We start from the raw sequence: 139,541 nt of genomic DNA on the forward strand, positions 1-139,541 counted from the left end.
TATTTTATTTGTCAGTTCTTTTGTTTCAGTTTTCTTTTTTTCCTTTTGTTTTAAATGAAAGCCAAACACATAAATTAGCCATTCACCACTCTCAAACCAGATGTCTAGTCTATGAAGTTTTGAATAGGCCAGTTTGTCACTTTTAAAACTGGACCTTTGTCTAATCAAATGCTTGTACCTTTGCTTCTTGAAGTCACATTGGATTCAATGTGGTGTCATAATGTGCAGGATTAGATGGTGCATCTATTAAAAAAAAAAATAATTTAACCCCAATATTGTTCAGTTTGGAAATTGTGATTATTTTACCAAGTGTAAGGATACTTTATTGGCGCAGTATACATCAATTGGATCTAATGAATATGACATTAATTCAGGTCATCAATTTCATTTACGTGTGCAGGAATTGAATAATTTTTGCCAATTAAAAGCCAAACAAGGTATAGATACTGTATCTTTACTTGTGTGGGCAAGTAAAAACGGAAGCCCGGTAGAGTTCCAAATTGAAATACTTTTAGAAAGCATCACAATGAACTTAAAGGGCTATGCAGTCATTTTGCCAGCAAAATGGATTTAATTTTGACAATATTGATGTTACTTTTTTTTTGTCAAAATTAAATGAGATCCCTTCTAAGCTTCATTTAGTTTGTGCGATTTCCCACAAATATATTTTCCAGTCAGATTGAGTTTCCCCCTGTAAAACCATATAATATTGAAAACAATATCCCCTGTTTGTCAAACAAACAATGGATACGCTCCCAAGCTGTTGCCAGTATAAATAACAAATGTCGGACATGTAATCTAAATAATTCAATATGCATTCCAAATGAACCTTGATATCTTGTTTACTGCAGGCTGTATCATAATGAAAGGTACTCATCAGTTTTCAGTGATTATGGACACAAATTCCCTATCAAAATGATGCAACATAAGATCCAATTTTTGTTGGATTAATGTGATAAAAGGTTATAAACTATAAATTCTGGCCATTCCAAGAGTATCCCATGTTGCATTTGGAAGAGGGCTTTTCAATAAACGCCAAAACCAGTGGGCACCAATCATATTGATACAGCCTGTATCTTAAATCATGCTTAATTGTTGATTAATGTTGTCAGAAATATTACACTTTGCACAATTAACATATTTATGAAGTATTTTTATTTTGCTCAAGTAACACTATTGTTGAATTTGAGAGCATAGATTTGTATTATCAGCAATGGGCTATTTCAGTTCAAATTCATACATCCCCTATGCAAAACAGGGAGTGTAAATTTCAAATGGAGTTACCTGAATGGATGATTCCATTTGAATCCTACACCATGTGTGGGAGATAAAGGTCATGTCATCCATAGGGGATGTGAATTTGAAATTGAACAGCCTTGTCAGCAATTAAACTAGAAGTTCTGTCCAGTACACACTGAATTCACTTTTATTTATCACGGACCTGCATCATCTTGCTTGTGCACCATTCAAAGGCATCAACGAATCATTCATCAGCTGTTCAAAAACAATTTGTGGCAAAATATACATACAACATACTTACTTTACACCGGTGCCTCCGAATACATCTTAATTAATATATACATCAACATTAGGGAACAAGCCAAACAGGCTATTCCGGTTGAAATCCACACACCCCCTATGGGATCTTAATTTCAGACACAGGGAGTGTGAATTTCAAATGGGATTACCTGGACGGGTGACTCCTATTTGAAATCTACACCCACTGTGTAGGAGACTTAAGGTCGTGTCTTCCATGGGGGTGTATGGATTTCAACAGGAATAGCACAACCCATGAAGTCCTGTAAACAAAACTAGTTTTGTTATCGACAGAGGGCATAAAAAATGATGATTATATTTCTCCTACATCAATGTTTTTTTACTAACTTGGGTTTTGTTACAAATCACAAGCTACAAGGGAGGGATCTGTTTTGCAACTAAACAATTAATGTGTACGGGACTTCATCATGAATATTTTGGTTTGTTCCCTTACATAATAAGTAGAGTTGACAACACCAAAGTGTTCACCAGCATCTGCAAAAACACATCCAAAACTCTACATCAACATGTCTGGATACAAAAGTAGATATTTTCATATCAAATTCATCGGAATGACACTGGTTCATATCGGTATAAATGTCATTTGAACAAATTACACAAAAATATATGTTCATATATCAAATACATATCAGAATGCAACCTCTCCTCTCAATTATGAGTACAACTACATGTATTAATGCCTGAAGAAAAATGCCTCCTAAACATGCTAAAGTCATGCTAAAACTGATGCAGAACCTAATAAGCAAGGAGCAGAAACCATCTTCATGCATTGCCAAAAGAAAGTATGTTTTAAAAACAGACCTTGTTAAAAGCGAAACCTGGACAAAGCTGCAAAGAATCGGTTCACTCAGATTCTGGGTAAACAACGTTAACACATTTTTTTTTGGTCGTCCACCCAGAATGTCAACGATTGAGGGTGTCAGTCTAGCTTCCTGTCTATGTACCATGGAAATAATATGCTCCTTATTTGCCGACACAAAACACAAGCATCTCTGAGACAATTTTGCTTGCATTATTTTTATGCTACATGGTACACATATCAAAAGAGTCATGTAGTGCAACACTTGCTGTCACACCATGCAGGTGAAATTTTAAAATCAACATCAAATACACATTTACCAAACTAGAGCTGCTTCAAATCTTGAGCCAACAGTTTTAAGTCTTCACAAAACTTCAAAACACATTCTTTTCAAATTGGAAAAATATTTTCTGATAAAAAAGTGTAAAAATGCAGTATTGAGAAAATCATGGGGAAAATATATCTTGACAATAAATAACAAGCAGGTTTATAAGGAATGTCTTCCAGTATAAAGCACTACATTCTGTAATAAAAATGGCACATTTCAATTTGGTATTTGATTCTGTTGAAGCTAAAAAGGTTAGACTAGAGACTGCTGGTGCCATCATGTTTGAATGTTGCTGGGGAGGGGTGGCAGGGGGGAAGGGGGGAGGAGGAGACAAAATAGTGTGTCTCAACTATCATTATATTCTGACCATTTCTTGTAAATGCTGGTATGCTAGTTTTAGGCAACCAATCTCCATCATGACAATCAATACAGCCTTTGCATCGGGGCTTGAGATTGGAATTCCAGTTTCCTTTCTCACGAAGTAAGGGCTAAGAGTAAAATTGTACAATTGTGTTTGGGAGTGGCCTTCTCTCTTTCTTCTTTTCCTTGCTATTTTCTTCCATTTCTTGCTTTGTTTAATCAAAGCTATCTAGGCCAGCATGCATTTTATTAGCCTACACTGGCTATCCAGGCTTGTGCTGTTTTATAGTATGAGCTTGGAACGGTCCATGGATTTTCCATGGATTAGCATGTGTCCATAACGGACCAACCTGGGTAAACAAGCAAACAAACAAACAATATGGCAAATTTACCAGTGTTATGCAGAGGGCTATTTGGACACATGATGCTCTGGTCTAACCATTGATGGATTAAGTGATGTCTCAAAGATCACTTGGCATGTTTGCACTTACTGGGCTATTCCATTTTAAATCCATACACCCTCTGTGGAAGATTTCACTGCCATCTCAATTCCAGTTGCATCTTGTTAGGGCTATTCCATTTCTAGTCCACACCTACCCCTGTGGAAGATTTTTGAAATATCTTCCACAGGGGAGGGGAGGAATTTCAAATGGAAGGACCAAATTAAAAACTCACTCTCCCTCTGTAGAAGATTCATGTTGAATCTTTCTCAGAGGGTGTATGAAATTCAAATGAAGATGCCTAATATGTTCATTCCATTTGAAATTCATACTTCTCCTGTGGAAGATATTTCAAAAATCTTCCACAGGGGTAGTGTGGAATTTAAATGGAAATACCCATTTTCAATCCAGCTTGGAATTGTTTGCTAGTTTTATGATAAATCCCAGTTGAAAAGTGTTCATATTTATCAAATCCAGTTGAGTCTGCAAATAATGTTTGGATTTCCAAAATCTCTGATGCACTTTTCCACTTTATATGAATGAAAATGGTTGGACGAGGAATAATTTAAACCGTTGAATTTGATTGGAGTTTCATAACCTTCCTCAGTAACTGTGTGGATTTCAAACGTATAGCTCATTTTAGATGTACTCTTAGCATCAATTCAATAAATATTACAAACAAGAGCAGATATGCTCTCATTAAGATAAATTCTCACAATTCAGAACTGTTTTTGATACTGGGTCATTTATTGTACAAAATTATATTAACACAACTTAATAACAACACAAGAAAAGGATATTTACATATATTTTCAACAAAAAAAAGTGTTGACACTTGGATCCTCAATTCCTCAAAACAGAATTCAGAAACCTTATGATATATTTATGTGGTTTTCTTTCCACTTCCTCAAAGATTTACATGGTCTATAATAAGGGTGTATGTTTGGTGCTAGATATTCATGAGTTAGACTAGTGTTAAGATTCCGTTGAGGAATTAAGCAGCTTGCGGAATAAAGCTGTATAATTCTTCAATAGAAATATCTGTGCTAGGCTAATTCTGTGCAGTTTTACAAGTTCGATTAACCTCTATGAAAACCTCTCCGGTAATTCCAAATTTGCTTCATAACCACATTAAAAGAACCATATGCAACACAAACACCTCGACTCGTCATACACCCTCTTTTTTCATATTCAAACAAAATTGCAATGGCTTCACTAGCATTAAATGCCTTGGGACACATGTGACGGTCAAATTGACGGTCTTTTCAAATCACTTCCATGTCAATGTCTGAGTTAACAATTGTCTAGGATTTTTTTGAACGAAGGTGACAGGCTATATATAACAAATACTTAATGGCACATTTACATCTATAAGAGAGACAGGGACGGAAATAATACATTGTCTTTAATTCTTTTAACAAAACATATTTACATTTTCACACTAACAATTTTCTTCCACAAGTTTCCTCTCAAAATATGCCAATTACATCGTTACAAATATTGTAAATAACGGTATATGACAAAGAAGCTTATAAACTGTAAACATCAAAGTATCTATTTCATCTTAAATACCTCTTTCAAAATGGTTCAAATTGCATCTTTATGTTAAAAAATTGAAGTAATCTTGATAATGGATTATTCTATGCTTGGAAAATCAAAAGGATAATTTTTGCTTTTTGAAAGGAACTGTTTAACTGAGAAATTTAAGTCTAACATACTGCTTAACATTTGTAACTAGTACTTGAGTATGGAAGAGAATTCAGTGTTCAGTCTTGGGTGCAGTCTAATTTAAGTACCGTATTGGTCTGAGTATAGTCCCACCCGTTTTTTAGGTGAAAATTTTTCACAATTGGAGGTGGGATTATACTTGAATTTCGGTTCTTTTCGGTTTTGGAGTGTCCCTGGACCTAGACCTAAATGCTAGGATCATTCATGGTTGACCTAAAAAAAATGCATTCAATGCATTTTGAAATCATTAATAGAGTATGACATGAATACAAATTATCGAAAAATGGGGTGGGACTATACTCGAACATGGGACTATACTCGGACGAATACGGTAATTAAAACAAAAATATACACTGCATTAATCTGAAAATAAGACAAAAGATGTTTCAGAGTTTGCTCAAAATATGCGTAGAACAGGGTATATTATCATACTTATCTAAGAAAATATATAATCATATAGACAACTAGTATACAGGGTGAATGAAAGACAATAACTAAAACTTTACTACAAATAAATTTGATATAGAAAACTATTACAGATTAAACATACACTAAGCCAAAAAAGAAACTTATAATTTTTCACCAGGCCATATCTTAAAATCCTGTCCATCAAAATTAACCAAAATGACACACATGATTGCCTCAATACTCTACTCTAAACACATGTCAGTAACCAATCAGTTGACCAACTGACACAACAGCAAAATGCACTGATATAGAACATCTTCCTGGACCACATTCACAGCCCTATTGGCACCCAGCAAAAGAAATCTGCGAGAATGGCATCTTGAATCACAGGTCACAGCAACCAATTTTAACAACATTAAGTTAAAAACATTAAAGAGAGTCAAAACAAACTTACCAGGATCATCATGTCACATGTCCAAACAAATAATGAAATCCTTTAGTAACGAGAAGCATGGGGCAATCTTCCCCAGGATATCATCAGGAACTTGGTTGGAAGCATGAGAAGCAGGTGCACAGCATGCGTGCAAGCGCACGGTGGACATACCCGTTACTAATGGACTTCATTATTTTGTTTGGACATGTGACATAATGATCCTGGTGATTCAAGATGCCGTTCTCGCAGATTTCGTTTGTTGGGTGCCAATAGGGCTGTGAATGTGGTCCAGGAAGCTGTTCCATATCAGTGCATTTTGCTATTGTGTCAGTTGGACAACAGCTTGATTAATTACATGTGTTTAGGGTAGAGTATTGAGGCAATAGTGTGTGTAATTTTGGTTAATTTTGATGGACAGGATTTTAAGATACGACCGTGTGAAAAATTATAAGTTTCTTTTTTGGCTTAGTGTAGTATGGGACAAGATACTCTGAAGCAAGTTAACAGTATTTTTAGGCAGTAGTTCATGAACTCTGAACTGTTCTTTATAACAAAGCACACATTGCTATCATGGGCTATTCCAGTTGAAATCCATACACCCTCTATGGAAGACATGACCTTAATCTCCCACACAGGGGGTGTAGATTTCAAATGGAGCCACCCATTCGGGGAACCCCATTTGAAATTAAGATTAATGGCATGTCTTCCATAGTAGGTGTATGGATTTCAACTGTAAGGCCAAAAAAAAAAAAAGATTTGTCACTAGTGGTTTGAAAACAAATGCGAAATGCAATTTTTTTTATTATTCCCGACTTTTTTTGAAAATTTCCATGTTTTTTTCTTCAAATCGAGCAATTTTACAAATGCGCGCACAAGCTTTGAGACAAACCTTTTTTTTTTTGGCCTAATAGCCCATTTTGATTGAAATATGAACTCCAAGATACACAAAGGTGTTTAATAGAATAGCTGTAAACCGGATACTGGGGAGCACATAACCTGTCTGTATGCACAAAACAAGTTAAGTCTAACTTTACACCTGGTCTAACTAATGAGGTTAGACTTAGGGAAGGATCCCTGTAATCTTTTTTTTTCTTCCTAAACTTCTAACAAAATCCAAAAATCTAACTGTAGCCATAATATTAAGCTTCATGTATTTGCCCTTAAACAGGATCTACAACAATATGGAATATGGTATGCAAGTACCAAAAAGTGCCTTCTCCGTAGGACTAATCGCCATAGTTAGACCAGGTCTAAAGTAAGACATGGTTTTGTGTATTCGGACCGAAGAGTTCACTAACGACTCTTGTGTTCTCCTAATTAGGCATTTTAAGAGTTCAAGGCAAGATGTCTAATGATAAAGATATAGCTGTCATATGTTTGAGTGAGCAGGATGGCCCATGACCTGACTCAAGGTCAAATCATAGTTCTTCCGTACAGTGAAATCTAATTTGTCTACTTCTTGTAAAGCACGGACAAACCAGAAACATAATCAGGAGGGGTCATGCATCATGCTCCACTGAGTTTTCTGAAAAATCATACAAAATCGGCTTACTTAGGCTACTTTGGGCACATCAGCCACTCAGCCCCCAGGTGCACTTCTGAGCCCCTCAGGGTAGTCGGTTTCTCAATATGCCCCTGTAAACATTACAAAAGCGTGCAGTACTCCTATGTTTATACATCAGAATACGAATTACTTTATTTCATTATGATTCTGAACTGTTGACCTTTGACATCATCTCTTTCCGCCAGTGATATAAAACCCTATACATAATGGTGGGATAGTAGCGACACTGACTGCTACAACTCTTGAATAATAGGACATCTCTCCATAATATTTCATTATTTACTATTTTTACAATAAATTAAAATTGCACTTAATTATACTAGTAATTGTCAACTTGTTGCTATACGGCAAGGCATCAATCAAATCAAATCTTATCAAATCAAATGTTTACACTTTCGCAAAACTAACAATTTTTGTGACAACATTGTGGTCATTCCTTAACCTGCGCAAAGAAAAGAATCTTCAATGGCAATACATTAACATGGCACCATTTTAATGTCTGTATCATTGGGACTTGGGTCACAAACAACTTTAAAAATGTACATATAACTTGTATAGAAAAAATATATCTTTTGGTACATTGTTAGCGTTTTCTCTATGAAGGCTGCAACAGGTTCCTACACAGATTCTTCACAGCTCCAATTCTGGCTCCTCATTGGACAGTTTCATGCATAATACATCACTTGTGTCCTTCTGATTGGCCATTCATAATCACATGATCCATTCCTGATGTTTCATTGGCTAGTAGTTCACAACTCTACTAAATTCTGGCTCCTCATTGGACAGTTTCATGCATAATACATCGTTTGTGTCCTTCTGATTGGCCACTCATAATCACATGATCCATTCCTGATGTTTCATTGGCTAGTAGTGACTGAATGCGCATCACATGGTGGCCAATGTCCTGGACTGCATCGATGTATAGTGCTTGGCAATCAGGGCATCTAGCAACTTCAATTGTTGTTTCAAATGCTGTAAGATAAGAACACAAAGTAGGGGGAAATTATTAGTTACTAAGAAGAAATTTCAGGAATTACATGTTCTGATAATTTATGTTCTTTGTCTAATTTGCATTTATAATCAAAACACTATGGCAGTAGATAAAAGTCAAATGTCGAGTTGTGACAAACTTATTTGTCATTGCAGTAGCTCAAGCATTCCCTGTAACATTTACACTATATCACTTGGAATAAGAACAAGAATTTCTTGTTCACATATGATATTATACAATTACTCCATGATTTTCTGAAGATGTTCACAGCTACTATTTCATCTAACCATCCACACACCAACCATCTGCTGTGGGCTGAACACTGTAAGGAAGGAGGATCTGGACATATCACTAGTTACCCAAAATGAGCCTACTACATGAACATAATCTGGGAATGGTTGGTAGCTAGTCAACATCCTACAGATCCATCACCAGAATGCAAGGTGAAATGGTACTGGGGTTAACACATGGTATAAGTAAAATATCCCATGTGACAACTACATTAGACTATTTCAGTTGAAATCCATACACCTCCTATGGCCTTATTGGCCTTAAAGTTAATCTCCCACACAGGGAGTGTAGATTTCAAATGGAGTCACCAAAATCTACACCCTCTGTAGAAAGTGTATGGATTTCAACTAGAATAACCCATTATTATACCAATTGAATATCGACAGTAACATCAGATATAATGTTAATATGGGTTTGCAAGGTGCTACTTTGTTTGGACAGACTTCAACACTTTTATACCAGCCTCCCCCATAACTCGTTCTTCCATCCTTGCTAGTCAACGTGCAAACTGATATACACAAATCTAATATTGTGAGTAAGATGCATGAGGAAACATTATTTCATTTCCAAAGAAAAACATTCAAGTGGAAATTATATTTATTTGATTAATTTACAGTGAGAATGTAATATGTTATGAGGTTATCTAACAAATTCACAAACAATAATATTCTTTTGAAGGCTCTGGTACGAGCGTTTGGACAGTATTTTTTGTGAGACATGAAAGCACATCAGACATATTGAATTGCATTCTGAATACAAAGAATGTCCTGATGATATCAAATAATTTTGAAATTCACGAATTTTTTATGACAAATTATTAAAATTTGATAAATTGTTGATATATGTGACCCGGCAGCACAAATGAGCCGTAAATTCCCTAAATTGTATTCTGAGTTACGGTGTAAAATGTGTACGAAGGTCATATTCATCAGTAACTTAAGCTGGCCCGACATCCGTCTCATTTCGATAGTGAAAAACTAATCAATAATCCTATTGTTGAAGTGGATAATAAGCTTCTACATTAGATGGCTATAGAACTTTTAATAGCTCTGGTCTTTGTTTGCTTATATTGCTAAATCCTGTTCAAGTGATGGGTTACCAGGCATTGTATTTTGTACAGGTATGCATAATTAACAATGAGAGAACATTCTTAAACCTCGTTGACTTGGGGATGATTTGAAATGACCGCCAATTATGACTGTTTGATATTTATTGCCAACAATGTGGAAAAAGGGACACATGTAAAAACGTAAAAAGCTATAATTTTGTTGAAGGTGGTAAGTGCGATAATAGCCATGTGTTGCTGCCATGTGCAGAGCACAATATACTGTGTGTAAATTGCCAAATGTTCACAGGGCAGTTATTGCACTTACCCACTTCTGGCACTGACCATGGCCCTCTAAAGTAGAAAACAGCATGAAGTGAAATTGAACCATTATTTATCTTAGGTTATTCTTACTGCAACACATGCATAGTGTACCAATGAATGAATACTGTAACACTGTGATGTGATGTGTATGCTTTCTTTGTCACAGCTATTCATGTGCATGTGTGTAATATGAAACCTTCACAGGGGTAGCATCCTCTTTGTAGGGTATGGTACAATAAGTTATCCACCAAAAAAGCTTATTTCCAAAATCTCACCGAGTTGCTTCAGAAATTAAATTGGCAAGTTCTGCATGATTACAAGTATTCAGTGCCCAATAAGGCTGAGTTCACAGTATACTCTTCAGGTATACGGTGCACATTTTGCAGGTGCATGCGTATAGATTAAATCAAGCAAGGTAATTTCATAATACCGGGTCACATAAGAGGGCACTTTTCGAAAAGGAATCATGCGCATTCGATTTTAGTGCAGCATATACCGTCCTAATTTTAAAACTAAACCATATGTGGGTAAATTTATTTTTTTAATAGATGCACTCTCTAATTCTGCACATTATGACACCTCATTGAATGCAATGTGAGCTCTAAAAGTAAAGTTACAAGCATTTGATAAGGTTCAGTTTTAAAATGGGCAAACTGACCTATTTACACCTGATCGAATAGTGTATGTATACAGTATACTTCTATGTGAACTCAGCCTAAGCCAATGTGTTGAAATTCCTGTCTATCGACAGAGAGAAAATACAAATTGAACTATGTCTAGTCTTTATGAAATAACCAAATCTGTAAAATTGTACACAAACATGTAGTCTCAGATTTATGATGGTATAAAAATATCAAGTTTTTTGGAGTAAGTTGGGGAGACAAGGCTGTGGATCACAAAGTTGCCTTTTAAATCTATGAATGATCCGTAACTAAATTAGGTGGATCAGTGCGTTGGGTGCATGTGGTGAGACTAAAAACAAATTAATTATGGAATGAAAATCAATATAAAGGTTGAATATTTGCTTGTACCCAATCTTTTATGTATAATCTTATTTTTTCATGATATAAAATGTGAAAATTATGCTTAATGACTGGGTTTTTTTTAGTTACTTGCATTACAGCTTATGTTATAAATCAGAATGCATCAGGCTATTCCAGTTGAGATCCATACACCCCCTATGGAAGACATGACCTGAATCTTCCACACAGGGAGCGTAGATTTAAAATGGAGTCACCCATTCAGGCAACCCTAATTAAAATTCACACTCCTTGTGTTGGAGATTAAGGTCATGTCTTATATAGGGGGTATATGGATTTCAACTGGAATAGTTCATTTTAAAGCCACCTGCAAAGCTACACATGTACTGTGCACAAAAAGTATCCATGCACTTAACACAAAAAGCAATATCTAAACCTAAATTGCCCAATAAAGTACGGTAGTCAATAGATTGAGAATTTTGTTCTGTGTATTTTGATACCTCATTCGGCATGATACAACTTTATTTTTACTACTTACACCAATTTGAATGAAGAAAGAGAGCATTTCATAAGTGACAACGGTATACATTTAGACTTTTCTTTTGAAATACACTAATAATGAGCACAGAAAGAGAGTGCTGATCTATCATACTATAATGAGCCAGTTACAATAGCCTGTGGGAATCGCCCTGAAAGAAGAAATATCCCAAATGTATCACTTTTGAAAAGCTCTCTTTTTTTTCATTTCAATTAGTATAACTTGAGGGAATAAAGTCGTATTATGCTGAAAGAGGCTTCAAAATACGCAGAAAAAATTATCCATCTATTGATTACTTCTCCATAGCATGCTACAGGATTCTGCTAACCATCAAGCGGCTGCGCCTTGACTGTGTGAGCAACACCCGGATCTATGTTATGACTGACACCCAGCCACTCATCAACCTTGTGAGGCAGCGTCAACTCCCCTTCCTCTGACACATCCTGGAGGAGCTCTGTAGAAGATATGCTCTTTATGTTCCATCTCATGGCAACAGGAGACCAGGGTGTCAAAGGACAAGCTATCTGACTTATGTACAGAAGCTGTTGGGGGATACCAACTACAATTTACCACCAGATGCTATTACCTCACTAGCTATGGATCGTAGTGCTTGGAGAAACTTTGTTGTTGCCTGCTCCGCAGTCAAATGAAATGAAATGCATGATTACTTTATTTGGTAATTTAGGTTTAGTGCCTTTAAGGGGTACTACACTCTGCCCAATTTGTGGATTTTTTGCATTTTTCTCAAAATTATAGCGCATTGGGGACAAGTAAGATATGTATATTATAGGGGCAAGGACTACAACTACTGCACTGGAAATTTTATTTCAGCACAGAGAACAGCTGTGGAGTTACAGTCAAAAATGAGAGAAAACCAATATTTGATCAATAAATCAATAACTACTTGCTTTGAGTTGCTGAATTTTCAGTACAGTAGTTGTAGTCCGTGCCCCTGTAATATACATACCTTACCTGTCACCAATGTGCTATAATTATTGCAAAAAATGCAAAAATAGGCACAAAATTGGCCAGGGGTGTAGTACCCCCTTAAGATATTGCTTTTGTTAGTGTACAGATACTTTTTATGCCCAGTATACTTTGCATTCCTTGCATTATTAGTAAGGCAAGGTGAGTTTCTTAGTTGTTATTTAATTGAAATAAATACATCTATACATTTAAAACTATTAGTAATATTTGGTATTTGAAAACACCAAGTTGATTTGGGTCTCATCTCTTTGGGTAATAGTACTACACTAACATCTGAACAATATACAAATACATACTGCAATGAGAGGTTCAGTTCTGGTTAAATCTATGGGCCCAATGTGAGATCAATAGTGCTATTTTCCTGAGGGGCTGTGCCCCTCAGGGAAAATAGTTTGTTTTATATACTTCATTAATATATTCTTTGTTCATTGATTGGTTAAAAGAAAATCATTCAACATTTTGATTCTCCAGCTTCTATCCTGAGTGAACAGCACAACCAATTTAAGCACAACCTATATTTTGCCCTTCAAAAATATCAAACAGGCTAAAATCGGGCTAACCAATTACAGTAGCGCATAATCACACTATGGCAGTTGCCTGTGCATGAACTGTTCCATCATTTGGATGCTCGCACGCGGAAGACATGGTCAAAAGTACTATTTACAGCTTAGAGGTATTATTTACGGATGGGAGTACTGATGGTAGAACCATTTTTGCTCATGCATGTGATCCAGTTTTAACCAATCAATGAACAAGAATATACTAATGACATATATAAAGTTGATATATCTAAGAGTAAGACTATAATGACACTACAGTTGGTACTACAACTGTACATGCAAAACTGTTAAAACAGACAACAACATATAAGATAAAGTTGAAACTAAACAAATTATGTAAAATTATAAATGTGGTAAACAGCCCAATTTGTGAAAGCAAAAGAAAATGTTATAAAGCTTTTTTTCTGTCTCCATGCAGTGATGTCATTTTTGTGATCAGAGCCACCTGTTTTCATCAGCAGTTGGTTCTAATATCCTGGACCTGATGCGCGTAAATCAACTTATTCGGTTGATTTTCTGTCAACACATGAAAGTCCCCTTACATGTGTGCAAGCTGACATCACTGCACAGAATAACGCAAAATGGTGAGGTTAGAATGTGTTAATCGATGCCATCATGCAAAAAATGGGAGATATATACTGCATGATAAATAATAGCACCAGAAAGAATGTCATATCTCACCACTGAGAACAGAAAGAAAGCAGCGGTAGGCGGAGGCAACTCAGACGAGACCAAGCCGCTTGGACAGCAAGGCGTCCAGAAGTCGTAATTTGGCCTTCATTTGCTGTTGGTATGGGCATAATACATAACACATAGAAAGGGTGCAATGTTAGGGTTATATACAAGAAGAAAAGGCATGACATGTAGTTGAATCATGAAATGTGTCATAATTTTACGGTCATTTTGAAATTTGTCGACTTGGGTCATGAACGTGAAGTTTCACAATTCTGACTCACTGTAATTTCACAATAGTTAGATCACAAGTGAAACATAAAATTCAACAACGGTGTATCATAATCGTTGGATTCTACACACATTCATGTCGCTCATAGAGGGCAAGCAGTATTCCTTCAGACTGTTTTGCCATGCATCCAGCAAATGTAATGAGTTTGGCAGAGCGCCAAATAGCGATTTATCTCTTTGTTACATTCATGTTTATACGCATGAATTATTTTGAAGAACTGGGATCAGACCGTGTGGCATAGTACCATTAACTACCCCTATATACCGCCCTCTTTTGCTCACTTATCATGCTGGATCACTGTTACACAATAGGGTGCTCTAAGGCTGAGTTCACATAGGAGTATACTATTCGGGTATATCGTGCACATTTTGCAGGGCACGCGAATAGCTTAAAGGGGAATTGACACATCTGTCAACAGGAGTAACATTTTACTACCTGTTAATAGATGTACTTAATTATGGTATGTATTGAGGTCATGCAGTCATGTTTTCATCTTTTAGAAATGCTTCAAACTTTTGTCCTTCAGTTGTCAATTCCTGTTGGCATTGTTTATATTTTGTAATTGGTGGTATAATGATATGACACATTAACATGCATGACCCTGGTGGATTTAATTCTTCAGCCTGTCTAACTTATTTTCCCCTTTAATATTGAACAAGGTAATTTCATAATACCGGGTCACATAAGAGGGCACTATTCGAAATGCCCGTATACCTGCATATAGTATAGTAAAGTGGGAATTGTGCTTGTTCGATTTTAGTGCAGCGTATATCATCCTAATTTTAAGACTAAACCATATGTGGGTAAATTATTTTTTTTAATAGATGCACTATCTAATTCTGCACATTATGACACCTCATTGAATGCAATGTGACCTCAAGAAGTAAAGTTACAAACATTTGATTAGATGAAGGTTCAGTTTTAAATTTGGCAAACTGACCTATACACGTCTGATCATATAGCGTATACCATATACAGTATACTCTTATGTGAACTCAGCCTAAGGAGCACACAGCATCTTACAAACAAGACGTATCAAGACACAGCAATACACAAGGAACAATAATACAGGAAAACCGTCTGATCCCTTGCCCTCTAATTCATGTGTAGCATAAATTTAACTGAGACTAATCTGCCACACTCATAACAATATGATCTGTGCATAATGCATGGTGCCAATAACATGCATTCAGCGGCGCTACATGCGCAAAGTTTTAAGATATTTGAGACATTAAATAATCATTTGATTTCACCCAAAAATGCTTGAGGTTCACTACTTTGTAGCCCATAAGCGACACTTCAGCCTGGCCGAATTCACATGCATTAACCATGGATTTTCCATGCTTTTCCACTGATTTCTTTAAATTCAAAGAAATACGGAAGTGAATTTTTTGAATATACAGAGCCAGATAAGGCTTTACACTTTGAGTTTCTGACACTTTTCAAGTGACAATTTTGTGGTACACTAACCAGTCAATGTCCTTATAAGTCAGAACTTATTTCATGACCAAACTACAAGATGCCAAAAAACATAGAAGTCACACTAGGAAATAAAGAAATTGGTTGGATTTCTGCAAATTATGCACAATTTACTCCACCCCATAGTTACCAAAATAATTATGTAAAAAAAAAATAATAATAAAAAAAAAAATATGGTACTTGCTTTTTAAATCTTCCATTTTTTTTATTGCAATTTTAGTTCGGTTTTTCTTTCCATTTATATTTTAGCACTTTGGCCAAAATTGGGACTTAACTTTGTTCAACCTAGTGGCAAGCCTCACAATTTCGTGGATTGATATAGAATGGCATGTACACAATTGGAGCGCTGAACCTACACTAAGTGCACTTTGTACAGTAATGTGTGACTGGCATACGCTTTTGTGAATTTATATGAGCATAAGCCGGGACTTAATTGATGCATGCATACACAGTAACTTAAGAACAAATATTATTTGCCACTTATGGGTTCAACAAAGTATAGATCACTACGAAAGACAAATAAAGTTTCGGACATATTAGTTAGCATACATACAGCCGCTAATTAATAGTAGCTTGCATGTTGCCATTTATGTGCATTGGGATATTCAAGTTGAAATCCATACACCCACTATGGAAGATGTGGGAGTACAAATTTCAAATGGGATTACCTGAATGGTGATTCCATTTGAAATCTACACCCCCTTCATCCCAATGTAATGATTTCAACTGGAATAGCCCACTAGCTACTTTGCTGTGATCCTAAACTGATGGAGACTCGTTAAATATAAACAGCAGAACTAAATGCCTAAATCTGCCATAATAAAATGTTTTCTTCAAAGTAGAAATCTGCCATACTGTAATTTTTAACTGTAAATGCTAATGGCTAAAATTAAGGGCTACATGTAAGCCCAAAACGGCACTGTAACTATTCTCACACTAAAGATACAGCTTTCAACAACTCTATAAATATTTTGTCTCGGCAATAAAATATAGCTTAGTTTGTACAGCATTTTAGGCTAATGAAAGTCGAGTCCCAGTTTCTTGTTACCAGACCCGGTTCCAGAAAATTACCGGTCAAATAATTCATTATTTCCAAACATTTCATTATTTGATATTTTTCCAAGTTTAAAGAAAAACTATTTGAAACTATTGCTCATCAAGAAAAATGTATTTTAAGCATCTTTTTATGAATAGGCCTAATACCAATAGGGAGTATAAATGCACTCAACTCATCATGACATTGTGCACGTCGCAGTCGTAATTTAAACATATCTGCACTGTAGATATAGTCCTAATACCAATATATCGATATGTACCTTCCTGTACCGATACATTGATTTCTTTATACTAGTCTTTGTCACATGTTGGTTACGGCATTTACTGTGTCACATTGATAATGAAAAAGTTCCTGCTCAATCTTGAAAAAAAATGTAACAAGAAACTGGGACTTGACTTTCATTAGCCTTACAATGTCAAATAATATAATATAGCTTTGCAGCAGAGTTTGTACATGGTTGTGCATGGGCTAGAATATTAGTTTGACATTTTATGCATGTTTTGATGCTGCGACTAACATAGTGGCGAAAATGAGCTGCAACGATAAAACATTGACAAGTAAACTAGAAGTAAAGCTATTCATTTCAGTGGGAAATAGCATGGAGAGCAGCAGATAAAAGTAAAAGTTGCCACATAACATCGCATGATATAAGTGTTAAAAATATTGAACGATATGGTGGTGTTTTAAACGCTGTTTTATGGAGAGCAGCAGCCATGGGTGGAAGATTGCAGAAGAGAATAATTGCTTGCTTAATATTGTGATTATATTATAATTCTGGTAATTGTCATTATACTGTAAAAGTGTAATCCATACACCTGATATGGAAGACAATGAAAATGACCTTAATCTTCCACACAGGGAGTGTAGATTTCAAATGGGCTTACCTGAATAGGTGACTCCATTTGAAATCTACACCCGCTGTATGGGAGATTAAGATCATGTTTTCAACAGGGGGTGTGAGGATTTCAACTGGAATAGCCAATTAAATTAAGCTATAGACGAATCCGATGAGCCAAGTGATGGTCAGGATTAAGTCGGCCATAGCTGGGGGCCATTAGCACCAAACTAGCTTAGTTCGTTTGCATTGCAATCCAAGACGCCCACTATCGGGAGCACATCGGAGCGAGTAGCACTTGCGCAGCGTCACGGGAGCGGTAAACGCTCCATGCCTATGATACTGGCGTCGTGTAAAATGGATGGATGGCCCCCATGCAGTGAGGTGTAGGAATGTGGCTTGTCCGATTCATCTATATTCTCTATGTTCTAGTGTAGATTTTAAAAATGTACAATATACAACATCCTTATCAATCACTAAAAAAAATTATACCAAGGTTTTCTTTCTTCCTCCTAGCTCACCTTATATTCATTATACTCCGTTTCCATAGGTGTGCGGTCTTCTCTCTGTACTCTTCGTCCCGTCTCCTGGAAGAAGTTGTCCTCAAATTCCTTGAGTACTTTGCGTAACCGCCTTTTATCATCTTTAGCCTGGCTCTGACTTGCAATTAACTCAACACTGCATGAGTAGAAACATGATATGATTTGAGATTAATGTGCATCAGTTGTTTTGTGGGTCTGAGCTAGCGGTGTTTGTGCTCACAAATTTAGAAATATAAAGCCCACACTCATAGGGAAGGTATGGGTTCAATATGCGAGATCCCGAAGCTTATTGTAATGGGTTTTAGTTTCCCCCAATTTGCATGATTTTCACTGGGAGAGGGGAAATAGTGAAACGTTTCATTTTACCTATTATTTGTCCTAACTCAATATCTGCAAATGGGAATATACAATAATGTGACCATGCAGTGTCTTCCTTGACTCATTCTCTATAAGATCAATGTATTACTCTGCAGAAATAGACTGTTATTTAAACAAAATGACCAAAATTGGACAAAAATGACTCACCGTAAGTAGGGTGCAATTTAGTGACCTAAATTAAGAAAGGTATTTTAAGACCTAGTTGACAAACTAAATATCAATGCAAATACTACAAACATTACCTGTTTCCTAAAATTTTCACAACATTTGCAGTCATTTCGTAAATTCACTTATGCGTGGCAAAATCTGAGCAAACATTGGTGAGAAACAACGACAAACCAACTTACACTGATGCTTCATGTAAATTAGGCGCTATAAGATCTAAAGCTGGTGACGTACTATCCCGTCCGCCAAAGCTCTCGCGCCTCCCATCACCATCAGGGCTAGGGTACCCCTCGTCATACTCAGTCAGTGGAGGCGCCGTGTTCTGCATCAGCGACAGATCTTGGGTAACAGCAAACTCGGTCGTTCCCATCTCATCTTCGTCGCGATACTTTGAGTGGACGTCTCCCTGTGAATGAGGATCAGAAATCAGCGGGTTCATCTGATAAAAAACCGCACCGACAGAAGCAAAAAAAAAGCAGAAGTGGAAGTGTTAGCTTGGTATGATGCCAATGGCTCAAAATGGAAACTCCCATGATGCACTACTACTATCCATGCTCGGGTTTCCATGATAACCATGCAGGAGGATGTTAATGACTTTTCTATTTCCCATAATGCACTATTCTGGGGGGTTAGCATACTCTCATTTCTGTGCTCAAGGTTCATTTTCATGCACAAATCCCAACATTCAAATGCAGCCATGAGAGTGTCGCCAGCACAGTTCCTCCTGGCATAGTGCATTATGGAACATATTGACTGCTCAGTGCCTGAAGTGGGTAAGTGCAATAGCTGCCATGTGTAGATGAGTACAAAATTGTGTGTGTAAATTGCCAAATGTTCACAGGGCAGCTATTGCACTTACCAACTTCTGGCACTGAGCAGTCGATATGGAAAAATGTCTATATTGGGCTATTCCTGTTAAAATCCATACACACCTAGATGGAAGACATGACCTTAATCTCTCACACAGGAGGTGTAGATTCAAATGGAGCTACCCATTCAGGTAACCCCATTTGAAATTCACACTCCCTGTGTGGAAGATTAAGGTCACATCTTTCATAGGGGCATATGGATTTCAACTGAAATTGCTCATTGCAAGCAGACAGCATGAAATATGAAGCATGAATAAGGTTAAGCTGAAGCATATGCAACAATATTAAAATGCATGGTCAGTGCAACAAATGTGAAACAAAATGCATGATGTATAGTGCCTGCTTCTGATAGGAAGTTATTGCTACATTGGTTAGAGTTTGGAATGAGGTAGTAGATGAAAGGAACATGATATCTGGTCAACTTTTGATCATAATTTGATGAAAATGCACTTGGTTTCATTTGATATTGCAATATCAGACTATTATTCAACAGAAGGTTCATCTGGTTTTAAAAATATGTTCACATATATTTTCCAAACTGCAGTAATGTATTTGATCTCATTACTGCCCTTTGTTAATCAAGTTGCAATGAATACAATGTCAATTCTTTTGTTCCTACTTTTAATAATCACAACATTGTTTTCCCTGCAAAGTTTTGTACAGAAATGAACACCAAAACAGTAAGATCCTTGATGAACTCCTGGGGAAACTCAGTAACCAAATGCAGGTATTTGGTACTTTTAAAAACAGTTTTGTGAAGACTAAATATTTTAAGGCTCAGAAAGTGTCATTAAAAACTGTTGGCCAACATTTGCCAAGTGGGAGTAACCTTATTTATCCCGACACCTTTTTCACAATCTCGGTTATCCAATTGTGTAATTTTCAATCGTGTTTTCATTTTCTTTTGTTGTTTTTTTCCAATGCTTTTCCCCATATATTCATACTTTGAAGCATGTTTAGGGCAGTAGTGTACAACACTGTAGTATTATCAAAAACTTGTTTTTATCACTAATTCTTGTGTACATCTTAATTTTACACTTTGAGTCAGAATCACTGAAGAAATTTTTACGGATCCTGAATTTAATGAACTAACCAGTGTAGATTTCCGCCACAGCTGGGTACAGCAGTTTTAATGAAGGTCCATTTTGGTAAATACTGCCCACTTGGTATTAGCAAGCAAGCAAGCAAGCAAGCAAGCAAGCAAGGTAATCACAGCAAGCGTTGTATACTCTCTTATCAGAAATTGAATGGTCAATTTTGTCAGAACCAATGAGCTATTCCATATACTAGTTCCCAGTGTCGTAACTTCATCATCTAGCATGCACCTCACTATAGAGAAACCAGTTCCCAGTGTCATAACTTCATCATCTAGCATTCACTTCACTATACTTTACATTGAGAACCATCTAAATGGCACTCTGCATAGAGCTATACACAGAAAACGCAACCTTGATGTGTAGCAGTCATATAACGACACCAGTGTCAGTTACCAGCAATTTGACCATTCAATTGCTTTCATGCAAAAGTACAGGTTTAAAAAATCTTTACTAACAAAATCTTTACTAACCAGTTGCTTTGGTTTAAATTCTTTGGTTTCTTCATGTTCTTCAATTGTTTGCAAGTCTAACACGGGGTTGAAATTCTCTTCGGTGGCATATCGAATCTCCTGTATCAACATAAGCCAGAAAACAAACCAAATAAAAATTGAGTAGAACAGTCACAATTATAATAAGGTGTCAAATGGAAAGAAAAATTGTAAACAATTTTTTATATCTCATACAAATTTCATATATGGCATCTTGAAAACATATTGGTTATTTTCAAATTATCAGAAGTACTTGTTTCAATTTATTTAGTTTTAAAGACAAATGTCAACATAATTGGTGAGTAGCAGTGGACAGTAACTTTAGAATATTATGCAATGTTACACTTACAAATTTAGCTATTAATTTTTTGAGATTCCTGTAGCGATCATAGAGTGGTTTCATGAGTTCTTTGGTTTCCTTGGTGCTCTGTAAAGACAAGATGAGAAATTTTCTTTGACAGTGGTTCATACTCATACATTACGAGGACATATTTCAATAGGCTCAATATCAGGACAAAAAGCTTAGTAACATTGACACATGAGCATGTGTACCCACAATCCGACACTTGTTTTGTCACCTTAATGACAGCCATATCTTCCTCAGTTTCAGTGGGCATTCATACTAGCCAGTCTCTTTATATCATTCCAACTTCCATCATATGACATAGCGTATACACTAGTCAAGTTCACTATACAAGTACCTAATCAGTCTGAATTGGTCCCAGTTAAGTTCACTAACATGTACCTAATTGGCACCTAATTTTGCGATATTTGTAGTGTCTGGGCAGAAGACAGTAATTTCAGGTGGTAATGGGTATGAACAGAGGGCTGACAGTAAATTTCGCTGATCCCTCCTGTTCTTTTCTATGTCGATTTAACACACGATTCCCGCTGTTGTTTTGGTTCCACTTTAGCACCCCCGTACACGTATGGAGGTCGCCATTTGAGGTTTTAGCACCCTGTTAGAACCCGGCTACCACGACTACGCGTTCAGCATCGCGCACAGTACGCGTTCCCAACTGTCAATCATTAGGGGTCAATCACCTCGAGCTTGACAACAATATCTGAATAGACTATCGCCAAGTCTTACGTGTATGCTTGCCGAAATTTAGGTTAATTTTCGTGATTGAAACAGTATTTTTCTTGTATAAATCTTGGCCCGGATAGCGGGATTGTTGGTTGATTTAATGCATTTGATAAATTAAGTTCATGGATGCGCTAAAAAATATAATTAAAAGTATTCAAAAACCTGTTCAACATTTGAAAAAAATGCACTGTAGCAGGCTTGAAAAAGTCTAACCGTGGATGCAGCAAGCCGCGATTTTTCATGACTTGAACGCAGAGCACGGACGCGATATAGCCAGTAGAAATCGCGGTAGTGTTCCAGGCCTACGCGATGGCAGGGTAATGGCGGCTTCCATACTTTAATTACTTTTATAACGAGCTGTCTACGGGCTGGTACGAAGTCCAGAGTTGCTTCCTTCTTCAGATATCACAATGTACTTTTAAGGCAGGTTGGAGGAGAGCATGACCTAGCTGTGCTCCAATATTGAGACAATTTGTACGATCTCATGGAAAAATTAAGCTAGCTTGAATTTCCCCATAACAAGAAATTTACTGCTGTCTTATTGTAACCTGTACAAAACTTGGGGAGTTGGATCTTGGCTGCAAAGGTCAACTGTGGAATGTCTAGAGCATGCGCACTCCTAAGCTGCAAAGTGTCCCGAGTTGTTGTTAAATGGTTTATGGAAAGATGTGGTACAATAGTGGTCGGCGACAACATGTTAAGTGTGCTGAGGCTTGTGGATCAACGTCTTGGCATTGTGCCTGTGCGTATCGCACTATAACTCACTGCACTTTTCTTTTCATTTTTCTCGAAACTGACTATGAGCTATATGTACAGGTATGGCTGGCTGTACACAGGATCAATAGCTTCACATCCCCTCAGAATTAGGATGGACTATTCTTATGGTACATCTATTAAATTCTAAATTATCAGAGTTGGACAGCTGCTGTGATTTTTTACCAATAATATGCACTTACCGGTCTTCCAAATCTGTTCTCCAGATGTAGTAACGCCTTCTGTATGGCCGTCTTCTCCTCTTGAACTTGTAGCCTATCCATTTGCTGTAAGTAAAAATACATGCAGGAGAACTCAATGGATGAGAATTAAATTGATTACACAAAAGGCATTGTAATTATATAATGCACTTCTCTCACCCACCTGCCCCCACCCCGAACAATTGAGCTCAACTGATAGAAAATTGGTTTATAGTTCTGAAGGTTCTAGGAATTCACCAGCAATTTGATTTCATTGGAAGTCAATCTGTCAGTAGGTGTATATTGAGGAGGGTCAACTCACTTTTGAGACTATGTCAATTTTGAAATGCTTTTGCATAATTTACAACATATTGTGAAGTTGTGAGTTCTCTTCACTATATAATATGAATATTTGCAGACTTTAACTTAGTTTTGAACTTTGCACTGCCAAGTGTTTGTTAAAACTGGGTCAAGTTGGTAGAATCTTAAGTAAGAGGTTAGAATATTACTGTTTTTTGATACTCTGTAGGTGATTAGGATTATTTAGGTTTCAGGTTGTAGGTTAGGATTAGGTTGGAGTTAGGGTTAAGATTAGGGTTAAGATTAGGGATGGCAGCAGTTAAATTAGGTTATTCCAGCTGAAATCCATACACCCTCTATGGAAGATGTGACCTTAATCCTCCACACAGGTGATATGAATTTTATATGGAGTCACCATTCACGTAATCCCATTCAAAATTCACACTCCCTGTGTGAAAGATTAAGGCCATGTCTTCCACAGAGGGTGTGTGGATTTCAAACAGAACAACCCCTCCTGTAGTTGCTCCGAGTCCTTACATTTAGATCTTCTGGACGAGTGGCCTCTATCCTCTTCTCCTCCAGCCTGACCTGAGCTTGTTCCAAGGCTTCTCTCATGATATCAAGGTGCGTTGATTCTACCCCGTAGTCGTCCACAAGGTTACGCTTGACTCTTGCTGGCAAGGTGTTGTGTAGCGGTACCTTAGCCTGGGCTGCTGCCTCTTTTGCTTCTATGTATATAAAATTGTTGGTAAAATAAATTAACATAAATTTGCATAACTTAAAGATGTGTTTTGAAAGTGTGTACCTTTGCTGTTTGCTGTTGCCTGCTTTGCTTTTGAGTAAGTGAAGAGGGAATGAATATGTGGTCTAGTCTCCTATAAATTGAATCATCAAGTTTTGGACATACACAGCCAAAACAGTATAACAATGTGGTCAATGAAAGCAATGTGGCATAGTAATTTAAGGTTAAGTCTTTGACTCTGGTACACAAGGTCCTGGATTTTCTCAAGGACCTCACAGCTTATTCTGATCACAGGAAGAATATCATCTCTTAACCTAGAGGTATACAAATAGTCACTGAAAGCTATGTGGCACAGTGATTAAGGTTAACGTTTTTGACTCTGATGCACAAGGTCCTGGGTTTGATCAGCAGTGGAAGCAAAATCATTAACAATTCAATATTTCCATTACTGCATTTAAACTGTGGGGCAAATGCAGTGGATGACAAACACCTCACAGTCAGTTCAGAGTGATGTCTGGCAGTTTGTATACCCCCCTAGGCATCTGGAGAACATTGTCTGAACACAAAATGATTAAGGGGGTACTACACCCCTGCCTAATTTTGTGGCTATTTTTGCATTTTTCTCAAAAATTTTAGCGCATTGATGACAAGTAAGATATGTATATTATAGGGGCAAAGACTACAACTATTGTACTGGAAATGTTATTTCAGCACAGACAACAGTTGTGGAGTTACAGTCAAAAATGAGGGAAAACCAATAATCGATCAATAAATCAATAACTACTTGCATTGATTTGTTGAATTTTCAGTGCAGTAGTTGTAGTCCTTGCCCTATAATATACATATCTTACTTGTCACCAATGCGCTATAATTTTCAAGAAAAATGCAAAAATAGGCAAACAAATTGGGTAGGGGTGTAGTACCCCCTTAAGCCATGTCAGATGCATGCGTAATTGTCACATCCCTTAACCTCCATGTCCCGTGGGTGCATTGTGCTATTCCAGTTGAAATCTACACTCCCCTGTGGAAGATTTTGGAAATATCTTCCACAGGGGAAAATATAATTTCAAATGTAATGAACACATTAGCAGCTCCATTTGAAACACACCCTCCCTAAGGGGAAGATTCAGGTTGAATCTTTCTCAGACGGTGTATGAAATTCAAATGGAGCTGCTATTGTGTTCATTCCATTTGAATTCATACTCCACTGTGGAAGATATTTCCAAAATCTTCCACAGGGGAGTGTGGATTTTAAATGGAATAGCCCATTTGCTACATTTAAATGAGCACATTACTTTTAGGCAGCTCCATTCAAATTTCATACACCCTCTGAGAAAGATTCAATCTGAATGTTACCCTAAGGGAGAGTAAGTTTCAAATGGAGCTGTTAATGTGTTCATTCCATTTGAAATTCATACTCCCACTGTGGAAGATATTTCCAAAATCTTCCACAGGGGGAGTGTGGATTTTAAATGGAATAACCCATTCTCATGGTTGTGTGACTGGCCCGCAGGCATTCATCACACTGTGTTCATTCAATTGCCTGACCGTAGTGGTCAAGTGCCATGGTGAATAGTTCCATATGTGACATGATCAAGGGGAATGAGTCACATGTTGACCCTGGTCAAAAATGAGTTTTACACAGGTTTCTAAAGAGGACATTTAGAGCTTTTATAAACTGAAAACCCCATGTTGATACGACTTTTCTTTGCAAAGTTACGTCAATTTACCAATCGCTGAAAACAATATCAAACAAAAGAATTTGAACACTTTCTTTGCCAATATCTCAAAATCAATGTTAGCGACATCCGACTCATTTCCCTTGATCATGTCACATATGGGCGACTTCAAAAAAAATGTGGGACATTTTGTCCGAAAATTCAAATTCGCTATTCAAGTGATTTTTGTGTGTTACTTTGAAGTTAGTATGTTAAAATTTGTGAAACAGTTGAGGGGACAGTCTGAAAGCATCTATTTATTTTTTATGGTACATGTACTACAGAATATGCCCACTTTTAAAGAAAAGTCACATAAAACTTTATTTGTTTTTTAGGTATCTAAAATAATGGTTATCAACACTACTGTAACATTCAGAGGTAATCTGTGACATGGTTAAAGACAAACAAGCCCTTTAAAGTATATCTTTACCATCAAAAACTGAAAAAATTCATTTTTCATATTAAAAACACTGATTTTTACTCACTTGAGGGGCAAAAGTTTTCATTCTCAAAAAAATTAACTGTAGTTAAACTGTTTAACATACCTACATTATAAACAATACCTGTCAGAAACTATTCCAAAAGTTTCAAGTTCATAGCATAATGTATGACAAGGCACTGCAGGATCCAAAATGTATTTATGCCATATTTGTACATTGGTGTTACACTCCTGACGTGCCAACTTTGATAGGAAATTGCTATTCTGTGCATCTCAAAATCCTTGTCTTGTTTAGAAATCAAGTATTTAGATTGTCCAACATATATGAAACATAGAAAAGCTCATTCTACAACAATTATTATGGGTGTCTTTGAAATGTTTTGTCCCTTCTGCAAGAATTTATCTCAAGTTTTTAGTATTTTAATGACAATTCAAAACAAATATCAGTAACACCATGTAAACTTGCCTTTAATAGGTCAACATAGTCTTGTTTTAACCATTCTGAAAATGTGGAGTTAATGCTTCATTCATTTCTAAGATAATTCAACACCAAGACACATAATGTACTTTGTTCACTTTGTGTTACCCTCCTGACACACCAAGAGTGGTAAATACCAGCAACTCTTGATGATCACAAACATTTGACATTGTTTAAAAAAATAACTGTTAGGGATGTTAAAGTAATGCTGACAATCATAAATATATTAATTATACATAAATTAGTTATAAAAAGTACAAATATGTGGCTAAACATAGTGCCTGTTATGGTACTTAGGCAAGGTGAAGCCCTGTTTTTGAACAGAACGCATTAACATTACCATGATTTTTATTTTTGTTGGTTGTTTGTACTATAGTTTATATGATTACATGATATATTATTGATAATATTGCCATAAATTTCACTTTACAATTGTGCATTGATGTTGTTTTGTTGTCAGGAGTGTAACTTTAAAATGGTGTTACACTCCTGACAACCAACTTAATGCACAATGAAGCAGACACATGTAACATAGCATGTCTGTTTCCATCATTATTAGTTTATTTGCACTAGATACAACAACAGAAAAATATGATTGCTCAATTTCATCAGCAATAACATTGTCAAAATCCAGGATAAAATTCAATGTTACACTCCTGACATTCGTAGGGTACACAGTTTGAACTCAAATTTATAATAAGAAAATGTAATTTACAAACATCAATTTAGCATTGAATGAAAAGTAACAAAACACCTATTCAAAATATGGAAACTGGAATTTTCAGCTGTTGATAAATATTCTTTCTTGAGTGATTTTGTTGCTAAATTAGAATTTGACCCCCTTTTTTGAAAATGTTGACTTCATTGGTAGACGACACATTTTTTGGTACTTACAAAAGATAAATTACACAGATATTTGGTAAAATTATAATATAAGGGTACATGTTACTGGAACAAATATCAGGAATCAAATTGAATAGGTCTTACTTTTGCTATAGCTTACAGAAATTTCATGTTGAATTTCAATGTCCACAAAAAATGTTACCCTCCTGACCATTTTTGGCATCAAATATTCTCATTTTTTTTTTCTTAAGCAGCCATAGAAAAAAATTTCTGGTAATGAAAGGTGGGCATCATAACTCATATTTAAGAATAATTACCTGCTCTAAAAATCATTTCAATTTACAAATATAGGGTGGAAACTGAAAGGAGTCATTTTTTTTGAAGTCGCCCATATGAGCAACACTTATAAATAGCTCCTCTCAAAATTAAAGACCCAGATGCAGGGTTGCCAAACCCGCGATTTGGTAGCCCAATTGGGTGACTTTTGAAGATTTTTCCCGCGACTTCCGACAATTTCCTGTCCCATAGAAACCAATGGTTAAGACAAAATTTGGGCGACTTTTCAACATTGGCTCCCGCGACTTCCGATAGTTTCCTGCCCCATAGAAACAAATGGTAAAGAGAAAAATTGGGTGACTTTTCGATTATTTGACCCGCGATTCAGGCTGAAATCTTTTGGCAACCCTGCTCAGATGCACTTTCAATCCCATCATAACAAACCTGTCAACTTTTCTCCGTGAGTATTTTGGAGTTAAATCACTATTAAAGATAATGGGCTTATTCAATTTGAAGTCTGCCATATCTCTGTGGAAGATTTAAGGAAAGTCTTCCACAGAGGGAGTATGTTTTTCACATGGAATTAGCTAAGGCTAATTACTTTGAAACCCATACTCCCCCGGATATGGCTTTACCTACATCTTCCACAACTGGAGTGAGCATTTCAAATGGAAGTTACCCGATTGTCTGTTCTATTTGAAACATGTACTCCCTCTGTGGAACACTTTAGCTGAATCTTCCGCAGGGGGAGTGTGTATTTCAAATAATATAGTCCAATGTCTCTTACCTTTGAGTTGTTTGTTGGCTCTTTTCAGTTCGCCCATCATCTTTTTGATTTCTGGCTGAGATGCTTTATCAATATGCGAAGGCTGGTGAGTGAAAAAATAATATAGATCAGAACACTGTTCATAATTTGTCTTCTTATAAACACAAGACAGTAATCACTGCTAAGCAATTCTGGTTAAAACAAACATGGTTAATTTTGCCTTATTCTTGTGAAATTTTTTGTTTATCTTCCTTTCTGATATTTTATGTTTCAAATCCGTTTGTAACCGGGACTAGATATTGCTTTCTTCTTTGTCTAAAGCCATATGAGTGTTTAAGTGGAGGTGGGGTAAGAATACAAAATATAGAAAATGATGAGATGCTGCTACATGTAGCTGAACATGAATATTTATTTATGAGTAATCATTGAATCATATACCGAGATAACAAGCTCACATGTTCATCATAGTGTGTTGCACGAGATTACCTAATCCATGTATAGCCTCATTTGCATATGATTGAACTACAACTTGAACAAGGCTCTCGGGTGAGGCATTCTTACGCGATCAGATTGAGTTGGTATGCACCTAAGAAATAAGCAGGTTGTAGTCGCCGTGGCTCGTAAATTGACATTGGTCCCAGGATGTACAGGGGTTTGTATACAGTAGGCATATGCAGTCCCGGCCAGGGTGATCGGCTGGCTGTAGTATAAGAGAGAGTCTGGAACAAGACTAGTGGCTAGCAGATTTTGGGTGCTGGGTGGCCGTTTACAGCAACTTGAAATTTTTAACAATATTTTACAAATACTGGACACAAATTCTTTGAGATTGAGTAGTGGGCTCCAGCAATAAAATTAACTTTTTGTGGTGTACCCCAAAAATAAGTGGTGGGTTCCATCGTCCATCACTGCCCAAAACAGCTACAACCCTGATTCTATCTTTTATAATCCAGTAGCATGTACTGGTAGTATATGCATCTTAGATTTGCCAGTTACACAACACATTCATAAAAGGTTGAACTACACATTGGTCTTGAGAACAAGCAAATTTGCTCATAGCTTTCTTTGGTGAGACATACCTTGTACCCTTTGTCCTTTTCAAACTCATCTTCAAACTGTCTAATCTTGCGTTTCAGACTGCGTATCTGCCTGGTGAGATGCTTGGTAACCGAGACATCCGCTTCCTCGCCATGTTTCTCCGCTCTCTTTGACGGACTATAGAAAGACAGAACACACAATATTAAGTAAGAAAAGATATCAAGAATGACTCTTGGGTGGAATAAATGATATGATATTAATACCAAAGTAACCCTGAAGCAAAAATGAAAGCATGAGTGTTATTGTCATGATATAGTGTGAAAGGAATATTAGTGTAAAGATGGTTTCCTTAAAGGCAAATTCAGTGACTTGGATGGACCCAATATCGATTGCTCAGTGCCAGAAGTGGGTAAGCGCAATAGCTGCCCTGTCAATGTTGTACTCATCTTCACATGGCAGCTACTGCACTTACTCACTTCTGGCACTGATGAGCAGTCGATACTGTTCAATTAATCTCAGTTTGGTTTTGGAACTTCCAAAACAAATGTTGAACACATATTCTTTAATTAATCCTTGAAAACACGCCATCAAATCACTGAACATGAATTTAAAGCTTTTTATGAATGAGTAAATAAGATTAATGATCAGTTTCAGAAACTTTTGAGGTTAGAAACAAGTCAATGTAAAACAACAATAAATATATAGTTAATCCCAAACCATGGAAATTATATAAAGATAAATGCATAGTGAAGTCAAAATAATGTGACCTGAGTTAGTTGGACAGTAGTCCCAACACCAAAGACATTAGCAATATGTGGATATAAATTTCCTTACACAAAGCATTCAAATTCATACATGAAAGAAGAACATTCTCTTCCCATAATATTTTGATATACATGCAGTGACAGTTTAAGCAAAAAATCAATGGTTAATATGATCACCTGAAATGTTCAACAGTAAATGACAACATCAGTAAAATACTGAGCATGCATTTGGTGTAGAAAAAGTTCTGGGCATAAAATATACACTCCATAATGTATGTAAACATTGTATGTTTTCAGTTTACTACTTTGTCATATGGGAAAATTGTGCTTTCCCGAGGTTTGCTATTAAGTTAATATTAAATAGTTAGATGCTTAAACTACATAGCATTATGATTTATACTTTGATAAATTGGGCATGATAATCAAAATTATGATTAAATCACTGTTAATCACATCATGGTATGGTCTGTGTCTAATAATTTATGAGTAACTTTTGCATCTTAGTAATGAACAAAATGATCCATGATTCATTTGACCAAAAACATTTTATGATTTTCATAGCTATATGTAATAATGTAAATGAAGCATTTTGTGATCGCCAGGCAGTATTGTTTGTGCAGGGCAAACTTTAAAAAATCACGAGCTATCTTAAGGACCACTGAACCAATACTGGGCTTGTTTGTACTCAGTTTTATGCATTTTTCATGCTGATTTCAAATATGGTCATGAAAATGTACAATTTTGAATTTTAATTTTGAAACAACATTTTAAATTTGTCGTCTGCAGTCGATATCCTTATGGAAAGGGTTAATAATGAAAATGTACAATTCTGAAATGTTTGAATTTAAAAAAATTGAAATTTGTTATCTGAGTCGGCATCACTCTATTCAACAGCAAACCTTTTGACGGCTTTTTCATTTTAACTCTCGTTTTCATATCACTAAAGGTATTTCAATTTCTCATATTTATTACCGTTTCAACATTTTGTTCCCCTTTCATTAACATCAGAACCACTCTTGAAAATTAGGTCAATTGAAGATGCAACTTGATAATTTTGTCTAGTTTCCTTGCGATGCCATGAATGCATACCACAATATCTTTGCTTGGTACCCAAAATACCGATAATGAAGCATTCAATTCATGTTGAACTTTGTAACTCAAAATACACAACATCAAAAGCCAGGTGAACATTTTGAACATAAAATGGTTCGTTTTTTGAAATTAGGCACATAACATACATTGCCGACATCATAAAATGTGCCGCATGTTTTCAAGGTACTGTGCCCCCCCCCCCCCCACACACACACACACAAGCAAATTGCTTTAGTTAGAAAACTTGTTAGTAGTAACTTCAACAGCTAGAATACAGTGAAAAGTACAGGTTATTCCAAAACTATAATTAAGGCCCGGCAAAAAACGAGATCTCGCTTTTCACGCCGTGATTCTCGCTATTAACCAATTATCTCGCTTTTTAAGAAAGTTTCCAAGCAGTATACTTACTATAAAAATGTTGCTTTATGCCATAAAAGTTCGTTGAATTCCATGAAATGAACTTCAACTTCGGAAAAGAGTGCAGAATTCAACAGCATTGCAACCACATTGCTAGGTGCAAAAGCCATTCTTTACGTAATAAAAATGACATTTCATTGCAAATGAGTTCAAGTTTAGGCCAAATATTGTTATATTTATTGAATTATTGGAATATTTTGACTATAAAACATAATTCAAGGTCAAATTTTTGTCACTTTTTTGCCGTCTGACGACAAGGTAGTAAAGGAAGCACATCCTCACTGTTGTCATTGACCGAATCTGAACAACAGAGGGCTTTTTTATGGAATTATTTTTTTCATTTTTTTTTCGGTTTTTCGTATTTTCGGGGCGTTTTTAAAGCTTCTTGTGCCATTTTCCGGGGGAAATCTTGCTTTTCTCGCTTTTCAATACTTTGGATCTCGTTTTTTACCTCAAAAAATTGCGTTTTTTGCCGGGGCCTAACTATAATGTTCCTATTAATTGGCAATTCCATATTAAATGCGAATCAGCCCATTTCATCAATACTGAAAACATGAACGCAACAGGAAAATTGCTTTAGAGACGTATATAGGGCTAATTAAGGTTAACAGTCCTCCAGGGATGGATATTATTTCTGCAGAGAATACTTCTCTGATTTTTGTAAGTTGATGTTCACTGGGATCCACAACATGCTCATCTATCAGGAGAACAGTTCTTAAATCCCAATACATTTGTACATTCATTGAATGACCTTTGAAGATTTGGGTACAAAAACTCACACTCTGCAACTTGAGGTCAAATTTTGCACTATAATTATGTAATTGAGGTTATTGGACTATGCCATTGGGATGAGGCTCTTGTGGTCCATAGTGGTTGTCTAGATCTGTGATCATTAAAGGTCAATCTTTCTGCAAAATCTTGAAAGAGTTTTCCTCTATCCTGACTTTTCCTACAGGAATTTGAGACCTGTAATATATCATCATTTTGTTTCATTAATATCCGTAAATTTTGACATAACCTCCTGATAAAATTAAGGCATTTTAGGAGGATTATCATAAGTGTTACCTAGGGTAAAGAGGAGTAAAATGCTCTACCCTGTGTAAGATTTTGGTAAATATCTTACACAGGGGGAGATGAAATTCAAATGGAATGAACACATATGACAGCTCCATTTGAATTCCATACACCCTCTAATAAAGATTCAACCTGAATCTTCAGAGGGAGGTGAGTTTCAAATAGAGTTGGTTAAATGTGCTAATTCCATTTGAAATTCACACTCCCCCTGTGAAAGATATTGCAAAAATCTTCAACAGGGGGAGTGGGGACTTTAAATAGATTAGATTGGCCATCATCTAAGGCGGGTGTATTAACAAAAACTGCACACATTTTAATCTATATTTTAGAGCTGTTTAAACTATGGTAGTTTTATACAGTATCAAAAATAAAATCCACTACAAGGTAAAAGTCCCTTGCTATGATTCATCTATTTGAGAAAAAAACACATCAGTCATTAGAACCAAATCATTCAATGTGTTAATTCTATCTAAATTTATCAACCCAAAAATGAAACCAAAAGTAGCAAGTTTATGGATGATTCATTCATTTGACCTAATTATTATAAGCTATCCCTTGGCTACATCAATCAGACAATCTCTGCATTATTTGCTTTTTTAATAGATAGTAAGTTGTTATATAAATAGTATGGGATCAACGATGTGATAAATAAGGCAAGCATTATGAAGAGAGCTTTAGAAATAGGAGCTAATTACAATTAATTAACTACTCTAGTAAGCACTGATTAATAAAATTAGTCTTTTAGTTTCTAAATCAAATTGGGACTAAAATACTTTTCATACATACGCATTATCTAATGGCTCATGCGATTGGTCAAGCAATGTTAATGCCCGGGTGCTTTAACGTGACGACAGAAAAATGTAGCAAATTGCATTAAAAAAATTCTTGTTTGTTATTATTTGGTGAAATACAATCACAGAATGTTGGAAAATGCATGAATGACGTACGTACATGTACTATATATGTACATCATTGTTTCTGCCCACAGCTCTACCTTGTATGCACTCAGTTCTACCTCAGGCATAAACAATATGGGCTATTAGGCAGCTCCATTTGAATTTCGTACACCCTCTGAGAAAGATTCAGCCTAAATCTTCCACTGAGGGAGGGTGAGTTTCAAATGGAACTGCTAATGTGCTCATTCCATTTGAAATTCATACTCCCACAGTAGAAGATATTTCCAAAATCTTCCGCAGAGGGTGTGTGGATTTTAGATGGAATAGCCAAATTGATCATGCCCTCAATTCTATAGCATTAAATAAACGCCATAATTGTCTGGAGTCAACTAGAAATAACAGAAATCTGCTGTTAATTTTCAGCATTAAAAATCAATTCTTTTCCACTTTTCACCCAGCATTTACTAACAAAGCTACTCTGCATCATAAAATTTACCCAATGCTCCTCCCTTTATACATTACATAAAAGCAGTTTCAGTTAGTAAGCAATAACAATGAAAACAATTGTTATCCTTTATGAAACACAATGAAAGGGTGGCACAATAGGAAAATTAAAACCTTCTCATTCTCAAAACTTAAAACACCGTACAAACAAAGAAACATACAGACAAAAAAAAAACGTATTAAACCAAATTGCATTGAAGTACCATCATTGTGAATTTAATAATTATGTTAGTTTAACTTGTTCAAATTTAAAATCCTGAACACTAACTTTAGTTACTTCAGAATGAGGAAGTTTTACTTGTGATATTATTGATGTATATAGGATATATGACTGGGCATGTTATACTAGTTTGCATGTTATAATGGTATGAAGGTTAAATAACTGAATTGTGGCCATTTTAAGGTACAGCTAGGGGATGCACAAGTATTTTTAAGTGTGCATTTTGCATCATTTTGGGTTAGCTCATTTGACTGCATTTTTATTTTTGTTTGCTTCCACTAGTTTCAAAAAGTTTAACCGCTCATAAAATCTCACATCCATTGCACTTAAAAATACTTTTGCAGGTGTTTGACATTATTATTAAGGGTATTACGACAAAACAGATTAGATTATAGCTGTTTGCAATTAAAAAACATTTTTTGAAAAAAATTTGAACATTTTCCAAATGCTTGGAAAAAAGTGTTCAAATTTATTCAGATTTTTCCAGCTTTCTAGGGTCATTTTAGCCTCTTCTAGAAAAAAATACTCCTTTACCGCCAAAGCCGAAAATTTGAAATGCTTAACTCTAAAAAAAAATATATAGAGAATAGAAATAACAGAATTAAAAAAAACTATAAAAAAAACAACTCGAAAGTGAGTGAAAATCAACCTGTTTTGTGGTGTCAAAATGGCCACATATATTTTAATAAACACATAAAAAAGAAAATCTTTACTGTATTGGGTTATCGTAACTTTGAGCATAATTAATTAAATGCAAATAAAATCCAGATGAACATGAGAATTTTGTAAGCAACAACAAGATATCGCTTGTTAAAAAAGAAATCAGAATGGCCAAGAATGACTGAATGAATGACATTTGGTGCGATTAAAAAAGATGCAGCATCATTCAAAGAGTGTGATCAGCATTGTCAATTACCAATCAATAGCACACGCTGACTGCCACCGACTATAGGTGAGCGGAATATGTTGTGCTATGCAATTTCACACTGCATAATCTGTTTGAATTTGCAACTTTTCATATCGCACCAAACTTCACTAAATCATTACTTTCTTGATCATTCCGATTTATATTACACAAATTTGGTATCATACTATAGCTATAATCTTTTGCAGTAAACCTTTCATGAGCGCATACTACCATGATGTTGCAAAGTCAGAGCTAACAATGCATCCCATACGGCACAAAGTTCATTCATAAATTTCCACTCGGCAACAGCAGACCGCCTCAGCAGCCAATCAGAGACAAGTGCGTTTCAACGCAGTAAATATGCGATGTATACATAAAATATGCTCTCGTCAAAGGTTTACTGCAAAATATAACAAAATTCTCGTCCCATTCATATCAATTTTATTACTTTTATTAAAGTGTGTTTAGAGTTACGACTCAATCAAGTGAAGAATTTTCTTTTTTGATGTGTTTATATGTTTGTCGTTGATTGATGAGGGTTAATCAAGTACCCACCAGTAACCCATCATGTAAGACTGTGCTGATGGTGGGGAGGGCGGAATTTCGGTGTTGTCAGAAATACTGCAAACAATAAAACAATCACACATGAAAATAATATATTACATAGATTGTGCCGGAAACAATTTTGAAACGAAATATTTCTACGTGTACTAGTTGGAGAGAAGACAGAGAGATGAGAAATATTATTATTAAAGGTCTATTAAAGAATGACAATTATGTTGTCTGCTCAGTGCCAGAAGTCGGTAAGTGCAATAGCTGCCATGTGTAGCTGCCATGTGTTAGATGAGCACAATATACTGTGTGTAAATTGCCAAACATTCACATGGCAGCTATTGCACTTACCCACTTCTGGCACTGAGCAGGCAATGTATTTTTGTAGATCAATATCGAGAATTTATTCCAAAATGGCCCTATCTTCAATAGCTGCCCCATAGACATTTTGACAATTTCTGTATTCTATAATTATACACATCTAAAAAAATGACATCTGGCAGCTTTTGTAGATGAGGCCTTTTTGCACAAAATTCTCTAAGTATTATTTCATGATAATGATAAGATATTTGTATCAAACATTATTTTCAATGGGAAGTGACCAAGTGTGATGCTGTCAAGCTAAATAAGTTGCATGTTTTACAATATCAACTTGTATTTTATTTAATCCTCTTCAAATGTGCCAAAATATGCTGAAATTGTGCTGTTACTTCTTAGATCCAAACCCCCCTGTGGAACATGTTACTCAATTTGAAGGGGTATAACCAGGGAGTGTGGAGGGTGCCTGGAATTTTTAGAAAAATCATGCAAAATCAGCCTCTTTGGGGCACACCTCTGCTACTCAGCCCCAGGTGCGCTCCGAGCCCTCTGAGGTAGTCGGGTTTCTGGATATGCCCCTGACTTCGGAAAATATTGTTTGAAATTCCAAAATCTTCCACAAATTCACCATTCCTTTTGGATGAACATTGTTGGATATGGAATGGCTATAAACTGTCAAATTTGATTGGAATACCAAAATCTTCCTCAAGGGGAAGGGGTGTGATTTTCAAATGGAATAGCCCCATTAAAATTAGCAGACGACAATGAAATACAAAGACCTTTTGCAAGAAGGCTCTATCTGCAATAGCTGCCCTAACAGAAATTTGACAATTGACCTTTTCGGTAAATCCCATAAGCCCTTGCGAGTACAACCGAGATGTCATCGTTTGACATCACACCAATCTCCACTGATGAGCACATCGTTTATCTAACACAGTTACTGCGCATTGCAAGTCGGCCTGACATCAAATGACAACATCTCAGGTGTACTTACAAAAGGCTTAAGGAATTTAAGGAAAAGGTCAATTTCTGCATTCTATGTGTAATATCTGTATGACACCTGGCAGTTATTGCAGATTCAGCCTTGGTGGACTAACCCCTTGAAATGAAGTTCAACACTTGTTGTCTTTTATCATCACACTCAACATGGCAACAAATGGCTCATTTTGACATCATCACATATTTCGACACTTTTATCTCTCTTTTTGACAACATGGATCATATGATACCGATAAAAATACATTTATGTCAAACAGAAAAAAATAAAATAAATAAACAGTGACAAACATGACATACTCATGCCAATGAATATAATTTGATGGACAGATTACAAGAATAAAGTTTGTAATTTTTCTGAAATTTACCCTGGACCACAAAGAAATATACAGATGGTATATGTGACAAAATCAAGCAAAACAAATTGTGTATAGTTTTTTTTTTGTAATAATCATTTTCCATTGTCAGTTTATTTTTTGAATTTCATTTTGTTCAAAGTGCTCAATGAAATACAAAAGTTAGACACTGGAGGTCTGGGTCAAATTCCGACAAGCCACCCTAGGCCACGTCAAAATCAACCATCATCAGACTTGTTTTGCTTGAGCGTATCACAATATATTTCTTACTTAAATTTAAAAAAATTGAAAATGAAATATAATGCAAAAGAGTTTCTATGCACATGCAAGTTAACACACACATCCCAAACACACCCCTACGACAAAAACCCCTCTCTTGTATGACCACCCCCCCAGTGTGGCGTATACACACACCTCCAAAGTTTGAATGCTGATGCAAATGCACCACACCCCTTACAAACACACCCCCACCACACAAACACACCCAATCATCCACACATATAGCTTCTTAGTTTTGTGTATCTCTGTAAATTTATTATTCATGCATGGGTATGACTGCTACTTAGATGATCTAGCAACTAAGCCAAGCAGTTAAGAAATGAAGCATCAAGCGCTGTAAGGTGGCAGAAATTAGCCCGATGTCAGCACATTATCTATTGATGGATTATGCAGTTTAGAGCATTTAGTTGGATATAATACAGTAAATGCATTACTGTACACTTGGCTAGATTTGAGTGATGGCTACCACAAATGATCCAGCTGATATAAGTCATAAGGCATTACCTCATGCATGCTTGACCTGAAAATCTGAATTTGATTCCTTTTAGGATGTTCTGGGTCAGGCAAACCACAGAGTAGCACTTTTAAGGAATCAGATAGCAATGTTTGCACAGTATTTTTTGTGGGACATGAGAGCACATCAGACATATCGAATTGCATTCTGAATAAAGAGGAATGGCCTTCTGATATCAAATAATGTTTACTTTTTAATATTTTTAGGTCTTTGGGGGAATTTTTTTTTTGAAATGATCGTCGGCTTTTCCTCCCAGCTGCATAAATTTTAAGGAAATGTCATTAGATTGATACATTGTACTTTGAGGACTGTTAAATGTCGAAAATATCAATTTTGCCATAAATTTGTATTATATCGCAAATTAAAAAAAAAAATTGTATTCAGAATGCAATTCGATGTCTGATGTTCTCTCATGTTCCACAAAACATAATGTACAAGCGTTGCTATCCGAGCCTTTAAACGCACAATAATCCCGACCCTCATTGACTCTCTATGGATAGGAAGTACTAGATCAATCCCAGGAACCATTAACACAATGATTAAGATAGGGTGAGTGGTCTTTAAGGAAATTCAGACTGATTAATGGTCAAAACAAGACCTATAATGAATCAGAATGTTCAGGTAGAATAAAAATCACATTGCCAAGGCCTGGCAAATTTCTGACAGCCATATTAAGGTTAAGTACACCAGGCACAAAAAGAAACTTGTCAGTTATATTCATCCTTGCTGTTCAATAACTTGATAATTTTGGATTATTCTGAAATATACATTTTGTTAATTGGACTTTTCTTTCTCATTTGACACCCTGTTCGTGAACATTGAGTAAGAATTGACCGAGATATGCGCCTCCAAACTCTCAAACCCCAAACTGAAAAGTTGCAATTTTAACGATTCAATTGTGCCTGTTACACTGTGTGCTTTATTGATTGGCCTGTGGTGCTTGTGCGCAATACAACGATGCGTTCCCATTGAAAATCGTTGAAAATGCAACTTTTGATTTTGGGGTTTGAGGCTTTGGAGGCGCATATCTTGGTCAATTCTTGTTAGTTTTTCACAAACAGGGTGTCAAATGAGAAAGCTAAGTCCAATTAACAAAATGTTTATTTCAGAATAATCCAAAATTATCAAGTTATTGAACAGCAAGGATGAATATAACTGACGAGTTTCTTTTTGTGCCTGGTGTACTTCATATCAAGGTGATTATCAAGTAGATTACAGGACATATTTAGAGCTGAAGGCTGGCAAAGTTTGACCACAATATGTATGATCAAAAACTGCAAAGTTTCATCGGATTATTATTGTGGTCATTTAGCATGACAGCAAACTCACATGAGCAAAATTAGAGTATGATGAGGATATGATGAACGGGCATGGTGGGTAAATCAGCATCTATTTTTAACAAATCTGCTTGCACTTTATATGCATGTTTGTAAAATTAGATGATTTTTGTATCTTCCCTCGATCAGGCTAAAACAGGACAACCAATAATAAAAGTGCGTATCAGAATCTGTGCAGATATGGTAACAATTACGCATTTTGCGGTCAATTGTGAGATATTAATGACCTAGATTTGCGTTCGTGTTTTTACAAATCACCTAAATGTGATTGGATCGCACGCATCGAAAACTGGAAAGTTTCATTGGATTATTATTGTGGTCATTTAGCTTGACAGCAAACTCACATGAGCAAAATTAGAGTATGATGAGGATATGATGAACAGACATGGGTAAATCACGAGCATCTATTTTTAACAAATCTGCTTGCACTTATATGCATGTTAAGAGCTTTCTAGCCAAAATTATCTAAATGTTTAACAGATGTTGTTGCATGAATCCACACATATACACCTCACACCCCTGACACGTCCCTACCTACGCCTACCGGCAACCGCGGACATTGAGGTCATCTGAATCCAAGTTTAATTGTCAAAATGAGAACCAAAATAGCAGATTTTCATATGTATAACTGTGTATGACCGAGTATGAAATAGTTACACCTGGGTCGCAATTTTTAATGCACAATAGCGGACGCATCTCTCAAATGCATTTGGCATGCAATTGGATTCTACTGCAGACCTCAAACCAAACACGGTGCTCATTTGCAGTTAGGTCCACAGTTTTAATGCAAAGTCTTGTGTATATCCTCAGTTGCCAGTAAACATGCACACACTCCCTCCCACATAGTAAACACACCCCCCCCCCCACAAACACACCCCCACACACATCCTATAGAACATTCATGACAAAGTAAAAGCGAAGATTTTTTGAATTTATGGAATGAGGAATATAAATGTAAATATATATTATATAATACTACTGATGAGTCCAGCTAAAAGCATCATCAATCAGGGCACAGTTCAAAACTTACAATATACTTTTACCATGCATTTAGATTAGTTCCCAAGGACAAATTTTCATCTGACATGTAACTATACTACTACTGTAAAATCTTAAGCCAGAAAGTGTAACCCATTTCAGTAGCTAGTGACTAATATAGACCACTTTTTGCACTCCACACAATTCTTTGTTCCAAAAATGGGAAATTTGCATCAAATGAGAGTGTACATGCTCAATGCCATTGTGCATGTTTTTTAGCATGCACACTGGTCTTCCATGATGTAAAGTCTCAATTCTGGTGCAAAGCATATTTAGAGTGTGGATACAGCCTTACAGGAGTTTATTTCACTAAAATTTCCAAAGCTTCGTAAGTCTCAAAATCGCTTGTAGCTTATGAAAAGTCGTAAGTTCCAATTCACTAAACATGCTAAACTTACTTATGAATGGTAAAAAGTTTAGTGAAATTGACCCCAGGTCTATTACTGATCAAAACATGGACTCTGAAATGACCCGTGCTCTGAACTGTGCCCCCATGAATAACTAACTATAGCATGCCATATGGGGTATAGAGGCCTTGCATGTGACGTATCATCCCGTAAATATGGCTGACTACTCAAATGCATTCAACAAAAGCATGATTGCAATCTACCGTGACAGTTAAGTCTCACACACATAACCCTGCACTACGATCAAATAGGTTGATGACAACATTTGATTGAATGGACTGCACTCCGCCATAACTTCACGGTGAAGGGCGCTGGCTCAAATCCTTTGTTTGGAGCCAATCGATAATTTCATGCAGGGCCTCTATATATAGGTAAAGCATAGATGTGTATAATAGGTGAAGCATAGGATTGGTTGAACAAGGGAGTGTATCGGTCACCTGCTAAAGCTGTAGGGCAGATCTTTAGCACGGGGTGACAGAGGAGCCTCGTACCAGTTAGGCTCCACCTCATACTGAAATTCACTGCAGCAAAAATACAGCAAAAGTAAAATACAAAACACACAAAATGTTCACTGAATGAGTTAACAAATGAAACTTATATGGGAGTATAATCAAAGAGAGAATTAGACTTAGAAAAGACCAGTGCATAATGCTATGGTAAATCTGCTATACTGGTTTGTCATGACTGAGACCAAAATAGTGTACCATATATCGGCAAAAGCCTGAAATGAATGTTAACATACACCTTAAAGCTTGAGTGTTTGAAATTTTACACATGTAGCGCTTAGCATGTGCTATTAACACAACACATTATTATACACAGAATGCACATAAGCACAGCTTTTTAATCCAAATTTGTCAGGTGCATGGCAAAAATTTTGAGGTACAACATGGCCAGACTTTATATAAGTCTAATCTCTTCAGGATACTGTTAAAGTGGTCATTTTAATGAGGATTTATTTTCACAATTTCACAAACATACATTATATCGCAAATTTAAACACACAAATATTAAATTTTGCCATTATATGATAACACTGGCAAGGTATAAATTTTGATAAACCATCAACACACCAAAAGTCTTCTGTGTTGGAAATCGTGAAAATGTCTGTACACCAAATAACCACTTTAACAGAGAATAAAAGGGAGGAGGGTAAAATTCATTCTATAATAAGGGAAAATACAAATATATTAATGAAACCCTACCAAACTAGTTTTGTTACACAGGGAGGGGGTTAAAATTGTTGATTACCGGTACATTTCTTGTATACACCATTTGTTACACCGATTAGTTTACCCGTAATTAAATTAAATTAAATCTGGTGAATGGTTTAGGACAAGGTACTATAAGGACAAGGGATTACAATATAATAATAATAATAATAATAATGTGATAAATCAGGCTATAGAATTGTACAGGGAAGGCTTTACATTCATTTTAAGCTTCACTGCGGTATTCTGTCGGTTCGAATGCTGGCATAACTTGGCTTATCCGTGGATATTCCTCAAGAATACGATCTTCGGTCATAGTCATAGAGGACAATGACAAAGTTATGCATTTGTCTATACTGCTAATCTTAGTAACATCTGAGGAAAGAAACGGTTACATAATTTTTGCCCTGGCACAGTACAACAGTATTGCTGGTCTTTAATTGCATTGAGTTCATTATAAACTAAATAAGGAGATAACTCAAAAAAACTTGTACAAAAAGAAAATGTCCAAAAATCTTCTACAATGCAATATATTGAACCACTGAAAGTAGTAATCACTGCTGTTTTCTTTCCTCTCCAGAAATATCACCCAACCAAAAGCTTTTGGGCTATTCTAGTTGAAATCCATACACCCCAGGAAGACATGACCTTAATCACCACACAGGGGGTGTAGATTTCAAATGGAATCACCCATTCAGGTGACCCTATTTAAAATTCACACTCCATGTGGAAGATTAAGATATCTTCCACAGGGGGTGTATGGATTTCAACCTTAACAGCCTATCTGCCATTCCTTCCACGAATAATAACTATGCCATTAGATCCTGTCTTGGCCAATTTTTGACAAATTTAATTTAAATATGTTTGCAACAAGGAAACTACATGTCGTATCTGGATTAAAGCCATGTGAGATATGCATTTTTCTTTCCTCTTTACATTTTGCAACTACCTCTTTTTATTAACAAACTTGAGGCCCTACTTAAGGCTTTTGAAATTTCGGACATGAGATTTCTACATTTGAACTAACTATTCCAGTGATCCTCTTCAAAAAATTCTTTTTTAAAATGTTCTTTGTGGGTAAAAAAAAGCTACTCAAACTTACAGAATGACTGACCTAAAACTTACTATAATCAATTGTTTAAGTATAAAAAAAATGTATATGTGTGGTACTGAATTACACTTATGCAAAATAAGTATTTGAATATAAATAAATCTTGCACTGAGCAGCATGATGCATTTACCTGCATACTGACTGTTGCAAGCTTCCTCACTACACAAGTATAAAACAAAGTTGCTGAGAAAATGGAATGTATTTGTTTGTTTTTGGCTTATAAAATGGAATGTATTCTTTTAGCTTTTGCATGGATACTGAAAATATGGCATATTTATTTCTCACATAGGCTAGCTTGAAATATTCAGTTATTATATAACTGGTATCAGCAATCTGCAAACCTATCATGGAGCACTGTTGAAGCTATCCTGTAAGATTGAATTTCTAATTAAAAAGAATGATATGTGTGTAATACTACTGTAATTGTGCTATTCCATTTGAAATCTACTCTCCCCCTCCACAGAGGGAGTATGGGTCTCAAATAGAATATACACTAGGGCAACTTCCATTTGAAATCCTACAGTTGTGGAAGATATAGGAAAAGCCATACTACAGTGGGAGTATGGGTTTCAAAATAATCAACCTAGCCAATTATATTTTTAAAACAATTATATTTTTAAAACATACTCCCTCTGTAGAAGACTTATCATAAATCTTCGACAGGGGCAAGGCAGATTTCAAATGGAATATTTCATTGTAGCGATAAAACAATGTTATTAGAATGACAAAGGTATTAGGGAACAAACCAAAAGATCGATGACGTCCTATAAACGAAACTAGTTTCGTTTAGGGGGGAGGGGGTAAAAATACTTGATTACGTTTGTACAAAAACATCGATCTGAAGTATGTGTTATTATTATTATTATGTCAAAATTTTCAACATTTCATTATTACGTTTCTGGCAGGGAGGGAGGGGGTCGTCTGAGAAACGAAACTAGTTACATTTATAGGACGTCATCGATCTTTTGGTTTGTTCCCTTAGAATTCACACAACTAAACGACCAATTGGTCAGAGATTTCGTACAAACATCAGGGATGACTGAACTATTCACACTCACTCCACATTTATGCACAGCAAATTTGTATTTAGTACTTGCATACTTACTTCACTACTGCTTGTATTTTTAAGCCTGATCGTGGTGAGAGAACCGCTTCAGCTGGCCCGTGGTCTAGATGAGTTTGAGGTTGCCAAGCGGGAATGGGTTCTGTGATAAGAAAATGTACGGAAAATGATACATCTGAAGCACTGAGAGTTATCAAAATTAATATTTTAAGACCAATTTTGATAACAAGAGTGAAACTGTTCACTCAGCCTTTTTCAGTACATCTTAAAAAAGTTGTACTTCAAAAAACTGTTTAATAAGCACTACCCTCAACAACTAAGAACTTGGACATGTATCACAATACAAAAAACAATCACTCATCCCACAGTTAACTTGGTGTAAATTCACTTAACACGTCCCATTTTTATAGTACACCCTATGTTATGCTTTACATCATGCCAGACACTGAAATTTCAACAAAACACCGTAAACGTTCGCCCAAAGGCGTACATGGGCTCGTTTGCCATGGGGTAAATTTCATGTACAAACAGAGAGCTCCCTCCTCTGAAAATCCCCACAAGAATTTAGGGTACGTGCCCTTATTTGCTGGTGGGATTTTTACAGAAAGGCACTTTTAGATTGTGCCTAAAATTCCAGTTATGTCAAGACAGCCCATAGTGCCATTAGGTGAACGTTTACGGTATTGTTGTTAATCTCTGTGCACTATTTATAACTAGAATGTCTGTCAATACTTTTGATAATTTGAACATATAATCTGGATCGCTTCCAATTTTGATTTTGAGATTGGATTTTATAATTTCTTAAAAATGCTTGAATGGAGTCAGAAATCCTTCAAAAGCAGTTACAAGACAATCACTAAAAACCTATTGTTTCTCATTAAATGCATATGTATATTATAAAATATAATATATCTTTCTATTAAAAGTCACTCAATATTCATATAATCACAAAAGCAGACTCATCCATTTAAGAGCTTCGAGCCAATTTCAATGTACGGAACTCACCAGCGCCATCTCCATGCTGATGTAGACTCGATAGATTCAGCGGTGGAACTTGTCGTCTAACATGGTTGTCATTATTACCCTGATGCCCTTCAACATGATCCTCATGATGATGGTGATCATGGTGCTTCTCTTCGCCAGAATGATGGTGATGACGGTGATGCTGCTTCTCTTCGTCCAGATGGTAGTGCTGGTACTTCTCATCACCCGATTTCCTCCTCCTCCTCGGCGACTGATCCCCGGATTTCCTCCTCCTCGGCGATTTTGCGGCGGGACTCTGGAAATCGTCTTCGCCATTCTGACCGTCCATCATATCCTCATTCTCCAACCTGGCGGACAATAGACTCTTTGTTTTTGATTTCTTCTTCCTTGGTTTCGGCTGAGGCTGCTCTGGCTCTTTGGTAAGTTGTACATCAATAGGCAGTACATCTGGTGGTGGAGGTGGGGGTGGAGAGGACTCCTCCATGGCGATTTCCTGGGCAATTAGGATAGGTTCCAAATCATCTACTGCCATCTCTTGAGAGTCTGAATCCTTCTTTAATCTGTTATTAGGTAATGGTATCAATTATAATATAGTTGATATTATATTTTGCATTGTATTATGGGACCATCAATTAGAGAATAAAAGGCAACAATTGTTGACCTGCATATCGTCTGACACAAAAGAGGATAGTGATTAAAAACAAATTCCTATATTTCATTCTAAATTTTTATCAGTTAAACATTATTTTAATCAGTAAAAGTTATCGTTATGAGAACTCCCCCAAATTCCAAAATAAAAATATATTTGTTTATAACTTCAGTTGCAGGTAATACAATTGTGTGTGAATTAGGCACTAGGCCATTCTTTGTGGTTTTTATGAATAAAGAATGATTGAATAATATTTTTTTAAATTTATTTAAACATCATCTTTTTGGGTTATTCCTTGGGTTAATGAGCACAGAATTAGCCTAGCACACAACTCTTCTGTTGGCATGATTATGAAGCTTTATTCTGTCAATTGCTTATTTCTCAACAGAGTCTTTACACTGGTCTAACTCATGGATATCTTACACCAAGGACACACCTTTTTGATAAAATAAAAATAAAACAATGATAATAACCACACAAAATATATCCGCATCAAAAGTCAATGTGAAAATTGAATGTAAAAATAATTACAAAAGAGGTACAAAGAGTATAACACAACTGGGTATCACCATGTCTGAGGCCTCGCACCTAGCCTTTAAAAGGAAGTTATGTCATCCTGCGACAATTCATGGTACAAATGGATGGAAAGAGTGAGGCAAGTATTTATAAATAAAAAGAAAACCAAGAAGAGAGGTCAAATATTTACCTTGCTTTTCTGCTTGGTGATCTCCTGTTTTTAGGAGGTGGAGCTCTTCCCGATGTTAACTTTTGAAGAAAAAATACACAAAAAATATTGAATTTATTGAGTTCACAGACACATATGAAGCTAATAGCTGCTAATGCTCTAAAAATTCTGCTATGATGTACTTCACTGCAACTGCTCATACAAGCTAAGGATCAGGAAGTTTACAAACTTTTCATCAGTATGCAATACACTAATACTATAGTCCCAGACCTGCCAACCTACTAAAGTCAGAAAGAGGGACATTGAGGCCCAAACCTTGTACATGTACAGAAACCAGGTACCGACAAATTCAAAGACTTGAGGTGTGTAATACTTTCAGAATTCAGGGAAGGTTTTGCAGGTCTAAATTTATCACAATAAACTAAAGAGAATGCTACAGCAAAATTTTAAAGTGAAATTTGCATCATTTTCTGCTGTTCTTACATTTAAATTTGCCATCACTTGAATTTTCAGAAAGCAGGACTGTCCCTCTTTTTCACTTTGGAAAACCCCAAATGAGGGACAGTCCCTCAAAATGAGGAACAGTTGGCAGGTCTGTAGTCCTATGCATTAATCACAGGAATACTCAAATACTCTTTAATTTGCACATCTGTGACAGGTGGCTGCATTATTTAATGCTACAAGCAGCAGACTGATTCTCAATATTTGCCTCCTGTAGTCTGTCTCATCGCTAGTTCAGAGGGCAGAGCTACATACGCCTGTCAAATTATGGTTAATCTTAATTGTATACACAACCAAGCAGTGTCATTGGGCTATTCCAGTTGAAATCCATACACCCCCTGTGTAAGACATGACCTTAATCTTCCACAGAGAGTGTGAATTACAACAGGGGTTACCTGAATTGAAAACTCCATTTGACATCTACCTCCTGTGTGGAAGATTAAGGTCACATCTTCCACAGGGGATATGGATTTGAACTAGAACAGCCCATTATACACAGTTTTTAAAAAGTTTTGTTCTCTCTACTCACAGATTTCAGTGCTGGTGAGTTGCGTTTGACACTTGCAAGATCCTCTATATGTCCATCGATATGTATGTTGTCTCCTGTCGCTGCACACTCGCTTGGACTAGACCTTTTATCCTCTAGTAACCTCATACTGATGAGACAAAAGTAAGAACAAAATGTTATGACTATAAATCTACTATAATCCAGCACTTTGGGACTGTTTACTCGAGCACTGACAAACACAAATATGGATACATCAACTATGCTGCGACTTCACTAGTAAAGAGCGTGGTCATAAGTGAGAGAAACCTCAGGTTTAAGGCCAGATCCAGGTCATAACACAGCTCTCCAGTTGCGGTGTTTAACACTACCCCTGATTAGTCCCTAGTAGTCAGCTTGTAATAACCACACAGGTTGATGTATAAGCACTCTAGTAATGACCAGGTCAGAGGAAACGCACTCATCACTAGAGAGGAAGTTGCCTGCACCCCCATCGACAACGAACAAGCAAAAAAAATAAAATGTTTGAGACCTCCGATGACACAGAGCGAACTTGTGATATTGTTCAAAAGTCCAGATTTGCCTGACGTCAATGGGACAACTGCTTATCAATATTCATTCTTCAGCATACTGTACTGATGACATAGTTTGATTTGAGATCAATAATACATTTCAACAAGAAAATTTAAAAACTTTTGACAAAATATACAAAGTGCAACTTTTTGTGAGTATACTGTAAAAGTAGAAATTTTTCGTGAGGTTTTTATTTTCGTGAATTTTGCGAGTGGACATAAAATCGCGAAAATAAAAACTCGCGAAAATAAAAACTCGCGAAAATAACCTTTTGCATTAGGTTTCTATTGTATCAATATCAAAACCGGCAAATTTAATTCTCGCGCAATTGACAAAATGTTCAAAATCACGAAAATATCTTCTCGCGAAAATATTGACTTTTATAGTAACTGGGGTGCTTTTTTCAGGGGTTTTTTTCAAGGAACTTTGAAACACCTTGTGCTTAGATTGGGAGTAGGACTATAATGCCATTACAACATATTTGCAAAGATAAGCTTATCAAAATACAAGTTGATAGTGATAATAGATCAATGAACAATAAATATAACAAACATGTTTGAATATTCAAAGGTATAGGCCTATGGGTGGTTTCAGCAAACTGTACACACCAAGCAGAAACATGCCTTGGTTTCACTTTGTTTTTATACCTGTCAAAGATATGAGCAGTCTAATTAGTTCAATTAAAAAGTTGTTGGCATCTTGTGTATCATTCTTAGTCAGTGGCTGTGGCTTAGCTTATTAGCACTGAATTTCATTGTTTTCTGAATTTCATTGGTTTCTGATTTCATTGATTTCTGAATGTCATTGGTTTCTGAATTTCATTGTTGGTTTCCGATTTCATTTGTTTCTGAATTTCATTGGTTTCTGAATTTCATTGGTTTATGAATTTCATTGGTTTCTAAATTTCATTGGTTTTTATGACACGGTAGACTGCAGTGACCGCATCGTCGCCGAAGACACTTGTCAAGGCACAAGTATGTAGTGCATTTTATAATAATGTTGCGGAGCAAAGAGGTCTGCAACCAGTTTGTTCATGGAGCATGGATCATATCAGAAATGTTATCAGGAGTTTGTTGGTGACAAAATTTGTAAACGAGGACCAAGATTTTGAAATCAACTCGTTACTTAATGGGTAACCAGTGTAGTAACCAGTAACCTTATTCCTAACCAAATTAACAGTATAAACAAGTATCAAAATAACATACTACATTATTATGAATATTAAGCAAACATACGCCTTACCTGGGAGACCAAACTTATTCTATTCGCTGTCGTAGTGCACGTTAGAATATGACCGTTGCTAGGTCAACTGGATCACACTTTCTTTGTTACTAACCACTGATCGAAATGATCACAACACACAGTCTATGGCACATCAAAATTCGGAACAGGTGTATGAGCCCAGGCTTGGAGCAGTAACCAATGGTTACTAACGTGCACTACGACAGCGAATACAAAGCGTATAATCCATTCTACAGAAGTTCAACAATGTTCATGACAGTAACTCAAAATACTTTCTTCCGGCTAGCTTCTATCAGATCCACCTTACATACACTTGACTACAATGATATGTTATGCGAATTGAGGTACAATATACCAGATCATAATGTTGATAGTACAGTAGCATAAACAAGATTGAACTTGAACTGGGCTGTTCCATTTGAACTTCATACACCCCCTGGAGTGTAAATTACAAATGGAGTCATCCATTCAGGTAACCCCATTTCAAATCCACACTCCCTGTGTGTGGATATTCAGGTCATGTCTTCCATAAGGGGTGTATGAATTTCAACTTGAATAGCGCCCATTTATCTACAGCTCTATTCAAATAATAACATCAGACTTTATTCATATAAAATGCAGACTATTGTCTTTTATCAGTTTGAATTATTTATGATATTGCAAAATAAACACAGACTTGAAATAGTTTTAAGGTAGGAATTAAATTCCAGGATGTCACCTTGCCTTGAACCAAATTAGGCTATTCTAGTTAAAATTCATACACCCCTGAAATTGTTCTCTATCTGTAGTACAATGTTTGTGTCCAGCATATTGTTGGGCTATTCCAGTTGAAATCCATACACCCTTTGTGGAAGACATCTTCCACACATTGAGTGTGAATTTCAAATGGGAGTTACATGAATGGGGACTCCATTTGAAATTTACACCCTCCTGTGGGGTGAATTAAGAGCATGTCTTCCATGGGGGTGTATGGATTTCAACCAGAATAGCCCATTAGTTTGCTGGACACAAACATTGTACTACTGTAAGAGTAAAACTTCTGGGAAACCCATATGGTCAATCCAGTTATTAGTATTACTAAGAAAGCAAACAACTGATGTGTAAGGACCATATTGCATGTTTTGCATGCAGTGCACGTCGCACAGACAAGAAAGAAAAGTCTTTGGCAGAGTCTACTTGTTGCGCTGGGCCTGGGTACACACAAATTCAACGGGCCAGTGATGAATGTGACCTATAGAAGCCCAGTTTGCCAGTTTATAGAGTTACGCAGTATAAAGCAGCACAAACAGTTTTGTTGGGATAACAGTGGGGTGTACCGTGTATCCACCTTATGTTAAAATGATTTTCTTTTTAGGTATGGGTGTTATGTTGGTAACTTGTAACGAAGGATAAACAACAGGCAACAGTATGTCTTGTTACAAGCTGAGAGTAACGGCACATTGGATTTCACAGTGGCAGATTCAAATTGTAATAGCGCCCTCAATTTGTACACAAATGTACAGTTTATAGAATAAAAATTACCACAACAAAAAGGCAGAAAAGGATGAATAATTTGATAAAGAAGCGAAAATCAATGTTTAAAATAGCTAAAAAATATATGTGCATATTAGTGTGATAGCTGTTGGTATTGATCATGTCTAGAATTGAACATTATATAATGCTTTGCTAGAAAAATCAATAAATGACCACAACCACATCAAACAACCGTAGGCGTTACTTTCAACTCTCGGACACACCATTGCGATAAACAGTTTTATGATAATAGGTAGAGCCATGCAGGACACAGTGTACTGTAACACAGACCAACATGGAATAAGGTATATTATTTCCACGTTTTAACAGTCTGTCAGGGGTTGGCTTAACAGACGATTGGATTTGGCTAGGACAACTGGACTGGGTATGATATCAGTTCAAGTTGCTCTGGACTCTGGTCCAGTTCGGTTAACAAACTTGTTGGTACAAACTTGTTGTATTCAACACCAAGTTTGAATTGACAAAACTTTTGTAGGTCCACTTTCGACCTTGACTATATAGTGACCTTCCATACCTTCCTGTATTGCACCCTACCCCAAAATGGGAGGTATTGATTGAATCTCGTTTTCAGTCATCATTAATAGGTGAGCCTAAATCTACTCATTTCCCTCAGCTACTCAGGGATTGACTTCCATTAAATATATACACCCATATTCAAACTGTGGTCCCACTTTGGGTAGTTTCATCATCTTGTCCTTCTTTGCTTGACAGAGCATGTCAAAGAGGCTTCCTTTTTCAATTGACCATGGACCAGATTGTGACACATGAACTTGAAAATGCCTTATTCTTTGACACAGGAAAAAAAAAAACACTTTTGGAAGTTATGGAAGGAAAAAGCTCTTTTACCCATTAAAAAACATGTCAAGTCATGAAAATATGAACATATTTTGAAAATTAAGGTATGAAAAAATATGCACATCCGTAAAAATATATACCCCTGCAAAATTGTATCCATCCGAACTGCTGAACCTATCATGGACCATGCCAATTAGAGGGGTGGACGTGTCGTATTAGACAAAGCAATAACAATAAAGATAACAGTCTTAATCAATGACCTAGCTGATAACGTCACTTGATAACTAAGTAGTACTAATAACAAATATTGTATTATAGAAATAATGGTGTATATACACAAGCTGCTCTGAGTATTAACCTTAGGCCAAGAAAAAAAGAATGTATGTCTCAGTGACGCCCATGATCTGTCTTAGGTGCACAAATGGACTACTTGGCGATCACTTGCCGCAACTCAAAAAAAAAACATGCTTCTATTTTTGCAAGTGTCAGGCTGAGGCAGTAATTTCTTGTATTTCCTTTTCAATTTAGCCGAATTATTAACATTTTTAAAAGGAATCAGATAGCAATGTTTGCAAGGTATTTTTGCGGGACCTCAGAGCACATCAGACACACCAAATTGCATCCTGAAAACAAGGAATGTCCTTCTGATATCAAATAATTTTGATTTTGTAAAATTTGCAATATTATAATACAAATTTTATGACAAATTATTAAACATTTATATTTTGTATACTTTTGATATCTAAAAGTCCTCAAAGTAAACTTTATAAATCTAATGATATGTACTGTATGTAGCTGGAAGTAAAATCCGTCCATCATTTAAACATTTTGACCTTTCCTATTAAAGATATACATTTTTTCCCAAAAAATCCTAAAATTATAAGTTGCACCTCAGTTTTTGCAACGCTGGATAAAGGACAGATATGATAACAACAGAATGCAGTATCATAATATCCTTTTCATGTCTAAGCTAGACCCAGGGTTAATTAACATCAGGCAGCTTTCATAGATACAAATCTGTGGCACTCAAGCAAACAGAAGATAAGTTATTTGGTCAATGAACTCAACATGTTTACCATATGGTGTAAGTAACTATACTTCACTGACAACAACAACAGAAGTATTATCATTATTTGTGTTTGAAAAATTAGTGTATCAATTTAATTATCATTTTAATTATCAATTTCATTTAGTCTAGCAGAAACCAGTAAACATTTGGGTCCATAACAATGTTTGAGTACTCAAAATATTTGTGAGCTTTTGTAAAAACTAAATAATTTTGTAGACTCAGAGTAACGACAACCTATTCTGGAAGGTCTGTTCTTTGAATTTGTATACGCTCTCCCTTTATTCAAAAGATAGTCTAACTATGAGTAAAATGTTGTAATTTTGCAGACTACATATTTACCCACTGTGTACTAGACCTGTAATTAGAATTGGGTACTTTACTCGCCCACTTGGCAATTATGTAAATTGAGTCACTGTAATTACATAATCACACAATTTACAGGTCTTTCAAATAATTTGTAGCTAGCCATCATGGAACATACCAGTCACATACATGTAACCAAGTGTTTCACGATGGACAAACAATAGTTAAAAGACCTGTAGCTAATTTGTAATACTTGCACAATTTCAGTTCAGCAAATAAAAAAATTGTACACTGTTGGATGCAACGGATCCTCTGTATTCAACTTCATGCTATAATATAGACATTTTTTCCAAAAAAAATTGCTCTCATCCCCATTTCTGTTTTGTCCTCTTATTCTTTTAGTTTCTTGGAAGGGTAGTCATTCAATCAGTACGAGAAAAATCAACCAATCAAAACAAAACAATAAATTAATAGGTAACTATTCTGCTGTACTGATGTAACAGGACTTATTACCATAGCAATAAGTGAAAACAATTTTTGAATGTATTACCCTGCACAATAAGTAGGCTGCACTCATCACCTGCCATGTCTGTGTATATGTGCAATAATAGATTGAATACAATACCGCTCTTTTCAAAGACACTTATCGTATCGTATAGATACAAGTGAAACGTACACAGACTCTGGAAGTGAAATTTCCACAGAATTACGAACCAGGTGTTTATGCATTTTCTTTGACAATCAGTGGTGCGATGCAGAGTTAGTCCAAGGCAATACATTCAAAAATTGTTTTCAAGTATCACTATGGTAATTAATCCTATTACATCACTTCTTCTACAGCAAATTGAGACCTCTTCCTTACTTCCGCCTCCATCCATGACAATCAACAAAAGACATCACAGTACCTGCATGACAAGACTTCAGTATTCATATCCTTACCTTAGCTTAGGTGACTTTGATCTGGGTGACTTGGATCGTGGTGATCCTGAGCTCGGTGAACCATTCGACGGCGTCCCTACGTTGGGTGATCCTGTACTAGGAGATTTAGGCCTTGTATTCTTGGATGCTCTAACTGGTGCCTCTGGAGCTTTCCTTCTGGGTTTTAGCTCTGTGTTACCATTGGATCCTTCAAGACCTGATGAGGTGGAGGACTTGGATTGGGGTTCCTTCTGCAAAATATTTAACAAAAAGCAGATGAGAAAATTAACAGTTCTCTGTTGTTAACCTTATAGCCCTGTAAAACTAAAAATGTAGTAGGCCTAATATTTGATTTTCATAGCCATTTCTAAAGTGAAATATTTTTACCAGGGTAGAGCCTATGCCTCCAATTCATATAATTGTGTTCTTCCAATTAAAGTCCATACTACCCCTGTGGAAGATTTTGGAAATATCTTCCACAGTGGGAGTATGAATTTCAATTGGAATGAACAAATCAAATTAGCAGCTGTATTTGAAACTCACATTCCCTCAGTGGAAGATTCATGTTGAATCTTTCTCAGATGGTATATGAAATTCAAATGGAGCTGCCTAATGTGTTCATTTCCATTTGAAAGTCATACTCCCCCTTTGAAAGATATTTCAAAAATCTTCCACAATGGTAGTGTCAGGGGTGTGAGTGACCACAGATAAAAAAATCTGAAAAAATCTGAAAAAGTCTGAAATTTGGAAAGCTCCTATACTTTTGTACAGAGGAAGAGCAGAAAAAGAGATAAAAATTGAGATAAAAAAATCTGAATTCAGATTTTAATCTGACCTCTCACACCCCTGTAGTGTGGAATTTAAATGGAAGAGCCCAATTAAATTAGCAAGTGATAGTTGGCAATTAGCATGATGTGATGCCTATAAAATGTATATTTGCTGTAATCCAGGGAAGATATCTAACCCTTCCCAGAATCCTTTGCAACATGATACATTACCTCATTTCATCTAATAACACTCCCATTACTTTGTACAGGTTCCATTTGTTTTCATTTTGAGAATAGACTGGTTAAATATGGGTCGATAGTAAAAAAAATGAACATATTTTGCAAGATCTGGATCTGCTCTATTCATTGAGGTTCATTTTGTCACTATTGACCAAATATTGGTAATCCAGGGAAGTATTGCGCTAGATAGCAAATCAGTACAGGAAAATAAATGGGAGAAATGCATTATGGGAAGTGTAAGGTAAAATGTCAAGACAACCTTGTAATCAACTTCTGGTACACAGTAGACCAATTGGGAGTGAATCGGTTGATTTAATTTCTAGTTAATCAAAGCATAATGATATAATTCACTTCATAGCATTTAATTAACCAACAACTTGCAAGAATTCTCAGCATTGGCTCCAACAATAATAGACCAATTGGGAGTGAATTGGTTGATTTAATTCCTAATTAATCAAAGCATAATGATAATAATTCACTTCATAACCTTCCATTTACCAACAACTTCCAAGATTTCTCAGCATTGGTTCCAACAACAATAGACCAATTGGAAAAGAATAGGTTGATTTAATTCCTAATTAATCAAAGCATAATGATAATAATTCACTTCATAGCATTTAATCTACTGAATTGATGAATTTACAGGATTGGTTTTTCATATCTTGTCCTACTAAAGAATCTAATTAAAAGCTTCAAGCCCATCTGAACAAAGTTGGTCTATGGCACTGCAAATGTTTCTTTTGTAGCTGGTCTTCAGATTTTTTGTACTGAAAGTTCAATTTTAATTTAAACAATCAATTTCAAACTATTTTGTGTCATTTTCTTGTCTTTTTTTGTGCAGATATTAAAAATTTGGCTAAACTTTAGAATACCCCACTACATGTCACCATCGTCAAAGCTACCCTACACTGGGTTTCAGAGAAGAATGTCAGTCTCTTGCTCAGATTGACGCGAGCGCCCTGTAACTCCTGAGTGACATACGCAGAGATTTGTGTTCACTTCAAGGGTGCCGATCTGCGCCGAACAATGATTATCGGTCTGTTGCTATGATTGTCAGACGATTGATTCAGCCAATCAGAACCCCACTTCTGTGTTTATACACTCTGCACGCTCTCAAAATGTAAACAAGTGCCATTCTTCTCTGACAAAAACTGTATATACTGTTACTTACAGGAGCAATAACAATTCCCTGAGATTCAAACAATTCAAATGCTTTTGATGAAGACTGTAATTTCTTCTTGGTGCTCGGAGAGTATTCCGGAGAGGAGGAGCTAGTGTTGGCTGGACTGCCGGGCGGCTGTCCCGAATCGGTGAAGTGCCGTATCCTGTCGTGTACTGCTGATGATGACGGGAAGACGTTTGGTGTCGGTGATTGGCCGTTGTCATCGGGAGTGTTGTTGCTGTTGTCATTCCTGATTTTGCTGTGGGGGAATAATGAATAATCAAAATGTAAAAACTTTACTGGTTGAATCATTCACTTCATGGTTTGTTTGCTTTAGTCTGGTTTTTTTATGATCTTCAAACACCTTTTACCCCAAAGACACTGGTAGTGATAAGAGAACCTATAAGAATAGGTCTGATTTTTTCCCCATATGACAGCATTACTTATTGAGATATTTAACATCAGACAAAGAGCATCATTAACACCAGGGATCATTTTTAGATGACCTGCAAAAACAGCAAAACAGGAGGTATGCAGACAGCAATAATGTCGCCCAATTGGAAATAATACCAGCAAGCCAATATTTGAAATAATATAAGGGATAGGATACATATTGTAGGCCTTTTCGTAAAGAGCAGAGGATCAGCCCCAGCCTGTTGTCTGTCACACTCAGCATATATCTACCAGTGGCACGCTTATTTCTATTATATGTATATTTCAGTGACATGGATATGCAGAATCACAGATTCATACAATCAATGTATAAATATCCTATCAAGGCAATCACACCCAATCGACTCAGAATTGCCCCACAGGTGCTTAACCCTATGGTAACTCTGCCATATGTGTACATCCATATCAAAATGAAGCACTTTTCGGCTGCTTCATGTGTCTCATTTCACAAAATAGCTAGGAACAAATACCAGACTTATCCCAAGTGGAGGTCACTTCAAATCATCCCCAAGTCACAAGGTTCAGGAATACAGAGATACATTCCATAACCATGTGGCTTGGGGATGATTGGAAGTGACCTCCACTTGTAGTAGCCGACAAGTGCATCTTTTTGACATGGATGTACACATATTGGTATGTCACGCATGGATACCCAAATAGTGTACCTCCAAGTCAATTGATAACTTATGCCTTTTAGCATTACAAAGGTGCACTTAGCATGCATTATTGGCGCAATGCATTAGACGCGAAAACACAAACAATAAGCACACACTTTGAATCAAAGTTTACCGGCCGCATGGTGAAATAATCCCAAGGTTCAGTACTATTTTGCCATCAATAAAAGACACGCAAACATGGCGGAGTCGCTTCTCTTTGGGCGTAATCTCTTAGGGCAATACATAGCGATGTCTGCATCACATACTTTCCTATCTCAAAAGGCTGCCTTGTGTGATTTTTTATTACTATTGTCATCTAATTGTGATTAGATACATGGTAAAATTAAATTTACATGTTAATTTTAACAATATTACTATTTCATGTCTATTCATAAAAGAAAGAAGCATGCTGAACCATAAAATAACAATATGAAATACAAGTGATAATAAAAAAAGTCACACAAGGCAGCCTTTTGAGATACGACAATATGTGATGCAGACGACCGTATTGGTTTCATCATCATTTACCTTGCTTCTTGCAGTGCTCGTTGTTTCTTTTTCTCTTGTCTCCGTCTTCGTGGGGATGGTATGGGAGTGTCTAGAAAATTAAACAAAAATTTTTATTAGTTTGTATTAAAACTTCCAACATATTGAGGGAACAAACCATAATATTCAATTGAATTGCTTTTGTTAGGCTGACTCCTCCCTGAAACGTAAGATTAAGTGTGAAATGTTGAAAATTGCAAAGATCAACTGTGACCAATATTTTAGCTGCGTTTTACAAAGGTAATCGGACTTTATGACCCCCTTCCCCTTCATTTAGAGGGTGTCTTCGAACTTTTGGTTTCTTGCCAAAATTATCAGTGCTTTGCTTTATATACATTTATACTATCATTTAATAGCATTAGCAGAATTTGCCTATCTTGGAAACACGTACAGTAGTTAAACTTTATTATGTGAATATAACACACCACGGAGCTTTTGGTACCTAACCCTATTCAGCTTACAAAAATGAACCATTGTAGCTAGGGCTCAGATTTGGTACTTGCCCATTGTAAAAATATTGGGCAAGATATAACACAGCTAATTAGCTGAACCAATTCGCTGTAAAGTGATGATGTAACAAGATTAATTACCATAGCAATAGATTAATACAATTTTTGAATATATCGCCCTGCACTACAACGTTCACACAGTACCTATGCATTGAACCATAGATGTCAAAGAAATTCTAATCACTCACACCTGCAAGATTAGAATCTTTGAAAGAGCGATATTGTATTCAATCTATGACTGCAGACATACCCAGGTGATGAGTGCAACAGTGTTTGAAGGGTCCTGGTAGTAAATTCCTATTACTTACGAAGAGTACCGCTCCTCATAAGTTACAAACGATTTCAAGACTTGCAAAGCTTCGTAAAGTTTAGTGAAATGGACCAGTGTCCAGTTGGAAAGTTGTGCTTAATAATTAGGCCTATATCTGAAAGCATTCATTTGACAAAACTTGAATGATGTTGTACTTGGCAAAATATTCAGCAAATATCTTGGCAAGCAAAGTTGTAATGTTGACAGGTGTGATGTACGTGCACTGCATGACAGGCATATTAGAAACTATGTTCATACAAAGCTTTCACAGTAGAATACCATTCTCTTGTCCGTGCGTGGTGAGCGTAAACAATGTGATTGGCTGATTCAATCATCTCACCATCATAACAACAGACTGATAATCTGATTGGCCGATAAAGTGTCAAAGCTGCGATCAGCGCAGAGCGGCGCTCATGAATGCCTTGTGTATGTCGCTCGTTATCAAGGGCATGTGTGTGAACAAGAGAGTGCCATTCTTTTCTGAAAAGCTAGTGTAGTTGAAATATGACTGTTTACATGCACATCATCCTTGAATGAGCCATTCCAGTTGAAAATCCATACACCCCCTACGGAAGACATAACCTAAATATCCCACACAGGGAGTGTGAATTTCAAATAGGATTACCTGAATGGGTGACTCCATTTGAAATCTACACCCTGTGTGGAAGATTAAGAACATGTCTTCCATAGGTGGTGCAAGGATTTCAACTGGAGTAGTCCAATCTTTTACATACTCACCGTCTATAGGCGTTTCTGTGCGTTCATCTTGCCCGAATAGATGCTGCGTCACACTCTGTTTGATGGTTTGCTCAACAAGCCTAGCAAAGAACAAACAAACAACTGTCACTGTAACAATTCTTTCACTATTTACATCCATTTAACACAGCAAATCTATAAAATACAGCTTATTATCCAATTTTGAGACCAATTTTGCAGCTTAGTATAGCAGTTTGTATTGGGAAGCTTAACACTTACGCAGATACCATGTGGATAATGCCTTAATGACTATATTGGCAGCTCAGTGTACCAACTGTGTAACTTGTTAAGTTGACAATGAACATTCTATCATCTCCCTATGAAGATAAGCTGGTTTCACCTGGCTGAAACCATTATTATGTCACTCAGCTTTCACGTTCCACATGAGACACGCTGGCTGGTTGCGTGTTCGCTGACTGGCTGCGTGGAACTCATGCAAGATGGTCTTCTTAACAGACATGCCCCACATATTCTGACAGACGACCAACTTGGAATGTAGATCAATGCAAAGTCTGGGTGTTTAGTTTTTAGAGGACCCTCTTATTCTATTTCCAAATATACTTGAAGATTTCAGGGGTAAACCATGCTATATATCTTGTGCTGCTTTGTGTTCATTTTCACCAATACTGTTTTATTATATTATGGTAGGGTATAAACAATGAATTTCTCATTTTGAATGGACAGAAGCCATGAATAGTTTGAATACCATAAAAAATTCACCATAATCAGTGTGGTCTTTCTCATTTTGAATGGACAGAAGCCATGAATAGTTTGAATACCATAAAAAATTCACCATAATCAGTGTGGTCTTTCTCATTTTGAATGGACAGAAGCCATGAATAGTTTGAATACCATAAAAAATTCACCATAATCAGTGTGGTCTTTCTCATTTTGAATGGACAGAAGCCATGAATAGTTTGAATACCATAAAAAATTCACCATAATCAGTGTGGTCTTTCTCATTTTGAATGGACAGAAGCCATGAATAGTTTGAATACCATAAAAATTCACCATAATCAGTGTGGTCTTTCTCATTTTGAATGGACAGAAGCCATGAATAGTTTGAATACCATAAAAAATTCACCATAATCAGTGTGGTCTTTCTCATTTTGAATGGACAGAAGCCATGAATAGTTTGAATACCATAAAAAATTCACCATAATCAGTGTGGTCTTTGTAAAAATCCTTTGGGGGGTCAAAGTATTTTAAATGTTCAGTGGCACAGGGTCAGTTATGGTGGTAGGCATCATTTTGGTTGTATGTTACTGTGATAAATGTGTGTGAAGCCTAAAAAAATTTCAATTGTATACTAAACTGAGCTCAAAAAGAAACTTATAATTTTTCACAAGGTCATAGCTTGAAATCCTGTCCATCATTACACACAAATTTACTTCAATACTCTACTCTTAATACATGTCAGTAACCAAGCAGTTATCCAACTGACACAACAGCAAAATACACTGACATGGGACAGCTTCCTGGACCACATTCACAGCCCAGCCCTGTTTCATGAAAAGAGTGTATGAAAAGCAGAAAGCAGCACCGTTTTATCATCTGTGCAAGGATCTTGTGTGCATTCTCACAGATTTTTTGTCCTGGGTGCCAAATGCTGGAGTGTGAAAGTGAAGGAAGTCCAGGAAGCTGTCCCATGACAGTGCATTTTGCTGTTGTGTCAGTTGGACAACTGCTTGGTGACTGACATGTGTTTTGAGTAGAGTATTAAGGTAATCTTGTGTGTAATTTTGGTTTATTTTGATTGACAATATTTTAAGATATGACCTTGTGATTCACAAGTTGTAAAAAATTATAAGTTTCTTTTTGAGCTCAGTTTACTTTAGCCCAATATTAAGGTAAAATTTTGTGTTAGCCAGGCCACTTTTCAATTTTATACTTTTTTTCTCAAAAGGTGAAATTTTGTGTTTACACTATTTGGGAGGGGGAGGGGAAATTAAGGGACGTAATTTTTCTTTTGGGGGGTTGAATTAGCAGAACAATTCATTTGGGGGTTCAACCCCAACTCCTCGCAAAGACCACACTGACCATAATGCCTCTTATAAGCAATTACAAAGGTATCTCAATACATGGAATAATGTCAATTCAAAAAATTCTACAAGGCAGCCTTGTGAATTTATGGCATTTTGAATCTGATCTCTTCCATTGTACTTGAGCCAAAGTAAGCTGGCACCTGCCATAAACATTGGTAGACATGTCAAATATCATTGCTTGCAACATCTTATCACATCTGTATTCTATATCGACTGCTTATTAGTGCCGGAAGTGGGTAGTGAAATAGCTGCCATGTGTAGCTGTCATGTATTAGATGAATACAATATACTACAATATACTATGTGTGAATTGCCAAATGTTCACAGGGCAGCTATTTGCACTTACCTACTTCTGGTATTAGCAGTTGATATTATTTTCTACAAATGCAATTTTGTACATAAAATATTGGCACCCTTCACAAACCTAAATGTAAAATTTGGTAATATTCAAAACCACATTCAAGCATATTACAAATGTTGATCTAAATTACAAATGTTGATCTTTGTAATGTAGAAATTAACCATTTTTTTGTAACATAAACAGATGCATGAATACATGAATAAATTCATTTGGCAAAGTGAAATATAGATCTACAAAAAAAAGGCAGAAGTTTATAGACTTCACATATGGCACACGAAGATGGATAGGCCAGATTATCAAATAATCATAACTATATATACATGTAACAAAGTCAAGGTCGCCAGCTGCTTTTCTTGTAATAAATGTTACGTGTCAAGCCTCACGTCTTAGGGATGACTACTGGTATATATATATTACATGGTTGGCATTCATGGACAAGATATTTAAGATGTTTGGCAATCCCTAGCACTAAGATCCACGACATGCTCATCTATAAGGGTACAGTTCTTTAACCCCAATACATTTGTACATTCATTGAATGACCTTAGAAAATTTGGGTACAAAAACTCATACTCTGCAACTTGAGGTCAAATTTTGCACTATGAGTGTTTAATTGAGGTTATTGAACTACGCCTTTGGAATGAGGCCATTGTGGTCCATAGTGTAGTCTGACTGGCCCAGTTATGAAGACATTTGGTTCAATACTGGTGCCTCATTTTCATGGACCTTGGATTCTTTACAACTTAAAGGGTTATACAGTCATTTGATTTTGACACCTGAAGTTAAGACCAAATTGTATGCAAAGTTGTGATTAAAAAAATCTCAATCCTGCTGCTGAATATGACTATGGGGCTGTGCAATAATTATGAGCCATGGGGGAGGGTAAAATTGGGGTGGGGGATTTTTGACCTACCGAAAGGGAGGCAAGCAATTTTTGGCACTATATCATGGGGCGCTCCTTTAATTAAACACTCTAAAAAGCCTTAAAAAACCCAAAAGGATGCAAATTTTCAAGCTCGATGCACGAACAAATATATATCTACATCATTTATGGTTTGCAAATTGGGATAAAAAAAAATGACATGTGCAAACGGGGTGGGGGCAATGATATTTCGGCAGGCTGAGAGGGCAAGCAATTTTTGACCAACCATTAAGAATTTTACCCCCTGGCCTCTTAATTATTTCGTAGAAATCTTAAAACTGATTTCCTTATATAAAGTTCTTCAACACAAAATAGAGCATCCTGGAATAAAATGACTAGTATAATACTGCCATCATAAACTGTCAATTCCTTTTTTATATCATTCACTTTTATCCTTGAATTATACTTGTGAAACTTGGTGTGAAACGCTGTAAGGTCAGTTGTTTTCATATAATAAGGATATCAAAATAGATATATATTTAGCTGGCATAATGACTGTACATGTATTATCCCTTTAAGCCATGTACCTATTACGTTGGGGGCAAGACCACCTAAATAGCTATATGAACTAATATTACTTTAAAATAGATCAACAGCTTATAAATTAAATTATGTAATTATGTGCAATGCATTTGTATAATCATTATCATTCCAAACAATTTTACTGTGTATGCTGTATTAGCTTTCAAGTATATCATAATGTGAAAATGACACGAAAATAAATGACATGGAAATACCCATCATCATCCATACTTCAACACTAGGCTCTACACCCAAATGTCAAGACACAGTTCTTTAACCCCAATACACACTCACAAATTGACCTTTGACTTCCAACGGCTACATAAACTCGTACTCCAAGACACAGTTCTTTAACCCAAATATACTTGTGCATTCACAGATTGACCTTTGACTTCTTATGATACACAAACTCATACTCCAAATCATGAGTTGAATTTTCAAACTTACACTTTAGTATGAGTGTTATTGGACCTTGTAGTTGGGATTGAGACTCATTCAGGCTCATACATATAGTAGATATTTTAAGATGTTAACCAACCCAGTCAACCTTCTAGGAAGCTATGTCTAAATATTTTCATCCCAATTTCACGGAATGACAGATGACAGGAATCGTTCTCATACTTTATCTCCATATCATAAATACTTGTGCGTGATTCGTTGATGTCTACATATGACCAATTTCCCATGTTCTGTATAATGTGTTTTTATTGTGGAAATAAACTTAATTGAATTTTTTTAATTACAATGGTGACCAAGATTACAAATGAACAAGTGAAAAAATGGGCTTCTAAGCAGTCCAAGAGAACGCCAAATATGGATCAGGAGTATTACATAATAATACCCTGCTATGACAATAGCTGCACTAGGTTAATCAGATAATCTCCTTATGTGGTTAGCATGGCTGGGCCAGGAAATCCACAAGGTCAGCCAATGTATGTACATGTATTCGGTACATGGGCCATATCTTTTACAATGGGTGATAAATTTCTGGTTTGTTTTATTTCAAAACCCAACAGTCGATATTCTAAAGCTTGGTCCAAATCCAAGAGAAGAACCAACTCTAGTAATTTATGTGGTTTCAAATTATATCGGCCGTTGCCTTTTTGATAGAAATGGTGTTTGTTGATGTGCACAGTTTCCCATTAGATCATAACATGCTGTTGTACATCCAAGGTCAAAGATCTTTTAATCCATATTTGGCGTTGTTCTGGGACTGCTAAGTGTCAATTTCTTCCGTAATTGTAATGCGTCCCTTGTTTTTAAAATGATCTATCCAAGGCAAAATAGACAAGTAATATTGACAAAATATCACAACAGAATAAATTGTAATTCTTCATATATTAAAAAAATCACAGTACTTTTATGATATAATCCTGATGATCTTTGAATACCCTTCCCCAATGGCCATATAATCATCACCAGCAGAAAGACATATGTGACACGATCTGCTCCATGGGGGCCAAAGGAGGCATTTTTGTAAATTTAGTTACTATAATTATTACCTTGTAGTAACATTAGGCTATCATACACTGAAAACACCAAAGGTCTAGCATACTTGGTTCTAAAGTTATGAGGTTTTGTGATGTGTATTTTCTTATGTATTTATTGTTTTTCACTCCATATTTTTGCCTTTTATCTCAGTTTCAAATTTGCCGCCTTTGGCCACCATGGACCAGATCATGTCACATATAAAACACATGCCTTTAATATTTCTGAATGGTTTTGTTTCTTTCTATACTTCTTTCTATTTGTATTAATAATAAATGCTACATAGTCTGCTTAACAAAACTGCACTAAGTTGAAGGTCGTCAACCTCTACTGGGAACTTACTCGGATGTAACATCATTGATGACTGGCGAGGGAGCCGCACTTGTACCATTATCACTGTCTAGGTTGAATGGCGAGTATGATCTCTCTTCCCCGCTCAGCAAATCCCGTGGACTACGCAAATAAAAGAAAACAATCAGGTAACTGTTTATTTAAACGTCTAACTCTCAGTCGATGTGTTAAGGATGAATCACTTGCCCCCTCAAGGAATGCGAGCACGGAGGAAGTCACTTTGCAAAGCTTGCATATAATGTTCTACTTCTTATTGTGCAATTCCTTATAACACCCACTGACAAATACAGTGTCGTCATGGCAACAAAGCTCTTGTAATGTTAGAAAGTTTACACATACGACAAGAATTCCTTCAGGGGAACACCCTTTCTGGTCATGAACAAATCCGAGTCTTAACAAAAACCTGCTGCGTTAAAGGCAGCCTAGAGCCTAGAGAAAAGTTCACTCAACATGATGTGTACTGAGGCAAAGCTTGGGTTAAGTTAGAAAGCTTACACAGAAGACCTTCAGGGGGACACCCAAGATTTTTTCCCTTTCTGGTCATACAATCCCATTCTTTAACAAGGTCCTAGTGCAGAAAGGGAAAATTCACTCAAAGTGATGTGTACCGAGGTGATGCTCTTGTAAAGTTAAAAAGCTTACACATATGTGACCCGTTCTGACAAAACCAGGAACAAGTCGCATTTTTAACTTTCATGATTTGAATAAAAATGCAAACACTAGACAATAAGCTTTAAAATGATACAAAAATTATATATATATACATAGCATCAATACTTTTCAACTGTTAATTATTGATTAAACAAACCTCTTCTTGATAAGTAATTTCAAAGATTTGAAAGTCTACTTAGTCCCACAGTCAAATACCATGAAATTAAGAATTCCAAAATTTGATTTTTTTTTTAATGGGAATTTCATCTTTTATAAAGGCATATAACTCAAAAACATGCCTGGCGACTTGTTCCGGGTTTTGTTGGGGCTGGTCACATATATGATGAGTATACCTTCACGGGAACACCCAAGGTTTTTTCCCCTTTCTCGTCACGACCAATCCAATTCGTTGACAACATCATGTTACAGAAAGGGATGCCTAGATGTGATGTGTACTGAGGTGAAGCTCTTGTAAAGTTAGAAAGCTTATCGTCACCCTCATAACCAAAGGTCCTAAGTCATTATTACATGTTTCATTTGAATTTTGATTTTCTGAGTAATAAACCAGTATTAATCAAATTTCCAGTCAATTCTTCATTAACTTGTGTAATACATCAAAAGAGATATATTCCACAAGTTCATGAAAAATGCGGCTGGAAATTTGATTAATTACGGGTTTATTACTCAGAAATCAAAATTGCAAATGAGAAACATGTAATAATGACTTAGGCCCTTTGGTTATGAGGGTGACGTTATTATGACACAAATTCCTTCAGGAAAACACCCTTTCAGGTTATAAAATCCAAGTCTTAACAAAACCTGCCACAGTAAAGGGAGCCTAGACAACATGACAAGTACTGAAGCAATGATAAAGATGAACAGCTTGAGAATTGCAAGTTGTCACCTGAAGGAGCCCTCTTTTTTCAGGGCATGAATTTGTGAGAGATTTTTTTTGTGCGAAAGATCTTTTGTTCATTTGTCACCTGCCCGAAGAGATTGGCTATTCCAGTTGAAATCTTACACCCAGGGCTCGAAAAATGTTAATTTCCGGAAGCAAGCTAAATTTCCCACAATTTATAGCATATTTTTATACACAATTTCCCTCCAAATACCAGAATTTCCCTCCAAACACCAACATTTCCTGGGAATGAGCTTCCCAAATTCCCCACTTTTTCGAGCCATGCTTACACCTCCTATGGAAGAAATGACCTAAGTCTTCCACACAGGGGGTGTAGATTTCAAATTGGATTTACCTGAATGGGCGACTCCATTTGAAATTCACACTCCCTGTGTGGAAGATTAAGGTCATGTTTTCCATAGGGGTGTATGGATTTCAATTGGATTGGCCAATTTTAGTTGACATGAACCGTATCATAGCACATACAATTTAAGGCAAATTTAATCTTGCTTTCAAAATGGTTGGAGATCACAGATTATTCATTTCATTTTATTCCTTATTTCAGAATTTCTATCATGTTAAATATTTTGAGCAATCAAAGAATGCCAAGTATTGACTCCCCCAATAAATATTGCAGTATTCTACTTGCTTTTTTTATTTGAAAATATTACAACATCAGCATAATTGACAACCTAAATGGAATCCCCAACCTCCTTGTCCTGTACATGTGCGATTCAGGATTTTAGTAACTGTGTGTAGCCATATCACTACATGTGAACACAGGTATTTCACATGGTTTTGGCCCCCTTCGGGACATGAAAATATCCTAGCACACAGTGTAACGAGGCCTACCAAGTTTGAATTATATTGCAGAGATTGGTTTCCTTGTAATAAATGTTACATGTCAAGTCTAACGTCTTAGGGATGACTACTGGTATATATATTACATGGTTGGCATTCATGGACAAGATATTTAAGATGTTTGGCAATCCTAGTACTGGCCCAGTTACCTTAGCAATCCAGTGGACAGGGTAGAATGATTGGAGTGGTCCGATGTGGATTTATCCTCGGATTCTTTCTCTCTCCGCTGCTCTTCACGGTCTGTATCCGAGTATGAATTACTATTGTAATCTTTACTCTCTTCCTCTACCACTCTCTGGAAAAACAATAGAAAGTCGTCAACATTAAAATTTGATGAGATACAACAAGCTACTAGCGAGCGTATAAAAAGAAATTGGTCATTTCAGAGCTTTATCAGTATGCATTGTTTATTTAGCTAACAATATCAAGCGCAAGGACTCCTTTAGATGCGAATGTCATTATCCATTCTGAATTTTGGAAAAGACATAAGAATAACATGAATAACGGTCTGTATCCGAGTATGAATTACTATTGTAATCTTTACCCTCTTCCTCTACCACTCTCTGGAAATATAATAGAAAATCATCAACATTAAAATTTGATGAGATACAACAAGCTACTAGCGAGCGTATAAAAAAGAAATTGGTCATTTCAGTGCTTTATCATTGCTACTTTCAAGAGTTCTCCTGATTTTCAGGATAGGGCAAAACCCGTATTTTGCCCTAATTTAACATACAATAAGATACAACAAGCAACTAATGAGCGTATGAAAAAGCAATTGGTCATTTCAGAGCTTTATCATTGCTATTTCCAAGAGTTCTCATGATTTCAGGTTAGAGAAAACCTCATATTTTGCCCTAATTTAAAAATACTGTATTTACCGACGACCTGACAGGATGTAAAGGTGAAATTTAAATCATTTTATCAACTTTTAGTAAAACAGACAGAGAGCATGCAATTTCAGTATGCATTGTTTATTTAGCTAGAAGCTCGAGCACTCCTTTAGACGCTATTATATGTCATTATGCATTCTGAATTTTGGAAAACATGTCTTAAAATTTAACATGAGACATAAGAATAACAGGAATAATACACATTCATAACCTCATTAATAAACGCGATGCGTGCGATCCAATCATATCTTATTATTTGTGAAAACGCGAACGCAAATCGAGGTCATTAATATCTCACAATTGACCGCAAAATGCGTAATTGTTCCAATGTCGCACACAATTGACTTCTCGTGGCGCCAGACAGCGCCCAACGAACTGCAGTGCGCTGCTGTCAGATTTGGATTGCGCGCTACCATATTTGCACAGATTCTGATACGCACTTTTGTTATTGGTCGCTTTGTTTTAGCCTGATCGATTTTGGGAAAGGGAAGATGTAAAATTGTTTATTTTTACAAACTTTTGAGGAAAATTTTGTGTTATTTTGTAAAGTTAAAAGATCAAAGTGACGGTTATGAATGAGATTAATAACTTTGCATCGAAAGAGAGGGCATTGTGAAAAATCTAAACATTTTGCCTTTGACCTCGGAATATCCTCGGGCTGCGCCTCGGGATATTCCTCGGTCCCAAAGGCAAAATGTTTAGATTTTTCACAATGCCCTCCAAATAACCGATGCGCAGTTATTAACCTCTAAGTACTGACTGCTTAGACTTGGGCCAAGTTTGAAACTGTTTTCAAGGGGTACTACTCCCCTGGCCAATTTCGTGCCTATTTTTGCATTTTTCTCAAAATTTATAGCACATTGATGACAAGTAAGATATGAATATTATAGGGGTAAGGACTACAACTACTGCACTGGAAATTCAGCAACTCAAGGCAAGTAGTTATTGATTTATTGATCAAATATTGGTTTTCCCTCATTTTTGACTTTAACTCCACAACTGTTGTCTGTGCTGAAATAAACATTTCCAGTGCAGTAGTTGTAGTCCTTGCCCCTATAATATACATATCTTACTTGTCACCAATACGCTATAATTTTTGAGAAAAATGCAAAAATAGGCACAAAATTGGGCAGGGTGTAGTACCCCTTAAGACAGTTCTATAAATATAATATGGTAGGACACAGTGGCGCAGCTTTTCAACTCATAATCGAGAGGTAGATCGAGGTTGTGGTTTCAAATCCAATGAGAGTCAACATGTTCTGCACTTAGGCAAGGCTCTTCACTCCAGGGAGCACGGTGGCCTAGCGGAACGGGCACTGACTCATAATCGGAAGGTTACGGGTTCGAGCCCCGGCGATGCAATCGTTTTGTGCCCTTGAGTAAGGCACTTTATCTCGATTACTCCTCTCCACCCAGGTGTTTACATGGGCACCGGCATTCTTAAATGCTGGGAAGGTAACAGACTCGCTGTAGAGGAGGTGTAGCGATCCCCCTATAGCAACACTACATGGAGGAGTCTGGCCCAATCGCCAATGAAAGAGAGATGGGCACACCGAATAACTGTTTATACAGGATCGTCTCCTTTACCTTTACCTTTACTTTACTTCACCCCTATTGCCTCTCCCCACCCAGGAGTAATAATGGATACCAGCTCTAATCAATGCGGGTGAAGGTAACAGACTTGCTGCGGAGCACCACCACCCCCCTCGTAGCAACATATTACATGGAGGAGTCTGGCCCAATCGCTTTGAAATAGAGACGGCCTGGAATGCAGGTTCGTCCCTTTTACCTTCACCTTTTTTAATATAAAAGGGTTTTTTTGCACTTGCAAGAACTTAAATTTGCCCCCTTACCAGATTTTCAGACAAAATGTTACCTTTTTGATGCCTCTCCTCTTTATGATAGGTGGTGAGCTTTCAGATGTTGCAGCTTGTACTTGAATACGCTTAGAAGAACCACTGGAGCCCCTTCTACATTGCTCCGTCTCTGCCTCCACCATGTCTCTGTCAAGGAATAATCTCACATACTCATCAATTAAGTTCCTGACGATAGTGTTGGTGATTCCTTGTTCCCTGAGCCCTTGAAGACCTTCGCTGCACCTATAAATGTCAAACAGGATCAAAATTTACAACCATCTCAATCAAATATGTAGGCAAACATAGAACGATGGTTTTGAATTTTAGAAACAGGATCAAATTTGACAAATTAAAATTGACAACAATCTCAATCAAATCTGTAGACAAATGTAGAATGTATGGTTTTGAACTTAAAATATATACAACTGAAAGAGATTGTTACAATTACATACAATGCATGTACACAAAAGGCTACTTTAAGGGGGTACTACACCCCTCAATAAATTTGTGTCTATTTTACATTTTTCTCAAGAACTAATAACACAGTGGTAACAAAGTTATGTATATTATAGGGGCAAGGAATCCAATTACACACTGGAATTTCAGTAACTCCAAGACAAGCAGTTCATTATTTATGATAAGAAATAAGGTACCGCTAGGATGTACCTCATTTCCTACCATATATACTGAAACGCTTGTCTTGAGTCACTGAAATTTCAGTGTAGTAATTGGATTCCTTGCCCCAATAATATACATAACTTTTGTTACCAGTGTGTTATTATTTTTGAGAAAAATGCAAAAATAGTCACAAATTTACCACAGGGGTGTAGTACCCCTTAAAGAATTGCTTTGTCAATCTGCTGCATGCTGACAAAATTGCACAAATCTCAGCTTTCATGGTTTCTTCATAAATATGTGTAAATATACATACTACTGCTCCATTGTAGACATAGATTAATGGTTCAAATATTTATATATTATATTTTTGGCCAAATTACTTCCAGGGCCCAGCCATCCACAATTATTTTGGTGGACATGAGCAAGTACTATAGGGTCGCAGAGGGGTCCACATAACTTTGTCTAGCCCCCCCCCCCCCCAATATAAAATCTTCTGCAGCCTATAAAAATCATAATGCTAAAAATAAGAAATTTAAAAAAATGCATTTTATTTTTCAGGCCACCTACAGGAAATGAACTTGGGTTTTTTTTTCTTGCATTTTTTCTCTGGCATATCTGTGTTTAAGGGATCCAAAATGAGCGTTATTATGCTTCGACAGTATTTTTGTGGGACATGAGAGCACCTCAGACCTATCAATTGCATTCTGAATACTGAAGCATGTCTTTCTGATATCAAATAATTTTCATTTTTAAAAATCACAATATAATACAAATTTTATGACAAATTATAAAAATTGATATTTTTCAAATTTTGATATATAACAGTCCTCGGTAAATTATATAAATCTAATTATATATTTTAAAGTGTATGTAGCAGGAGAAAAAAGTCGACGGTCAATTGAAAATTTTGACCTTTTATATTGAAGATATGGATTTTTTCCCAAAAAGACCTAATTTTTTTTTGTGTTTTGGGAAAAAAATCCATATCTTCAATACGAAAGGTCAAAATTTTCAATTGATCTTTGGCTTTTCATCCCGCCTACATACACTTTAAGTATAAATCATCAGATTTATAAAGTTTACTTCAAGTACTGTTAAATATCAAAAATATCAATTTTAATGATTTGCCATAAAATGTGTATTAAATTGCAATTTCAAAAAATCAAAATTATTTGATATCAGAATGACATTCTTCGATTCAGAATGCAATTCGATATGTCTGATGTGCTCTAATGTCCCAAAATAAATACTGTCCAAACGCTCATACCCCAGCCCTTAACATGTTCTAATATGCAATGTGTGATTCTTTATTCCCCTTGTATATAGAATATTACAATTTTCATCTGACCCGAGCAAGTGAATTGGAGATAATAATTATGCAAATACTTGGCATTTATAGGTACCATTGCAAACACACTATGAAGTCCAGATGTCCAGAACTACACTGCTAAAGATCACGACATCTCTACACAGAATTCGGTACAATTAGCGAACAGGATGCAACTTGCTAGACTTGAGAATCCAGTCCTCGTTTACTGAGTTTAGGGTTAGGGTTTAGGGTTGGGGTAGGGCAGTCTTGTAATAAGACTAGTAGAGTTGCACCCTATACGGCAATCGCTCCAAGAATTCAATAAAAGTGGGTTATATAAGGAGAGCTATGGCCTCTTAAAACTGACAAATTTGACATCACACATTTCCAAAATATGATCACAAATGTCATAAACACATGGGCAAATTGATTTCATGACCAGCAGATCTAATAAGGGAGTGTTATCAGATTCAAAATAGGGTGCAATCTCTTCCTTAATATTACCGCTACACAAAGGGGCCCAGAGGGGGTAAGGCAACATATTTACAACCACTTTGCATTGATCTGTGCTGATTTAATAGGTGGACTCAACCATTTGTTCCATGACTTGAATTTTAGGAAGAGTAATCGATAGCTCACCTTTAAGATCACCTCAAATTTGCAAGGAGAGTGGTTCATAGACCGCCTTAGGGGCTGTGTAATAATTTTGAGCTACAGGAAGAGCAAAAGTTCTGAATGCCATGCCCAAAACTGTTTGCCCCCTCCCCTTTGAGTGTGCCAAAATTTAATTCCCTCTTGCAGCTTGCCAAAACTTTCTTACCCCTCTCTATTCCAATTGTAGGGCCTACTCTCCTGTGGCTTGCCAAAACTTTCTTGCCCCTCCAATGTTATCTTCCCCAGGGCTCATAATTGTTGCACAGCCCAATACTGGTGCTAACATGTAGTATCACAGTCTACTGAACCTCATCAGGGGAGCAACTTTGAGCCCCTTCCCCTGCCATCTTTTGAACTCAAGCTCTCGCTTCCTGTGAAACCTCCCCCTCCTTGGATGAAATAACACTTTCTAAGTTGCCACTTCCGTTCCACGAAAAGCCAACTTCTAACATATATGCATTACCTGAATAAATTTGGTCCAAAAACGATCGCCAGAGCTTGTGAGCTCATCTTGTTGGTGTCTTCGTACTTGGAGACTTTGACCAGAAATGATATGATGTACTGCAACAGCAAGTAATGCTCCTCCGGGAGTTGTTGGAGCAGATGCTTGATTTGTTTCAGACATTCGTTACGATCCGACCTGAATTCTGTCAAATGAATCAGAGGAAGTTGAAACCCATTAGTTATTAGGAATGCTACAGTCACAGAAACTATTCCTATGTTAAATATACATTTTGTGTGTTATTTTATGATATAGCAAAAGGTCAAATCTAGGAGAGTGATTGGTGATAAAGAGCATTTTGTCACATTATTTTTGCTCAGTTTTGAAACATATTTAAGAGAATTTTTAAGATGTGTGTGTGTGTGTGGGGTGATAGTTGGGGTGGGTGTAGGGGCGTTGGTAAATGCCGGCAAATGAGGACCCGTACCAGAACCCACCCTACACAAACGAGGATGCACACCTAACCGAGGACGTCCTCAGTTGAACCGACCTTACCAGGAGATCTCAAATAGCATAAAAGCACGTTTAAAACGGGTCCTCTGTTTGGGGGGGTTATGGACAGGTCCATGGACGGTTGTAAGTATCCGATCCCCCATAACGTGTGTAAATGAGGTCCGCGGTATGTCGATTCATTGCTGATGTGTGCGTCCTCGGTTAGATAGGATTTAGGTAAAAGAGAGGAAAGTCAAGGTCCTCGTTTGACGGCATTTACAAACAGGGGTGTGTGTGTGTGCCTGGGGTATAGGTGTTTGCTGGCAAACGTGGACATTTCAATTGAAACTTCACATCCAGTCGTGGACGTTGCTGCAACAGGGGACCATCCCCGTTTAGCTGACATGTGCAATTTGAGCAATAATGCATTTGAGAATGTATCTTCTATATAGTTTATTTAGGGATTTGATCATGTTTCACTGTTGTTCCTCACCGTTTAACAACAATGCTTTGAGAGGGAAGTAAACCAGGAAGATGCGCAGGAGACATGTTGTTAAAAATGGGAAAGATTGACACCATAATCAGAAAATAAAATCAGTCACAGAAGACAGCAATAGTTGAATAAAATTACATTGACCAAACACTTTGGTATTTTACAGTGACATAGTCTGTTCTGTGTTCACATGACGATGCAATCGGATCATATGGGAAGCATTTGCTTTAAAAAATTGCACTGTAGCCATTTGTAGCTTTTAGTTAGGTTAGGGTTAGTGGCAAAGGTACACTATGGACAGTTTTATTATTCCAGAGGCACCTTAGGACAGCTATGCATGCATATCAAAGAGAAACCCAAAGAGTACCAACTCGGAATTGCACTGTACTCAACGCTAAATCTGCGACGCTTTTTCACCCTCGCACACCAAAAACGTGCAAACCCAATATTGAACAATAATTTGCATCTTCAGACTTGAGCGTTACAAAGATTGGAACGCATAGCACTTAAAATCGGCACAATTCATTACTCGCACGATGCAAATAATCTGGGGGCACTATTTTGCCCTCAGTGAGCAATGCGAAAAGGTGGCGGAGTATTTCTTTCGGTCTGCCCAATATAATTACATTGTCTGGAAAAGGTGAAGTCAAAGGGATGATCACACCTGAGGCTGATCAATCTCGAGAGTGCCCTGTCAATTTCTTGCAATAGGTAGCAGACTCATTGTGTGATATATAAGGTGTGAGTGGTGAACTCCAAGTGCGATACACATTAGCAAGCCACACCATAAGCTCATTGCCTTCCAAGTATATGTTACTTCTAAATGGGTCACTCCACCGGGTTGGGACAAAGTGTATTACATTGACCATATATCATTTAAAGTATCATTATACATTTGATTCAATTGTTTAATGTATCATTCATGTAAGTGTGTGCAAGTGTTTTAGAAAGTTTTGGATTATGACAAGTCATAATTTTACAAAATTATGACCAAAAATGTCTCCTTTTGACGTAAATGAAACATTTTTGATCATTTGAACTTGTATTGGGTTGTCAAATGAGTAGAGAATATTTTTGAAACATTAGAAAAAAATCTGTCTTAAATATGTGTAATGGTAGAAAAACAATACAGTATAAATACATCATTCAGGCTTGTGGAATAGAATGATCTTACTTTCACCTCATGATGATTATAATTTGTCCATCACACTCATAGACAGTTAATATAACCATCACCCATAGACATTATCAACCTCACAAGAACAAGAAGCATAGAACTGTCTATAATAGTAGAAGTACGCCTGAGCTTGAATTTCAAGGAGGCCACCAAGGCCATTGCCTGCCCTTTTTTCAGTTTTGGCCTTGGTGCCCTAGATCTTTGTCATCTTCCAAGGCATTCTTCATCACTTGTTGGCCTTGGTGCCCTTCTTTGACTTTGCCCAGTGGCCTTGAAAATTGGTGCCCCAAAAAAATTCAAATTTAACCCCCTTAGCACTACCTGCCGATCTAACATTGCCTCTGATTGGTCAATTATGTGATACCTTCACTTTAATCACCAATCAGAATGGAGCTTTGCAAAAATTCACCCCATTTTTTTGCGTGGTGAAATTATTCTAACAATGTTGCTGATTGGTCCAATTGATAATGTAAACTTTTTGACCAATAGGCAGGTAGTTCTCACAGGGTTAAGGCCTGAAACATGCCATGCAACAGATAGAGGGATTAGTGCCAGAAGGTCCTATCTGCAATAGCTGCCCTATAGACATTTGACAATTTCTGCATTATACATTGTGCACAACCTCAAAATGTTACATCTGGTAGCTATTGCAGATCAGGCTTTCTTGCTCTAAACCCCCGATATACACCAAACACTTTTACCTTCTTGGATTGCAATAAAAGATTGATGTAGATGCTCTGTCATAACTGGATCCGGTAATTCCCTTAGAAATAATTTCAGAAGACTTGCGACGGCCATGACATCCCCTGCTTCCTCAAGGTCTGCATCTCCAGTCCGATCATATTGAGCCTTCAAGTTGTCTACTACACGTGAGCTGCCGTTAACTCTAAAGATACCTTCATGGCCAATACCTGGAGAAATGGATCAAGATAAAAGAGATCAACTTGTAACATTTTCTAATGTCAGCACTCAAATTGGACACATTAGATGAACAAAAGCTTCAGTCCGTTGGTTTTACATGCTTCAATATGAATACAAAGGGGCACTAATTAATTTTTTATAATTAATGATAAACCATAGGGGAAATACTTATTTATAATATAGTTGTACTATCTACTCCCGGTTCCAGAAAATTACACCACTAATTTTTTCGGATTCAAAAAATATGATCTTGTTTTGTTAAATGAAACATAGGTGAATCTTAATCCTTTAATTAGTTCTAACTGGTAATAAAAGTCAAAGTTTAATAGTTTTGCAATTTGAGGGGAAATGCACAAAAACATGTAATTTTACATGATTTCTTACAATTGCAGTCACAAAATTCAAAGACTTGACACAAGTCTAAGCACTGAAAATGTGGAGTATAGGCTATGAGTTTGCACATAAATTCAATATTTTATGTGAATCGGGAGTACATACATCTATTTTCAAGTAACTTCAGACACATGTGTCACGGTGACAGCAATCAATTAAACATAAAACTAAAATACCTTTTAAAATATTGAAAATTATTTTTTCCTATACTTTCAACAACAAAAAAACACAGTTAATATTAATAAAATGATATTTGACAATTCATGCAAATGGCATCTGTTCATTTGAGTGATCATGCACATCACACACACATGCAACTTGTTGGAAGTAATTTGAACTAGAATTGGTAGCTGCCTCTTCATACTTCAGTATTTCTCATAAAGACATTGTTGAAAAGCTTATTAGAAAAATTATGATCAAAGGTGGTTTAATAACAAAGGTGGATTAATAACAAAGGCGGTTTAATAACTGTGTAAATGATACTACATATTTGGTCTTCTTCAGTCTGATGAAAAAAATTTCAGATGAGAAAAAATACATTGTATAGCGCCAACTTTTGAAATGTTAAGATGCTACCACCTGTGAAAGGGACACTTTTCGACTGGCTTAGCAGAGACTATGTCTTGGAACTCGGATACCTGTATGATGATTTGAGAAAATAATTCAAACAATAGTTGCGACACTTACTTCGCTTGCTATTCAAGGGGCATTGCCCGTTTTCAAATGGGGTTAGTTGTAGACTGGCTTTGAGGGATCAAGCTCCCCAACAGAGTGAACAAAATGCATAACAACTGGCTATGCATAGTCAATCAACCACTTTAACCCCTCATGGACATGCCCCCCCCCCAATGGCGGGTGGGCTCTGAACCCATTACAAACCTGTCAAACAATTTGTAGTAGCAGTGATGTAATTTAAAATCAGATTAACTACCATAGCAATAGATGAATACAATTTTGAGTATATTGCCCTGCACTACAACATTCAAGCGGTACCTATGCATGAAACCATAGATGTCAAAGAACAGGGACAAAGACCTGAATCGTAATTCTATAGAATATTCATATCATGCTGATCACTCGCACCTATAAGATTAGTATCTTTGAAAAGAGTGGTATTGTATTCAATCTATGATTGCAACAGACACATGTGATGAATGCAGCCTGCTTGTAGTGCAGGGCGATATATTCAAAAATTGTATTCATCTATAATTGCTATGGTAGTTAATCTGATTAATAAGTCACTTCTACGGCGAATTACAATTGTAAGAGCAAGCCTCTCTACCAAAGAAACACATGGCAGCCTTTGCACATTATGACTTAGACTCATATAGCAATCTCCTTTTGCTCTAGTAATTTCCTGATGAGATTCTGCTGAGCAACTACGTACAGGGTGTCCCAAAAAAAAGAGGCCCCACATTGCGCCCTCTTTTTCTCCTATTTCTGAATAGTTGATCAAATATATTTTGGTATGTAAAGAAACCTTAAATCATTAGCTTTAATAAACCAAAACAATTCTTTCAATCGGTTCACAATTTTTGAAGATATGCTCTCTTTAAGAAATGTACCCGTTTTTCACTCTGTCCACGGATGAGGTTTGGCTACATCAAAGATTTAAACGAAACACACAGTTAATGACATGGATAGATATATATAGATAATAGCATTAGGCTTGGAAAAGCATTCATTATAAGCGAGGATCACCAGCTAGCGTCAAACATCTTCGCAACCCAGACATTGCTGCATTCGCAAGTATCCGGCGCACAAGGATGGTACATAGCAACGCATTAATGCAATGAGAACTAGGGCTGAAACTTGTATTCGCCACGGAGGCAACCAGGTAGAGGGCAGAGCAGCACAGTAAATTCACTTCAAAAGAACCAAAGACAAACTAAATAGCCCTTTTCAGGGCTACCTTTTATTCCAAAAAGAGAAATGACTTATGTTGTCAATAAAAAGAAAGCAAGAAACGAGAAAAACATAAGTAATTGCAAGTATAGCAAAAGAAGTCCCATCCCACATCAATTTCGCCCAAATTAATGACACTTAACAAAATCCATAACCTATTAAGCCCACCTGTAAAGCCCATTCCCTAAAATAAAGTTGTTATTTTATAAAGTTATCATCGAGGAATGTTTTATATTCATGCATGGTACATGCACTTTTCAATCTTTGCTGTAGCCAAACCTCCTCCGTGGACAGAGTGAAAAACGGATACATTTCTTTAAAAGGACATATCTTCAAAAGTTATGAGCCGATTGAAATAATTGTTTTGGTTTATTAAAGCTAACGATTTAAGGTTTCTTTACATACCAAAATATATTTGATCAACTGTTCACAAATAGGAGAAAAAGAGGGTGCAATGTGGGGCCTCTTTTTTTGGGACACCCTGTATAACATCACAAACAGTTTACTTCTTGTGTCATTGGCTATGTTTTCCTTGTATACTACAGGAAGGTTGATGCAGCTGGGTTCTATGCAACATTCAAGTGTTATGGCTAAGAGAAGACAATTGTGTTCTTCCCATCATGCATTTGCTTTTTATGCTGCCCAATGCGACCTTCCAACCAATTTATCATGAGTCTAATGCTTTTTCAGAGCTTTCAAAGTCATATTTTTCCTATCATAACTTGAAATAAGATCCATTCAGTCACACATTGCACCTGTTCTTGAGGATCTCCACTTCCATTTAGAAAAAGAACCACATGTGTACAAAACTATTGAATGGCATGGCTCCATCTGATCTTCTGCAGTTTCACATGGATCCCTATTCGCACTCTCCGCCCCCATTCTTGAAACAATTGCGCGCGGAGCACACAGAAATTTGTACAAACATCACTTTAATTAATTTTGGTTATAAAGTTGAATTTTGGTCTTCAATTGATCTTGCAAAATGATTATAGGTGCTGAAATGTGCGCAAAGCTTTTTTTTTTACTTTTACCACTTGGATGGGGTGCAGAATCCATTTTTTACTTTATCCACCATCATTTTGGCGCCCCCCTAATATGGCACTCAGGGCATGTGCCCCCCACAAACACCCACCTTCACTATGCCACTGTTGAATACTGAGGTAATGTCCTGCCACAATGGTTTCTGGGAAGGGTCCGCTTTCTTCTTTTATTGTTGTACAATCACAGAACTACTTATTACCTTCATAAAGCACTGTTTCAACAAATGTTCAATCATGTAGTTTGCGTTGGCGTATAATGTCAAACATAATCCCATCAATGTTATTTCATATTTTCAGCAGCTCTGTCCTCTGACAAGTATACTGTACCAAGGTGACTTTACAATCATGTAGGCCTATACTATAGTTTATAAAGTTGCTAACAATAGAAATATCATGTTTACATAAGAATGGGAAGTGCCATAAATATACTGGAAAAATAAATATTGTTTGCACATACAATATACTCCCCGGGATATACTCGAAAAATGCTTCTTAATGACAACAATTTGAATTTGAAACCATCAAGATAAAATACATTTTGCCCTAATGTTTAAGCTTATTCATAGTAATATTTTCAAAAAATTTGCCTCTTATAAACGACATCGTTTAGAAAGATTGCACACCCCAAGGCATTTATTGCAGCAAAACTATGGTATTCTATAAAGGCCTGGAGAAAGAAAACATTTCCAAGGAAGATAAGTCAACTTTCACACAAAGATAGCAATATTCCCAACAATGTCTTACTCTTCTTTATTTGCAACAAGCAAACTCTCCATCAACATACCAAAATCTTCTGGGAAGAAGCTTATATAGATATTCCACACTTTTTCTACGTTTAGCTTTGTGATGACATTTTTATTTAGTAATGCCTTATACTGAACACAGCTACATGTAGAGAAACTACAACTAATGGATAATGATGGAGATAAAAAACATGAATAATACAAACAAGGAATAACCTTTCAGGTCAACACTAATTGCAATTAGTCTAACTTCCAGTTGTTTTATTAACGTAACTACAGGGCGCAGTTGACGTTGTGCCGCATCGCATGCTATAGATGCACCGTCTGTGATCCCACATTATCACAAGCGGACACTACTGTCTCAATGAAGCCAAATAGACTATAATTAATGCCTTTTGTTTACCTGCTCATGTTTATTTCTTAGTGTTAAGAATTGCAATAGCATGTACGAACCCAAGGTGCTAAACTATGCAAACCATGGTCTTTATGAACACATACAAAAATGAGTTTTTTAAGTGCTGTTTACTTGTGACCACGGAGACAGTGTTCTGCCTCTAATGCCATGAATGCACAAGAACAACTCTTTTGGGGAATATGGCCACTCTTCTAAAGTGTTCTTGACTTTGAAAGCTTCCTTCTTAATGTAGCCAAAGTTTGAGACTCAAATGGGCAAAATTGAGCTACTTTGACTGACATAGGAATGTAGGGTTTTTAAATGCACTATTTAATAGTTAATTGCTAACTCAGAAAATGTCAAAATCTAATTTTGCATCTTTCCAACAGGGTAGACCTGTAGGTGTGTTATAAGATAACCTGCAAGTAGCAGGACCGAAAGCATCCAACTCCTGATCCCATTCCAGAGAAAAAACCCAGAATTTTTGGGTACCGTATTCAAAAACATATTATCCTCTTCTGCTAGTGAAACAGCTATATCCTAATCCTTAGTCACATTGTAATTTTTGCAATTTGAGGGAAAATGGGCCAAAATCATGCAATTTTGTATGTTTTCCAACTGCACTTACAAAATATAAAGCCTTGCCCCAAGTCTAAGCATTCAAAATTTTGGATGTGTTTACAATAATCAGAATGCATAACCTGAAGTCTTTGGGCTTGATTGACAAAGCATACAAAAAGACCCCACAGGAAAAGAAAATATTAAAGGGATCCATCCCTAAGTCTAACTTCCATAGTTTCTAACTTGTTTTGTGCATACAGACCTCAATGTTCAAAGGTTTGTACAGTTCTATCTTTATGTTTACATGTATGTGTTCTATTTATTTATTCTATGACTTAAATGTTCTCTTATCTTTATACTGCAGAAGATACTGGAAGATAAAACATGTCAACACTAAGTTATCATTTTCAGGACAGGCCTTGAAGTTGATCATAAACAAAATGGATGAACAATCAATGTATGTTCGTTTGTTTGACAAACTTTGTTTGCTTTTAACTGTTTTTCTATACAAAGACACATTTGGGTTTTTGTTGTAGTTATTGTGTGTGGGGGACTGGGGGTGTCCTGGCACCACTACCGATTGGCATAAAAAATACCTGGAAAAGTTGACCAAAATTTGTAATGTGAATCTTCCTTTTGGCATGTTTCAGACCAATAAGCTCCATTTATTAACACAATAAGGCCTAAAAAAAATTGTTTGATTGGTGTAACATAAAACATTTATTTAGGGTAGGTATGTCAGGATTCTTTTTTTTTTTTTTTACTTTTTAAGCTGTAAATTTTGTTTGATAAAGGCTTTGGAACTTTTTTTTTCTTCTTTTTTTAAAATTTATTTATTTATATTTATTTATTTATTTATTTTTTTTTTTTTTGGGGGGCAAAAAAAGAAAAAAGTTAGGGGGCCTAATTTTAGGGTAGGTCCGGTTACGCCAATATTTTTCAGGCCTAATGGTCTGTTTTAGCTTTCAGATTGCAAATTTGCAACCTGCAACACATTTTAATATTATTCAACAGGACTCAAAGTCACAGGCATTCATTTCCCAGGCAAGGCCACTATGGCCACAAAGCATTGAAAATCAAAGAAATCCTGGGGTGCCAAGACTGACAACAGGTAGAAACAGTACCCTTCACTATGGACCACAACAGACTCATCCCAATGGCATAGTTCAATAACCTCAATTAAACAATCATAGTGCAAAATTTGACCTCAAGTTGCAGAGTATGAGTTTTGTACCCAATTTTCAAAGGTTATTAAATGAATGTACAAATGTATTGGGGTTTAAGAACTTTGTCCTGATAGATGGGCATGTAGTGTATCCTAGTGATTATGCTTTGAAAATAAAAAATCCTGGGGCGCCAAGGCTGACAACAGGTAGAAACAGTAGCCTTGGTGGCCTTTTATTCATAATCCAATGCTTGATGAACCAAAACCATTGTGATATTATAGCAAAATAAAAATGAAAATACCTTCAACAAAGGACTTTATAAACCTGTCAGCATTAACCTTCAAACAGAAGCCCATCTTGTTACACTTGTAGGTTAGCGGAAATATGGACAAGCTTATTTTGCGATGTATGCGTCAAGTTTACTAGATCAAGTCCCAGGATCCATGGTGTCTAATATATGATCATATCTAGAGGAAGCAATTGATCAGTTTTTTATCCAATGCTCTAATTGCCAGCTGCTGGATAAAAATAATATATTTTAGTTTCCTTTTTTTTGATCTTCAACTTATATTGCAAAACTTGCAAAGTTTCTTTGATCAGTTTGACAAAACTAGTTACTATCTTTGTATTTGTGAAACAATTTTAATTCTTAAACACTGTGAAAGTTCCTGCAATCTTGCTGGTTCTTTAGCCGTGTGATATGACAAAATATAACATGATTTAGCGTGTGTGGGGTCGACGCATTACTCGTACACGCTATTTGAACCAATCGGAGGTGCATAGTAACAAGTCCTAGGTAATTCTTTGTAAAATGTAGGATTTAATTTGATTAAAATTTGGTATACTTGCGATTAATATTTTTATTTCAATTGAAGTGTTTAAGAATGAGAGTAAAGGTACTGTTTTTAGCCGCCGCTGTGCATCTATCGTCTTATATAACATACAACATTATCATTGTTATATGAGACAATAGATGCACAACAGTGACTAAAAACAATATCTAATTGATCAATTGATCTTTAGAATTGACATGTTTTATCCAATAATAGTTGTGTTCACATTGTCAGACGTACGCCCGGCAGAACTTGGTCGGCGCAAGTTGCTAGGAGTAGCGGTAGGCGCTGCCAGGAGTAATGGCAGTGTGAACAATGGTCAGCATAAGTTCCGTCAGGCGTACGTCCGACGATTTACTCCTGACAAAAGTCAGGAGTAGCGAGCTGGGTGTAACCTCCGCCAGGCGTAAGTTGCAATGTGAACGCTGCTACTCCTGGCACCCGGTGTAAGTTTGACCTCTTATTGGTTGGAACTAAGAGTCATTACATATTGTATGTATATTGCGTGGTTGAAAAAGGTCACAGAAACACCGGAAGTGGTAGCCGATGTTTTACGCCGACCAGAAGTGAATGCTTGGTGGAACTGGTCGGCGTAGTGCTAGGTGTGGACACGCGGTAGGAGTAGCGAAAATATTAGTGGAATTTTTATCAATGTTAGCGTAAGTTTACGCCGGGTGTAACTCAAAATGTGAACACGACTAATAGATAAAATCAGAACATAGGTAATAAGGTACCAAAGCCAGGGACAAAGATATCATTAAAATTTCCTGATGAGGAGAATTTCCTCTGGGCAGGGGAACTCAACTTTAATTACGGTAGGGGTGTACATGTATGCCATGGAACGCTAAACTTGGGAACTAAGAACTGATTTTTGGGGAAAATAGGGAAATCTGAACTGAAATTTCAACAGATTTGTTTGGCTTAGTGAACTAAAATTGGGCAAAGTTATAGGCTGTGGAGATAAGAAATTCCAACTGTTTCTAAATTAACCTGAATTTTGTGAAAGTAAAGCTAAAGAACCGGGCTAAAGAACTGTAGTATGTTGCTCAAATGTGGGTCTTCAGAACTGCCGGAGAGCCTGAAAAAGAGACCCATCACCATCGCACATACCTGTACCACCTTTACATGTAAGTGCCTTCTCTTATTGCATTTAGATGCAAGGCCTGACATTTCATGTAATTGAAATTGTTGAGAAGTTTTTATCTCCGGGTTTTTGCTCCCATGGAGCTGAAGAACCAGGATCTGGCATTTTGCTCAATTATGTAGTTTCTTCACTTATGGAATCCATTTCAATATATATAAATTATAAAAAGTATTTTGTACAATGCATAATTTAAACAGCCTTGTAGCTGTACAAATACTGGACATACTTGGCCTATTATACATCAACCAGCTAGCAATGCAAATCAAGGTTCGTCAATTAATTATTAATTAAAATACTTGTGTTTCACATCTAACGAAACAGACACAGTATCATAATTAATTTAATGAACAGTGTAATTATGACGTCAACTTATGCAACCCCTTCTGGCAAAATAGGAAACATGACTGCTAAAAGCAAGCCAGACCTAACATGTTTCAGTTCATACTTAATTGTTTTAATAGCCTTAATTGCACTAATTTGTGCTAATTAATGTAAAATGAAGTGTTGCCAACTGTTGTATTAGTTAAGTGGGCCACCTATATGTGAATCTCATGCATAAATGATACTCATGAGAAATATAATACATAAATGGATTACAATAGCTGCCAGTGCCAAGACATATTCAAGCAAAATGTGAAGATCTTCAATATTATGTCATTCTTGCCAATATTCGGGACCGTTCACAAACACTTGTTAGGGGGGGGCTGATGCAAAAAATTTATCACAAAAATTTTTGGGGCCCCCCTTTTCACACCTCAAAATTTCAGGGCCCCCCTTTTGACATGAAAATTATGGGTCAACCCCATAGAAAAGCATATAAACTCAATTTTCCCAGGAAAATTTATGGTCATTTTTTTCAGTCCCCACCCCTTAGGAAGGTCAAAACTTTTAAGGGGCCCCCCTTTAACAAGTGTTTGTGAACAGTCCCTCAAGCAAAATGTGTGACAAAATCTGTAGAGGTGTGTGTGGGGGAAGGGGAGAGAGGGAGTGGGGAGGGGGGCAAAGTTGTGGGGTAGGTATAAGTGCGGGAAGGTAAAGGTATGTGGGAGGTAACAGTATGAGGGAGTTAAAGGTATGTGAGAGGTAAAGGTGCAAAGGTTTGGGGAGGTAAAGGTGTAAAGGTAAGGAGGAGGTTAAGTAGTGGGGGAGGTTAAGGTATAGGGAGGTATAAAGATATAGGGAGGTAAAGGTGATGTAGGTCTCCCTATGGATATAAAATCATCAGCATTTTTTTCCAAAAGTGGTTCGCTTTTGACTGAAAAAAAAACACAAGGAAAGCAATTGAAAAGAAAAGAGTTTTTACAGGTTTTGTGATTTTGTAGGGTAATGTGCAAAAAACGTCCAACCGACCCTACTTCAAAAGATGTCTCTGCACACAGCACAGGGTTTTCCCCTGGTTTTTCTCGCTGTTGTCTACATATAAAATCATTTTTACAAAAATCTAATTTTCAGAATCTACCCTCGCAAATAATAATACTTCCAGTTATGTTATTGATCACTCCCTGTACAGAATTAATGTAATCCGTTCAATCCATTGTAGCTTTATTGCAGGTATTCTTATAAGAACGGCCTCCGGCAAACTGGAAGATATGGTTGGAATTCATTTCTATCAAGTGCTGCACTTGTCTCCGCTCTGTTTCTTACCAGCGTATCTTCAGGGAGGATTGTGGCATACATATGCACGAACCAAACTTTCCCATTCTAATTACCATTATGCATCTGTCGTAATTAAGTGCGTACATCAGAACCACACACACACACTTCATTATTACTGATATAGTTTAATAATCATAAAAACTGCCCACATTGATGACTGGAGGCTAGAACATGGGATGATATTTTGGATATTGTTTAATTATGGGACGGACCCTTTCACATATGTACATGTTTCAATATCTGTGTTGAAACTCACTACATTAGGACCTATTTAGAATAGGAAAAGCTTTTAAAAAACTTGATTCCAATTTTTTGTAATTGATTATCAATAGAAGAAATAGTGAAATACGAGTTCCATAAATAGCAAAATTTATACGACTTCCGTAACTAGCGAAATATGACTTCCGGTTTCAGAAGTCGTATTTCGCACATGGCGCCACATGCAAGGGCCACATATTATTGGAAAATGCTACTTTTGTAAATGTAAGTACATTTTTATGCAAGAACGTGATTTATTTAGTATGAACACTTTACCATATATCCCATATAATGTGGCAATGAATTGGATGGAAATGCAAGTTAGAATGGGATTTGTCCATGCAATTTTGTGATTATGACATGGCAGTTTTAAGCTTACTTACAATGCTTACATGCTTGGCAACTGAAAAAATAATGGGGGGGACATTTATCAGAGGGGGAGCGTTTAATACAAACAATACGGTATTCCAGAAATTGAGGGGATAAGAATCAACATTAATTTTTTGGCCTTTATAATCATGAAAATGCCCACATAGAAGAATGAAGGGAAGAATGAAGGCTAGAACATGGGGATGATATTTTGGATGCTGTATCTGTAGGATTCAAAATACTATGTTATTAATTTTTATTATTCCCTGTGCTTGGAACTGGTGGAGGGAGAAAAATGTGAAAAAATCCCAAAAAAACTGAGATATGTATGGGAAATACCATGCGCGAAGTGTCATACTACTATGTGATGTCGAAGGCTTAGCCTCTATGACACGGGGGGCATGATATTTCCGATAACATATCGATGCTGAACACAACAATGGATTTAGCATACCTTTAAGTCACTTTGTGTGTTTAACAAGGCTTTAAACAAGCCATAGAAGACCCTCAATGACAATGGCCAAGTATGCTTAAAATTCCAGTATGAAACCATACACGGTCAAAAAAGGTATGATACAAATGATTATGTTTCCCAGGGTTTTGAACAAGCCATAGAAGACCCTTAATGACAATGGCCAGGTATGCTTTAAATTCTTAGTATGAAACCATACATGGTCAAAAAAGGTTTGATACTAATGACTACAGCGCAAATGGACCCGTCCACCATCACATGCTTGAAACTCACTATATTTTAAGAGTAGGAAATATTTTCAATTAGATATAATTCCTTCCCATTTATAATCGATACTGTAACAGCCAGGTGTTACCCTGATTGGAACTGACTGGAAGGTCTTTGTCATCACCTGCATCTGCCGCACAGTTCAAATGCAGTAATGGAGAGAATGGATAACTGAACATGAATTTCGCCTCCACCAGGGATTGAACCGGGGACCTCATGCACTAGAGCCAAAGACCTAAATCACTGGACCATGCTGCTCTTCAAAAAAGTAAATAAGGTTTTGACCAAGTTATAGAAGGAAGCCCCATACACATTATTATCATGTGGCTGGACATTCAACACACCCCCTATAGTGTCATACCCCACACACACACACACACAGCGCATTACCAATCTTATTAAGTGAAATTTCTTTCTGAAAGTACATATCAGGTGAATGGTGTTTACATTTACAATAGTACATTATGATATTCTTCATGCCTGATTGACAGAGATCTGTAATACCACCTTCTGATTTCCGCAATTTTATCCAAGCATTGGCAAGGAGAAGGATTATTATATGAATTTTCATTAATGCAGTGCTCACTTTGTATTAATCTGTGCATTTCATTGCCAGTACATATGATTAGAAATAACTCCTACATGTGCATTTGTGATGGAATTTGTGGGATGAAAAATTGCTTCAAGGTGATTGCATTTTTTAAACCCGTACAGTAAAATATTCAGACGATTTATTCTCAGGCAGTTGTATATGTCCTTGCACATATCAAAATGTGCGAGTTACAAATTTGAATTTCCATTTCAAGAATATGTCTTCCTTCGAGCTGAAAATTCCACACCAATCTTGCATATCCGGCTATTCCAGTTGAAATCCATACACCCCAAATGGAAGACATGACCTTAATCTACCACATAGGGAGTGTGAATTTCAAATGGGGTTACCTGAATGGGTGGCTCCATTTAAAATCTACACCCCCTCCCCTGTGTTGGAGATTAAGGTCATGTCTTCCATAGGGGGTGTATGGATTTCAACTGGAATAACCCATTTGGCGAGAGTTTGGAAAACTCCATTTGAAATTCACACCCCCTATGTGAGAGATTAAGGTCATATCTGCCATGGGGGTGTACCGGTGTATGGATTTCAACTGGAACAGCCTATCTTGGCGAGTGTTTGGAAAAGAATTTGAATATCTCAACAAACATCCTCAAGTGTGAGGATATTTTTACCATGACGTAGATATGGAAACCTTCATAACATTTCGCACACTATTTGATGTCAATCGCAAAAGCGATTTGCTATCAGTTTCTGATGGCAAGTAGGCTAAATGGAGGGATATGTGTCATCGTGTGGTATACCAATAATACCGCAACAAATCATGTATGAGTAATGCAAGCGACAACCTGATATCCCTTTGGGTAAACACTGTGCACATCACAATTGAAAGACATTTACTCAGTAAACTATCTTCTTATACCCCAATATGACTGCTCTGTTTCAGACGACATTGTGAATATATTGAAGTGATAATACTATAGGTATGTGGGTGTGGGTGTTCATTTTTGAAGACTTGAGCTCAGCAATATCTGTAAGCAGTTACAAGATGATGCACAGACAGTGCTTCAAATTCTTTTCTCTAAATACTTGGAAAATAGACTGGTTCTATGTTGCAAATATGTGCTTATTTTAAAAGCTTCAAGTTCAAGCGGCAATTCACGTAAAAACTGGCAACCAAATTACTTTGGTTAATTCTGGTATGCTGAATTCAAATATTTAAGCTAATTTTGAACCCTGTTCACCCTAAAAAGGACCCAAAAACCTCCACAGGATCATACAGGCGGCAACAATTTAACATACTTAATATTCTCTAAAAACCATATAAAATTATTTGTCTGGGTCTAAGGATCATAAAAATGTAACAAATGTGCAGGTATAACATAGTGGGGTAACACTGGAGGAAACATAACGCAACTGAATTTTACTGATGCAATTCCATTCTGTCATGTTATAAGATACTATGGCTATACTCTGGGCATAATTAAAAGTACTTAAAAGGAACAAGTACATGTATGATTCTTTTTTCACTGACGAGTGACCCACCAACATCTATCAACTAAGTGTCACATTATTTCAGACCATTCTGACGAGCCGCGATACTGTGTTCTACCATGATTCTACCCAATTAGAGCCCCTCCCCTTATAAGTGCTTCTGCTTCCTACAGAATTTTTAGAATGGCAACCTGCACCTGTATGACTAAATTCCATCAAATATCAGAATAAAACTACCTTTTTAACCTTCTAGTTCAGGATTATGATGTTTTTGACTTCAGACGCACTGTATTTTGAATGTTTATGCATGTCAATTTCCATTTGTAACAGTCCCTTATGCTAATAATAGTAAAAAATCTGGGACTAAAACCTTGAATTTGATGTATTTGTAACAACATACAAACACAAATGCAGTGTGTCATAAACCTTGGATTTTTGATCTTAAGATCTCTAAATCAACAACAATAACTCAATATACGCAGGAAACATAGGGAGCCCACCACTTTACAATGCATTTTAAATGCGCCATGATAGCCAAATGAAACAAAAATACTTTAAACCACTTAAGGGGTACTACACCCATGTGGTAAATTTGTGACTATTTTTGCATTTTTCTCAAAAATAATTACACACTGGTAACAAAAGTTATGTATATTATTGGGGCAAGGAATCCAATTACTACACTGAAATTTCAGTGACTCAAGACAAGCGGTTCAGTATACATTGTATATGATAGGAAACTAGGTACATCCTAGCGGTACCTTATTTCTGATCATAAATAACAAACCGCTTGTCTTGGGTCACTGAAATTCCAGTGTAGTAATTGGATTCCTTGCCCCTATAATATACATAACTTTTGTTACTACTGTGTTATTAGTTTTTGAGAAAAATGCAAAAATAGACACAAATTTATCGAGGGGTGTAGTACCCCCTTAATTTTGCGAGGTATTTAATATCGCAAGGACTTTTGATTCCTGAAACGAAATCCTCACAAATTTTATCACAGTGAGAAGTTTACATACTGGGTTCCGAATTTGACAACCCAACTCTATCAACTTTCATTTACAGAACACCTCAAAATTCATTTTTGCATAATTTTGATTGCAGTCCAACCTCTCTTATGCTGACCTCATTTATATGAATCTCTTCTGTTATCCGGCTGTTAAATCTTCACAGGAAAACATGTTTTTAGTGATTTGAACACTAAAATCAAGACAAAAATCTGCATTCATGATCAACTTAGGATATATATTAAGGCACTTAATCTGAGCGCTGATGAAATCTACCTAGGAAACCGAAAATGTAAAACAATTACCGTATTCGTCCGAGTATAGTCCCACGTTCGAGTATAGTCCCACCCCCATTTTTCAAAAATTCCAGAAATTGTAAAAAAAAAAAAAAAAAAAATTGTTTTTGTTTTAAAATATTCATGTAACTAAAACTATATTATTGAATCATTCATGGTTGACCTAAAAAAAAAAAAAAAAAAAAAAAGATATTTTGTATTTTTAATATGAAAATTGATACTTTGTTTTCATGTCATACTCTATTAATGATATCAAAATGCATTCAAATTCAATGCATTTTTAAATCATTAATAGAGTATGACATGAATACAAATTATCAATTTTCATATTTAAAATACAAAATATCTTGATTTTTTTTTTAGGTCAACCATGAATGATCCTAGCATTCAGGTCTAGGTCCAGGGACACTCAAAATCGAATTGAGTATAATCCCACCCCCAATTGTGAAAAAGTTCACCTAAAAAACGGGTGGGACTATACTCGGACCAATACGGTAATTGAAAAGGAAGAACCATGATAGCTTTACTGCCAGCCTTGATATTCCATTATATCAGCAGCATCTTCTCACGTCTCACGTCATACCATACCTAACACACACCAGTTATACATCTTAATTGTGAATTCCACACACAATTGAAGGTACATACCGTAAAAAATCGACAGTTAGCATATGTGCTTACTATCAAGCACTTTTGAAAACATGAAATTGTACCAAAGTCCGGTGCTTTACCAACTGGGGTTGAGACACACATTTGCAGGTTTACTTGTTCGTATATAAATATGTCTATCGATGATTTGCTCAAAACCCTTTACACTTTTGTGGATGGGGCTCTACATGTTTTAAAAGTGCTTGATAGTCAGTGGACTTCGGTTATATCTATAAATGCGCTTTTATAAATACGCAAGTGACCCATGGGCACGACATACCAAGACCAGCAAGCGTGACCAAATCCTCATGCATTGATCACAATAGGGTCATTCCATATGAAATCAAGGAGTCGCCCCACCTGACCCCCTCAGATTTGCTTTATATTTTAGTCATATGTTGTACCTGTAAAAATATTAAAACCTGCAAATTTGAGGTCTGTAGCTCTTACGGATTTTCTGTGGCAGCCATTTAAAGTTGGAGTAGGGGGGTCTAAATTTGGGCCCAAAAGTTGTCCTTTAAATAAATTTCATCTTTGGGAGTCTGTGCCTTCTTTATAAAAAGAAAGAGAGGTCTGAAACTTTGTATACACACTAACTCCATGCCCAATTTGTCAAAAAATAAAAAATAAAAAAATTCTGTAATTGCGTGTTGTGTCACGGGGTCATTAAATATGCAAGAAAAAATGTAATGTTTTGTAAACTGGCAAGTTTAGCCCCCCTAAATTCACATTTTTGGTCAGATTAATTATTTTTGTTGTCACTGATGCTATATATAGGATAAATACAATGCATATCCAAAAATTGAGGTCACAACTCATTTACATTTCGAACAGCGCCCTCACGAAGATGAAATTTATTGCAAATTCAACATTTTCAGGGGGCCCAAAGTCGATGTGGTCCACCTTCAAAATTTATAAAACATCACTTTTATATAACTACTAGTCTTAAATTACAACTTTGCTAAGTCCCAGTAATTGTATAGGTTGACTTCATATAAAATGACAAGCCCAAAGTTGACCATTTTCTTATGATTGCATGTAGTGCAAATGTGCAGAATTGGAAGGCTTGAAAGTCAAATTGGCCACAATATTAAAAAATAAATGATTAGATGAGTAGTTATTGGCCCTATTTACTTTTATTTCCATTTCATTTTCAATATATACAGATTTTCTATGGTAGCCATTTACAGTTGGAGTAGGGGGATCTAAATTTGGACCCAAAAGTTGCCCTTTGAATAAATTTCATCTTTGGGAGCCTGTACCTTCCTAATAAAAAGAGAGAGAGGTCTGAAACCTTGTATACACATTATTGCATGTCCAATTTGTCAACAAGTAAAAAAAAAAAAAATGTCTGTAATTGTGCATTGTGTCACAGGGTGATTAAATATGTAAAAAAAAAAAAGTAATGTTTTGTATACTGGCAAGTTTAGCCCCCTAAATTCACATTTTTTGTTAGAGTAATTTTTTTTTGTTGTCACTGATGGGATATATAGGACAAATACAATGCATATCCAAGACATTGAGGTGACCATTTATTTACATTTCCAACAGCGCCCTCGCGAAGATGAAAATTAATGCAAATTCACCATTTTCAGGGGCCGAAGTCGATGTGGTCAACCTTCAAAATTCATAAAACATCACTTTTATATGACTACTAGTCTTAAATTGCAACTTTGCTCAATCCCAGTAATTTTATAGATTGACTTCATATAAAGCGACAAGCCCAAAGTTGACCATTTTCTTATGATTGCATGTACTGCAAATGTGCCAATTCGGAAGGTTTAAAAGTCAAAATGGCCACAATATTGAAAATAAATGACTAGATGCATAGGTATTGGCCCTATTTACTTTTATTTCCATTTTATTTTCAATATTGGGGCCAATTTGACTTTCAAGCCTTCCGAATTCGGCACATTTGCACTACATACAATCATAAGAAAATGGTCAACTTTGGGCTTGTCATTTTATATGAAGTCAACCTATACAATTACTGGGACTTAGCAAAGTTGTAATTTAAGACTAGTAGTTATAGAAAAGTGATGTTTTATAAATTTTGAAGGTGGACCACATCGACTTTGGGCCCCCTGAAAATGTTGAATTTGCAATAAATTTCATCTTCGTGAGGGCGCTGTTCGAAATATAAATGAGTTGTGACCTCAATTTTTTGGATATGCATTGTATTTATCCTATATATAGCATCAGTGACAACAAAAAATAATTAATCTGACCAAAAATGTGAATTTAGGGGGGCTAAACTTGCCAGTTTACAAAACATTACATTTTTTCTTGCATATTTAATGACCCCGTGACACAACGCGCAATTACAGAATTTTTTATTTTTTATTTTTTGACAAATTGGTCATGCAGTTAGTGTGTATACAAAGTTTCAGACCTCTCTTTCTTTTTATAAAGAAGGCACAGACTCCCAAAGATGAAATTTATTTAAAGGACAACTTTTGGGTCCAAATTTAGACCCCCCTACTCCAACTTTAAATGGCTGCCACAGAAAATCCGTAAGAGCTACAGACCTGAAATTTGCAGGTTTTTAATATTTTTACAGGTACAACATATGACTAAAATATAAAGCAAATCTGAGGGGGTCAGGTGGGGCGACTCCTTGATTTCATATGGAATGACCCAATACAGAAAGGGAGAGGAACTCCGTAGATAAATATCATCATAAATTATTTAAGTATTAATTGAATTGCAAAATTATTACACATTTAGAAATCCCGAATTTGTAATATGATATCAAAAACAACATTTTGAAAGTATTTGACGACGGAAAAAAATATTCAACGACGGAAACGTTTACAATATAATCACGAAGTTCAACAAAATAGACAATTTTGCTGCACAGCAGTCTCATGTTGTTCTGCCTTTGCATTCAAATGTATAGAAAGACCACTCGCTATGCAGAAGGTCACTTCGAGACTTACCGTCTATAAGCTGTTATGGCAGCACGGAGGTGGTCATGTGCGCATTTATAAAAGCGCATTTATATATAACCGAAGTACACTGATAGTAAGCACATATCATATGCTAACTATCAAGAGATTTGTCGAACATTTGATTCACAGAAAATGACAATCCATGCTACGTCATTACTTCACCCACTCACCATGCATCTGAATGAAATCCCCACTTTCTTGATCAAGTCGGGCACTTTGATCCCGGAGGCATCACGACCAAGCTGACTTAATGGCACCCCAAATGTCTTGTTCGTCACTTTTTCTTCATGCTGGCTGGCGACCGCAGGATCTTTTGCATGTTGGAGGGGTCGCTATCGCCAGTGTCGACGCTAGAGCCAGTCTCCTGTAGACAAATAAAAGACGGAACAACAACAAATTTATTTATTCGAATTCCTGACGAGTGCGTTTTTGACAATTAACCTTAAGAGTCAACTATGTCAGTTGAACCTGAACCAATTAGAAAACAAAACAATTCATTAATTGGTGCAGGTTCATCTGAACTATATAATAATTATTATTGGCTTTTAGTAGATGCTAATGCATACTAACTCTATGCGAAAACTCTTTTGGAAATTTTTGAATGAAGAATAAAAAGATGGGTGGTACTCAGTGTTGAAAATATGGTGAGCTTTCAGGCCAAATACCTGTGAAAATTACTACGGGCCTGGTTATACGCCACCCAATGAGACCGCTCGTAAAAATCACTACGAACATGGTGATACACCACCCAACATGACCGCAGGGCCCCAGAAATTTTGATACCAAAGTCAGCAAGACAAACTTGTTTTACACTTAAATATTAATTCCATTCAAAAATTAAAGCCTCTGCCCTTACTATGCCACAGTGATCAACACTTTTTGAAACATTTTTATGTGGACAATTTAATGAGTTTGGGCCCATAGAATTTTAGACCTATGAGCCCCATTGGCCTTTGATCCTTGAATTTTTTCCTTATTCCAACATTGGTGGTACTATTTTTTAGGGGGAAATAGGACTTCAAATAGCCTAGTGCATTACATCATAGTAGCAGAGCATAAAATTGTCATTTTTGTTAGTTCTAAAATTCACTAAAAAATATTCATCATTTTCACCATTTTCTGCCACATGTCCAATTGTTCATTATTGAAGCACAGATGTATGTGAATTTACGGACGCGCCTGATACCCCCCCTTTACCATTACAGTGCCCCGAGTAGCATAGCATAAAATTGTCATTTTTGTTAGTTCTAAATTCACCGGTATTCATCATTTTCTGCCACATGTCCAATTGTTCATTATTGAAGCACAGATTTAACAGATTTATTCTGATCACTTGAATCATCATCAGGATTCAAGCCCATAAAAAATGCATCAAATATTGTGCATTGATGAAGTGTACAAATATTTCAATCACATCATCATACCCTATAGCATTTTCTTGCCGATATATTGACAATTTCTACTCATAGATGAATAGAAAACTATATATAGCACAGCATGAAAACTACAATTTGCATCCTCCGTTTTATCCAATATCTAATTACAGGCCCTGAGCATTTTTGATGAAAAGCAGTGCCTTTTAGGGACGCACCATTAGATATTATCGGGGGGGCTAGAGAGTATTTTGAAAAAAAAAGTTTTGCCTCACTGATGAGTAAAAAAAAAAATTTTTGCCTCACTGATGAGTAAAAAAAAAAATGTTGCCTCATTGATGAGCAAAAAAAAAATTTTCCCTACCCAGCTCTGTATAAAGGTATACATTAAAATTGAAAAAATACAACTTCGACGCCAAAGGCGGCGAAAAAAAAAATTGCCTCCAAAGGCAGCGAAAAAAAAAAATTTCGCCGCCATCGGCAGCCAAAAAAAAAAAAAATTCTGCCTGACCCAAACTCCCTAGCCCCCCCGATAATATCTAATGGTGCGTCCCTTAGTATAATAGTTTGAATATCTAATAGTGGTGTTCATCGCTATGTCACTATTCACTGCTACCTGGGTATTAAATCAAGTACAAATAATGTATAATGATATAGGGCCAATAAGGTTAGAACTGAGGGCAAGATATACCGCGATTGGTTCTCGCACAGATTCTTGACAATAGATTTGCATGAATCAAAATTGATACTCGTAAAATTTCAACAATTTTAAAGTCAAATGGAGAATGAATGAACGAACGAACGAATGAATGCACGAACGAACGAATGAATGCATGAATGATGCATGGATAATGAATTGGAAAGTAAATAAAATAAATAATTTAATTAATTCAAATAAATAAATTTAAATGATAAATAAATAGCCTACAACAATGCTTTAAAAAGTGGTTTCCTCAGATATTGTGCCAACAAATTATACAAAATAAGATCCAAAATATAGACACTTTTACAATAAATCAATTTTCACCGGCAATTTGTGCATATTGGTGCATCCAAAACTAAATGTAGTGTGGCATTACAAGTGCATGAAGCCGTACCGTATGGTATGGTCAACCAGGGTCCAGGGAAGCTTGCCATTTCTTTAACCATTCATCATTGTTTGTAATCATTAGAACGTGAAAAAACGACTTACATGAAAATTATATAAAATGTGATATTGGATACCTAATGGCGCTTTTCTATTGATGTATTAGCATACAGTACACCAACTCACCCCTGAGGGCAAATTGCGTTGATTCTCCTCATATTTGCACTCTAAGGAGGAGGCCATCCGGACAAGGATCTAGAGAGCAATAAATGTCAACCTTGGCCGTGCTGTGGCCGTGCCATTACTGGACAAGGGGGATATCATCAGTTTCACAAGCAAGAAAATTGCCCATTCATCCGGGCCATTCATAAATGACAAGTTTGTTTGCCAGATCATCCCAATAAACAACGGGATCATCTCACTGTTTGGTACCAGGTTGTGCGTTTTAATCCCAAGGGGGTACTCAGTACAAGTGGCCATATGGGGACATGCGGCAAACATGGGTAGCATTTTTATCCTTTTTGTATATCAATGCCCCCTTTTTCTAGGTCAATTTTGGTATATGGAATATGGATGGGTCCTTTTTTTCAAAATTTTCTTCGGAAAATAGCCTCACTGTCACCAACATTTTTTGGAAAATTGGAAGAAAATTTGTAAAAATTAAGACAATTTGTGTTAAATTTGGCCGAAAATTTTGAAATTTGGTACACTGATGGGTCCAAATTTCTTGAAAAAATTGGTATATTGTTGGATCCCCTTTCAAATTCTCAGTGGCACACCCTACCCAAACCAAACTTGAGTACACCCCAGCATTTTAATGCAAGCCAACATTTGCAGCAAAGGATTTTTCCCCCGAAGCCATCGTGACTAACGCTCATTTCTTAGAAATTTATTAGATGAACTTGACCGGTGCAGCACTCAGTAGAAATAATTTGCGATCTGATCATCATATGAGGCAAAAACAGGAACCCGACTTGGAAAGAAGACATAAATTAATAACATCACAGACCCTAGAAAGAAGGGCACTAATGATTCCAAGTCTTACTTTGCATTTTCAAGAAATAATTTAGAAATTTGCTCATGTGACAAGCCAGAAATCTAACTAAACCAAAAGCTTTACAAATTTGTTTTCAATAGGCAATAAGCATTTTTTTAAAATTTGGATAAATAAGATATGTCCATTTTTTATTTTACAGTCAGGATTTATGCTAAAATATGCCTCAAATGAATCATTTCTAAAATAGTTTAAATACAAAAATTATATGTTTGTGCCCAGCATTTGTGCAGCACTGAGACTGATTTTTAATGATTTATGTTTTTTTTTAAATAATGTTGACAATTCCTCAATCTTGCTATTTTTTCCCTTTTTTTTTGCATTAAAATGACAATTTTACTTGATTTTTAAGAGCACTAGCGGTCACCCGTCTTTCATGCGGTTCGTAAATAAATGCAATTTTCCAAATGCATCACCACCCTCCGAGTTTTATTGCGAACAATTTTACCAACTCCCTAATTTATCACCGATTGATCAGTGGTTTCATTTAATTCATTTAAATCAACTTCTTCTTTGTGCTCTCCCTCCCCATGTTGTCCCCTATCCTCCCGTTCTTTACACTGTTTCCCCTTTAGCTCACATCCCTCTTCTCCCTCTTATCCGATCTGCCTCTTATCTGTCCCTAGTATTCCCTAGTAGTCCCTGATAGGCCATCTAATTTCATAGTTCGTTTCAAAGCCCCCACACACATTAGTAAAATCACCCATTTTTTTGCATGTTATTTCAGCTGGATTTAGTAAATATCAGTTTTTTTTCAGCTGTTTTTTTTTTTTTTCAAATCCACCACACAAAAATCTAAAGTCAAAATAGCCTACACCGTAAATCTCAATAAAATTCTTCATCTTGACCATAGTGAAACCTCCTTGAGAGATGAAAAGGTGGTCTATTCTTTGTCAAGAAGCTGGTCCCACAGATAAAATTTGTTTGTCTACCTGCACTACCAAACAAACAATCAATAAAATGCCTATTTAAAAAAACAACATGGCAAAAAACTATGGCATAGGTGTGTTAACCTTCTTTTTTTTTTTTAAATCAACAGCTTCACTCGCATGTTATTAAAAGTAAGGAAGTATTTTTATTTTACCTTCATTTTGATGTCAAATTTGTCTTAATCAAACTGTTTTCACAGGTGCCATTTGTCCACTTAATTAGCACATCCATGGTCATTCCAAAGATATTATGCAAAAATCAAAATCTGATGAATTGTAGGTTGTTCTTGTTTACGTTGTTTTATGCTGAGCAGAGCTTATACATTTTAATTTTAGCTCTACTAATCATGCTAATACCGTACTACTAAAATATAAATGGCCTCTTTTTAAAATCCTCGGATTCTTAAAGCTATAATTTTGTTATTCTTCATTCAAAATGCTGAATATTAGTAATAACTGTCAGTAAAGGTTTCTGTCCATTTTGAGCCAAAATAACAGGGTAAAGTGACAAACACAACAAATTTAGCTGATTCCATTTAGGCATCAGTTGGGACATATCTAAACATTACAAATATGCAACAAAAAAATCAAGTTTGCAAAAAAATTCATTAAAGAGCATACATTATGGCTTTAAGCACTGAATAAGTGCTGTATAGTCAGTCATATAAATTAAAAAACATCCTCACACACACTACTCACTACTTAGCGAATCTCCACAGATTTGCGATTTTTCAAATGGTATTTGACAGCATACCAATAAAATAAATCAATGTTGAACTCTAAGCCACCTGACCTACTTAATCATCCAATTTAGATTGATAAATGAAATTCAAATGCATACATTCAGCACCCCTCTCTCTCCTAATTTATTTCATTTATGTGCACATGTCTTGATACAGGATATTTACAGCTCAACGCCACTCTTCTTCTTTTAAAACTGCACTATCAGTAATTTGCAATATCATTAAAGATCAGATGTTTGCATTTTTACCGTGCGATGAGAATTTTCACCGCTGAGCTCATAAAAACCTGGATCAGATTAGTTTTTATAGCATCGCAGCGTCGTATCGCGCTGGGATGTGGAGTCAGTATCGGACTTAACAATGCCAACAAGACATCAGATTATTAAAAATCATCCCGTATTCTCTTTTCACGCATAAGATGCCTATTGAACCAGCTCATTAAGAGTTCACAATCAAACAAATCTTCCATCTTTTAAATATCAATCCTTGCCAATCATACTTCATGTACCATGTTTATTAATGATCAGTAGTCTGTGCTATGCACCTTTATCCATAGGGAGAGAAACTACTGGGTACCACAACACTCACAGAAACTAAAGTGGATACATGACGCGCCTTCGCCACTCTGCCACATTTTCTCCCCCCCCGTCATAAGTACTTGCCGCTCGTCCTCTCCGCTGCAAGTAGTCTTTGACGAAGTCTAATCATCACTCATGTGCAATGCTCACCGATTTCCATTACATACCCTGCATATATAAGTGCTGGGCATCTTAACTAATTAACACCGCAGGATGAGTCAGACATCTAGGCTATCAAACACGACACCAAGGCCAGTCATTTTTGCATTGTCCTGATTTGAACGACACCACTAGATGGTGATACCAATACATACAGCGCACACATTGTACTTTGGCAGCGATATAACATGATCATCTTACGATTGAAGATGCGCGGATAATGAGCGCAGGTGGAAGAGGTACTTAAATTGCCTTTTGTGATTGTTTCACTTCGGTATAAATATTTTATGCTAATTCAGTAAGAAATTTATCTGAAACAAAATATCAAGTGCATAATTTGTTTAGTGTATTTTAGTAGAATAAAATGATGGCACTTGATGCAAATTACAACAAACACACAGGCTTTAAATGGTCTTGACAACTTGCTGTTTCTGAATGAGATTACATTGGAAGGAAAGTCACTTTGGTATTTATGTGATCGTAAACCATGAATGAGCCGTAAAGTCGGCCCGGTCAATTTTGTTTTATTTCGTGTTTAGAAAAAATATATCTTTAAAATAGTATATCATTTGACTTTAAACGATATCCAGAAGCGGAGCTATGGTTTGTTGAACTTTGGTACCTTTTTTGATTCTACACTGTGGCGTAGCCAGGATTTTGGAACCGAGGGGGCACAACTTGTAAATGTACCGACGGAAATATTTTTTACTGACGGAAGTTGTGATTTGTTGACCCAAATTTTTTTAGCATGGTTTGAAAAAATGAAAAAAAAAAAAAAAAGGATAATAGGCGCTACTAACATAAAAACACATACTTTTTATTACAATTCTCCTCATTTTTCTGTCACCCTGGGTGGAAAATAGTCTATTGTTAACCCAATTTTTTTTTCAACAACGCCTTCCGTCTACCGACGGCCTTACATGAACCGACGCCCATGACGAGCGGGGGGGCACCGGCCCCCCTGGCCCCCCCACTGGCTACGCCACTGATTCTACATGGGTCTCTTTTTCCACATTGCTGGTAATAAATATCCAAGTCATAATTGGCGGTCATTTCAAATCATCCCCAAGCCAACGAGGTTCAGGAATGTCCTCTCATTGTTAATTGTTGGTTATACATACCTAGACAAAATACAATGCTTTGTAACCAACCACTTGAACAGGATTTAGCCAAAGCAAACAAAGACTAAAAATTCTATAGACATAGGTAGAAGCTTATCATCCTCTTCAACAATAGGATTATTGATTGGTTTAAAAGGTGTTTGATTGGTGCTATCAAAATGAGATACATGTCGCACCAAATTGAGATACCTATGAATACGACCTTCATGCACATTTAACAACTCACATATATCGAGCAGTTGGTGCCAGATGGCTTCATCTGCAACAGTACTGCAGATTTACAGCTACCATGCATCATATTTTTAGATGTAAGTTTTATAGTGGAAACTTGTTACTACAAATCTGTAATTACAAATTTCCTGATTTTTTAGATGTTTTTTGAGTCCCAAGCCTATACCTTTGTAAATTACATAATGACCTGATATTTATTACACAACATCCTGGTAACACAAATTAAAATCCAAGCTCGCAACAATTTTGTGTTTACGAAGTTCCACTGAATGTAGAATGTAGAAATTGTCAAATGTCTAGTACAGCTGTTGCTGATGGCTTTCTTGCACAAAGAGTGACAACATTTTTGTCATATGCCAGGTTTCATATAGAATATGGGTACAACAGTTTGACAATGAAGCATCAAAGGGATCAATTTAAAAGTCAATTCTAAAGACCAACAACCACTATTTAGGCCAAGAAAAAAAGTTGTTTGCTTGTCCACGGCCACCTTGTGGAAGACAGGGTCTATCTGTCAGATATTTTTAAGGTCATCCATAGCCAAAATTAAATTAATAAATATAAAGACTAAATTGGGATCTTCTTTCATTACTGTATGACTTCATTTTTCATTTAAAATTTGAGTTTGGAAGTGTTAAAAAAATTGTTTTATAAATATCTTTTCCAGATGGCAAATATTCTGAAAGAAAAACAAAATTCTCTTTATTTTTCAAAATTAGGGATTGGTATTCTTTTCTGCAGTAAACATGGTAAACACTTCTTTTCTAGATTTTCAAGGATTTAGGGTTGGTCGGTTTGCGTAACTTTAGCAAATGAAGAGCCATAATCCAGACTAACTAAGCTGAAAATTATTTTTGAATACCGCATATATCTCAGTTGACATTGCTAGGAATGAAAGCAAGACTACATATCCTCACACTGCCCTGAATAGATGTAATATTTGCTTAAGGGATCTAAAATGATGGCGTTTATTGCGTTTCGACAGTATTTTTGTGGGACATGAGAACATCTCAGACCTATCGAATTGCATTCTGAATACGAAGCATGTCTTTCTGATATCAAATAATTTTCATTTTTTGAAAATCACATTATAATACAAATTTTATGACAAATTATAAAAATTTGATATTTTTCAAATTTTTGATATATAACAGTCCTCGAAGTAAATTATTTAAATCTAATGATATATTCTTAAAGTGTATGTAGCAGGGAGGAAAAGCCGACGGTCAATTGAAAATTTTGACCTTTCATATTGAAGATATGGATTTTTTCCCAAAAGACCTAATTTTTTTTTGGTGTTTTGGGAAAAAAAATCCATATCTTCAATAATGAAAGGAAAAATTTTCAATTGATCGTCGGGCTTTTCATCCCAGCTACATACACTGTAATAAAGTTTAGTACTGTTAAATATCAAAATATCAATTTTTAATGATTTGCCATAAAATGTGTATTAAATTGCAATTTCAAAAATCAAAATTATTTGATATCAGAATGACATTCTTCGTATTCAGAATGCAATTCGATATGTCTGATGTGCTCTAATGTCCCAAAATAAATACTGTCCAAACGCTCATACCCCACCCTTAATTGGCGCTCAAAATACATCAAAATAGCGCTAGCTGCGTGTGTCAGCTCTATCCCGTCTTTCATGACGACAGTAAACAAGCAATTAAACCTACCCTCCCCAGTATTCTTCTTTCCTTATTTACAGTCATTTGATTTGAACTAATTCTAGCCTTGTCAAAGACTTGTGGAATTTTCAGTTAAATGAAGATAGGGCACGTACGTACACTGAAGATAGAGCACGTAAGTGTAGGAATGCAGGAGGTGTGATAGCAGGATTGTCTCTCTGGATGGTCAAAATGTCATGATTTTTGTTTGGATTTTAAGATCTTAAAAGCTAAATATGTTATCATTTCAATTAAGGGGTCTGGTGATGTAGCATGAGTCATATAAGGCCAAAAAAAAAAAATTGTTGTGTTGCCCTCCCAAGCCTAAAATCTGGTAGTACACCCGGCCGGATTTTTTTTTTTTTTTTTTTAGCAACTCGACCATTTGATACCTACTATTTCACAGTCACATGAGTGAAGAGAGGCATATGCTTAATATTGGCTGTATTTTCTACCCAATGTTGAATATTTTATTGAAGTAAATATTAATATTAAGGCCCTTCACTATTAATTCTTAGTTTACTATTTAAAGATTTTAAAATAGGCATGAGGTAACTTAATTATTAGTTATTTATTACTTATTATTTTCTTCATTTTGAAACAAGTGGTCACAGCCCAATATCAACATAAACATCCTGCATGGTACATTTTGGCACTGCAGATCATATTGCAATTATGGTTGATTTTATACATTGATAATTAATAATATGTGTTATTTGTTTGTTCAGGATTCATGATCTAAGTAAGAAAGTAGCAAATTAATGTAACAAAAATGTCATTTAACAGAGAAAATGACAGAGAAAAATCAAATAATTAAATATTTTGCAATTTTTAATTTTTGATGCGGGTGGGAAATAGGAAACTCAAAATCAATTGTGAAGGACCTAAACATCCATGTTGTTGGGATTCAATGAGTCAGTCCTACTATCCAATTAAAGTGCTGGCTTGGGGCACAATCTTTTTAGTGAACGTTATGGATCTGGGAATAGGCTTGGGGGTACATGTATGAAAAAAAAAAAATCATTTGTTAAAAAAAATTGATTTTTTTTTTTTTTTTAATTTTTTTTTTTTTGAAAAAAAAAAAAAAAAAAAACCGGGCCCAGATTTTCGCGATTTTGACCCGGCCGCGGAGGGCAACACAACATTTTTTTTTGGCCTAATGGAGGGACACCAGGACTGATTGAAGGAGTGCTGGATTTGATTGAGGTGACACTAGTTGTTTCTTTGTATTTTTGCTCTATGTAATTGGTCACATTTTGACTGCACATCATATTTCATAATGCATAACATTACAGACGTAAATGGTGACAAATAAGAAACATTCATAAATGGGTGTGCAAATTAAAAAGATTGCAATCATGCACATTATTTATAATGAATATCACGTTCATGTTTAAGAATGGAAAGGTTAAAGGTATTACAAAACACGATCAATAAGACAACTTCAATTTGAGAGCAGGCCTGTACGCAGGATTTTTTGTGGGGGTGCATGTTTTGCAAAAAGCGTACTTTTTTCTGGGGGGCAGGGGGCAATTTTGTGAGAAGAGGACCCTTTTCCCAAAATTTGAACCTTTTTTGACCACACACAATTGAAAGGAAATAAAAGAAAATCATTTCTCACATTTCAATTTAGACAAAGCGGTTTGTGAACCCCTAGAGCTCCCGCCCCCGATGCAGGGAGATCGAGAGATATCGTGTTGACAAGGTCTATACTAATTTAACCACTAGTTTATTTATAATTTGGAAAAGCACACAATAAACACCAGAAATATTTTTTCAATCAACCTTATTCTCTTTAAGTAAAAGAAAAAGAAATTTATCTAATGCCAACAGACTTTATATTGGAACTTGTCACCAAGGCTGCATTGCTATGTGGGTGGGTGATCAGAAGGGATAAAAATGCTAATTTAACTCAGTTTGCCATTTAATGCTCTGCGTGGCAGCCATATCCTTCAACATAAAAAGTCCCAAGTTTTGAGACATTTTCTCAGCCTATCAAGCGCTATCTCAAGAGACTCTGAGCCAATACTAGGCTTGTTTGTACTCATTTTGATGCATTTTCCATGATGATGCCAAATATGGTCATGAAAATGTACAATTCTGAAATTTTTGAATTAAAAAAAATTTAAACTTGTCATCTACAGTTGACACCCATGTGGAGGGGGTTAAGTGTTGTTTCCTTTTCCTTGGAGACGGAATGCTTCAAATATAGAAACATTGCCAACATTGCTACTTGAAGCATGTATGCCTAGTTATTTTCATCCAATATGCGATAATAATAGGATGATATGAACGTCACAGGCATTTTGTGTTATGTTGCCATTTCATTTGGGGTGTACGACCATGGGATCTACCATAATCAAAGTAATTGGCATCCTCTCCTAATTAACACTTCTAACTTGTAAACAAGTGTACGAAATGCAAGATCTTTGGTGAATCACTGTAAATAGCTGTAACAGTGTAATAGACCCAAGGTTCATCAGTCCGAAGGGGATAAAGTAATATGGCATTTTATGTTAGAATTAGGGATCATAAGGAATAGTGTTTACTCTCTCAGGAAATTGGGTGCGCCAAATGAAGCGTTCCCCTTTGGCCCAATTTTGGCTTGGTAATTCCTCAAATAGACGTATTGTAATACAGCATTGCAAATTTGTGTGCGCCAAATGTATTTTTCACTGAACCAAAATTGTGACATACAGCCTCTGAGTAAACACTGGTTAGGAATAATGTTAGGGTTAGAAGTTAGGAGTAGGGTGTTTGGATGAGAGTCATGGTTATGTTTTGGGTTAGAGTTAGGGTTATGTTTAGGGCTTAGGTTACCATGTTACAGGTTAGAGTTAGTTTCATTGTGGAGGGAGAGGGTAAAAAACGGAACTGTTTGCTCCAAATCAGTTCCATAATTATCCCAAATCATTTTGGGTTGGTTTAGGTAGAGGTGGCTCATGTCTTGCCCACCCCACTCAGTGACTTCGAACTTTGGCATGTTCAAAGACTTTTGTCTGACACAGCGTTTATTTTATAGGCCTATTGGTAAATTTCTGGGGGGACAAAATCAACCAATTTTGTGCAAAATTGTTATTAAAAGTGAACATTTTCATAATTTTGAGATTTACTGGGGGAAAGAGTTCTGACTAGGGGCATTTTTCCCCCCACCCCATCCCCCTGTGGCACCGCCACTGTCCCTTCTCTGCTGAAAGAGAGGTACCCGAGTATTGCATTTTCTTGGATTTGGGAGCATCAGGGTTAAAGAATTTTTTTCAAATTTGGCATTGCACGTCCAAACAGGTTGAGGGGCATGGGGAAGTGAATTTCGGGGACAAAATCAACACATTTTGCTTAAAATTGCTACAAAAAGTGGAAATTTTCGTAATTTTGAGTTCTGACTGGGGGAATTTGCCACACATCCCATGTGGCGCCCCCACTGCCACCACTCTGCTGAAAGGGAGGTACCCGAGTATTGCATTTTGTTGGATTTGGGAGAATAGGGTTATCATTCAACTTCTTTTATTTTTCAACTTTGGCACTGCACATCCAAACAGGTTGAAGGGGTCAGCATTAACTCATTAAACATTGATAGCAAATAATTTACCTAAATCATCTTGTTTTATATAAAAAAAAATCTACAAATATAACATCTAATCCTATACATGATCAATAGAAAGTGACAGGTATATAAGCCATCAGGTCCACAATACTGAAAAGTTAAAGGTGAAGCAAAGTATTGCAGGAAACACCCACATAAGTCTCAAAGAACTTAAACAACTTAAAATCGCATTTGTAAGCTTTACTCATCGCTTTGCCAAAATCCACCCAAAGGAAGGAGGGGTAACATTTGAAATTGAACTAAAATTCCAGACAGAAGAAAATGCTGTGTCACAGCGCAATATTTCATAATAATAATTCAACCTTGGCAACTGGTTACATTTGATATTTTTCAAAGCACTTTCCTCCTATTGTGGTTTCAACATCATGATGGCTTTCCTCCGTGATCAAGACAAAAGTACGAACATATTCCACTATGTTTGTCAACAATTAAAGAGGAAAATATTGCATCACTGTCTACAATTTTTCACCAAACGCCTGCAAATTATGTTTTTGATGCATTGCAAAGAAAAGAACATTAGTTTGTATCGCATCTTTTCTTTGTTCTTGACAGTTACAGGACTTTCATTTCCAGAGCAGTCAACCCTCCTCCATTAGGCTTTCAACAGTCACAGCGTTCTCAAGAGCTCAAAATAGCCATGATAAAAAAATCTTGCAGCTTTGGTCAAAAATACAGGCCTGCAACCAGAAGGTTCAAAAATCCCTTCAAATCCACCCAAAATACAACAAATACTAAAATTCTACCCAAAATCACAGAAATTGGCCCAAGCAACCTCTCTCAGAATACACCCAATCTTGTACAGCACCATCATTAAATCCACTTTTTCAAAAATCCACCCTTTTCATTTTGATAATCCATATTTGACAAAATTCTTGATGAATTCAGTTATTAAGTCTTATAAGACTCTTAAAATACGTAGGGAAAATAATTTTCTTTACTATGATTAAAGATTTAAATGAATAGAGCTGATTGATTTGACACAGGAGCTGTTTTTGCAAGGGTGTTGTATCCAAGAGCTCCAAGGCAGCTACCTGAAGTATATTGCTTGCATGTACAGTCTATGATGCTAATGTATAATCATGATAATATTAAAGTAGACAACCCTGAATTCCCTGGCATATGATATCAAGAGTCTGACCATGTCTCCTTTCTTCATGGACATTCATTCTTACTTGTACTAGGCCAAAAAAAAAATATTGTTGTGTTGCCCTCAAGTGGAAAAATGGGAAAGTTGGGTCGGCGGTCGGATTCCTTTTTTTTTTTTTTTTTTTTTTTTTTTTTTAACCTTCAGATTTTAAAAATCCCTCAAATATTAAATAATGCTTCTTCAATTAGGGGACATTTGTCAATTTTGACTTCTGGATACCTGTTAGACATCAATTAAAGACTAGTCTTTCAATATAATATTAATTTTAAGTGAAAAACATTGATTTTTTGAATAAATCTGTAAAAATCATCATTCCAAAAAAAAAAAAAAAAAAAAAATTACGACCCTGATTTTTCAGGATTTAGGACCGGACGGTTGAGGGCAACACAACAATTTTTTTTTTTTGGCCCTATGAAAAGTGTCACAATGAGGTCATTGACAGGTCAACTCAAGGTGAAGATCTAGATACTTTCACTTATAAGCTCTAGGTATTCCTGACTACATTGTGTTATGTGTGCTTTGGAATTTATACTGTCAAAGTTTCGTGCTGTTTCAATATTGCAGGTTCATTTTGTAGTGCATTTCATTTTATCAAACAAGCATTTAATTTTTTCCTGAAAATTGTCGGCAAGGACCCGAATACCGCTAATTTTTTGCTTATATTGCACATGGAGGCAATAGGAAGTCCTGGTTCTCTGGTTTTAATTCTGTAATAACTGAATTGCTGTACAAAATATGTTTGTTTTCACAGACAAACATGGACACACCTATGACATTTCTCTCACGAAGTGCCGACCCACAGCCATAATATGGGGTATAGGTCCCCCATTGTAAGTGTAATACTAGGTCTACAGTTTTGGTGGTTATACCATATCTTACCACAAAAGTCCATGTTTTCAATATTGAAATGTCAGTGCATAATCAGGGGGTAAAATAAAGTCAAAATACGCATTTGGGGCCAAAATATGTGATTTGTGCCGTAAATTTTGCTTATTTGTAGCAGCACATTTTGCATATTTGTAGCAGCCCAACGGCATTATGGCTCATAGTGACTTCCCCTTACCTGAAAGGCCTTGTAAGTCATAGCAAGTGCAAAAGCAGCAGCACTGTTCATGATTCACTCTCAAGCGGTATTTTGTGGTATTCCAAATTATATAGCTTCCAAATTCCAATTATCAATGACGGTATGTCGCATACAAATGTTTCCAAACCAAAGAAGGATATATTTTCCAAAAATCAAGACAACTACATCAATATTATGCAGTCTACATCTGAGTTAAATTAGTTCCAGCAGGAAGAATAAGAAGGAAAGAGTCCAATGTGTTCCAGTTCTGGTCACAGTCATTTCAATATTGATGACAAAGTTCAGTAAGTATGTCTATTATTGTCCACTCCTGTGTGAGTACGTACAGACAAAATCAGATGAACGTCTCATAAAGTATTTACATGGAAATGTGATAATTCCACTATTTCCCCAATTAATTAACGATGGATATTGATTACACAATGACAGTAGCGGGTGAGCTCAAGTTCAATTCAAGGTGAATTCCAAATCTTCACTTGTCAGAAGATCATCAACACACAATTCACTACTCATGTAGATTCACAACACAAAGACAACTGCTTGTGTGTACACGATATTGATATGCAACCTGCAGAAGAGCATCATCTGTACAATTCAATATCAAGCTACCATCTGTATATCCTCCAAAATGGATCTTTATCATAGATACACATCTCCAATATGACAAAAACAACTTGAGATTATAACCAGATCTTCATACAAAGACAAGCCGCTTCTGTTCACTAGCACTTGCGTAGGCCTATTAACCATATATCGTGTTGAACAAGAAGGCTGCTTGTACCGGTACATGAAGTTGCACACCGGTGCAAAACACAAGTAAATTCCTTGTATTGTATCCTGGCGAAAGATCTGTTGAACTTGTTCAACAATTATATGACTTCTTACCATTTATATATAGCTACATTCAATTACAACCCATCAACATGTGGCAAGTCAAGCTATTTGACTCATTGTTTGTCATTTCATACGTTGTCCTTTTATAATTCCACCCTAGTGAATTGCTGAACCATACAGTCTGTCTGTACTTGCTAATCAAACCATGGATGTCATCTCAATCCTGGATCTCCTGCATTTGTTCACCAATCCACACAGTCACTCCAGTCTATTCCAGTTATTATCCAGTCCCAATGCCTTCCTATCTTGCGACATGCACACGACTATTACTCAAAAGTCGAGTTAAAAATAGTCTGTGGGACCTGCGCCCCCATTTGACTAATAAAAACAAAGTTACAAGACGTTTTTAAATCATGTTTGTTGTGCTAGAGGAAGGAGTTAATTTTGTCTTTTCCTCCTTCTACATTTGGTTTGATCTATGGTTCCTTCCAATCCTCCTCCCATTTCAATCAATGTCCTCCTTTCTATTTCCTTCCCTACCTTATCCGTTGTCCTCCCTCAATTTGGGGTGGTTTCCCTTGGTCTTCCTCAACAGTTTATTTTATAGAGTCTTGACATTTGGTTCAGGTTTAGGCCTAGATGTTGACTGCTTAGTGCCAGAAGTGGGTAAGTGCAATAGCTGCCATGTGTAGCTGCCATGTGTAGATGAGTACAATATACTGTGTGCAAATTGCAAAATGTTCACAGGGCAGCTATTGCACTACTCACTTCTGGCAATGTATTGCACTGCTCAAAACTTACAAAGTATGATACATAAAGAGTACCGTTGCACATGATGACATTTTCCATGTTACGCAAATATTGTCATATTCTTTGATGAAATACCTATAGCAATAAGCTTCACTGTTAGTGGTTAGTAAAAATAGTATTCTACAAGAAGAAATTTCTCAGAATGATTTTACAAAAACCTGTGCACCACACCTTAAACCTATTAACTCAAAGACTGAGATTTCAAAGGGTGCTTTGAAATTGTGTAGTTAATTTTGTTACTAGTTAACTTCTAGTAAAGAGCCTCTGCACTATCCACAAGCAATCTGCTGTTCCATGCCGAGGAGGTGGGCAGCGAGCCTTTTGGCCTCGATGTCGCACCTCTCCTCGGCGCCTCTATATTGGTGCTACGCGCTTGTTGTTTGGACAGTGCGATCTGAGGCAACAATGGCCTTCAGCCTCGATTTTAACGCCTCTTCTTGGCGCGTACTGCTCGCGCTAACATGCTTGCTGTTTGGACATCGCGATCCAAGGGGACTGATCAAGTTTTATTTTGTTACATGAAGTTCATGGTTTTAGGCAGATCGAAGGGAAGCATGACCTAGCGGTGTTTGCACTCAAATTGAGAAAAATATTGCTGTCTTACAATGAATAGTATGGGTTCTATAAAGGTGATCCAAAGACTTGGGGTGTCAGTCATTTCCAACCCCAGTTGCAAGCTTTTCTTGGCCGGGAGGGGGAAAACCCAAACCTTTCATTTTGATTTAGAACTGTAAAATCTATATAAATATAAATGGCTTCCTTTACTCATTTCCTATTATAAGATCAATGTATTAATATTAATAAGTACACTACTGTTTTTAGTTAAATGGGTAAAATATGGCTCTACTAATATCCAACTCGTCTTTAATCAGCAAGGTCAGTTTCAGCATCTTTTTAAAAATAATTCACAATTGCGATGACAAAAGTAACAAGAAGTTCCTGTGACTACAAATTACTCAAGAGCCCAATAAAGTCCCACTGAACTGTAAATGCAATATTTGAAAGATTCCCTCTAATTTGCAAACAACCTTTCTTGTTATAAAGATTCTTTGCTTTTCTAAGAAAGAAAGAAAGAAAGTCAAAAGGAGCTGCAAAGTTGAGTTCCATTACTATGGATGGAGAGGCTATGGAGAAGCTATGGAGAACTAAAACTGAAGACTGGTCTTTCTAAACTTGCTCAATCCACTGTCACCACATTGTGTACTGAAATACTATAGTGTGTCTCATCTCAAGTTGAGAGTAACACCATGTTGGATTTTGCAGTGACAGAGGCGAATCGCCAGCGTACGGACAAATCACTCTTCTACGCATGTGTATACACCCTAAGGTTAGGTCAGCACATGCAATTTTGATGCGATGTACCACTGCAAAATCCAACATGGCATTACTCTCAACTTGAGACCAAACAGACTATAATTGAACGGTCATCAAGTTTGAGGGGAGGGCCTGGAACTGGCAGCATACATGAATGGGAATTGAACCAGTCATAGAACATGTTATGACATTACGCAATTCTTCCTTTCATGTCTGTTGCCCGTTCGAGGTTCTACTCAATATGGCGGTATCTTGACAAGACTGAATAAATAAATTATTTACTCTATCCCTAACTGCTCCCCATTTCACACCTGGGTGGAGAGGGACAAGTGAGGTGTAGTGTCTTGCCCAAGGTCACAACATGTTGGCTCTGATGGGGTTCAAATCTACAACCTTGTGGTCAAGAGTCAAACACCTGTTGGGCCATCATGCTTCTCGAAGCCATTTCCTTAGTCAAAATCAATTGCTGGTCACTAGCAACTGAGAGTGTAATAGCAGCTTAAAAACAAACAGATTGAGCAAGATTTTCTAAAGCAAAACAATCAATTTGAAATTTGAATGAACAAACTACATTGTACTTTTGTTAAAAGTTACCTTTTTCAGAGTCTTGGTTAGCAGTAGCTTGCGACACCATCCGGCGTCTTCATTCAGCGTAGTGTTTACAATCCTCCGGTCACATAAACACTACGCTGAATGAAGACGCTGTGATGGTGTCGCAAGCTACTGCTAACCAAGACTCTGAAAAAGGTAACTTTTTAAGCAAATGTCAAGAATGACAGAGTCCAATATCAGTATCCATGCTGCTACATTGTACTTCTGTTTTGTTACACCCTAAAACAGCAGGATAAGTCCATTCAATATCCAAATCTAGGGTACTACACTTGTATTATAATATGAAAGCCTGTAAGGTATGCTAAACTCAAAGCTGTCAAGATCGAAGCAAATCAGAACTAAAAGAAAGAAGAAAAGCCCAAGCCATTTTTCAAAGCATTTTGATGTATCAAATGAAATGAATGCACACACACATAAATCATTATACCTGATCTCGGCTGTGCGACGACCTGGCTTCGGTAGTGGTGCCACCACCAGTCTCAGGAGGGCGTGTTACCAGCATGATCGATACAACTGACTAGTCGGTGCGTTGTTGAATGTTGATCCACGGCAACAGTTGACAACATGGATGAATGTGCACACAAACTGAAGTAAGGACAACAAGAACAGGACAGTGGTGAACACTACATAATTACATGCATACATATAAGTTACTGTTTAGTGCAAAGTGGTTATACTTCCTACATGTATTGCAACCTATTTTAAGGCTATACTGATTCATTAAGGGATCTAAAATGAGCGTTTATTAAGTTTTCGACAGTATTTTTTGTGGGACATGAGAGCACCTCAGACCTATCGAATTGCATTCTGAATCTGAAGCATGTCTTTCTGATATCAAATAATTTTCATTTTTGAAAATCACAATATAATACAAATTTTATGACAAATTATAAAAATTTGATATTTTTCAAATTTTGATATATATAACAGTCCTCGGTAAATTATATAAATCTAATGATATATTCTTAAAGTGTATGTAGCAGGACGAAAAGCCGACGGTCAATTGAAAATTTTGACCTTTCATATTGAAGATATGGATTTTTTCCCAAAAGACCTAATTTTTTTGGTGTTTTGGGAAAAAAATCCATATCTTCAATACTGAAAGGTCAAAATTTTCAATTGATCGTCGGCTTTTCATCCCACCTACATACACTTTAAGTATAAATCATCAGATTTATAAAGTTTACTTCAAGTACTGTTAAATATCAAAAATATCAATTTTAATGATTTGCCATAAAATGTGTATTAAATTGCGAATTTCAAAAATGAAAATTATTTGATATCAGAAGGCCATTCTTCGCTTTCAGAATGCAATTGATATGTCTGATGTGCTCCAATGTCCCACAATAAATACTGTCCAAACGTTCATACCCCAGCCCTTAACTGGAACCTAGAGGGGGAAGTCAGATGTGTTGATACTGTGAAGGTATATCTGCAGTGTTAAAAATATTGCGGACCTTTGTAACATAAGGCTGTGGAAAATCAACAGATTTCATGGCCCTTGAAGATTTTGGCTTATTTCGAAACACTATATAGTTGTGATGAAAACTTCAGGGAGTGAGTACTGACTCTCTTAGTTAGACTCCTTGAAATTCAGAGCAGTTAGCGAGGATATCCCAAAAAGTATTGAACCTCTCACTATGGACCACAATATCCTCATCCTCATCATTGCATAGTTCAATAGCCTCAATCATACCTTCTACATTCATCCATAATTTATTATACCTAGATAGATGGTAACAGGATGCATCATACCTTTTGGACTCGCAAATGCACCAGCCACTTTCCAGCGACTTATGGAGCACTTTGCCATTTGGACTCACAAATGCACCAGCCACATTCCAGTGACTTATGGAGCTCAATTTCAGTCCTGATTATCTGATACTTTTTTTTTCCCAATTATCGGCAACTTGGATATATTGATTTTCTTCAGAAAGTGATACCACTAGGAGCTTTTTCTGGAGTCAAGACTCTTCTACATCATTTCTCACCCTGATGTGGCAGTGATGATGTCAATGCATTGAAGCAGTTGTTTCTCACTCGCATCTATGCGACGTCTTTGAGCATGTGCATTTCTGGGTTTGAGCGACTGCTAGCTATTTGAAGCTGTGCCCAATGAAATGCGCAATGAAGTCACTACCACATCAGGGTGAAAATGGTCTGGTCTAATCTACTTCTTGATACAGTCAGAAAACAAATTTTATTGAAGATTTATATATTTGTTAGACTTTGTATAGGTGCAGTGTGGTAAAATGATATTTCAAACTGTAATGAAGGACAGTACAAATAACACATTACATTACAAACAGTCAGTGCATACTAAATCTACGTAATGGTGCTTTTGTATCTGGTTTGCCAGTTTTCAGTTCCATCACCAATCTAGGGTAAAATAATGCTTCAATTTCAAATTATTCATTTCATACAGCTGCTATAATATTCATTTGTATGTCACATACAGCATAGAGCAAATTCTTTTAAAGCAGTGACAGTGCTCTACAGTCTACAATGTACATTGTATTCTCTCCAATTCAGACTCCTCATTGTCAGTGTTTACTCAGAGGCTGTATGTCTCAATTTTGGCCCAGTGAAAATTATTTTTGGTGCACACAAATTTGCAATGCTGTATTACAATTAGTCAATTTGGGGAATTACTGAGCCAAAATTTGGCCAATTTGGGAAGAAAATATCTCATTTGGCGCACCCAATTTGCAATTTCCAGAGAGAGTAAACACTGCTCATCGCACCATGCTTTTTTGCATCACAGCATTTCCACAAAATTCCACCGCGGATCAGAATTTTCACAACTCAGCTCATAACAACCTAGCTCAGATTTCACTGTGGCCGCGATATTTAAACTTCAGACTTCATTATATGGACCACATTCTCATCACATTGTGCTGATTTCCTTGACCCCAATAACACCTCTCCAGATTAAAACTCCGTAATACATCCCTATCACTATCATACTACCGATTCTAATGCCCATCAAAAATCACAGCATGGACGTAAACCCAATCCTACAGCATAACTCCATTCCATATCATATTTTTATTTACTCCATCTCAGGACCCACGCTGTATGCTACTGAATTACTTGGTATGAACTTTGAATTCTTGGAAAACTTTATGAAGCCTTACTCATTAGCTATTGTCTATGGAGCCATCAAGTATGTGCATGTAGTGCTCTTGTTTTCAAGATGTTAGCGCCCCAGAGTCGGCAACATCACCTGTCATGCCGTGTTTATCAAACTCAAATTTTATTGGCAGTCAACTCCTTGCTCTGGTTGACAATCAACACTTACATCATAACCAGATAACCCCATAAGCCGTGTTCAGACGTAGGGTAGTTAACTCGAGAAAAGGGGTATTTACCTCGAGTAAAGTGCCCAGTCGGGGCAAGCTCGTGATAAAGGTCAAGTTTGTGCACGTCTGGACAGGAGTCGGGGCAGTTTATCCCGACCTTAACCCGACCGATTTACCTCTGAAAAAGTCAGAGGTAAATCCTTAACCTGACCTGAGCAGTCGAGGTAGATGCACGTGTGGATCGCACTAGAGGTAACAGTCGAGGTAAACAATGACCTTTTTGCCAGATTTGACCTCCCTTCTTGCTCCCGTCACATCCTAACCAGTTCAAGCATCATGATTATTGCGATAAGCTTTTGCTGTGTATCATTTGCAACACCAATTTGCCGATGAAGCAACAGGAAAAACAATAGCGATTTATGTTTAGAATCCGCGCGAATTAGCCCAGCGAGTCAACGTAATTGGCAGTACAACTTCCGGTAATTATACCCAGGTACAAAATGGTCGGGGTAAATTCACGTCGCCGGGTCGAGCTAAAAGGTCGGGGTAAAGTAAGTGTGGACAATCAGTCGAGTTAATGAAAATATTTGTGGTATTTTATCATGGGTTGTAAAAAATTTAACTCGAGTAATTATTCAGGTCTGAACGTGCCTATAGTCTGTATAGTATGTGAAGGCCTGACCAGTGCTGTAAAGACTATGTGCAGGTGATGTAGTAAGTAATTTGACCCATATTTTCTAAAATACGGTAGCCCTTGTGAATGTGGGAAACTAAAATGGACAGGGTTATTTTCCTGGAGAAATTGATAAAACAGCTCCATAAAAATATCAATTCTTTGGGGCATGGGCCTGATATAACACAGTCAGTTATCATAAGTAAAAAATGCTAGATTTTGGGACTCAGATGAGCACTGACCCGATTGACAGCCTCATCCCCAACTTTACCCCCAGGCCTGGAAAATATTAGCAATTTGGCAATCTCCTTGCCAGGAAATTTGGTCATTTGGAGGGAAATTTTGCTTTACTGGATAAGGAATAGTGGGAAATCTTGCTAAGTTAGAGGGAAATTTATCTCTCTTGCCGAGAGATTTTTTTTCCAGGTCTGTTTACCCTGGCCCCATCAAAATGGAGATTTTGGTATCAGGTGAAAGTGTTTTTTTTCTCATAACATATTGGACTCATTGGAATCCAAATCATTAATGATAACAAAAACATTGTAGACTACCAGTATCACGCTGTATAAATGTCAGTCATAACATGAATCACATGTATACATGTTCTTTTTGCATGAATGTTTGAAAGCTCTGGGTGACATTTAAAAATATGTAAGTTTAAAAAAATTCCATTTTCCAAATAGGCCTATCATTGAAAAGGATTTCATGGAAATTGAGAACAATATTTATGTTGATATTTTTCCTCTTGAATGTACAGTACAACAATGCCTGTGCACTGGTAAGTAATGGTGGCCACTGAAACCATATCAGAACATTAACCCCACTTCTCCGTATTTCCCCTTCCCCCACTGATCATTTATAATATCATGGGAAGACTCCCTGTCTCCATATATTAAAATTACACACCCAAATAATGTTGGCAAATTAATCAAAGTATTGGACCACATAATTAAAACACAGCTTCATCTCTCTACATTGTAGGTGTATCTCGGAACCGTTCAATAAAGGCACAAAATCTTACTTGGAAATTACATAGGTACCCTACTCAGTCAAAAGCCTCACTTGGTTGGTCTCAGAAGACATCCCAGAATGCAATGCAACATTCCAACCAAATCTTGAATTTAGTTATATAACCTTTAAAGATTAGCGCACCATTTTATTCATACAACAGACAGTTCATGGGTCAACCCACCATCTGTGATGGGTCAGGACAAACAAAATTAATTGTTTGTCTCAGAGCTCTTTTGGTCTCAAATTTACGCTGGTTATAATTTTTTTATTAAATTTAATTTCAGTTGTCGTTTTTTTGGATTTTTATGCCAATGTGTGACTGTGTGTATACAATGTAGCTATTATATTTAAGCCGTAATATGCTACTCTCTTTGACTACGAGACCAAAGAGCAACCCAAAATACATCACAAAAAGGTTTTGTATTTTACTAGAACTCATTAGGGTTTACACAAATGGCACATTGATTTAGTGGTGTGCTATCTAGCTGTATGCATCCTATCACTACAGTTAACTTGAGTAAAGAAAGTCTATAGAAACGGAGGAATAAATTGCATGGAAGAGAGAAATAAACAGAGAGAAAACAGAAAAAATTTAAACAAAAAAAGATAGATGAAAAATGAAAGAAAGGAAAGAGAGAAACAGAGAAAACAAAAAGAGATATGGGGGAGGGGCATAAAATTGACTCTGGTCATATCGGACATATTCATGACCCCCTCCCACTTTACGAAGAAAATGACGGCCCGGCAGCCCCAGCTATCTTTTAGAATACCCTACCATTTTTTACATGTGTATGGGTCGTTCATAAAAGACGCCATTGAAAATCTACAGTAGTAGGGTATTCCAAAAGAAATTCGACGGCCCTGTCAGAACATCACTTCCAAGATTGTTTAAAAACTACTCTGAGTTTCACACCATTCTTGCAATGCACCATGGGAAAGGTAGTTCAATCATTGCATTGTGCTCTGCAGGTACCCTACTATTTCCAGGAAATCGATACAAGTACCTAGACCAATATAACCTTTTGTTTTATAACCAGGTCAATGTGATGGTCTGGTGTATGTGTGGTCAATGTGCTGCTGAGCTTGTGACAGACCCTGGAAAGAAGTGCTGTGCCATCTTTGTTACAGTGCCTGCTCAGTTTGTCACTTTTCTTCAGATCGATACTCTCAGCTATTTATGTAGGATCAATTGATTTGGACGTTAGCAATGCCACTTTTTTCTTTATATCCTGGATGGAAAATTTAAGGTCAGCTTTGGAGCAAAGCTAGATAACAATTGCTAACCTTCAGTCCACATTGATTGTAGTATTTTAGTCCATCCCTTGGGGCAGTATTTGACCTTAATGCGAGGTCATTTGTCCAAACAATAACAATACTCAAATTGGTCCATGAAACATTAACAAAATACAAACAAGCATGTAATTGTTCCCATTTTGTAAAATTGTATAAGGGAGGTGAATTTAAACATGATTTGATGCCGGAGGCTCAAACTATACAGTTACATAGATTGTTGTTTATTTTCCATATGCCTGGGCAGAATTTTTTTTTCTCCCAGGCTTTATAAATTTAAAGGAAATTATTAAGGGATTAAAGGAAGTGGTCTCTCACCAATGTAATGAAAATCGTATTTGAATATTTTCCTGTTGTCCAGGTATAAACCACACATAAAAAGTAAGTACATGATTAAAGTTTAAAACTTTTGATCCAAACACAAGAAAATTATTTCTACCTCATTTAAATCTTTGAAAGTATCATAATTCATTAATGTCAATAAGTGGTTATTTCTTGCCGAATTAATACGAGAAAATCAATAATTACTTATAGTCTACGGATATCGGATGAGCAACTACATTTTTAGATCTTGTCTCTGGTGTATAAGTTAATTTGACTTGATTTGAATTATATAGATGACAATTTAGACCATTCATGCAAAAAGGTCAGATTCTATGACAAATTCTATGACATTCGCAACTCCAAATTAAAGCGCTATTCAGCCAAATTTGTCGAGGGGATACTGAGGCTTTGACATGTTCGTAACTGGCAATATGGTAATGAAATAGAGAGCAATGTGGTGCAAGAGGTCCCCGGTTCAATTCCTGGTGGAGGCAAATATCACAATTTTATTATCCGCTCTCTCCATTACTTCATTTGAATTCTGGGGCAGATGTATCTACATGTAGGGCTAATTGTATATTAAAAGTTAAACAGAAACCTAGACTCTAGACATGTCCCTAGATATTCCCAACATTTTGCAACTTATAGAGTCCATATCATATCAAATATCATATCAAAAATTTCTTTTATGCACATTGTAAATAAGCATGCTTGGCCAGGGTTTTAAATCTCCATTCCATTTTAGGCAGGATAGTTTTGGTGTCACAATATCTGTGTTGCTTATCCCTTCCCATCTGATTCCGTCCATCCCTCAGAATTTTTAACCGTCCCTGAAATGCTGTCCAGGTTCCCCTCCAAACTGTAGACATAATGTGACACCCTTGATATCCAGGCATCAAATGAAGTAATTATCGGTGGCACCTGATACAATTCATTATGTATCTTTTAATGCAAATGTCATCAATCTCAAAATTAAAGGCATTTTTTTTACTGTTGTTGGTAGTTGAAGCTGATCCCTTGTGAACTGGTGAAGGGGCTATGATTGATTTGACCTTTTAAGCCTCTGGCACCACACATTCACAGAGTATCAAAATACAAGTTAAAACTGGCGAGTGTGGAGTGGTGACCGTATAACTTACTTTTGAATGGTATCAACCATATTGAATGCACTATTATTATCTCTTACTAATTGATACAGCAGATATTGGCAGCTGGGGTAATTCACTCTACACTTATAATTAGCTAAATAAAGATTCAGTGTGCATTGAATATAGAATGGCGGAGTTGGGTGCAGCACTTACGCTAGTTGCAGATTACGTAATAAGTGACTGGCACACGCATAAGGGCTCATATTGAAATTCCCTTACACAGGAAGGTGTGCGCCATCCTGCAGCTTTCCTGTGCTAACCTTCTTTTGTTAAAATCCTGGGCAGGGTGTATCACTGATGCATATAATCCATCCGTTTTATGATCGAGCTTTCCTGAGGCGCGCGCTTAGCGAGGGGAATCCTGCCTTCTTTTTGTGTGAAAACGTGGTAGGGTATTTCAATATGAGCCCCAAGTGAATTTATGCAATCGTGAGTTGGGGCTTTATTAATGCACATAGTAACAAAAACCAAATAATTTTTAGCCAATTACTACCAATTAGGCCTATAAGCCAAACTTTAGAGACAGTGGAAAAGGGTTCAACTGAGTGCCAAGAAAAGGGGTTAGTTTTTTTGATCACGAGTAACTTGGTTCAGGTTGTTTTTCAACATTTTTTTTTATAGAAATCAAATTTCTAGGGCTAATTCCATTTAACAATGCGCAGCCTTCACCAGCCAAGATGCAGCTTACTACAGCCACAAAGTTTCCATGAATGAGAGATTCCGCGAAAAAATATGTTACAGTACTTTATGTATAGGTCTTTGTAATTACTCAAAAATGCGAATATAAAAACGGGCAAAGTAGTAGAAATGACAATCAAGTTAAACCAATGTTAAAAATTGTGATCATATTATAACCCGAAATAAACAAGGTTATTTTTCTCATGGAATTTCAAGCAATTCCAAAGTTCCATTCTTGTTGTATTTGATCTTGCTGTACACGATGTAGAAATTGAAAAACTATACACATGTTTGCATACACATTATTTTAAAGTGAGTTCTGATGAACAAGCTGAAAGTTCTAAGGGTAACCTGCTACTGAAAAAAAGACAGGAAAAGAAATGTCAAAACCACAAACTATATATAATGTGATTAAAGCTTAAAGGTTTCCCCACTTACCTTGAAAGATGTGTGTGTGAGGAAGTCGCAGTATGTCTCTTGACCTTCCTACCACTTCCTAGCCCAAATTCTAAAGCGGATGTACGCAAGTTCAACAAGTTGCCTTGTTTTCCTAGTCTCGCTGACCTATAAAATTCTTAGTCCGAGTTGATGTCTCCTAGTCCCTTCTCTAATGACGGCTGCTATATCCGTTCAAAGTCTTAAAGGGGGTAAAAAGCATCTAGAGAATTGCAACGATTAATCTGAAGCATGATGATACGAATATAATGAATACAATATGCTGCGTCGCAAGAACTTCCATCAAAAAACTATATGTCCAAATCAAGTTGTGCACAATCTGTATGTTTCGAACAAATCCAATGATATTATGAAAAACAAAAAAACAATTGTTTATCTCAACAGTCTCTATCTGCGTGTCCCATTCTCACAATATTAGTCTCCATAGCCACACACACATTGAGGTGGGTGGGTGTGCTATGGACACTCACTCACAAGCGGTACCCAATCTATGGCTGCTTCAGGGTCCTGCAGCACAGTAGCCGAAGACGCAACATGGAGACTGGTCGGGGTGTTGTCCTAACTTAAATGACTCGTCTATACAGCTCCCTTACTCTGGTCCTATTGTTGACCAAAGGTTTACTGTACCGCAGAAGGCAGCCAACTTATCTTTTCTATCCAGCTTGGACAAACAATCTAGAAGAGCTGTTGTGTGGGATTTTGCCCGATGAAACACAGCTTTCTTTTCCTTGTTGGTGACGACGCCTCTCGGTAATCTCCAGGATCTTCACCCAATTGCAGCTGCAAGAAAATAAATAAAAACCAAAAACAAGGATGTTTAAAGAACGCATGAAGGATCCAATGTTGGAATGAAGTCGTCTAGACTGGAAATTATGTGCTACATGATCTTCAACAGGAAAACGCTTAAGTATGAATTGTGTTAAAGTGATTTCCAAGTTCCACGTGGTATGCATCTACTTCGTGTACCAGCTAGGACCGAATATCTATTTATAATGTTGGGAGTCAAACCCACGCTGTGCAACAATAATATTGCATGCTGCTTGGTAAGGTACTAAGAAGGTCAAATTCACAGCTGAACATATATCTACACATCTAGGCCTACTGCTGTAAACATTATGCTTGCATGTGTGCTGGCTGCTGTTGTTTACTTATTGTTTGCTCCAAACAAAAACTTTATTTTAGTGCACCATGCAGATTCATACATGTGGCAAACTGATAAAACTGAGCAAAATTTACTTCTTTGGGAAGAAGACTTAATTTGCTCTCAGTTTTTATTTTAGTACCAGTAGTTGATTTCTTTTACTTTGAGGGGCAGATTTAGAGGGGGGCGCACCCAGCACGGCATGTTTGCAGAGCGGCGTCTGACTCTGTGTATTTTTGTAGAGCGGCGCCTGACTTTGTGTGGGCGCCGAGCCGCCGCAGCAGCGGCAGTGTCTCGGCGCCCACTCTATTGAAAATTCCTGGATCCGCCCCTGACTTTTATTTAAAATTTTGTATAACTTTTCAAAATATGCAAAGCAAAGTAAAGGAAGAAAACAGTTAGAAACATCTGCAAATGGTAGACCATGGGTATGGTTATAAACTTGAAAAGTCTCTATTTTTTGGTTTGGGAAACACTTTTTGAATTAATGGAATAAATTTAAGTCCTTTTACCCAAAAATTAACATGTCATCTACATGCAATGTATTGAAACTTGCAGTTCTTGTTTGTTTTGATAATAATAAGAACCAATCAGGGTTCGATTTAACTTTGTCGTGGAGCAAAATGCTCCCCATTTTGGACAACCTGCTACACAAATTTCAGCTATAGCAATTTTTTACAATGTAAACATATGCTAATATAGAACAAAAATAATAAATAAGGTTTATGCTAAAAATTGCTACGCAAATTTTGTTAAAGTAAATCGAACCCTGGAACCAATTCAGGTCTTTTCACAATTTCTTGCAGTGTCAGATCAGATTTAAGATTTTTAAGATGACAAAGACTTTAGATTTAAAATGGAGGCCTACAACATTAATTTGTGCGTGTTGTTACCATTAAATTCTCATTATCTCGTTTAATATCATAATTATTTTTCAAAGCTGGAGCCATTTACATGTAGTTATGCATTTTGTGCTCGTAAAAAACTACATGCTAATATTCCAAGCTAATGAAATGCAGGCTGGATGATGTAGGTCAAACCAGGGACCAGATAAATACCTAGATCTGGTATGCAAGCATAAATATCTATGGATGTTATAAATGTATACATTTACATTATACACATAATATACAAGTGTGTGATAAAAGTAGTTATTTCAGCATCAAAGTCTACCCATTAGCATAAACAGGGCCCCTGTAAAACAGGGGACAGAATGGAAAAGTAGCCCAGCTGTTCTGCTCTACTTCCAAAAAATGCTTGAAAACTTTTCTTCAAAACAATTAGCCAATTTAAAAAAATAGCACAGGTCTACAAAAACATAAGGGGGCATATCACCCATGTGCACAAGGACTTTCACAAAGCACCCATGATTTAGCAAGTATTTTTCATTAGGCCCTTCACAATTGATGCTTAGTTTCCTGTTTCATGGTTGAAAACAAGGGATGAGGTGACTTTTAATTATTAATTATCTATTATTTTCTTTATTTTAAAACAAGTGGTCGCATCCTACATCAACCTGTTTTGACTAGGAACATGCATTTAATTATTTTCCAACTATGTTTGATTTTATACCTAAGTCATGGTACAGTTATGTTTTTTGTTTATTCATCATTATAGTTGATATAAGCAAAGTCAGAAAGTAGCAAATGGAAGTCATTAAAAGTTATTTTAAAAGAGAAAATCCAAAATAAAAATAAAATAATTAAATATTTTGCAATTCTCTACTTTGGACGCGCACGGTAAACAGGAAACTAAGAATTAATTGTAAAGGGCCTTAGTGTCAAAAGTATTATCAGGGCCAGAATTTTGATGAGAATCCAAGAATCGATTCTTGTAAACAGATTTACCTGAATCAAAGTTGATTCTCACAAACTTTTGTAGTTTACACAAAAGTTGATTGGCAAGAATTGAAGGATTCCCACAGATTTACTTTAATGATTCCTGCAAAGTGGAACGAAATTCTGAAACCGACTATGCGAAACAGACCACTCAAATTTGAACGATTTGCAAGTTGTTGTTTTTTCAGGTTCTTTTTTATTCTAAGTTAATTAATGATCTTTTCTTTTCTGGCTAAAAACAACATATCAAGTTTTTCTCATTTGCTTAAAATTGTAATCTTAAACAAATTATGCACTTTTAATAAATTTCTAGATGTTGCAAAATAACAAATGAATTCTGCAAATGATATTAAAATTGATACTGCATCCATTTTTATTCGGACAAGAACTTGCCAATTTGTCACACCTCAGTGACTTAATTGTACATACATGTGTGGCTCACAAAGAATAGCTAATGTTTTGTAAGTGATAACCTATAAGTTAATTATTTCGTATTGGAGATGCACAATATATGGAGAGAGAGCCCCAAATACTCATTTTCAGGCCCCCAGGGTACGTGATCAAACCATGGTATTTTCCTGTTTTACTACATTATGACTCACAGATGAACTAAATTATGCATAAATCTAACATCCCCAGATATGTAATGGCCTAGTTCTATTGTTAGCTGTGCAGATCATTGGGCATAGATTATAACGAAGAAATGTAGTGTCGTAAATCTTCTAATTGAATTTGACATGTGGCTTGTGTGTGCTGTGCATGCGCGACAATTGCTTTTTATAGGCGATATAAGTAATGTCATTTTTACCAATATGTGTGTTTTTTAAGTAATTTGTTCTCAAACTAGATTGCAATTGAAATAGTTAAATTTAAAAAAAAAATAGTTTTTGAGTTACAAAGATTTAATTCAAAGTATGCAGAAAATCACTGTCACGATTTGGTTAAAAATGCTTTAATTTCACACAAGATAGTGCACTTTTGAAAACGAGGTAAAAATATCATAACCATGTGTTTCTAATATCCAATTTTTATTCAAAGCTGCTATATTCAAACTTACATGTAATAATACAACAATTAAATATAAAAAGGCATATTATTTGCTTTAGTTTTCAAAATAAGTGACTCTAAAAATGGAAAAACATCAGCGCATGCAAAAAATGACTAGGTACAGCTAATTATTATGCAAATTTGACCCCCTTTCCTAAGCTTTATTTTATTTTTAACAACTAGTGGGAGACCTGCACAATAAAAATAGAAATTTGAATGAAATGAGGCTAAATATTAGTGATTTTAAATGTTAATTTTCAAAAATCATGTCCAATTTTCAATTTCTCCCCAATTACCTTTGGAGGATTAGGATGAGCATTTTAAGGTTAGTTGGGCTTGTGCGGGTTATTGTCAATACTAATAGTAAGGTTTGGGGAATGGGTTGAGTTTGTGTAAGGTTAGGAAACATTCTATAAATCCCGGGAAAATTTTTTACAATTATTACAATGTTTAACAAATTTCCTGCAAAGGAGCTTAAGTTCCCTTTTTTCCCACCATCGCTAGTCAGAAGATCATTCAATTTGGTCAAAAATCTGGTATAAACAGTATTTTTACAAAGGAAGGTTTCCAATGTGCTCAAAATTTACAATGACCAATTAATTGTAATTATTCTTTTCTTCAAGCAAGGCATTAAGGGGGTACTACACCCCTGGTCAATTTTGTGCCTATTTTTGCATATTTCGAAAAATTATAGCACATTGGTGACAAGTAAGATATAGGGGCAAGGACTACAACCAGGCTTCCCGTTAAGGCTTAAAAAATGTGCGTCCATATGGACGCAAGTTTGCTGACAAGGTTGCAAAAACTTGCGTCCAGACAAATGTTTATACGTCCATCTGAAATTCATGATCAATCATACCGGGAAACGCTGTGGCATGCCATGGTCAGAACGGCCGGCAATCCCTTGTTGCTACACGTACCGCCGCGGTCTACACCTCATCAAACATCGATCGTTCAAATAAAATAAAGATGCATTTTCCATGATATTCCATCTCCAGTCGCTATAATAAATTTTCTCATTTCTGTGTCAGTTTTGGTCCAAACGTGGTCAGAAACATATGCAAAAACATGCACAAACTTTGCCAATTTTTAAAACATTTTCGAAGTTTAGCACATTCTTAGATTAACGTGTGGTTGATGCTAAAACTTCTAAATCACATGCTGCCACAATAAATAAATAAAAAGTTATCATTTTGATTTTGTCTTTAAAATTGCTTTCATTCATCGTAACAATAATATTAATAAAGGAAAGGTAGATTATTGATGAGAAAATAAACTTAAAACATTAAATTCTGAATATTGTCAGGGTGTAATAAATAATTAAATAAACATTAACCGCACGTCGTCAGTCCGACACACCAGTAAACAAAGCAAATTTCATCAAGTGGGGGATTTCCCCATCAAACCCACGTTACGGAAAGCATGCAAAAAGTGCAAGATTTCCTGAAGTTGCATTTACAAATATTGCAGAATTTACTTCAATTCTTAGCAGGTTGGTTAAATTTTGGGGCTTTTATTATTTTAGAAATAAAAGAATGGAAATTTCTTAATTTTATCATCAATTAATGATTAAATTTCGAAGTTTTGTCTGCGTCCACATGCATGTGAGATGGACGCAAAATACGACCGGCCATCTGAAACCTGGCGTCCAAATTGGTAAAATGCACGTCTGGGCGCAATGACGCACACTAACGGGAAGCCTGACTACAACTACTGCTCTGAAAAATCAGCAACTCAAAGCAATTAGTTATTGATTTATTGATCAAATATTGGTTTTCCCTCATTTTTGACTGTAACTCCACAACGGTTGTCTGTGCTGAAATAAAAATTTCCAGTGCAGTAGTTGTAGTCCTTTTTATACATATCTTATTGTCCCCAATGCGCTGTAATCAGTGTTCGAAATAAGCACTTATCCTCTTGTCCTTTTGTCCAAAAATCACTGGGGACAACCATATTGAGTTATGTACTTATCCCCTGGACAACCACTATTTGGATTCTTTGCACTCAAAAACATGACATATATATTATGGGGACAACCAAAATGTTTTGAGGACAAGCAGAATTCATGCTTTACAATGTAGTTGTCCCCGGGACAACCTCCATATTTTCCTTATTTCGAACACTAGCTGTAATTTTTGAGAAATATGCAAAAATAGGCACAAAATTGGGCAGGGGTGTAGTACCCCTTAATTAAGTAGGATGCAAGAATTTATTTAAACAAATCCTGTAGGCTGCCTAAACTCTGAATTTAAGAACCTACATCTAGGCTTGGTAAACACCCCAGGACAGTACTTACTCAAGTTTGGTTTGGGTAGGGTTGTGTTGCAGAGCATTTGAAAGTGGGCCCATAGTACAAATTTTTCAAGAACTTTCGACCGACCGATATACCAAAATGTCACAATTTTCTGCCAAATTGAACAATTTTCCCCCCAATTTTTGGATATTTTGGCTGCAGTGAGGAAAAATTCGGCACAGACAGCAGTTGTGGAGTTGCAGTTAAAAATGAGGAAAACCAGTATTTGATCAATAAATCAATAACTACTTGCCTTGAGTTCAGGCCTCGAAATAAGCCAGAATTTCTGAGGGCCATTTGGGCCCTTGATCTTAAATGTTTGAGGGCCCTCACAAATTTTTGTGGGCCCGAATTTGGGCCATTGGTTTTAACCTATGAACCCCACAAAAAAGTGAGTAAATTGTCACAAATTTTGCGGGCCATTTGGGCCCGCCAGATGTGTCTTTTGTGGGCCCTCACTGATTTTCGGGGCCGAGGGCCCTTGGCTCCCCTAATTCGAGCCCTGCTTGAGTTGCTGAATTTTCAGAGCAATAGTTGTAGTCCTTGCCCCTACAACATGCATTATCTTAATTGTCACCAATGCGCTATAATTTTTGAGAAAAATGTAAAAATAGGCACCAAATTGGCCAGGGGTGTAGTACCCCTTCCAGGAGGAAAATAAAGAAAATTTGGAATTTGAACACCTTTCACCAAGCTTTATGGGATTGTAAACCAATTTGTCCAGAGTAATTTAGGGATAGCTAAATTTCAATTACCGTATTTGTTCCATTAACTGTCCATGGCCAGCCCATGCCGCTATAAGTTCCTACCCAGCAACTTTACATACTACACATGACCTGATCAATTTTGCCGCCCCTTCCTCAACAGCCTGAAAAGGTTGACCCAATTTTTTTTCGGTGGCTTGTAAAAGTGAAGCGCAAAAAACAAAAAAGGATTATAGGCGCTAACGCCCTAAAAACAACACATTTTGATTTTGATGTATAGTAATTAGTACCATTTTTTCACAATTTTATACTTTAAAAAAAAAATTTCCGCCCTTTTTTCTTTACTTATTCTTTTTGCCGCCTTCTTCTTCCGCCGCCCTTCTTCTTCCGCCGCCCTCTTCCTTTGGCTGCCCCTGCTTTTACCCGGGGGCTCGCGCTAAAGCCCCCCAAATACCTGCATGATCATTATCATGTATCAAACACGGTGATGGAACCATCTACACATAAAGTCCATACTTTATTGCGGGAAATCGGATGGGTTTGCAGAGCTGCCAACATTGGAAATGCAGAAGATTTCTGCGAAGTGTAAAAAAAGCTTGGGCGCCAAGGATAGCGGCCCTTGCGTGAGATCAGTGTCTCCCTCCCCCCCCCTGAAATCTCCTGGATGTTAGCTTTTGAGACCCTTAAAAATGCCTTTCCAAGGCTATCCCTAGATGGCTGTAAATGCAGAATATTTAGCCAGATGCATGGCTGGAAATGCAGAAGATTTAATATGTTTTGCAGAAGACAGAAGATTGTCAGCAAATGAAGAAGTCTTCTGCAGGATCAAGAAGGGTTGGCAGCTCTGGGTTTCTTTTGGGCCGAGATGATTTTCCGAGGGAGCGCGAGCTCCAATGAAGGAAAAATACAGAGGTCCAACACAAACCCCAACAATTTCACACAATGACAATGACTGTATTTAATGGTAGTGCAAAGACAAAGTTAATACATGTACATTTATAATTGTCATTCAATGATTCATTATATCGCCATTTGCATACAAATTTGTTTCATGAAAATAACATTTTGCAATTTTTTTGCTAAACAACGCGATTAAAATGCATTCTTCAGTCATCACTGGGTTTTTTTGCGCATTTAATATGTGATCAACAAGTATGCAGGCTTACGGTGATTCAGGGTCAGAATTCCGTCGTGAATCAGAGTCAGAGAATCGATTCTCGCAAAGATTCTCGTAAACAGATTTGCGTGAATCAAAGTTGATTCTCGCAAACGTTTGTAGTTTACAGTTTACACAGAAGATGATTTGCGGGAATTTATTTGCAAATTTATTCTGCAAGAATCAAGATTGATTCACGCACTGTGAAATGAAATTCTGACCCTGTGATTATGTGTGCTTGTTTGTGCATTAGAAATGGGGAAATGATACATAATCATGATAATCACGCATGCACGGGTTATTTGTGTGCGAGATTGTAAACAATTTCATGATTTAATATTTGCGGTCAATTGTGAGATATTGACCACAATTTTAAGTCGCAATTTACAAATAATAAAATGTGATTGGATCGCACACATCACATATATTCAATCATGAGGTTATGAATGATTTATAAAGTACAATCACACACCAAGACCATTCATGCCAAGTGCACTCACTGTCACCCAGCAGAGGGTCACCCAGGAACTGCACAGTGCACATATACAACACGTACAGAACTGCAGAAGAAGCATGCATAACTACGGACATGACACATGAATTATTGGTAAACAACATCAACATCGTTAACATTTTTGTAATACACGTATATTTTAATAGCCTCTACTTACTTTTTTCCTGACTACACTGTTAGAAAAAATATAAATCTCTCAATCTGTTAACACCAATTTATACTGAGATGCACCAAACCTGGAGAAAAATTACTCCAAATATCTGGGCAACGGGACGCAGAATTCTGTCATAAGGAGCATGAAGTAAATAGATTAGTGGAGAACCAATCAATTACGCGGAATTGAGTCATGTGGTAACCAGCGGGCTCGGCCCAGGATCGTCCCATGTAAATAACCTCTGCACCGAATATTAATATAATGTGCTCGTAATAAATGTAAAAACATTTGTTATTTTGAAATCTTTATGTTTGATTTTATATATAAATAAAGACAGGTATTATCATTTTTTAACCGTAGTAATATGTAATTCACAAGGTAAATAGTAATGTACCTAAAAATAAGTATGCCTGAATCAATGATGTCATTGTCACCTGTACATTTGCTCATGGTGCGGCAAATAAGCAAATACACCTAAACCAACCTACCTAAACGGGTACTTTACCTAAACGGGACGTAACAAGTACGATATTAGCGTCGACCTTCCGTGCCCCAGAACTCCTTGCAAAGTGAATCTATTAGGCCGTGTAAAATAATTATTTTGGTTCTCGTCCCTCCCTCCTCAATTTCTGGGATTTGTCAGATTTTTTTTTTTTTTAGATTTTTCAATTTTTTAGACTTTGGAATGATTTATGAAATCTTCATACATATAAATAAGTTTATTAGAGAACAAGCATCACTTCCAAGTCTTTTTGTGGTACTCTAGGGGTTTATCCCTCAGAATCTCACATTTGAAAAAAAAAAAAAAAAAGGGCCTCATCGTTTCCTCGAGCACTGTTGGAGAAGACCAAAACTACTGACAATGCTAATTTTACATTGGAAAAAAAAAAAAAAAAAAAACACCTCCTCCTCATCAATTCATGAAAATCCTCTGGACGAGAACCAAAACATTAATTTTATACGGCCTTACTTGAAATGCACACGACATGTTTCTGATTAGGCCTACCATCACAGAGCGAAGTGCGCAAAATTTAAAATTTGTGTCATATTCGTATACGAATTCTCAACATTTTGCTTAGTAATAGTTTAGGCTAAACTTAGGCTTTTTCAGTGATCCCAGCGAAAGTGTAAAAAATTAAAATTGAGTAGGTTGGGCTGTGCTAAATCATGCATGTGTATAGGCCTACCCCCTGGTCAAATCTCAAAATGGTCTGGTAAAAATCGCTTTCCTCCCCCCTTCGACTTGCCAAAAAAGCTCCCCCCCCATTTTTCCCTGCCAAAAATCTTCCCCCCACCCATTGTGGCATGCCAAAAACGTTTACCGCCCTTCACCCCACCACCCATAATTGACCATGCACCCCCGGGGTACACATGATTATTGCACCACCCCTAACTTGCCCAAATGTAAAGGATATAAGCCAATAAAATTGTCATTGGGTATTTTTGAAATGAATTTTTGGCAAAAACAGAGGAAAACAGCAGTAGGCCTATAGGCCTATTAACAAAGTACAAACTTGATTAACAAAGACATTTCAGACACTGAACATGCCCGGGTTAAAATCATCTAATCCTCCATTTGGGAGAAAAAAAAGTTGAAACATTCATTTTCACATCAAGGACAACACAACCAATAAAATTCTTGTTCAGTAATTGGAATAGGCCTACGTTGCTTTTCCAGTGCTAGTGTGAATTTTATTAACACACCAAGCAAACACAAAAACGTTTTAAAAACGTTTTAAATAAGTTATATTTTGGCTTTTGGTTTAGGTAAAAACGTTTTAATAACATGAAAATGTCGGGTTATATAAAGGTCGTGATAACGTTTTAATACGTTTTGTATGAAAACACACTACAACAATATTTTTTAATGTTTTCAAAAAAATGTTATTGTAAACTATTTTTGCAAACATGTTTGCCAAATATTGTGTCAATACTTAAATAACATTATGTTAAAATATTTGAACCCAGCAAACACAGAAATGTTCTTAAAATGTTTTTTTCAAAACCTTTTAATAACATTTAAATGTCGGGTTATAAAAAGGTCATGAAAGCGTTTTTAAAACGTTATTGAAAATATTTTGGGCAAACATTTTTCGCAAAATATTTTTTCAACTCCAAAATAACATTCTGTTTAGAATGTTTTGTATCAAGTTTTCAAGAATGTTTTTGGAATGTTACTAAAACGTTTTTATACCCTTTTATACCTTTTATACCCGACATTTAAACGTTTTCTGTAAAACATTTTTGTTTGCTGAGCAGTAGATTATCAAAAATGTTTTTTTAAGGTTATGAAAACGTTTTATACTCTTAATAGGCCTATACCCTGTATATAACCCGACATTTAAACGTTTTCTGACAACCTTTTATAACCTTTTGCGAATGATGTCGAAAACGTTTTGTGTTTGCTGGGCAGTTCAAGAGTATATAACATGTATTTACAAACATAACATCGTTATCATTGTCAACGCCAAAACGCGTTTGAAGCGTTATAACAAGAAGAAAAAAGAAAAAAACATCGTTATCATTGTCGTATAGGGACGAATATTTTGTCTGTTCGTGAAAATCACATCCACATGAATTCTCTTGAATAATCAAGGCATCAAGCGGAACCGTCAGCTATAAACCTGTATGCCCGGGGGGGGGGGGGGCACTTAACACAAATGACCATACGGGTATACTCCCCGGAAAGACCCACCCCCTTTTTTTTTTTGGATTTCGCAGCTCCGAAAGACCCCGATTTGACCAAAATAGGGCTCCGAAAGACCCATGATTTTGATAATTTCAGCTCTAAAAGACCCAAAAATTGCCAATTCCTCATTTCTGTTTTTTTTAGGCGATTTTCAACCAAAAAGCCAAGAAAGACCCTTGATTTTGATTCCAAAAGTCCCCATTTTACTTGTTCGCAGGCCGGTTCGCAGCTCCAAAAGACCCCCTTTTACCGGTACACCGTCAGCTCCCAAAGACCCACCACCTCAAAATTCCGTGGAACATACCCACCAAAATTTTTTGATCCCCTAAAAAGAGTAAATTTTGTATCCCCTTTGGTCCTAAAACATATTTTTGACCCCCCCATATAAGCCCCCCTATAAGACATTTTAATATCATTCAAAAACACGTTTTAAAAACTTGCAGCATTCAAAACCATTTTTAAAAACTTGCTACAAAGTTCTAAGTGCAGTGTACATCATGGGAAAGTGGGGCATAACGGAACACTTAACTTCAAGGATGCTCTGTGACGTCACCATAAGTAATATGACTGTAAAAATTATATGTTCAGTTGAAGATTGTATTTACCTTTAATATACCATTAACCAATATAACTTGAATCTTACAGTTTTTTATAAAAATGAAGAAATATTTTCAAAAAAATAAATCCGTTTTGCCCCACTATCGGGGCAAAACGGAACCCCCCTATGGGGCAAAACGGCACCCTGGGTGTAAACTTATATCAGTAGTTCCATCGGTAGGCCCTAGGCCTATTTATATGTAGGCCTATATTCAGTTACAATATTAAGTGGGCCTACCATCCGTGGAGTGAGTGGTTAACTTCTTATAGACCTAGTAGGCCTATAATATGTATGACCAATATTTGATTAGAAAGAAATATTAAGTAGGCCTACCCATCTCTGGAGTAAGTTAACTTTTAATCATTAATTCTATCTGTAGGCCTAGTTAATAATATGCCTATGTTTCAGCGAAGTGTTTACCATGCTCGAGTAGGCCCCTAGATAACGCCTACATTTCCTTGAGTGAAGACGTATTATGTACAACTGGGGCAAAACGGAACCCATCTGTGGGGAAAAACGCCCGGGGCAAAACGGAACCCTGTTCCGTTATGCCCCACACTAGGGGTTCCGTTTTGCCCCATACCCGATTTTTTAGGAATAGGTTGCATGCATAAAACATTGTAGCATATAGCCCATGCAGTACATACAGCTCAAAGCTAGTACCTTAGTGTTTACATAATACACAATTATTTTGGAATCCGATATTAATGAAGTAAAATTTCAGCACATTAAACATCTACATATCTTACGTCAGACAGGTTGTAATTTTTTGACTCGATCTTGCTCGGATGTCAGTAGATTGTTTCAGATCAAATTTTTGTTGTAAATCTGTGTGGCCATACTTGTGTTCCTCAATATAATTTGCATAGACGACAGTATTGCCAAGGCCTATTTTTCCCTTGGGTCCGTTTTGCCCCGGGGGTCCGTTATCCTACATGGTATTATGTAAGTTTTTATCCCCTTGAAAATCACTTTCCGCATGCATCTTTGTGGGCCACTGATCAATGGTTTTTAATAACAGTATAATTATTTGACTCCACAATATCTCAACTCAATGATCAAAATCAACATCCAAGCAATGAATGCTAGGCCTACATGCAGTTGCAACAGAAATACAAAGTAGGCTATAGACCATTCATTAAATTGAAAAGGCGTGCACCCGCCACCCCCACAATTCTCAGCCATCACTTTTCAGAGGGCGGGCAAGGGGGGAGGCAACTTTCAAGGAAGGCAAACTTTGACGAAAATTGTTAAAAATGGGCTAAAAAGAGGGCGGACAGCATCCCACGGGGGGGGGGGCAAGACTTCTCATGGGAGGCAGCTTCCCCCTTGCTCCCTGGCTACGCCACTGAGGGGCAGATTGGAGAGTTCATCATGTTCATAGATCATGTTCTTGTGATAGATGGGATGCATAATCAAACTAAATTTACTCTCACTCGCCAAGTCCAGTTGTCAACTGTACAAAATAACTAACAATATCTCTGACCAAATTACAATTCACAAGATAGTTGACTTTGTGTCCATAACCCTTCTTCCAGTAGTGCTTCAAATCTTGCTTATATTCAAATACTCGTAATTCTTCATCAGATAGAAGATTGCACCAGCCGGAGTGGTTAAACAGAGCTAGTTGATATCCACACATTTTGGCTATATCAATTGCTTCTTCTGTACACACTAAAAACTACGGGGTTATATTTTCCGTGGTCATTTTGAATTGACCACGTTTGGGGTTGTTTTGACCCTTCAAGGGGTTGTACTGTTTTAATTTGACCACATTCACGAGGTCATTTTAGCCACGACGAACGTGGTCAAAAACTTAGTGGTCATTTTGCCGATACCGTCGCGCATTGATATCAGTTTCAATCTTCCGCTTTGAAAATCTCAATTCATAAATGAGTTTAAACATGAGCTGCAATTAATGTTTGTTGATTAATAAATAAAACTAATTTTTTGACCGAAGTTACCCAATTTGTCAACTTTATAATGACTTGCATTTCGGAACTATTTGCACACACGGTGTGCATCGGCTCACGTGGTCACATCAGCGCCATATTTGTTCTGATTGTGCAGCTCAGCGGATTGTCGTGTGTGCTTGTCTGCATGATGGAATATGAAAAGTTAGTTGAAAAGTAAGACTGCAAGGATGCATAGACCCTTGTCTATGCACGCAGATTCATTCCAATTTCATGCTGTCGTGGCTGGTGTCTTGGCTGCAGTTGTTATAAGCTTATATCATGTAAGCTTATAATACGTGAACTGTCATAGGCGATGACTGACTGTGTGTGAGTGTGATACACAGATGCATTTTGCAGTTTGCTGTTTATGTAATGCTTTCTCTGTGCAGAAACACACTTATGTCCTGGTGGGACCAGTATGACCATAGGCCTACTAAAAAAATCCAAACAACCCCTAAATGTGGTTATTGAGTAACCCTATAAAACAACCCTTTCAAATGGGTCATTTCATTTGACCCCGAAATGAGGTCATTAAGTAACCCAATAAGGCAACCCTTTTGAAGGGGTCATTTCATTTGACCCCGAAATGTGGTAATATTTTGACCCCAATGGGGTTACTATTTGACCCAAATACGTAGTCATTGCAATGACCCCGACCAATGGGGTCAAAATGACCCCGTTAGTGGTATGGTGTTTAGTTGATAACTATGCTGGGGTCAAAATGACCCCGTTTGGGTCATTTTTTGACCCCGTAGTTTTAAGTGTGTAAAACAAATGGCAAAGTTTATGAAGTTTATGAAGCAGTCTACCCTCCCGCCCCCCCCCCCCAAAAGAAAGGAAAGAAGAGAAGAGAAAGGGGAAAAGGAGAAAAATAGAAGAGAAATGGAAGAAAAGGAGTCTGGTTAAATTGCACTTATAAACGAGTAGGCAAACCGTCGTTTTTCTTTTTCTGTGTGGTGGTAGATATTGATGGGAAAGTAAAATCCTGAAAATTTGAGCTTCATACTCCATTTCGTTTTCCCGTGCCATCAATTTTAAATTTAGGGGGGGTCAGCGTAAAAAATGTGTCGTAACGCGAAAGACGATGTTTGGAGGTCCATAAATGTATAAAGGGAACCCCTACAACTTTGAAAAGTATGTATCCTGGGGTACTTTTTTGTGTAGAATTCAAATCTGGCATCAGAAAACTTGTAACTTCTTTACTTTAAAAGATATAGGGCCCTCAAAATGCAACTTCGTCCTTCCAGGGAGTCAGAACTCCAAAAGTAAAAATAATTTTATGGTCCATTTTTTTGCCTGTCAGAGCCCTTTGGTAGGACATTACTCTTATCCCATATTGAGCCTATTAGAATACTTTTAGCTGAGATATTACCCATGCAAAACTCCAATTGTACATTTTTTGTACATTTTGACCCCCCTGAAAACCAATGTTCAGACATTGTGCCCCACCATCAACTTCAGGTATGTTGAAAATATGTTCTTGGACAACATTTCTGAGAGATAGTGGCTTGGGGTCTTGATGACTTTGTGCAATTTCTTATTATGCAATGGGACCACAACAGTTTCTCTCATGGAGGAGGAGGAGGATTTCTGGCAAGTAACTAAAAGTTCATCTTCTGTATAAGGGCACTTGAACAATTTGTTTCATCATCAACAAAGCCCTGATGTAGTACATTGTACTGTCAATTGTTCTTGAAAGATTTGAACTCTGGAATGCATAATTAGTAAGTAGTTGATCTTGGAATAAATCAGGGAATCTTTTCTTCATTCGTTTTGCAATGTGATTCATCTCCAGTTTTCCTGACTCTGATCATTTATGGTTCAGATTAACAGGCATCTCTACATCATTTTGTAAATATTGAAACTCCGGATTAATACTCTCATTTCTAGTTCGTTCAAGAAAAGAGTTAAATTTCTGTATGTCTTTTTCAGTACAACCCCACTGGATTACAGGTTTTTATTCTGGTGAAAATTCCTTGGCAAGCTCTTGCCATTACAATTCCTCTTCAAAATGTTATTAATTTTTGTTGAACATGTTGAAAGCGAAATGATAACTAGTTTTTGTTGAATACTTTGGTGTCAGCAATTCACAATGCACAGTTGTTAGTACCATCAAAAACACAAATAAAACACTGGCACGCATGGTTTCCATTCTTGTACTGTTGGAAAGGGGCTTCAGTGAACGGCTCTTTTCAGAGCCACCAAACCTTTTACATAAGCAGATATGCGAGGTCTGCTTGTTCTCTTTTGACAAGGGGCAGTCTTCAGTGAACGGCTCTTTTCAGAACCACCAAACCTTTTACATTAGCAGATAGGTGAGGTTTACTTGTAGTCTGTTGACAAGAGGCAGTCTTCATAATTCAGTGAACGGCTCTTTTCAGAGCCACCAAACCGTTTACATCAACATATGCGAGATCTGCTTGTTCTCTGTTGAAAGTAAACAGTCTTCAGTGAACGGCTCTTTTCAGAGCCACCAGTATAGGCAAGGGAGGCCTACATGTCTCATTCTTATCTTAGGTACTTTGTCCTGAAGAAGTCAGAGCTACTCCTGAAGAACGTTTCTGAAGAACGCTTAAGGAACCATTAAGAAAGAACCCTTAGTAGAACAGAAAAATTTCTTTTGCCAAGAAAATATACCAAAAAAAGTACCAAAAAAATGTAACACTACTTTTCACTTTTCAGTCCCTGAATTAATTAAAAAAAAGTCCCTATAGCGTTCTACTGCAACCGATGGCGTTCCGCGCTTGATCTTTTTACCTACTTTTTTAAGTGATTGGTCACCCACGTTTGCACAGTATTTTTTGTGGGACCTGAGAGCACATCAGTCATCAGACACACCAAATTGCATTCTGAATACGAGGAATGTCCTAATTTTAATTTTCTTTTAAATTCGCGATATAGGCCTAATAGTATACAAAATTTAAGGCAAAATATTAAAAACTTTTGGTAAAAAATTATTTCCGGTATTAAAGCATAGGCCTATGCTAAAAATGTTGACAAAGAAACCCAAAAAAACTGTGCAAACGTTGCTATCCGCATCTGTCCCCTTAAGGG

General features: G+C 36.5%; 2 protein-coding genes across 2 annotated transcripts; both read right to left on the bottom strand.

Annotated features, from left to right (window-relative positions):
- Positions 1–1,672: 1,672 nt before the first annotated feature.
- LOC140171813 (protein FAM13A-like) lies at positions 1,673–95,500 on the bottom strand. The gene is given in 27 exon segments (XM_072195142.1): positions 1,673–8,589; positions 18,190–18,346; positions 18,936–19,159; positions 21,190–21,288; positions 21,557–21,634; positions 23,251–23,334; positions 24,085–24,275; positions 28,831–28,912; positions 29,886–30,021; positions 36,274–36,339; positions 41,953–42,036; positions 44,943–45,042; positions 45,906–46,444; positions 47,240–47,298; positions 48,249–48,375; positions 54,679–54,908; positions 56,836–57,085; positions 58,464–58,533; positions 60,039–60,118; positions 65,737–65,847; positions 68,305–68,450; positions 70,925–71,147; positions 73,949–74,132; positions 76,791–77,000; positions 95,337–95,357; positions 95,360–95,449; positions 95,452–95,500. Coding segments are annotated over 27 exon segments (3,762 nt in total). The 5' UTR covers positions 95,486–95,500; the 3' UTR covers positions 1,673–8,502.
- Positions 95,501–135,964: 40,464 nt separating this feature from the next.
- LOC140171022 (uncharacterized) lies at positions 135,965–138,844 on the bottom strand. Its single transcript, XM_072194205.1, is given in 3 exon segments — positions 135,965–136,206; positions 138,168–138,410; positions 138,814–138,844. Coding segments are annotated over 3 exon segments (516 nt in total).
- Between the last annotated feature and the right edge of the window lie 697 nt (positions 138,845–139,541).

The sequence above is a fragment of the Amphiura filiformis genome, chromosome 15 (genome assembly GCF_039555335.1).
Source record: "Amphiura filiformis chromosome 15, Afil_fr2py, whole genome shotgun sequence".
In the NCBI taxonomy this organism is placed as follows: Eukaryota; Metazoa; Echinodermata; class Ophiuroidea; order Amphilepidida; family Amphiuridae; genus Amphiura; species Amphiura filiformis.